This window comes from Eublepharis macularius, chromosome 10 (genome assembly GCF_028583425.1).
Source record: "Eublepharis macularius isolate TG4126 chromosome 10, MPM_Emac_v1.0, whole genome shotgun sequence".
NCBI classification, from domain to species: Eukaryota; Metazoa; Chordata; class Lepidosauria; order Squamata; family Eublepharidae; genus Eublepharis; species Eublepharis macularius.
Genome location: NC_072799.1, coordinates 96228539 through 96342369, shown reverse-complemented (window position 1 = coordinate 96342369; position 113831 = coordinate 96228539). Strand labels below are relative to the sequence as shown.

The 113831-nt window shown below is 45.9% G+C and overlaps 1 protein-coding gene across 4 annotated transcripts; it reads left to right on the top strand.

The window, feature by feature from the left end:
* Nucleotides 1–21912: 21912 nt before the first annotated feature.
* KLHL5 (kelch like family member 5) lies at nucleotides 21913–112103 on the top strand. 4 transcript variants are annotated; one of them, XM_054989863.1, is made up of 12 exons: nucleotides 21913–21998; nucleotides 29027–29096; nucleotides 47623–47805; nucleotides 53315–53451; nucleotides 55174–55370; nucleotides 75354–75566; nucleotides 88408–88594; nucleotides 91533–91757; nucleotides 103120–103282; nucleotides 105106–105315; nucleotides 106714–106885; nucleotides 110593–112103. In XM_054989863.1, the coding sequence occupies exons 3-12, from the start codon at nucleotides 47663–47665 to the stop codon at nucleotides 110647–110649; spliced, it is 1704 nt and encodes a 567-aa protein (XP_054845838.1). In that variant the 5' UTR covers nucleotides 21913–21998; nucleotides 29027–29096; nucleotides 47623–47662; the 3' UTR covers nucleotides 110650–112103. The 4 variants fall into 4 exon arrangements, with proteins under 4 accessions (XP_054845838.1, XP_054845839.1, XP_054845840.1 ...); XM_054989866.1 differs by lacking the exon at nucleotides 21913–21998 and adding an exon at nucleotides 27266–27289; XM_054989864.1 differs by lacking the exon at nucleotides 75354–75566.
* The last annotated feature ends 1728 nt before the right edge of the window (nucleotides 112104–113831 follow it).

The window sequence follows — 113831 nt, the reverse complement described above, 5'->3', positions numbered from 1 at the left end:
TGGCCTTTCCCTTCCTCCCTCCCTCCCTCGTTTCTTCCCTTTCTCTTTGTTTCCTTTCTTTGCTTCATTCTTTATTTCCCTCCCTCCCTTTCTGTTCCCATGTCTTTCCTTTCTTCCTTCCTGCTGCCACAGCTGTATGCCCAGGCCAGCTGATCTGCAGCTTGTAGCCATAGCGCCTGGCTGGCCTCCTGCTCCGGGCTGCCCAGGAGGACTGCGGGGGTGGGGGGTAGGTGGCCACAGTTGCATGCCCGAGCCAGCTGAGCCATGGCTCACAGTCATGATGCCTGGCTGGCCTCCTGCTCCATGCCACCCGGGAGGGCTGTGGGGCATGTGTGCATGTCTGCAGCTGCATGCCCAGGCCAGGTGAGCCGTGGCTCACAGCCACAGCACCTGGCCAGCCTCCTGTTCTGTGCTGCCGGAGAGGGCTGTGGGGTGTGCGTATATGGCCACAGCTGCATGCCCAGGCCAGCTGATCCGCAGCCCGCAGCCACAGCACCTGGCCAGCACCCGCTTTGCACTGTCCATGAGGGCTGCTGTTTGCAGGCACGCCCAACCTGGCCTGCTGCCCACCCTCGCACTGCCCAGGAGGGCTTCTGGACGTGCCTTGAAGGTAGGGTGCGGGAGCCCAGCTGCAGCTGTTGCCTGACCTGCGAGCTGCCCGAGGGCCATCCCTGCAGCATCTACACTGTGTGGTGCCAGTCTCAGCTGCCACCTGCCCAGCCTCGAGCTCTGCCTGCTGCAGGCGCTTCTCACCAGCAAGGGGCTCTGCACCAATGTCAGGGCTGGGGGAGGAGGCAGTGGCGGAGGCAGCAGCGGCGGGAAGCTGCACGAGCTCCTCCTGTGGGGCAGCCACAGCGCAGGTAAGTAGAGTAGGTGGGCGGGAAGGGGGAACAGGCAGGGGGCTGCTGAATATCCCCCCTTGCTGGAAAGTGGAAGCCAGCAAGATTTTCAGCTTTCAAGGGTCAAATCCTGAAATTTCCTGGGTATACGTTATTTAAAGTAGACTGCCTCTGAACAAGGAGCCTCCATTCATGCTAGCCTCCCCAATAACTGTTGGAAGGCCTGTCCTTGAATTCCACAGAGCACCCCTTCCTGGGATCGGAGTCCAGTAGAGAGACCAAGGTTTCCAGGGTATGAGCTTTGGAGAGGCAGAGCTTCCTTCTTCCATACCCAAAAGCTCATCCCCTGAAAACTTTGCTGGTCTCTCAGGTGCCACTGGGCTCCACTCCCGCTGTTCTCCTGCAGACCAGCCTGGCTACTCACCTACTTTACTCTGAGGCGCTCAGGATGGGTCTATCCTTCTCCTTCTCCCTTTTTGCATCCTCACAACAACCTTGTGAGGTAGGGGAGGCCAAGAGAGTCATCCACTCGGGTTCATGGTTACAGTATTCAGACTAGAATCTAGGAGGCCCGGGTTTGAATCCCTGCTCTGTCATGGAAACGTCTTTGGTTGACTCTGGACCATTCAGCCTAGCCTACCTCAAAGGGTTGTTGTGATGATGCAAAAAAGGGAGGGGAGGAGAACAATGTATTCCATTTTGGGTCCCTGATGGGGAGAAAGGTGTGGGGGGGGGGATACCCAGCCAGAGAAATCAATTTTAAATCTGAATCTTTCAGACCGATATACCACACTTGGCCAACATGGGAGGGTAGCTAGCTATACAAAGAAGTTTAGAGTGCGTGTGAGAGAGAAAGAGCATGCAGGATTTCAGGCTGTAAACTTTCCAGAATCAAATCTTACTTCTTGAGAGAGAGAGAGAGAGAGAGAGAGAGAGAGAGAGCTCATGATGGGTGTGGCAGACAGCCTACACTGTTCTAGGGTTCCACTGTGTGTGTGTGTGTGTATACACAAAGAGAGTGTCCTGTGCATTATACGTGACGAGTCGCCTGCGTAAAGTTAGACCCTTAAAGGCTGTGTGTATTGCCCAAATGTGTGTGCATATAAAAATCCCCCATATACGTGTGTGCATGATCACTTCATCGTCTTTGAATACGTTGTGTGGATTATACAGCATTAGGCCATTATACATGCAGGGATGTGTGCCTTGTGTGTGGATGTGGAAAAGCAGCCTTGTAGGTCTTTCTGGATCTAACTCTTCCCTCCAAGGCAGGTCTCTCTTCTCTGTTTGTGCAAGTAATGTCTTGGATAGCGTCTCGGCCGCAGGGTGAGTGAAATAACTTCTGATGGCTCAGAAACTCCTCTGCTTTAGCCATTCCTGCACGTGTGTAAACTTCCGGTGCACTTTCAAGCCCCATGTGTGCGGATGCAATTCCCATGCAACGTCAGCTCTTGAGGTACATACATGCGTATGTGATTCGCCATATCCAAGTGTATTGCATGTTCATTTTTAATAAAGTTAAAATAGCTTTTGACAAAGTTTAGTAGACTTTATTCAGATCTGTAATGTCCTTTGTCCTGCTGCAGCCTGCAGCCTGAGTGTATGTGTGTGCAGGGATAAATTGCTCTGTGCCTTGTTAATTGCTGATTGTTGTGTGTGCGCGTAATTTCCTGTGCAATTTCAGCCACTGCTGTTTGGGGTGCGTGTAAAGTTTACTTTGCAGTATCTCCTCCTGGGGCGTGGTTTGTTTTCATGACTGAAATATCCTGGGCAACTCATTTTTTTTTAGATGTGGTGCCAAGATGTTTTACTTTAATCCAACATAAAAACGGCAAATAGGAGACTCAGCTGTATACACTATAGCAATATGCCTGTGTTGTTGTTGTTTTTAAGCTGGCAAAAAGTCTGCCAGTGATGGAGGAGGGGATGGGAAATGGGAAGGGATGCCATGGAGAATTGCTAGAGGGTGGGCATGAACCAAAATATGAACCAAAGTTCGTGATGAACTGGGCCAGTTCGTGGGAGTGCATTTCTGACAAACCTTGACGAACTTTAGAGCATTTTTTTTGGTTCATAGTTCATCACTTCTGGGGTCCGTAGAACGGCATCCTTGACAATCAGAGATGCCAAACTCACAGGGAGTTTTCAACAGACTCTTCTCCAGCGACCCTCCAAGTTTGGCAAAGATTGGATTTCGGATGTTATACACCCCCAAAGCGGCTGCCCTCAGGAAAGTTCTATTGCCAATTGACTTGCATTGGCTCCACTGAAGTACACTGCAGCACCAAAAAGTTGCAATGAAAACACGGGATGGAGTTACAGACTCTTCCTCTCCATTCCGCATTTTCATTGCAACTCTCAATAAGCTCCAGCAAACTTTCTTTCATAAGAGTCTTTCTCTTCCTCCCAGGGTGGTATGACTAGAACTCGGACCTCCTTAAATTTCAACATTAGCATGGCAACATGCCATGAGGTTCAGATGATCACTCCATGAATCTAATGCTTTACCACCTTTACAGCAACTAGTAATAGCTGGTTCCCGGTTCAAAACTGGGCTTAGCCCTGTCGATCCAAAGCTTGCTATATTGAACCCAAGCTTGTTTCATAGGCTTTCACTGAAACAAATATTTGCAATAAGTACAAAACCAATTATTTAAAAAAAGACTAGACTATATTAAAATTTGAAGCTGATTGGAAATGCTCCCCTATTTATTTTCATCTAGCCTATCAGAAAATGTTCAAGTGGCTAAATTTTTTTCTACCTAACAGTTCCAAAATCTCAACGTTCCTTGCAATGCATTACCTTCCGCTGAGCTGAAGGGCCATTTTACTAGAATCCCCCCTCCCCCCGCCCCGAGAAGTGCCTTTGCATTCATTGTACGGATTAAGTTGATTCAATTGCCCATATCCTTTTTAGCTGCCCCGTTACAATTTACTTTGCAATCAATATATTATTCCCTGGACTGAATGTCTACAGAATATTTCTGAACAACAGAAACTAAAGATCTTGCTGTCAGACAAGATTAAAAAATATACATGTGATCTAGCCATATTTATCTATGGAGTTACAAATTACTTATAAAATACTTGCTGTATGGCTTGTAGGCTGTTATGTTACAGGGAAAGGAATAACAAGCTGTAGTAAATATCAAGCAATTGCATGTAACAACTGGTGGATCCAGTTGTGAGGAGCTGGTGTAGTATAGCAGCTAAGAGAATGAGCAGAGGTTTGGAGGTTCGTAGTTCAAATGTAACCTCTGCCCTTTCCCCGCCTGAAACGGTCCCAGGTGGGTTCTTGTTGGGTCTGTTGGGCATATCTAGCACATGTAGCGGCGGCTGCCCGTTCCCCTGCTCCTCCCACTCAGCAGTCCCAGTACCCCCACCACCACTTTATAGGATGGCAGGTGGGAAAAGGGAATGGAAGCCTCATCAATGCCATTTCTGGTGCAATGCCGGAAGTGACATCATTACAATGCTGTGGAATTCCCAGAGTGTCGTTCAGGCTGGCCAGGCCTCCCACTAGGGCAGGAGACTTCTTGCCAGCAAGCCTTGGTGTCCATGAGAAAACAAAGGAAAATAGCAGGTAGGTTCAGGATTCCTAAAAGACTCCATTATCATTTCCAGGTTGTACCTGGTTCTGCATCACTTCCAGATGGTGCCGGGAAGTGACAAAACAAAGTCAGTGATATCACCAGATGTCAGACACACCTCCTTGTCTCCACCCCGAGCCCTCTTACTGGTTGCCAGTTGTCTAGCATCACTTTGGTACAATGATGTCACTTCCAGCTTTGCACCAGAAGTGATGTCATGGTGTCGGAGTGATGCCAGTTACCATGTCTACACCCTCCAAAAGCTAGCAACCCTTTGTGTACTCCAACACATGGATTTTGCCAAATAATACTACCCTTATACTGTTTCAGGCTGGGAAGACCATACTGGGGAAGGTGGAAACCCTTTCTCTACATGCACTGTAATCTTGAGTCTAACTGGGCACCACACATGCAGGAATTGAGGTAAACCCAAAACATATGTGACTGTTTTGCATCTGAACAGGGAGGGGAGCCAGGCCCAACTTGTGAACAGGCAATGGCCACTCAGCCTTAGTACCCGATGTGTAATACGTGATCTACCTTATAGGGATTACGCCAAGATAATGTATATTAAGTGCCTTGAATACTAAAAGCATTATATAGACATTGAGGATTTTTATTACTATCCCTCATGATGACGTGTATCCCCAGTTCACTTCAAAAGATACATCAAATTAATTCAGCAGGGCTACGAGAGAGAATTGCAGTGTGGATAAGAATGTGCGTTCTTGTCACACAAAGGACGTTTATGTACTGCAGGTCTCATTTGCCGGATTGGGGCATGAGAGTAGAAAAGTGACTTTATTTAATGAAAATGCATAATTCCAATACTACAATAATAGTGGTAAGAGAGAAAGAAATGCAACGTTTTGTGTTGTAAGACAGGCATTATGGAGTAGCCATATAGTAAATGAAGACAGCCAGAGGCTATTCTGGGGGCGCTTGGAGACGTCAATTCGGTCTGTGATCACTGAAGACCCTCCGCCTGGCAGTGTTAAGACGGGGCAAGGCTCTCAGACTGCTGGTCTCCTAAGTGGAGTTACTCACTGCTAGTTCTCTCCTACTAGAGAAGGCTACAGCGGGTGGAAGCCCTTGCTGGTTATCGTTCTACCTGATGGTGTTGGCCAGTAGAAAACTGCCTGCTTGCTCCCTCCTCTTCGTCTCTAATGTTGTGTGTACATTGTGTGTGCTTGGTGGCTACTTGGATTCTTCGTTAGTTGTAATTCTGGTGGCCTGGGCGTTTAGGTTAGAGGAGAGTGAGGTTCGTTGGGTGTGACTTTAGGGGCCGGGTTATTTGGGCCAGTGGGGAATATGAGGTTGAATTGCTTGTGTACACATTGATTGTAGGGGGAGAGTGTATGTTTGTGTGTATGTGGCGTGTGAATTTCAGTGTGAATTATTGTGGGCTTCTACTATGGATCACAGAGTGGAGCCTACTGGGGAGGAGGCTGGCATGGAGTCAGGGATCCCAGTAATCTGGGAACAGGTGAGGTAGAGTGGTGGGACAAGGTCTGGGAATGGAAGGGCAGGGTGATATGGTGCGGCTCACCTGCGTCCCATCCCGAGGCTAGGACAGTATGCCCTTCTCCAACACTGACGTTGTGTATCCATTGATGGTGCCAGGCCCATCAATAACAAGACCAGAACTCTGCATGAGTTTTTTTAAAAAGAATAATATGGACCTGGTATGTGTAACTGAGATCTGGGTGAGGGAGGACAAAATGGTTGGCTTGAAAGAACTGACTATCTGTCTGGTGTACTGGCCGCCTAACACACCAGCAGATACCCCGTTGAGTCTGTTGGAGATGGTGGCCGGCTGGGCCTTAGAATGCTGCAAGCTTTTGGTATTGGGGTCTTCAGTGCCCATGCCGAGGACACCCCCTCCTCACTGGCTGCAGACCTGGTGTCTTCCATGGCAGCACTGGGACTCTCGGTTTGTACCAGCACCCATGCATCAAGTGGGCCTCACGCTGGATCTGATCATTGGGGTTGGGATTTCTGTGGATCTGGATGTGATTGAAGTGGTCCCCTGGTCAGACCACTTCATCCCGAAAGCTCGTCTAGGCACACCAGCCTACCCCCCCCCCCATGTAGGCAGTGAACAGATTTTTGCTCTCCCACGAAGACTGATGGATCCAATTGGTTTCCAGAATGCTCTGTGGGATCTAATGCCCCTCGTGGTTCGTTGGATGTGCTGATGGAGTGCTGGCATGGCTGTCTTTCTGAAGCCATCAACGAAATTGCTCCCTGTCACCCTCTTTGCTCCTATACCCAGTTAGCACCTTGGTACACTAAGGAGCTCCAACAGGTGAAACGGGAGCTGAGATGGCTTGAGCGAGTGTGGAGGTGGGAGTTGAGATGAAGAGGCAAGAACATCTTGTACGAAAGATGTCTGTTCATATCTTTATGAAAGCTGATGAGGTGGCGCAGTGTAAGTGGCTAAGAAGGAATTCTATGCCTCTTCCATTGCATCTGCAAGCTCATGCCTAGTGCAATTGTTTAAAGTAGTTCAGTCCTTGGTCTCCCTTTCACAGGAAGAACGCCAATTTATGAATTCCAATGTTAGCTGTGAGGCTTTGGGGAGCTATTTTGTGGATAAGATCTTGTCTTTCCACCGTGACCTGCCAGCCATGGTTAATACAGTGAGGGAATTGGAGGCCCCTTGGCTGTCTTCCGGTTGCGTGTTAGATCAAATCAGTCTGCGATCCCAGGATGAGGTTGATGGGATCCTGTGGGCGCTGAAGTCCATTACCTGCCACTTGGACCCATGTCCATCATGGATGATGAAGGCCACCACTGACAGACTTCAGGTTCCTTTGGAGGCCATTGTTAACCTCTCCTTGAGCTCCAGGGTATTTCTTGGAGTGTTGAAAGAAATGGTGGTCCGGCCTCTCCTGAAGAAGCCATATTTGGGCCCCACTGATCCCGCCAATTACCGCCCAGTTTTGAAGCTCCCATTTCTGAGTAAGGCGATTGATTGAGCAGTGGCAGAACAACTGCAGGTATCCCTGAAGGATTTCACTGTCCTGGATCCATTCCAGTCTGAGTTCCGACCTGATCATAGGATGGTGATGACAGATGGAGGTTCTGCACCTAGGCCACGGGCAGCCGGCTCTGCTTGCACCAGTGTCGACAGTGTGTTCTAGTCTCCTTAACAAAGGAGGCCCAAGTCACGACAGTTGCCAGGTTTGCATTTTTCTGTCTCCATCAGGTCAGGTAACTTGTTCCCGATCTGGTGTCCCACAACTTAGCTGCAGGGGGTGGGGTGGGGCTGTATTATCATCTTGGCCCCCCATATGGAAAAATCCAACTAGAATGTTGCTCCCTCCTTCCCTCCCTTCCCCCCTGTGTACTATGAGCAGGGGTGGATGTTACGTATAAGGACCGCCATCTTGGGAATCGCAAACTGTAAATTTTAAGTTGTATTTATGATTGTGGTATTTTATTGTGGTTTTAATTGTATTTATGCTTGATGTAACCCACTCTGAGCCCATTCATGGGGAGGGAGGACTAAGAATAGAATAGAATAGAATAGAATAGAATAGAATAGAATAGAATAGAATAGAATAGAATAGAATAGAATAGAATAGCGGTTCATTCAATGGTCACCTCCACGCTGGATTACTGGAACTCTCTCTATGCTGGGCTGCCCCTGGGCCTGCTCTGGAAGTTACAACTGGTCCAGAATGCAGCAGCACATATTCTGACCGGGATGCTGTTCCGGATGCACATTACACCTGTTTTACACCAGCTGCACTGGCTCCCAATGGAATTCTGGATCAGGTTCAAGGTTTTGGTTTTAACCTTTAAGGCCCTTAGCAGACTGGGACCAGCATACATGTGGGAGCATCTCTCACCCGATATTCCCCAGAGAATACTGTGGTCAGCAGAAAAACAGCTGCTGTAGATCCCTGGCCTCGAGGAGATTCACCTGGCCTTGACCAGGGCCAGGGCCTTTTTGGCCCTGGCACCCACCTGGCAGAACTCTGTCTATGAAGACCCTAACCCAGTGGGACCTGTTGTTATTCTGCTGCGCTTGTAAGGCATTGCACATCATTAAAGGGCCCCACGGACAAGAGCCTAAAGGCTGAAGTTACAAGACCTTCTGTGGAAAGCAAACATGTACCAATTCTTAGTTTAATAAAGGGGGCTCTGAGTTGAGAGTTGAGCTTCTTGCAGTCGTTGCTGCTGCCATGGCTAAACTTTGTAGGAAAAAATTAAACACAAATCAAAGAGGATCTTTTGCTCCCTTCTGAAACTGTTTGCATATATCCATGACATCCCTGAAGAAGATACTTTGAAACAGGAGTAGAGCTAGCATCCCATTGGACATTATGGACATCGAATCCTGGACTTGATACAGCAGCGCCTTGGAACGCAGTTTGTCGTGACACAGGCACTGCGGATCAGTCGGTGGGCCTGGTGATTGATGAGGACTTGGGTGATGAATCTGGAAGGACCAAATACCGGTACAAGGGAAGTAATGAACTGAACACTTACCTGTATTGGACTTACCTCTGGATCCAGAGCAAGACATGGACTTAATCTTGGTATTTATTTCCAGCCGACTACACTCAAGCACTTTTTTGTAAAGAGTCAAAGGATTTTTCATGGTCCTTGGTAATAGTGATTTCTGACTTTAAGAGTTGATAGAATGTGAACATATTTATTGATACCTCTTGTGAATATTGATATATTTATTTATTGGATATATTGTAATATTTATTGTGGGTACATTGTTATATTAAATATAACAATGTACCCACAATAAATATTACAATTATTTGTAATATATAGGCTTAAATATATAGGCTTGTTATTTATTCACATATTAGCACCACACGCTTTATTAAACTAAGAATTGGTACATGTTTGCTTTCCATGGAAGATCTTGTCTCTTCAGCCTTTAGGGCCCGTAAGACAGACATGTTCCACCAGGCTTATGGGGGCTGAGGCGAGCCGCTTCTCCAAGTAGCTTCCTGCCAGGGGGGGGGCATGTGCCCTCCAGATTTGGTTGTCATCAGAGGAATGGCCTCCCTGCCCCACAGGCCTGATATTTTGAGAATGAGGGTGCACTGTGTGCGCTGTATTAATGATGTTTTTAACATAATGTAACTGCAACCGCTGTGTTTTTATCTTTTAATGTATATTATTGTGCTGTACTCCACTCTGAGCCCACTTGTAAGAAGAATAAAATAAAATAAATAAAATAAAAATAACGTAAGATGTATAAAGAACATGAATATGCCCTCTGATCACTGACTCATTCGAATAACCAGGATCTCTCTTGAGACAGGGAAAATAAAGAATTTTTTGTTCGTTACCAAGACAATGTGAAATCTAGAATACCCAGTCATATCTTGCATTTGGGGTTTTTATTGCTCAAGAAATAAATACATTTCTTCTAACTGCACTGTCTAATTTCTATCTGGATGTGTAAATGTAATTGTCCCCTTTGGGGTTACTTGAAACATACATTGGCTCCAACAATCAGTCAAGGTGACATTTTGGAGAGCAGCTGCTGCCAAATATAAACCTGTCTTTGGTAATAATGCTGCAATAAAATGGAAAATTATATATATTCTGAACTCTCTCCACACACTGGTGGTTTTTATATGTTCTAAGCACATAAATATTATCTACCAAGTTTTATATTCCCTTTCCTCTATCCCTGTTATCCTGGTGATGCTTAAAAACCTTTTAACTAATTTTTTGTCTCAGTGCTATTTCTTCTGGTATGTTAGTGCTAGTGATACAAAGGTTTCAGCATCTTTGTTGTTGTTGTCCTGATTCTTCCTTCTCATAATGTCCACTGCATTTAATGAAATCGAGATCCTCAGTTACGGTCAGATGGTGCTATAGCAGCATGTTGATTGCCAGCGTCTTAGAGGAATGTTGTAAATGTCTCTGACAGAGCCTCGAGCTCATTCAAAGACACAAGCCATGGCTTTCCACCGCAGCCCACCTTCTCCCTCACTGGACGTCTTTAACCACAGAGTGTTGAGTTGTGCGTGTCCAGTAGGGCCTTCTAAATTCTTATGAAGAGACCAGGGTGAGGCAAGATGGCAGCCAGCGTGGGCAGAGGCACAGGTGGCAGTGGAGACTGCAGTACCCTCCCAATCTCTCACTTGAGGCCGCCACCTCATCTCTTTAAAATTCTTGCCCTACCAATAATAATTCCCTTCCATCTATTACAAGCTACCATGGATGGGAGCTGAAGGTTGGAGAACAACAGTTCTAGTGTCTAGTTCTAGAGAGCCAGTTTGGTGTAGTGGTTAAGAGCATGGGACTCTGGAGAGCCGGGTTTGATTCCCCACTCCTCCAAGAAGCCAGCTGGGTGACCTTGGGCGAGTCACAGCTCTCTGGAGCTCTCTCAGCCCCACCCACCTCACAGGGTGATTGTTGTGGGGTAATAATAACACTTTGTAAACTACTCTGAGTGGGCATTAAGTTGTCCTGAAGGGCGGTATATAAATCGAATGTTATTATTATTATTAGTGCACACTGAAGTGAGCATACTAAATAGGGAAAAATTAAGGACAGTGATTTACTAGGGGCAAATGCCATAAAATAAGGACTGTCCCTGGGACGAGGAGTGTACAACAAACTTGTGCCTGGCCCACCAGACCTTGATGGAGATTGTTTGTGTGCTCAAGGCTCAGCTTCTTCATCGGAGCACAGTCACACAGAAACCGATTGCTGTGGAGAAAAGGATGGCTCTAGCCATCTGGTATCTTGACAACAAAAACATCTACTGAGAGGTAACGCAACAATTTGGAGTAGGGCTATCAACCGTGAGGGAAATTGTTTTATAAGTTTGCTTTGTGATGGAGATAGGACTTTTGTGAAAGATGGGCCGTTTCCACACGGCCTTATTGTAACGCAAAACTTGCGCATTCTTTCGCTATTCTTCCACTAAACCCCATGAATACCTGTAGTATCTTGCGATCACGGAGTTCCGTTTATTCCATTTTGTTACGCTTTTTTTAGCTGTCCGTGGGAACAACAGGAGATGATCAGCAACTATTTGAAACGCTTCTTCAGGGACTTCCCACTTAGCCCCCTTTTTCTTGTCCGGAACCCTTGGAAGAGGGCAGCCCAATTAAGTGAAATATACCCTGGGGCAGGATTGTGTCTTCTGCTCCCAAGAACAATAGCTTAATGGCCGTCTCTGGAGTTGAGACAATGAATTGGGAAGGGCTTGATTGAGCATATGTGGGCGGAACTATAGGAAAAAAGAGTGACTGATGACCCGCAATTAGCAGAAGGGAAGAATTCGCAGGTCCCTGAATAACTCTGATTAGGAAGGGAGAAGATCAGAAGGGTGTGGATGAGATAAACTCAGGAACTCCTGGAAGATCTCTTTTGTTTTAAGTCTTCGCACATCTTCAGTGTGTGGGGCAGCTGGCCAGTCTTGCCTCATGGCTCACGTTCCAGTAATTTCCCAGCTCCAGCCAGGTTGGGAACCATTCTGCCTAGCCAGGCAGTGTGCTCAGGGCAGATGAGGGGTTTAGGATATTGCCATATTCAGGAACTGCCCTTTCAGCGTGAGGAAGGGTCTGACTGCTAACAATGAAGCCTTGTGGGTGGAAAGGAGAGAAATATGGTCTGGCTGCTCCCGTTGCAGGCCACGCAATGCAATTGAGAGTGCTTTTGTTTTTGCTCCCAGGAATCCATCCCTCAGATTGGAGGTGTCATTCTGCTAGACTCGCTGTTTTCAGGGAGAACAATGCATCAGTCATCACAGCAAGTATCATTCTTCACAACATATGTGAGGAAAAGGGGAGCGCTGCGCTGCAGGACGCCCCTGAAACTCAGCCGCTCCTTCTGCCTCCAGAGCGGTAAGACTTCCAATGGAATGATTGCCAGTATTTGGAGGAAGGAAAATTTGTTTGAGGGGCATTCTGAGGAATAAGGGCAGATGATATTGGGGGTGGGGGGCAGTGTTAGAGGGGAACCGTGTTTGGGTCACTGTGCATCTTAAACATCAGCTTTGCCAAGACCAAAGACCTGTTATGGGTGGGAAAGCCAAGACTTGGGCCAGTTGACCCCAGGGACCCCTTGAACGGCCGCATGTGCTACGGCACTGAAAAGGCCACCCAGCGGATGAGGCACATCCTGGCAGAGGGAGGAAGTAGCCACAATGCTGACTATTGTTCTCAAGGACTGGCATGCCAAGAGGCTAATGACCAGCATCCACCTCAAGAACATTACCGTCTGTAGGCATGTGGTCAGAAAGCTGGACTAGGTGGGTTTCTAGTGAACTGCCAAAGAATGATGTCCACAGTTCAAAAAGGCGAAAAAGGCCTTTTACAATGCTCTGGAAGCCTGGCGAGGCATCCTGCAGCAGGAGAACGGTCCGCCGCTGCACTTCTACCTCATGTTCAAAGGATGTGTTCATGAGGAGATGCGGGACAGCCACGGTGGGAGGACCAGGTTTAGACTCGTGTATACAGATCTTGGAAGCTAAGCAGGGTCAGCTTTGGTTAGTGATTGGTTGGGAGACCTTCAGAGAAGACCAGGGTTGCAAAGGCAGGCAATAGCAAACTACCTCTATTAGTCTCTTGCCTTGAAAACCCCAGCAGGGGTCGCCATAAGTCAGCTATGACTTGATGACACTTTCCACCACCATACTAAATTGCAAGTTATCTTACAGTTCCTTCAATATCTCAAAAGAGGCTCTTATATTGAGATGCTAGTAATATGAGCATGTATTTAAATGTAATTACTAGATGGTTAAATGCTAAAAGCTCCTTAATTAATTGACAGTGTTAATATTAGCCATGCAAAACATAATTGTGCATAATTTTCAGACTTATAATTGGCATCAACAAAAACCTTAGGAATAGTTTACACCTACAAGGATTTAGATAAATGTTTTTGGAAGCTTCATTCAGAATAAAAGCACAAAAATAAAAGCCTCAGGAACACTGAAAACTGACTTTTAAAAATGTTTTGTTTCTTGTAGATGCAATATGATATGGTACATTACTACATTTGTTCTCTTTATGTAAAAAATGACTACCAGACAGGATCACCTAAGGCAAAAACCCAGAACTACATACTTACAAAGAAAATATAATTTAAAAAAAACATAAAGAATTGCATTTCTCTGTATACATAATGTAAATCAAACCAGAAAAAGCTCGCTGTCCAAATGTACAAGGGAATATCAATCATCAAGATTACAGTATGAAAATATGTTTATATTCCCCAAAATGTAATTCCTAAATCAAACATACCACCACAACTGTCACCCTGGAATATTATATATATATATATCCTTAAAAACCTGCAATTTTTAAGAGACTGCATCTTTTCAGATCCATCTGCCACACCTGTATGGAAGTTGCTAACCCGAGACGAGGTCTTTGGAAGAAAATGGCTGAACTTAGGTTCAGGTTGAAGTGTTGTAAGGTTCGAGGCCTAGCATAGGAAAGTGTTTGCGGAGCTGATTCAGGACACAGAGTCTCTAACGTTCCCTAGAGAGTCTACCTTGGAGAGACGGCTGCCGGGGGTCCTCTGTGCTTAACTCCCTAGTTTTTCACACAGCTGTATGCCAATTAACAGCTTAGCCCTGATTGGTTTCTGAGTTGCCAAGTGATTCACTGAGGCCTGAAAAGATGGCTTCTCAAGTCACTCAGTTAGTGTGCATGAGAGAAGCTGGAAACTGTATGCCATTTCATCACTTTAGCATGTTCTTATACTGAATCGATCAAGCATGAGAGGGGCTTGCTTTATGAGGGACAGGTGAAGTGTGCAACAATGGAAACCACTTAGAGATGCTTAAGTAGCTAGCTCTTAAGTTTTAGATAAGCAATTTGAATATTTAGCAACAGTAAAGGTTTCTTGTTTTAATGTCTGTTGCCTGAGTAAGAGTGTGTCATGCTTTTGGAGTCACTCCTTGATTAAATCAAAAAGAGTCCAGTAGCACCTTTAAGACTAACCAGCTTTATTGTAGCATAAGCTTTCGAGAATCACAGTTCTCTTCGTCAGATGCATGGAGGGCAAGAAGAAAGTAGTGGTTAAAAGGGTGAACCAGGATGGGGGAAACTGTGGGTAAAATATGTGCTTGTTGTGAAACTCAACTGGTGACCTTAGGTAAGTGATTCTCTCTCCGTATAACCTACCCCCCAGGATTACTGCAAGGATAATATAGAGGGGAGGAAACCATGTATGTTATCACGAACTCTGTACTGTTCCAGCAGCAAGCTGAATACATTACTCAGTATGTACTAGAAGTGCATCCTGGGAGTTGTAGTGCCTTACCCCACAGGTTCAGTTCCTGGGGCATTCAGAGTCCACCAAAACTTGTTAGGGCCGTTTCCTCTTTTGTTCATTCGCACCTCGGCAGGGAGAAGAGCAAGTCATCTCTTTTCCCCCACCACATTCACTGGGTCTACAAAGCGCCACCATGGACCTTTATCCATGAGAGATGCACTCTCTCCTCTCTTATTTAGTAGAACCGTGAGTGGAGGTTCCTTGCATGGCATGAAGAAGTTAAATAAAAAACATTTAAGTTTGTAACCCGTGCGTGTGCATTGACACTTGACGAATCTAATTTTCGAATCCGCAAATCATTAGCTCTGACTTCTCTTTTACATACAGAAAGTCCACGAAAGGTTTCCAGGCCTTCCCAAAGTGGGCTGTCGTTTTATCCCTCAGCAACTCCGTTAGTTTTGCCATTTCCGCAATCGAGAAATGTGAGAACACGATAGACACATTGTAATAACATTATAATACCATAATGATATTCAATTGCTGATTTAAAAAAAAAACCTCTGGAGGCAGGGGGAAATGGCCACAGCATGGGACTGGGGCAGAAAAAATTGCACCAATGTGGGTGAGACCAGGACGCTCCAGACTTTCCCATGCATTTGGGTGCCATCTGTTATGTCTGCACCTCATCCGTGACATTATTTTAAGCTGAGCTGTTACAATGAGCCATTGCTGTTACTGTGAACCATTGTTGATGCTGTACTTTGATGTCATATTGCCAATGCCATAAATTGCCTTGCTTTCATGGGCCTACTGGAGCCGCAGGTGCCTTATCTAACTGCTTTGAAGCTCCCAGAGCTTCTGACCTTGTAAACTGTTTGTTCTCATGAATCACTGTGTTGCAGCTTTAATCTTATGCCTTCCTAGTGTCTAGACTTGATATGTAAACTATGCGAAGAGTTCTCAAGACTGCTTCGCGCCAAAACTGTTGGGAGGAGGGATGAGTAATTGTGCTCTATAAGAAGAGCGGTTTTCACACATGGAGGTATTCCTGTCAACTTGCTTGTCTGCTTGCTTTTCTTCTGAGCAATCCTATGGACATACCTGTGGATTTGATGTGACTCCTGAATAAATTCAACCAAGACTGTGGATTTCTTGCTGTGAGGGTACAGGGGTCTATCTGCCATAGCCTGTCATCCATAGACTGACAATCTGGGACTTGCTGAAATCTTTCTCAAAACATCACAGCAAAACATGTTTGGGAAAGATTGCAGGAACAATAGGGAAAACCTAGGAGGTGCATGGAAACATAATCCTGTGGAGAAGCAGGGACCCCTCCCCCTAGTTTTTAATTACATCCAAGCTGGGGCAAACAACTCATGTATGTGCGACCAACATCTGGATAGTCTTGGAAATACCAGTTGTTTACGGCAGAAGCTGCCTTTTCGATGACTATATTGCAAGCAGGGAAATCTCTACACAGGGTTTCCAACACTGCCTCGGCATAGGCCATATTTTGAACGTGGTGCCTGGGGAGGCAGGTTCAATATTTGGGAGAATATGACATAACTTCTGGGCGATGCTCTAGGAATTTACCCTAATTTTTATGGTAAACACCATAGAGAATCTAGAATGTCATTATGGAGGCCATTTTCCAGCCAATAACAACAACACCAACAACAGTGTGCTTATTGGTTGTTGTGGGTTTTCCGGGCTGTATTGCCGTGGTCTTGGCATTGTAGTTCCTGACGTTTCGCCAGCAGCTGTGGCTGGCATCTTCAGAGGTGTAGCACCAAAAGACAGAGATCTCTCAGTGTCACAGTGTGACACTGAGACACTGTGACTGTGACACTGAAAGAGATCTCTGTCTTTTGGTGTTACTCCTCTGAAGATGCCAGCCACAGCTGCTGGTGAAACGTCAGGAACTACAATGCCAAGACCACGGCTATACAGCCCGGAAAACCCACAACAACCATCGTTCTCCGGCCGTGAAAGCCTTCGACAGTGTGCTTATTTACCATCCTTCTAGCCAGATTAGAGCCATGCTCCGAGCTCTGCACACAGTCGCTGTTATTACAGCTGGGGAGCGAGTGTTGAGACTAGTGGCTAACGCAAGGCCCCCTGCACAGTCCGTGCTATGGGACGCTTTCTTTCATGATTAGGCCTTGTCTAAAACAGGAACAGCTTGCTAAAAATTCAAACCAGAGAAAAAGAATTCTCTCTTTCATTTTTTTCTATTTTTTACATAACTAGCCTAGAGAAATTATCAACTCTTTATTCTGTATTTTATTTTTCCTATATGTTCTTATTATGCCTTCATTATTTCTTTGTTCCCTTCGCACGATCTGATCAATTTATTGTACATATAATAGGCTAATCTATCAAATTTAGAATGTACAATTACCATTAAAATATGTTACAAAATGTTTAAAGTCTCACTTATGCATACTCTGAGTTTATTTACTCTGTTACTTATTATAATCATGGTTGTTCTAAATAACTATGTTATAGAATTCTCGAGATCTTTCTTACTTTTGTGGATTGCTTGTTTATTTTTTTTCTCTTGCCATGTTAATTTGGTTAATTCAGTGTACATATTAACTACCAAATCCAGAATGGACAACTGATACTAAAATAGACTAACAGTTAAGCTAAACAGTGAAACTAATAACTAAATATACTAAATATTGTGTTACAGAATATAATGTTGAATACAAAATGTTTAAAGTTTGACCTATCCTGAATCCCCCTAAAAATAGGTTATCAAATATATTTACAAGTATTATAGCTCATTCTTTTTCTATTTTTCCTTTTTTTATATAATGGAAGTGAAGAAGAGTATTTTATACATTTTGATTATATCTTCTATGTAGTTCAAATTTATTACTATATATTATACATACTCTCTTTGATGTAGTCTAATATACTTTGTATAAGTTCTATGCACTTTCAATTGTTAGTTCTATTTCTTCTCTCAATAAAATTTATTTTTAAAAAAAACCCTCCTTGCATGTAGCAAATCAGTATGTCAGGAAGAAGGCTATGTTAAATCGCTTCTTCTGATGTTGTACTATACTGGAGACATGGAGCTTTGTGAGTGGAAATGTGTTCAAGCATGTGGCAGTCCACCTACAGTCTGAAGTTATATGATCTAAAATGCTATGCCATTGTTCTACATAATGAGTAGAATAGTTCTGAAATAGATGTTTTGGTTCTTATTCATCTGCAGCAATTTTAATAACGGTTTTCACTACAACATGTAAAACAGCATCCAGTTCTTGGCAAACAGGTGCCTTGTTATACTGTTAAACCAATCCTGGAGAGCGAAGCGATCCTGTTGGAAATAACCAAATATAACAACAAATGTACCTTATTTAAAAGACTGAGGCCAAAGGAAAATGTAGTAGTCCTTATATTAACAAAATTGGATCATGTAGATGCCTTCCCATTTTTGCTTCCTTGTCCCAGCATGCAAGCGTGACACCTGAGACAAGATGGTCACACCTGAGAACACGGAAGTCTGCTAAGCGCCCTATTAGGGATCCCATTCCTCGGATAGTAAGAAATCTAGTCCATGCCCTAGGGTTGCCAACTCGTGCTTGGGAAATACCTGGAGATTTGGGGATGAAGCCTACAGCGAGTGGGGTTTGAGGAGGGACATTAGTGGGGTATAATGCCATACAGTGCACTCGCCAAAGCAGCCATTTTCTCCAGGGGAAGTGCTCTCTGTCACCTGACAACCCTACCATGTTCTTAGTATGTAAGATCATATGGGGGGGGGGAGAATTGCCATTATTTTTATACAATTTGTGATTGTTTTACTTCCTAGATTTAGTTGGGGGGGGCGGTTGGAGGCCTCTCATTCTGAATACCACAGTGAGGTTAAATATTTTCCTTTTGGAAATACTTTACAATTACTCTAAATAACGAATATTTAGGTTTGACTTAGCCTGAAATACCCTTAATTGACAAGCTCTTATTCCAAAGCAGTTCTTTGAAAACCAACTGAATATTGAACATACACTGTCAAAGTGAAGCGTTGTTTTTGAAGTTGGAGCCATACCAATACGTAGCATTTTCCTTTTGAGTGTTAAGGCAAAAGCTGTTCGCAGAGTGCAAATAAAGCAGAGAAGTTACGGTGTGCTGATTAAAAAGGCTAAAACTTTATTTAAGAAATATATACTTGGGAGTGAAGAAGAGAGATAAGAGTCCTCACTATCCGACTACATCTTAGAGAAGAGAGATATCAGAAGAGAGAAGCAGCAGGATATTGCCCTGTTTAGCTCAAGAGGAGACAAGGAAATGACCCCCAGGAAACAGGAGAGGTGCTGCTCTCACTGTCCTAACTAAGTGATCCTTGCTGTATAGAAGGCTCTTCTTCCCTTCTTGCTGCTGCAGTACCCCAAACATTGCAATTTCCAACAAAAGCAATATTAAAACTAAAGTAGATCCAATTGCGGTGTTTGCTAAGCAACAAAATTTGGTAACATGAGGTTATTAATTTTTTACATTTAATTTCAAAGCACAATATTGTTAATGGTTGGGCAGTATAAAAACGATGGCAATTCAAAGCAAGACAAAAACAAAAATGGGATACACTGTTCAACAATGTTTATAGAGGGATGATAATTTCAATAATTGGTATAATTACTATCTAATAATTCCTTAGCATATTAGAAGTTCAGTGGCACATTAAATACTATTCTAGCATGAGTTTCTGCATTTTAGAACTCACTTCTTCAGATGACATGGGTTTTAGATGGGAGGGAGGTATAGAAATATCTGCTTCACATCTCTGTTTAGGTGCCACAATGGCACCATGGAGAACGGGGTCAGAGATATGTATGGTGCAGTCACTTCACACAAATATGAGCAATCATCTCTCTCACATAGATATGAGCAGACAGCAAAGCTCTTTCCCCCTCCCTAAGTGGGAGGCAGTTGCACAGGCACAGTCCAAACGAGCGCTGGGAGTGGGCATGATGAAGAATGAAATTCCCATCAGACCCTGCAACAGGCAGCCCAACCATGGTGACATTCCCGGCTGACCAGACGGTGGGGGTGGGGAGTTTTCACTGCTCCAAAATCAGCGCAGTGGTTTCCAGAATCACTCCAGAGGGTGATTTTACTCCAGAGAACGAGTCTCGTTTTCCCCATTTCAACCCTTGCCTTCCTCCCTTCCTTGGTAACCAGCAGCCGCAGCTTGCCCCCTGCCCAAAGCCTCCACTGCCCTGGTTCCAGAAGCAACCAGGGTGGGGTGGAGGCGAGGATTGCTTTGGCTAGGGTACCTTAATGGTGTAAATATTGATTTACATCATTTAAACCCCCGTTTTCTCCCTAAAGGGGACCCAACATGGCTTATAACATTCTCCGCATCTCCATTTTATCCTCACAATAAACCGTATAAGGTAGGTTCAAACCAGTGAGTTGGGCGGGAATAAAGGAGCTGTGTGGGGGAGCATCTTTGATTTTGGTTCAGGGCCGCAGAAGCTCTAAACCACCCCTGTCTTGCAGGGGATCTGCCTGTTAGCATTGGTGTGGCATGAACCACATGCACACACAGCAGTGGTGGCACTTTGTGGCCTGCCTCTCTCTGTGCCTTGCCAAGCCATGTGGTCCCCCCAAGGCTTTTTAACAGGTGTGTTCAGTCATCATGTCTCATTGGGCATGCGCACACTGCGTGCTCACCTGGTTTGCCTGTCAGTGGTGCGTGCTTGCCAGGCGGCACGCCACCTCCCACTGATTACCAATGACTGGCTGGCACCGGGGCAAACTGCCATAGGAGGATGCCAGCCAACAATCCCGTCCCTCTGTCAGTCCCCACTTAGCCTCTGGCCTTCAGTGTCTTTACAGCTGACAATCAATTTCTCTTAAACGCTGTGGTATACCACAGGAGAAATGGAAGTTCTCGAGCATCCGTCCTCTGTAGCCACTTCGGGACTTCTTTTTCTCCATTCCCTCCATGGAAATCGATCTCTGTAGTCTGAAGAGAAGCTGTAATTTTCTGAGACGTCCACACCCAATTTGAGGCTGGTGACCCTCGATGCGATGCCACCCTTCTTCGTAGGGCTGTTGGCAACAACTGACATGGACCATGACGCTTGAGTGTTGTTTACACAAAACTGAAGCATTAACAACAACAAATTTATTACAGTCCGAGACCAGCAAGGGTATTACGAGAATAAAAATAGTGGGTACGGTTTAAAAGGGACATCAGTATAATAATAAATTGCCTTATATTACATTACGTTAAAGAATCGACATTTAGAATTTAATATGTCATAAAACCATATACAAGAGCTTATTTAGAAATGAACCAAACCCCCCAAGCGTTAGACTGGACGCAACACTTGGAGCGGCTCACCGGGGCTTCAAGGGGGCTTATCGTCATCTGGGTCCCCACAAAGCAGATTCTGAGGTCAGCAGCAAATTTACTCAGCCAACCCAAAGAGGGATAAACCCGGTTGCTTTTTCCCAGCTGGAACGCGGGGTGGGACGGAGTTCCGGAACCTCTTGAGAATGGTCACATGGCCGGTGGCCCCGCGCCCCCCCCCCCCCGATCTCCAGACAGAGGGGAGCTGAGATTTACTCGGCCCTCCGCATTCAGCCGCACGGAGGGCCGTCTCAACTCGCCTCTGTCTGGAGATCAGGGGGGCGGGGCCACCGGCCATGTGACCATTTTCTCCGAGGGCAACCCGCTGAGCCCCGCCACCTCTTTCCCCAGAAAAAAAGCCCCGGATAAACCACAGTCCTTCCTTCAGCTCGGCGCCGGGGTTCAGCCTTCGCAGACCCGGCCTACAACGGAGCCCCTCAGGCGGCCACCCGGGCCCTTCGCGCCTGCTTCGTCCGGTGTTTTTTTAAACCGTGTTCTTCCCGGAACGCAACCGCCGCACGGGCCACCCGCTCCCCCCAAGGCGGCCAAATCCTCTCACGGACCGAAAACAACCCCGACGGCGAGAGCCCCCCCGCCCCCTTCTGCGCAGAAGCCCCGCCCCTCGGCGCCCCGCCCCCTCGAACGGCCCCGCCTTCGGAGCGGCCCCTCCCCCCCGTCCCGCGAAAGAGCGCACGCGCACAAGGGCGGCCGGGAACGCCAATCGGCGGCCTAGAAAGAACTCCCCGCCCCTTGGAGCGGCCGAGGCGGCGATTGGTCGGCTGAGGTCGGGGCGGGGTCAGGAGGCGAGAGACTCCCGGGCGGTCTCGCCCCACCTCAGTGGGCGGGGCTGGAGGAAAGGGGGCGTGGCTCCTCCTCACGCGCGGGGCGGGGCGCGGGCGCGGGCGCGCCGCCGTCCTTCGCGCCTTCGCGGCCGGCCGGGCCGGGAGCCGCTCGTCTTCCCCGGGCGCCGCAGCTGAGGTGAGAAGCGGGGCGGCGGCAGCAGCAGCAGCAGCAGAAGGGCCTTCCCGGCCCTCTCCTCAGCTGCGGCGCCCGCGGGCCTGCGCTGTGGGTGGGGGGCGGCTGGCCGGCCGGCCGGCCTCTCTCGCCTTTCGGAGGCCGGAGGAGGGGAAGGGCGCGGGTTGAGCCGCGGGAGCCGGTTGGGCCGCCCGGGGGGCGGGGCGGGGGAGAGGAGAGGCAGGGGGAGCCCCGCGAGCTCGCAGGGAGGGCTCCTGGCCATGTGCAGAGCGCCCTTTCGTCCGCGGCGCTTGTGGCCCGCAGCAGCGCCCTTGTGGAGACGCGGGACCTCGGGCTGGCCGCCGCCGCCGCCGCCGCCCTTGGAGCCCGGAGCCCGCCGAAATAGAACCTAGCCGGCCTGTTAGATGCCGCAAGGCTCCCGTCGGTGTTTTCCACGATCTCTCCCGCTCCCGGAGGGTCTTTTGGGATGCAGCAGCGTTCAATTGAGGAGGGGGAAGGGGCGTCCTGCCTTTTAACCGCTTGGCCCTACGTGCAGGGCAGGTTTCATTTCGACCCATTCAGCGATTCTTTAATCCGGTTTTGTGGCATTTGAAAGCTTAATAAAATTTCGCTCTAGTTTAAGGTCAGCTCGATTAGAACTCGCGGCTATTTCAGATGCACTGAGTGACTCATCTAAGGAGGCGGGCTTTAGCCCCCAAAAGCTGGGATAAAACTCTGTCAGTCTTTAAAGTGCTGTCAGTCTCTTTAATGACTTCAGTTGTAAGTACCGACCCAGCGAGAGAACTAACATGACCTCGAGAGGCTGGGCTTGTGGTTGCGTAGTGCGACCCCCCCCCCCCCCGCCCGCCCGCCCCCCAGGCAAATCCTGCACAGTCAGACCTCCCGCATCCCCGGAGAGGGAAGAGGCGAGGGGGCAGCCACCCTTGGCCAGGCTGTTGCATGTGTTCAGATTCAGGTTTTGATCTTGGTCGTGATAAACTTGGCACGTATTCAGGCTTACATACAAAGAGTTTTGAGCCCTTAGGCGGCTTGATTTTTGTTCTGGATATCTTAGAAGTCAAATCTGTTGAATTCACTGAGAATATCCTCCAGATTCGAGTCCAGTTACAGTCTAAATATGCTGGTTCATCGGTAAGTATCGTAACCGCAGCCGGCTCTTATTCCGGCAAGGGGTTCCTGTGACCTGGGGAGTTAATGGAAAGCAGCACCACAGTAATTAAAACTTAATTACCATGAACTGTGGTTCGTGACCTGTGCAGAGAGATTAGATGGGTTTCCTTCCCCTGCTGCTCCATGTTATTTTGTCAAGTACAATAGATTAAGGGGATGTGGGAGCTGGGATGGCAGGGGGAGGGAGGGAGGGTGTGTGTGTGTGTCACAGCTGTTGCGGTGGGCTGCCTTTTCCAGGCAATAGGTTAGATTATTGGTGACTAAGAGGAGAGTGGAAAATCCATCTGCATCTGTGGTGATTTATCGTTCCTCGTTAAGAATAGAATTCTGTTTCTGAGAAAGGGAGGACTAATGCAGACGCTCTGCCGGGGGGGGGGTGTGTGTGTCACATTTTTTATATATTCCGTTCAGGGCCTTTCCGTCCATGATGCTCTCTAAGACGGAGAGAGGGACAGACTGACTCATTTTTTATGTTGAGGCCAAAGATGATCTCTCTGGGCAGTGCATTTCCCCAGTGTTCAGGTGCCCGTATCTTGTCACGGAGACAGTGCAACTCTTATCAGGAGCTGCAACCTGGACGCTGCTGAGCCCCTTAGGTGGATCTCTCTAAGTTAACAAGAGGTGTAGCTCAAGTCACCCCTGTCTGAAAGCAAAGCTGTTTCATCACAGACATATAATTACATAATTATATTAACATAAAAGAAGGGGAAAAAACAAAATTTTGTCTCAGAATATAATTATCTGCTGGGCAAGTCCAGGCAGGATGCAATGAAGTTTTTTGCTTCAAGTCTGGGGTCTGTATCTTTAAAGGGAGAGGATGTGGGATGCTTTTATTCTTTAAACGCAAGCTGTGATCCCTCCCCCCCCCCCCCTAACATAAGAGCCTTGTAGTCCATGTGAACAAAACTGGAATAGCAAGCAGAATCACTTGCCAGTTAAGATCTCCACCTTGCTCGTAAGGATGCACTGACTAGAAAAATCCTGCTCATTAACAACTGGATGAGTGTGCAAGGTGGTTAAAATGGATTGGTAACTAACACATCTTGCAAGAGTTTCTTACTATTCCACTATGCTACTGGAGTTTTACAGGATTTGTATAATTGGATAAATAATTCCTGTGTGTGTTTTAAGTAAATTTTGACGCAAGTGTACCCTGAGATGGTAACTCAGTAGGTTTTTGCTTCTGCTGGTACATGTGTGTGTTATGTGCTGTCAAGTCGCCTCCGACCTATGGCAACCCTATGAATGAGAGACCTCCAAAACATCCCATCATTAACAGACTTGCTCAGATCCTACAAACTGGAGGATGTGGCTTCTTTGATTGAGTCCAGCCATCTTGTTTTAGGTCTTCCTCTTTTCCTACTGCCTTCCACTTTTCCTAGCATTATTGACTTTTCCAGAGAATCTTGTCTTCACATGATATGACCAAAGTATGATAGCTTTAGTCTTGTCATTTTAGCTTTTAGGGAGAATTCAGGCTTGACTTGCTCTAGTACCCACTTATTTGTTTTTTTGGCTGTCCATGGTATCCGCAAAACTCTCCTCCAGCACATTTCAAAATAATAAATTTTCTTCCTGCCAGCTTTCTTCACTGTCCAACTTTCACATCCATACATGGCAGTGGGGAATGCCATAGTTTGTATTATCTTGATCTTTAAGGATCTTCTCTAGCTCCCTCACAGCTGCTCTGCCAAGTCTCAGTCTTCATCTGATTTCTTCATTGCAGTCTCCCTGTTGGTTGATGATTGAGCCAAGGAATAGAAAATTTCAGTTTGTGTTATTCCTCAATAGTCATTACTTTTTGTCTTCTTGATGATCAGATGTAATCCTGCTTTGGCACTTTCTCCTTTAACTTTCATCAGTAGTCGTCTCAAGTCTTCTCTATTTTCTGCTAGTAGCGTGGTGTCATCTGCATATCTCAAATTGCTACCTTCCACTAATTTCCACTCCACTGTCTTCTAGATCTAATCCAGCTTTCCTTATGATATACTCTGCATAGAGGTTAAACAGATAGGGCAATAATATGCATTCTTGTCTGACACCCTTGCCAGTTGGAAACCATTCTGTTTCCCCATATTCTGTCCTGACAGTAGCCTCTTGTCCAGAGTACAGGTTGCGCATCAAAACAGCCAGATGTTGTGGCACCCCCATATCTTTTAAGACTCTCCATAGCTTTTCATGATCCATACAGTCAAAAGCTTTGATATAATCTATAAAACACAGGCGTACTTTCTTCTGAAATTCCCTGGTGTGTTCCATTAGCCCTCATAAATTTGCAATAATAATAACAACAACATTTGATCTATATACCGCCCATCAGGATGACTTAACGCCCACTCAGAGCAGTTTACAAAGTATGTTGTTATTATCCTCACAACAACAATCACCTTGTGAGGTGGATGGGGCTGAGAGAGCTCCTAGAGGCTGTGACTGACCCAAGGTCCCCCAGCTGGCTGCAAGTGGAAGAGTGGGGAATCAAACCTGGTTCTCTAGATTAGAGTCCCGCGCTCTTAACCACTGCACCAAACTGGCTCTTAATGTGATCTCTTGTGCCTCTTCCTTTTCTGAATCCAACTTGAACATCTGGCATCTCTTGTTCCGTATATGGTAAGAGTCTTTGCTGTAGAATTTTGAGCATCACTTTGCTTGTGTGGGAAATTAACATGATTGTCCGATAGTTGCTGCACTCTTTGGCATCCTCTTTTTTTGGAATGAGAAAGACTGAGCGTTTCCAGTCAGTGGGCCATTGTTTTGTTTTCCATATTTGTTGACAGATTCTTGTTAAGATTCTGATGGACTCCATTTCTGCAGTTTGAAATAGCTCTATTGGTATTCCATCTACTCCAGGTGTTTTGTTTCTTTGTCTCTGCATGCAGGTCACTGAAAAGCTGCATTTAGAATTTTGACCCTATTTCTATCGCTTTTTGCTTTTGCTTCTCGTCTACCTTTTGCAATTTTAAGAGTTTCCTCTGTCATCCATTTAGGCTTCTCCTTTCTTTTGGCTACAGGAATAGTCTTTGCACATTCTTCCTTGATAATATCTCTGGTTTCAGCCCATAGTTCTTCTGGCTCACGATCAATTAAACAGTATTGCAAATCTGTTCCTTACCTGCTCTTTAAATTCTTCAGGAATATTTTTTAGATTGTGTTTTGGCACTATGATTCTTTTAATGTTTCTCTTCAGCTTTATTCTAATTTTTTTATATTAGCAACTCATGATATGTATCGCAATCAATTCTTGGTCTTGTTTTAGCAGAGAGAATAGAGCTTCTCCATCTTATGCTTCCAATTATATAATCTATTTTGTTCCTATTTTGGTCACCTGGTGATTTCCACATATATAATCATCTTTTTGGTAGCCTGAAACATGTCTTAGCAATGAACAGGTTGTTGATGTCACAAAATTCTGTGCACTGCTCTCCTGCTTCATTTTATGATCCTAGTCCAAATTTTCCAACTACATTTGATTCTGCTTTATCTCCTACTTTTGCATTCCTGTCACCTATGATTATCAGCATATATTGTTTAGGTGTATGATCAGTTCCTTCTTGGACATTTGCGTAAAAGTTTTTAATTTCTTCCTCCTCAGTAACTATAGTTGGAGCATAAACTTGAATGATGGTTATGTTAACAGGCTTTCCCTGAAGTCTGATTGATATTACTTGGTCAGTCTTTGCATTGTAGCTCTTAACTGCTTGTGCTATGTCTTGCCTCACTATTAGAGCAACATTGTTTCTTTTGAGTTCATTTCCACAGTAAAACACTGTGTAATTTTCTGATTGAAAATATCCTGAGTTGGTCCACATTACTTCACACCCAGGACTGCAATGTTTAAACATTCCATTTCTTGTTTTACGATTTCTAGCTAACCTGTTTTCATACTTCTCGTGTTCCATGTTCCTATTATGTGTGTCGCACAACTTTGGATGTTCCTTTTGCATCTATTCACGTCTGCAACTGGACGTCCTTTCGGCTTTAATCCAGTCCCATCATTAAGAATAGCACTATTTGTACTTATCCTCAGCTCTTCCTCAGTATCCAATTGAGTGCCATCCGACCTGGGGGTCCTGTCTTTCAGCACTATATCTTTTTTCATTTTGGATTGTCTCATCATAGTTTTCAAGGTAAGAGATTAGCAGAAGTGGTTTACCATTATCGCCTTCTGCTTCGCAGTTCTAACCAGGGTTAGTTGAAGTGACACTGCCGTCGTCTGTGAGAGATCCTCCACCAGTGTCACCTTCCACTACTGCTGCTGCCCAGTAGCTGACCTTCAAGGATTCCTCCGCTCCCATCGCCATTGGAACATCCAGTTCTCTTCTGTTGAGGTGGCCGTCGATTCCTGAAGGGGGTGGAGGCATCTTAGTTTGGTGTCTCAGCTTTGACCATTTCACCTTGAGTGACTCTTCCAGGAGTTTAGACTCTTGACCAAGCCTGCGTCAGCTTTACTGACACACTCAAACCCCCTCACCGCATTAAGGTGTGTATCCAAGAGGGAGCTGCTGGTACATTAACTGGCATAAATATCAGGTCAAAGTGACTGGTGTGGCCTCGGGATGTTTTCTGACTCACTTTGTATGTGTCATGTACAGTTAATTGGTCGGTTACCTTCTAATACATGCATTATATGCAGTATTGTGTTGAGAGTATATATTTATAATTGCTTAATTTTAAGCATGCTTACATGGTAATAGATTTCACTAGCATCTTTTTTTTTATATGTAGTGCCTGCTAAAAAGAAACAGCAGACTCAGCTCTAAAAAGGCTTAATTTGTGGCCTGGATTAGACTGGATTTAAGAGCCAAATGTCACAGTTGAACCTCCTAATAAAACAGGTTAGGGATCAGTGGGCTGGATCCAAACTTAACACGTTCAGAAGGGACTTTCACAAGTTAATGTTCTGCACCTTAGTTGCACCTCAGCCATTTTATTTTCTTATTTATTTATATTTATTTATATTTCAATTTATATACCGCCCATCCCCAGGGGCTCTGGGCGGTGAACAGTTAAAATCGATAAAAACAAAAACTAAAATCCATATACAAATAATAAAACAAATTAACAAGGTGCAGTGGTGGGGAGAACCTTCCCCACCCCAAAGATGGGAGGCCGACATGGCACCGCCCCCTTCAATCACCAAACGCCTGGCGGAACAGCTCTGTCTTACAGGCCCGGCAGAACGATAATATGTCCCGCTGGGCCCGGGTTTCCATTGACAGAGCGTTCCACCAGGCTGGGGCCAGGACTGAAAAGGCCCTGGCCCTGGTTGAAGCGAGGCGGGCTTCCTTAGGGCCGGGGACCACAAGTAAATATTTATTCGCTGATCGAAGCGATCTCCGGGGAACGTACAGGGAGAGGCGGTCCCGAAGATATGCCGGTACCAACCCGCTCAGGGCTTTAAAGGTAAGAACCAACACTTTGAACCTGATTCGGAATTCAACCGGAAGCCAGTGCAGCTGGCGCAGGACAGGTGTGATGTGTGACTGGTAAGGTATACCAGTCAGGACCCGTGCTGCCGCATTCTGGACCAGTTGTAGTTTCCGGATCAGGCCCAGGGGTAGCCCAGCGTAGAGTGAGTTACAGTAATCTAGCCTGGAGGTGACCGTTGCATGGATCACTGTAGCCAGGTCCTGGGGCGTCAGGTAGGGGGCAAGTTGCCTGATCTGACAAAGATGGAAAAATGCAGACTTGGCAACCGCCGTGACCTGGGCCTCCATCGATAGGGAGGCATCCAGGAGCACACCCAGACTCTTTACCACTGGCAAAGTTGCCAGTGGTGTCCCATCCAGGGCAGGGGTGGGACTTCATGCATTACTTCATGCATTACTTCATGTTATTCAGTAACTGTCTTTTTTCTTTTTCAGGACTCTTCTTATTTCTGGAATGTCTCAAAGGAGAAGAGTATGGAACTGTATATCTAGAAAAGCAATATAGGTAACTTGCTTTTTAAAATCATGCTCACAATCTTTCCAAGTTGGACTTCACTTAAGTTTAGTGCTAAAGGTAATTGATGTTAAAAGAAGACTGTTGTCCTGAGTTCATGGAAAAATTGCAGTCCTGTGCATATTTACTAGGGAGTAAGTCTCAGTGAACACAGAGCCAAACTAGATGAGACACCTGACACGTGGAGGACACACATTGGTTTCCCGTAAGTTTCCACGGGAAGTGTAGTGAGAAAGAACCTCTGCCAGGGAGAAGAGGGAGAGAAACCCTCTTCTCCCTGGCAGAGGTTCTTTTTCTAGGTGTCTCGTCTAGTCCACTTGGCTCCCTCTCGCCACTGCTGGCGCACTCGGCTCCTTCTGGCTGCCGAGTGCATTTAGGGGAGCAAGGGGAGTGTGCTCCCTCTGATTGCTGCCGGCGCTCTGGGCTCCCTCTGATCGCTGCCGGTGTGCTCGGCTCTCTCTCGCTGCCGCCATGATGCTTCCCTTGCTCCCCTAAATGCACTGCACAGCCAGAGGGAGCTGAGTGCGCCGGCGGCGGTCAGAGGGAGCTGAGCAAACTGGCAGTGACGAGTGGGAGCTCACTCGCCTTGCTCCCCTAAATGCACTTGGCTCCCTCTGACTACCGCCAGCACGCTCCCCTCGCTCCCCTAAATGCACTCCACAGCCAGAGGGAGCCAAGCACGCTGGCAGCGGCAAGAGGATCGTGCTCCCCTAAATGCACTCGGTAGCCAGAGGGAGCCGAGTGTGTCAGTGGCGGTGAAAGGGAGCCGAGTGGACTAGATGAGATGCCTAGAAAAAGAATCTCTGCCAGGCTGAAGAGGGATGAGGTGGTTTCTCCAGGCATCTCATCTACTCTGCTGGGTTCCCTCTTGCCACTGCCGGCGTGCTCGGCTCCCGCTGGCTGCGGAGTGCATTTAGGGGAGTGAGGGGAGCATGCTGGTGGAGGTCAGAGGGAGCGCGCGCCCCTCGCTCCCTTAAATGCACTCCACAGCCAGCGGGAGCCATACAGCAGCCACTTGGCAGCAACTCGGCAGTCTTTCCAACACGATTGCACCAAACCAAGTGAAAAAGTTGGGAATGACATAACTGTCACTGCTTCAAAACAAAGCTGTAGGGGGATCAAAGTAGCTCTGATGAAGCAGCCTTAGATCCCGCCCCCCCCCCCTAATTAAAGCCATGTCTGTATAAGCTGTGGTGAGAAAAACCTGCTCTTATTGTACGTGGCCTGAGGTTTCATTTTGATGTAATAGATGGTGACTTATTCCCCTGATGATTGTCTGGTGTAACCTCTGCCGTTTTGTACAGCTACATATGGAAGTAAACAACATTCAAGTGACTGAACAATACAGGATTAGGGAATAAGCACAGAGGTGTTTCAAAGGATTTTTTCTGTAAATGCTTGAGCAGATTTCCATTTGCATCAGTGTCATTTGCCTAAGTGTCATTTCTGAGGATTGCTGCTTCTCGCATTCCAAGTGACGAATGCATTCCATGGTAGATACGTTCGTACGTCAGAGCAGGCACAGGCTGTCCTTCTTGGACATGATGGTGGCAGCCGGGGAACCACTTCCTGGGCTTGGCTACGGCCCTGCTGTCCTTTTTTAGCAGTTCACTCCATGTGGGCGGGGCCAGTGACAAGGGCGCTTTCCGCTTGTTCATCACACACAGTCCCAGTCCAGAGATGGTTGTGTAGGAAGGGTCCTTGTGACGAGCCTTGCCCATGTGGTGTCGAACCTTTAGCAGTAGTAACACTGTGGGATGAAGCCATATTAAAGGCTACTGTCATATCGAAAGGGTATGCTTGCCACAGAATTGAAATGGTTATTTTTTAAAAGTGCCGGAAGCACAAAAAGCAGGCTTCGCCACGCAGTGATTCATCCTAGTGCCCTTATGTTATCATTCGTGCTGTCTTATTTCCTTTAACATATAAGATCTTATCTTTGGTTTCAAGATACAGAACAGTTTGTTAAATGTCACAGTGCAATCCTATGCAGAGTATGAAATGAATGGGTTTAGGCTAGATTAATTCTGCGGAGGATTGCACTGTCCGTCTCTTTCATTCATATGGAGTCTGGCTATTTCAACTGGCTAAAATAGACTTTCCTTTGCAAACAGAAATTCCTCTTACTCTCATTCAAGCTTGAAACAAACTGGTGGGTGGTTCTCCAGAAGAACCATTTTAATTTAAAAGGAGTGTACTTTTATGGAAATATGAAATAGGCCATTCTTAAATATTTAGGATATGTGTTCAGGAAGTATGCCTGTTGCAGTTATTTTAATGTAGTGGTGTAACTCATTTCCATATTTCCATAGAACTTTTAGCATTCTTCAAAGTGCTCCACATGCATTATGTCATCAGCCCAGTAAAGGAAGTTGGTAGCCTTATTTGTGTATTATGCTTGGGTGTGGACACTGAGGGAAGGTTGTTCGCCTTGTCAGGAGTGAGATTTGACCCAAGGAACATTCTGCATGGGAGCTATAACTTGATAGCCAAGTCTCTGGGGAAGAGGTGTGTCAGTTCTTCCACAATTTCTTCCAGCTGGTTTGCATGTCCATTAATGTCAGGCAGGCAAGCCAGCCTGCCTGCCATACCTGGGAATGTATTGCTGCTGCGGGGAAGGGGAGTGGGGTAGCTTCACCCTTCACTGTATCTTGCTTTGCTTAGGCCGAGTGGTGTTATCAATGCAGCTGGAGCAGTGTGTCTGGGAACAGACCCTGGGAATTTCAGCTCTGCCTCTCTTTCAGGACTTTCGCGCCCACTTCAACTGACTCTTGTTTGGACTGGGGGGAAGGGACTGGAGGTATGACCTTTCGGGGAGGACTTGGCTTTGGCATTCCAGGCAATTACTCTGTACCGTTTTACTAGTATGGATTGCTGATAAAGACCTTCAGTTTCTATAGCTGTGTCTGATGAAGTGGAGAGCCTGAGAGAGTCCTCTAGGGAAGCCTGACGATAAACTGCATCTGGACTGGAAAGCCTGGGCTGAGCTGGAACCACTAACCTTTTGTCACAACAAGGACTCACAGCTTTATTTTTTTATCATTCTTTATTTTGTTAGCTGATTCTTTGAGCTAAGAGGTGGGATATAAATGAACTAAACAAATTGGTGCACTTGTGAAAAAATGTAAACTGTCTCCTATCTCACTCTGCTCCCTCCCCAAACCTGTTCTGTGCCATTTTATTGCTAAGGTACAGCTCTGGAGAGAGTTTCTTTGAACAATTCTTTTTCCTGTATCCATGCTCTAGTTGACCTGAAAACTCTTAATTGAACCCACTGTTCTTGGGGCGGAGCCTCAATTCTAAGGCCAAACTGAAAGCAGAGTGAGGAAAAGGTCGCCCTGCCCACAAACTGCCTGCAAACAACCTTCGAAGAATCAGTTTCAGCATCTTGGTATATCAGGCTCTGGCATGGATTGAGAACAAGATGTAGGAGCTGTCTCTGTTGTGTTGAGTCTTTATCAGTTATGGGGATGGAGGGATCCAAGTCAAAGGGTAGATGAGAAAGAGAAAGACACAGAGCTTAACTGAGTCTCTAAGGAAGCCAAAGGACTGTGGGAAAAGTGTACTGGATCTACTGAACTTTTATCATATTCATAAAGAACCAGATAGATCCTTGCTGTGTTTTCAGCATAAGCTGTTGATCATGTGACTAGCCGTATGCTTTAATTTTGAGCTTGTTCATCCATTTTAGAGTTATTAGCATCTTTAAGATGCTGCTGCAGTGAGCCAGTGAAATATGGGGTTAGAGTGTTGGACTAGAACTGAGGGAAATCCAGTAGAACAGCAGGATTTGAGTCCAGTGGCACCTTAGGGACCAACACAATTTTCAGGGTATAAGGTTTTGGGTCAAAGGTCTCTGGTGGAAATCCAGGTTCACATTCCCATTTGGCCATGAAACTTACTGGGTGACTTTGGGATAGTCTCTGTTTTATCCTAGACTTACCTCATAGGGTTGTCGTGGGGATAAAATGGAAGAAGAGAGAACCAGGAATGCTGCCCTGAGTGCCGTGTCTGTGCCCCATCCATGCCATTATTTGATGCTGACCTGTTGTTCTGAACCAGTGTTTCAGGCTGTACCTTGATGTCATATTGCCAGTGCCATAACTGCTTTGCTCTCACAGGCTTACTGAAGCTGCGGGAGTCTTATCTAACGGCTTTGGAAGCTCTCAGTGCTTCTGATCTTGTACACGGCTCGCTTGCATGAATTACTGTGTTTCAACTTTGATCTCCTGCTTTCTCAGTGTCTAGACTTGGTAGTAAAAATATGTGAGACGTTCTCAGGATGGGTTCGTGCCAAAAGTCCTGTTTTACTGATGGGAGGGGGGAGGAGTAAATGTGTTCGTTAAGAGGAATGGTTTTCCCATGTGTTGCCATTCCCGTCAACCTGTTTTTACTGCTTAGTTGCTTACCTTGCTTCTGAGTAATCCTATGGACATATCTGTGGAAATGATCTGATTCCTGAATGAAACCTTCTAACCAAGAGCCTGGCTTCTTGCTGTGATGGTACAGGGGTCTATCTGCCGTAGCCTGTCATCCATCGTCTGACACTGAGCTCCTTGGAGACCGGGGATAAAAATGTAATTGTTGTGGAACAGCTCCGACTCCTCTGAGGAAGAGCAGCTGGATTCCAGGCCTGTCAGCCCCCAGCCGGCTGCAGCTGAGCAGCCAGGAGGTGTCCTCTCCCCACCCAGAGCCAGCAGTTCAGGATCAGCCAGCTGCCCTGTCCCCTCCAGGATCCCCAGGCCCACGAGAGTGCTGTCGGCACACGTACCGAAGGGGCTTACTGACAAGATGCAGGTCAGCAAGCCTGAGAGCTCAGCCCCGGCCAGCCGTTCCAGAGGAAGGAGGGACTCCGCCAGAGGAGACTTGTAGCAGCTTCACGCAAGACCCACAGCGTATGAGAGCGTGCGGGAGGGGCCCTTCACCGTGGCTTCAGCGCATTCCCTGGGACACAGACCTGTTGCTTGCTCTTATCAGACTGCTTCTCTGACTGCTGATCTTGGCCTGCCCTCGACAACTCTTGTGTCTTACAGACTCTGCTTATCCAGCTCTGGCATCCTGCCCTGCCAGCTGGCTCCAGTTATCTGCCAGCATAAACCTTGCCAACGCCGGCTCCTGCCTGAAGCAGAACAGTAGTGGGTATTGGTTGCAGTTGATGATTCAGCAGAGCACAGTCTGGATTTGTTCACATCATTGATATTGGGGTGTGTGTTGAAAAGGTCTTAGGAATCTGCGCTCTCAGATGAGTCCTGGTGCCATGTCTGTATGCCGTGTTTATGCTGGGTTTTGGTGACGGCAGGTCCTGGTGCTAGCAGGAGGTCAGTTCCACGTGTTCCGCCTGGTTGTGTGAATGGGTCTTAAATCCTCTAAAATGCGCTGCTGCCTCGGACTTGTGAGTTTTATCACTGAACTCTGTTTTGATGCAAGCCACTTTTCCCGGTCTCCTTATTATTTAGGAGTTGCATATGTGAAGAAATGATGATTAATTGCATTGCAAGTTATTTCACTGCCTAATCTCTCAAAAAAGCATACTCTGAGCAAAAGTAAGAGCGCTCAGTTGGCAGCTCTTAATAAATTAATCCTGCTGCCTTTAGAAGCCCAGTGCAGCATGGGAAATCCCTGCTTTCAGTCCATGTAAAATTAATGTTAATAAAACCAATATTCTGTTTCAACTATTCTGCTTATTTCGAGACAAATATAAGGGAATAAATCTTCAGAAGAAAATAAATTCTACTTATGTCTGGCTGAAATATAATTGGAGTTGTTGACCCTGGTTACCTGTTCTCATTTCTAGTACTGTCATATGGTCTAAGGATTTGTAAATGACAGTGCGTTATATTAAGGCCAGAAGATACAAACAATGTTTTAGTGTTCTCACCTTTGCATTGAGTGTCTGCGCAGGGCCCAGGAGGAGTCTTAGCCCCGTGGCTAAGACTGCACTTCCATGAGGGGCCTTTTAATTCGGGATAGATAAGCGGCAACTTACAGGACTGTTATGAGATGGTGCAAAGGAAACCATTAGTTAGCTTTAAATATATGACAAAGTATGCACAGATATTTGTTGTCCTGTTGCCATGTCTGGCCAAACAGAATTCGCAGGTTTTTGAAACAAAAGACCTGTAAGGGGTGTAAGTGGCCATGAGTGTACCCAACCTGAGCAGCAGTGCTGCTCTCAAAACTCTTCCACCTCTCTGAAAAATACAGCCTGGCACTGCCCGGAAAGGGAGGCTGCTCGGGAGCCTGGGTAAACCGTGCCGAGTTTTCTGAAGGTGTGGCACAAAACCAAAATTCAGTAATTAAGTATAAGAAGGACTTCAAATAACTGATAGCAGAGATACTTTAGCTGTCTGTTTTCATTCTGAAACATTACATATAAATGTTTTGTATTGAAGGGAAAAATAGAATGTGTCCTACATTCAGCTTGCCCCTGTTCTCAGATGGTTTCCTCTGAGTGTTCTAGTGGCTTTTAAAAATCATGACGGTGGTGTGTGTGTGTGTGTGTGTGTGTGTGCCCTCCCCCCTAAGATTTTGTACAGGAAAGAGTTAACCGGACAAGTAGCAGATCCTGAGACTGCAGCAAAGGAGTTGCATTCCCCCCCACCCCCCACCCCGTTAGTGGTTTAGGACGAGTGTGTGTGTGTATGTGTGTGTCAGCCTTAGAAAGCGCTCTAATAGATGCTGTTAGAACTGTAATGCTAAGAGGGCAGGAATGAATGGGCTGCTTTGATGTAGTTTTTTCTGAGGGAAGTGATTTTCCCTCTGGTTTGGTGGTGGGGGGGCCCGTCTCTGCTGATCAGTCAGAGTGTTTTCTATCTGCATTTGAATGCAAAGTCTCCCCCCCCCCACTCCGCTGGCCATGAATAGGCAGACCATGCGTTTCTCTTGTCCTGGTTGGATGCACAAATCTTTTTTATGTGCTGCTGCTTCCCCCGTTGCCTAGACGATAACTTGTGCTCGTTGAAGATGTCTGGCTCTCGTAAAGAGTTCGATGTGAAGCAGATTTTAAAAATCAGATGGAGGTGGTTCAGTCACCAGCACTTGACTCCTCACTGTAGCGCTGACTGCCAACTGGGAGACTTCTGGGACACAGGACACAATGCCAGCACTGGTGGGGTGAAGTTTTTACATCCAGGGAACCCAGCCCTACCTCTGACACCCATGGGCTTCCAAGGGTCCAGCCACCAGGATTGCCAGAATTCACCTTCTTGGCCGATGTCATCTAGCTCTGAAGCGCCCGCCTTTGAGTTCACCCCGGAGGACAGCGGAGGCACACGTTGGCTCGATAGACCAGAAGCGGGGGATGGGACACGTGAAGAAGAAAACGTATCCGACAGCAGTTTGTGCAGGTTGTTACTTCCTATTGTGAGAAATTGATTATGAATTTCGGTATGGTGTAATTTGGGGTATAAAAATACGTCTTCCATTGTCATGCAGAGAAAAACGGCCAGATGTATAAATACTGTATTATTGGCAGCATAGACACATGTGCAACTTCAAAATGTAGCTTTTACCCGTGTTGCTAACCTGTATCAAAATGGTTTCTAAAAAGGATGAAAACGTAGTTGCGCTTGCTGCAGAAAGCAAGTTCATTTTTTAGACTCTCGGGAAGAAAGGTAACAGAACTGGCTCTTTTAAATCTGGTCTGTGGGTATGCCGTATGTTTCACTGGATTAGCGTGACCTATTTTTATAGTTACGTTATTTTGGTTGCGAAGCTGAATGGAAGGTCAAATAAAGATTTGTCTGAATCCATGTAGTTGAAATGAGGTTGGGCATCATAATGTGCAGAATATGTAGCGGGCACTGTCTTCGTCAGGCACCCCAAATCACACTTTACTGTAGCATAAAGATAACAGAAAGTATTAAGCATTTGCTTTTTTAAAAAAGTGTTTTCAGTTGTGCAGCCATAGAATTCCATTGCGGCATGTATTTTTTCCTCAGTTTTTAGAGGGAGGTTTCTGGTTTCCCTTTTATGTTTTTCAGTTCGTTGCATGATGCGTGCCACAAAGGTGTGCCCTTCCCTTCAAATATATTTGATTGACCCTCTTAGCTCTTTAAAGTCTTAAGTAGCAAATGGACCTCCTCTAAATTGCTCTGCACTCCTATTCACTTTGCATTGTCGAGCTTTATTGGTGGAAGCTAATTACAGATGGATTGTTCTGCGTGCTTTATTCTTTTCATACATAAAAGGTTTTGTGTGAGGAGAGTGGGTTGGAGGAGGGGAGATACTGTAATGTTTGACTTTTCTCACTTTGTTATTATTTTAATTGACATGTAAGGGAAATGCATGGAGGCTGAAGGTCTTTCAAATCTAAAATGTTTATGTGAAGTAACTTTTTTTTTAAAAATGCCTGTAATAGTGCACTCGGTGGGGTAAATAATTAGTGAAGGTGATAGGAATTAATCCTCACTTGAGGCCGCGTGGACTGCAACGAATGCCAGCCAGTGTTTTCAGTCACAGCTATTTCAGTGTTTGTACAAAGAGGAATGTACCATTATTACACAACTTATTCTGAAGTTATCAAATGAATAATGTAGAGAAAACATCCCATTCTTACAGAGATGTTCCTCTGGATCACTAAACAGTAAAAAACTGTAACTTTGATTTCCTGGGGAACGACGTTAAAGGTGACCTGAGGTTTGGAAACAAAAAAAAAAATACAGTATTTAAAATAGAGAAGAAAAGCGTTAACTTTCTCTTCATATAGGGTTTGATCAACTGCACCCCCCCCCCCCCGAAACACGCAGACACACTGCTGTGCACACAAATGTATCGACCATAGATACGATCAAGCACCAGGTGGGTGTGCAATAGAAGATGGGGCTCGAATCCAACCGGCTTCCCCAGTCCTGACAAAAGGGGCGAAGGCTCTGCCTGGGAATCCTGGGACCTGCCCTGGCAAAAGCCACGTGGCTCGGTGGCGATGCTAGCAAAGGGAATGGAGTGAAAAAGCTGGCTGGATCCAACCGAGGCTATGGAAGTCTTTGCATGTGTAAACGTGAATGTGTTCAGGCATACCACAGGGAAGCCTCACGTGCTTCTCTATGGGGTGTCTAGCCCTGCAAACCTCCGGTTGTGTTCTACCAGTGGTCTCCTGACTTTTCGATTTGAGATCGCCAGAACATGCCAGTCTGGCTGGCTTCTTTCTCCCCCCTTTCTTCCCATAGGTTTGTCCTTTAGCTTCAATAAAAAGAGAATTTAAGAGAATTTGAGATTTAGAGGTTTAGTTTGCTTCACAGTAAACCTGAACTGATGTTGAAGGCTATTGAAACCATGTGAGCATGGAGGGTGAGGAGCTTTTTAAAATGTCAATATAACATGGTTATCGGAGTTTGACACTACATTCTGCGCTTTGTACTTACTGGATGCAGCCACCAATGTAAGAAATCAACACACACATCTCATGCATAAGAATGTAATTTACAAATAGCAATTATCTTCACTCTCTTTCCTTCAGAGAAAAATCTAGTCTTCGCATCAATCAGACTAACATCTAAGAGTTAAAAACTCCATTTATTTTCATGAAATTTACAGTCTTATTTTAGAATGTATAAATGAGGAAAGCAAAAACAGTGTATGTAATTCTTAATCTCATGGGTACTTAAATTTAATTTCTCTTGAGGCTTCCTATAGAATTCGCCTTGTAGTGTTCCAGTTGATAAAGGTGGGGAAATGTTTCCTTAAAAGATCCAAGACTTCCTGCAAACGTCTGTATAAAATTTCTAACAGTGGAGTGAGTAGTTTACGGCTTGGCAACTGCTATAACTGATGGGTCGTAGTGTTCATGTAAGGAAAGTTATCTTGAAGTAATTGCATACTGTCAAGTGTTAACTCAAGAAGCAATCGGTACATGTCTTTGCACACACAGAGACTTTTGCGATTTATGATGTTGCTCTGAAAGTGACCCATGCCAGAACAGCAACTCATGATTTCATCATAAATCTTTCATAGAATGTTAATTTCTTCAGCAACTCAATTTATGCTTTTATCTTTGCACTATACATGGTTAGGAATGGTGGTTTTCCAACTTTGGTACATAATTGTTTGTTCCTTTTTTCCTGTTGTTTACTGGGAGAGTGTGTTGAAAATAGAAGAGATCTTCCAATGATCTTTCCAAAATAGATCATCAAGGTGTGATAGATGGGCAGGTCTGTGTTGGTAGGCTCCCAAACACTGTCAGATCACATGACAAACATATCATTTTGCTCTGGAAAAATGCGATTCTCTTCTCCCCCTTCCTCCATGCATGTCCATTGTAATTGTGAATATTGGAAACAGTGTAGTCCGTTGCATGTGTGTTCCCTCTCAATGGTTGTCTAGTACCTGGGAGATGATTAGAGAGAAGCAACTCGGGAGGGGCTGCAGCTCAGTGGCAGAGCATCTGCCTTGGATGCAAACCTTCCCAGGTTCAATCCCCGACATCTCCCCTTGAAAGGATCAAGTCATAGGTGATGCGCAAAACCTCTGCCTGAGACCTTGGAGAGCTGCTTGCAGCCGGGGTGGACAAGACGGGCCTTGATGGTCTGATTCCTCTTAGGGCAGTTTCATGTGCTCTCACCGTAGCTGTGATTCCTCTCCCGGCCTCCCAGCCCGTTGAATTTTATTTATTACTACTTCAGATTTGCTTACTGCCGCAGCACAACCATCTTGTTGAAAGGGATGAACACCAGCAAGGCTAACTTCTTTTCATCTTCGTTCTTCTGTGCCTCCACACATGGGGACTGCACAGGCGCAGGCCAGCCGCCGGAGAATTTTCTAGAGCTTCCATGGCTCCGAAGGGGCCGTTTGTCGCGCGCCTCAGCGACCGTTTCCCGCCCAAACGGTCACGTGATCCTCCAGCGACCAACGGCCCCTTCCCTCAGTTCTCTTCTTGCCGCCGCTTGGAGAGAACGTGAGCTTCGTTGCTCTGTGCTTTTTTGTGCTTGTGCTTTATTCTGACTGATTGCTTGGACTTTTGACTTCGGACTTCGTGACCTCGACTATTCTTCGGATCTCGTTTTGGACCTTGTTGTGGACTCGGTAATTTGACTCGGACTGTTTCTGACCTTCCTTTCGCGTGCCCCTGAAGATGGCCTCAAAGGCTCTCTTCAAGCATTGCCTCCAATGCCACACGAAAATGGCCAAGACCGATGGCCATGAACTGTGCCTGTTTTGTTTGGGGGAGACCCATAATGTATCGGCCTGTAAGATTTGCCAGGGCTTCACCAGCAAGGCCCGGCAGGAGCGCAAGGCCCGACTGAACTCCTCCCTGTGGCAGAAGGTCATGTCGGAGGGAACTCCGTTACGTCCGTCCAAGGCCGGCCCTAGCCCCTCTGCCGAACGGCAATCAAAAGCTGGCTCAGTGGCCTCCGCGAGGTCGGGGTCGAAACCACGTCCCCCGAGTACCTCGGCGTCGAGAGCGGCCTCTCCGGCGCAGGGACCGGTGCGGCCGCCCCGTAGCGCGTCATCTACCAGGTCGGATCCGAGACCAGCTTCGGAACCGAGGATCCTGGTACCGAGTCCCCGGTCGGAACCGACGACCGGTTCGATTCCGATCAAGGCGAAGAGGTCGAAGCCGAGGTCCCCTTCGAAGGCGAGGAGCGCGTCGGTTCCGAGGTCTTCTTCGGAACCAGCGAAGAAGAAGAAGAAGACCAAGCATCATCGGTCGCCGCGTCCCGCTCCTCAGGAGGAGGTCATCGTGCTTCCTCACACGCCTTCCCCTCATCTGGGCTCCCCGGAGCCAGAAGACATCTCCGTGCCGGTGCCGGATCCGATGGCCTTCGAGACGGTGCCCGCAGAATTCTCGTCGGGGCCGGAGCCGAGCCCGCACCGTCGGAGCCGACCATCGCTTCCCCTTCGGTCGCCGAGGCTGGAACCGAGCCCGTCTCCTCGTCGGAGCCGTCCGTCGCCTGCCCGTCTGTCTCCACCTCCGGTCGGTCGTGAGCGGCATTGTTCCGGGGACACTGTCCGATTAGTCCGGTCCGCTGCGTCCCGGCATCGACAGGCTTCCTACCTCCCCTCGCCATACCGTTGCCAATGGGAGGGGGCACCTGCGGGCTTCTCCGTGTCGGAACCGAGGCCTTCGACATCGAGATCGGCGTGGGCTCCCCCTCCGCTCCAGGTTCCGGAATCCCAGCTTGGTTCCGATGAGGAGGATGTGGAGAGCTTTGGCGGCTACCAGTCGGAGTCCTGGTCCGAACCATCGCCAGCTGAGGAGCTAGTGCCATCGGCGGACTCGCCATTCGAGGACCTCCGCATCTACACCGACCAGATGGCAAGGATGGCCAAGGCTCTCGAGATGGATATCTCTTCAGCAGTCCCCCAGACCAAGGACAAGCTCCTCAAACGTATTTACGGGGACAATCCGGCGTACGTTGGCTTCCCCATGCTCGAGGGTATTGAGGAGATTGTGGAGAAGGTGTGGCAGGTGCCCTGTGATCAACCTCCAACATCCAAGCGCATCGAGCAGCTTTACAAGATCAAGCAGGGCACCTGGCCGGCGTTGGTGAAGCACCCTCCACCTTCCTCCCTGGTCACAGAGGAGTTCAACCCCCGGCGATCGGGTCACTCCTCGGTGCCTGCCGATAAGGAGGGCAAGAAGCTGGATGCCATAGGCAGGCGCCAGTACATTGTCTCTTCACTGGGTCTGAGGATTGCCAACTACCAGACCATCATGGCAGGGTACCAGCTGTACCTCTGGGAGAAGTTGGCATCCTATACCCGGGACCTCCCTCCTGAGCAGAAGGCTGTGGTGTCCCTGCTGCAGACGGAGGCTGTGAGGCTGTCTAAGCAGCAGATGAACGCTGGGAGCCACGCTGCTGACACTGCTGCTAGAGGGATGGCGTCGGCGGTGGTCCTCAGGCGCCACTCTTGGTTGCGGTCGACGGCCCTGTCCCAAGAGGTGCGTTCCAGGGTGGAGAGCATGCCCTTTGAAGGGGACTCGCTGTTCTCCAAGTCCACCGACGAGACCCTGAAAAAGAAAAAAGAGGACAGGCAGACGGCGCGGTCTTTGGGTCTGGCTCCAGCGGACAAGCCCTCCTCCAGGTCACGGTACGCTCCCCGGTCTGGCCCTTACCATTACCAGGGCAGATACCAGCAACAGCGGCCGGGCTACCAGCAGTATCCTGCCTACCAGCAGCGGCCTTACCCTCCCGCACAACAGCAGAGGAGGCGTCGGCCCTTCAAGCCTCGTCAGGCACAGCAACCGGCCCAGCAGAAAGATCAGCAGGGTGCCGGGAGGCAGTACTGACGGGTCGCGCCAGCCGTATCCCTGAACTTTTCGGACAGACTTAGTCCACTCCTCTCTGAGTGGGAGTCAATAACATCTGACTCATGGGTCTTAACTATTGTTGAACTGGGATACGGGCTGGAGTTTGTTGAGCTGCCTAGATGCAGTTCGCCCCTGACAGCTGTCAATAACACTATGGCCGAGCTGGATGCGGAGATCGTGTCGCTCTTGGCCAAGGGTGCTGTGGAAGAATTGCCCTATGAGGACTCTGTAAAGGGATTCTTCTCTAGGTTCTTCCTGGTCCCTAAGAAGGATGGGGGCTTACGTCCCATCTTAGATCTGAGGGGCCTTAATGCCTTCCTCAAGGTGACCAAATTCAAAATGGTAACGTTGGCGGCTGTGATCGCCTTGCTGAAACAGGGAGATTGGTTTGCGGTTCTTGACTTAAAAGACGCATACTTTCACGTGGGCATACGGAAGGAGCACAGGAAATACCTGAGCTTTGTTTACCGGCAAAGGGTTTTCCGGTATAAGGTGCTCCCCTTTGGCCTGTCCACTGCCCCACGAGTGTTCACTAAATGTGTGGCCCCAGTGGTTTCCTTCCTACGGGAAGAAGGCTGTACCATCTTTCCGTACCTCGATGACTGGCTCATCGTGGCTGAATCAGAGTCTAGGCTGGTACAGGACATTGCCTTGGTACTTAGCACTTGCCAACGCCTGGGGCTCCTGGTGAACTTGGAAAAATCCAAGCTGGTGCCCAACTGCAAGGTGTCCTACATTGGTGCACTGTTAGACTCTGTGGAGGGTAAGGCTCTGCTCCCCTTGGAGAGGGCTCGGTCCCTAAGGGGTCTAGTGTCCATGTTTAAAAGAAACCGGTTCCAGTCTGTGCGCACTATCCAGTGCTTACTAGGGCATATGGCAGCGGCCACCTCTGTGGTGCCTTTCGCTAGGCTGCGTATGCGCCCTCTCCAGAACTGGTTTGTGCGGAGGTACGATGCTCTGCTGCACCCTCCGTCCCTCAAATTCTCTATCCCGAGGGTCATCCTCGGCTCCTTGGACTGGTGGCTGTCTGATGACAACTTGTTTAGAGGGACCCCTTTTGGGTATCAACACCATGACATCACGGTTACCACTGATGCCTCTCTGTTGGGATGGGGGGCTTACTGTGGTGATGTGTCTGTGCAGGATGTCTGGTCTGAGAGGGAAAAGACCCTCCATATCAATGTGCTTGAACTAAGGGCCATTCGTTTCGCACTTGTGTCTCTTACAGCACTGCTGAGAAATCGTCAGGTCTTGGTGCAGACGGACAACACGACTGCCATGTACTACGTGAATCAGCAGGGGGGCACAGTGTCCATGGCCCTGTGCCGGGAAGCCACGCTCACTTGGCAGTGGGCTATCAGGAACGGCGTGTCGCTCCGTGCTATACACGTGGCTGGGTCAGACAATGCCCGGGCAGATGCCCTCAGCAGGGTCCCCTTGCTGGACCACGAGTGGGAACTGAACGTAGAGTGCGTTGGGCCGATCTTCCAAATGTGGGGTCATCCAGTGATAGACGTGTTCGCCACTGCGGCAAACACCAAGGCCCACACGTTCTGTTCCAGGGCAGGGAGCGACCCCCTCTCTATTGGGGATGCCTTCCAGTTTACGTGGACGCAGGGCTTGCACTACATGTTTCCTCCATTCCCCTTGATTCCCAGGGTCCTGTGCAAGATAGAGGAGGACGGGACGGACTGCATCCTGGTGGCCCCCTTCTGGCCCCGGCAAGTTTGGTTCCCGAAGCTCCTGCGGATGTCCCAACGGACATATGTGAGTCTGCCCCCTCGGCAAGACCTTCTCCTAAGACCTTCCTGGTCCACCACGATCCCAGGAAGCTGCACCTAACGGCTTGGCGGATCGTTCCTCCCCGATAGGCTTTACTGACGAGGTACAGAGGGTCCTCCTGAATGCTCGTCGGCCATCCACTAGGCGCGCTTATGCGGCCAAGTGGCGCAGGTTTGAGCTCTGGGCACTTGCCAGAGGAGTAGTGCCTGATAGCAGTCCCTTGGGGGTTGTGTTCGAGTATTTGTGCCACTTGCGTGGCCTGGGCTTGAAGGTGTCCTCCCTCAAGGTCCACCTGGCAGCGATATCAGCTGCTCACACCCGAGTTGAGGGTGCTATACGGTGTTTTCTCACCCACAATCCCGCCAGTTCCTTAAGGGCATGTATAATCTTTACCCACCTGTGTCTGCGCCAGTGCCTCAGTGGTCACTGTCCTTGGTGCTCTCCCGTCTCATGTTGCCTCCATTTGAACCTATGGCTACATGCCTCTTGGATATGCTATCCTACAAGGTGGCGTTCTTGGTGGCCGTCACTTCGGCCAGAAGGGTCAGTGAGCTGTCAGCACTGCGGTCTGACCCTCCTTTTCTGGTGTTTCATCCCAACAAGGTGGTCCTGCGTCCCTGCCTCGGGTTCCTGCCCAAGGTGGTGTCCGCCTTCCACCTCTCGCAGGAGATCTCACTGCCTGCATTCTTTCCTCAACCTTCCTCTAAGGGGGAAAAGGCCCTTCATTCCCTAGATTTGAAGAGGGCCCTAGCCTATTACCTGGATAGGACAAAGGAATTCCGCACCTGTCCTCACCTGTTTGTATGTTTTGGGGCCAAGGACAAGGGTAACAGGGCTTCCTCACAGACCCTGTCTAGGTGGATTGTGGCGGCCATTAGCAAGGCCTATTCCCTGGCAGGGGTGGCTTGCCCGCTTCATGTCAGAGCCCACTCCACGCGGTCCCAAGCATCCTCTTCTGCACTCCTCAGGGGGGTTCCCCTGGTTAACATTTGTAAAGCAGCCACATGGTCCTCTGCAGACACCTTTGTCAGGCATTACGCCGTTGATGTCAATGCGGAGCAAGATGTATCTGTGGCTAAGGCTGTCTTACACTCCCTTTTTTCCTGAGGGAGTCTTGGGATAACCTTCTTGGCGTACCTGTTGGGTACCCTTGAGTGAAAGTGTGTATATATGTACCTGGGGGTGTGTATATATGTAAATATTGAGTATTTATGTATCCTTACACAGTTTTTTACATAGATGTATATATGCTTATCTATTTATTGTTGTTCTTGTTTGTTCAATAAAATTGTGTTGGACTTCACCCCCGCCTTCCTTATTGTGTGAAGCTTGGTACACTCCCATGTGTGGAGGCACAGAAGAACGAAGATGAAAACAGGGTTAACATACCTGTAACTTATGTTCATCGAGTTCTTCTGTGCTGACACACAACCCTCCCTCCTGCCCCGCTGTGAACTCCAATGCACAATACTGTGATGGCTGTAACGGAAATTGGTGTTTTTAAGGTGTTATGGCTGAAGTGTGTTGGTCAAGCGGCGTCAAGGGAGAACTGAGGGAAGGGGCCGTTGGTCGCTGGAGGATCACGTGACCGTTTGGGCGGGAAACGGTCGCTGAGGCGCGCGACAAACGGCCCCTTCGGAGCCATGGAAGCTCTAGAAAATTCTCCGGCGGCTGGCCTGCGCCTGCGCAGTCCCCATGTGTGTCAGCACAGAAGAACTCGATGAACATAAGTTACAGGTATGTTAACCCTGTTTTCCCTGGCGTGGTGCCCTTTTATTGCTTTTCTCTTTTGCCTTATTTTCAGAAGTCAACATTAGGAACTCCTCCCCTTCTTCAGTGCTGAAGCCTGCATCTTTTCTATCTATATGAGGAAAGTGTTACTGTGACATTTGTGGGCTCTACTGCGAACAATGGCACTTAAGAGAAAAGCATGGGGTTGTGTTAGCCTACTAGAATGGCCTTCAGTTAACAGCAGCTGGATTTTTTGTTTCTTTCCTACCACTAACCTCCTGTTTGCCTTTTGTTGAATAAAATATCTGCATTTGTCAAGCGGTTGCATTGACCAGGCATCAACAAAATGTGGATCTCATAAATGCAAACCTTAGCTATTGAGTTATTTCTACCTTTGCACGCTGACAGAAAAGTTACACATTTGCCAGAACCGGTAAAAGACCATCTGAAAGCAAATTCTTCAAAGAAGTTTCTTATATGAAATTGTTTGTAGGCCAGAGTAGGATCCAAAGAGCCATTTTGGATGTGTGCAGAGCACACATCAGTGTGGCCTCTCCATTTCTTTCCCTGAGCATTGGCAGATGTCTGTGTGGTTCCACAGAACTTCTGGAACAGTTTGCCCGTCTCTGCAGGGGCTGCACTTAAGAGCAAGAGCAGAAGCTCTGCCGAGCAAAGATGCCAGGTGTCCATTGAGATCCTGGTTGCGATTTCAAACGGAGAAGAAGGCCTATAAAGAAAAGCACAGAACAGTTGCTGACGAAGATGCAAATTGATTTCCCGTTGCAGGAGTTGCTGGAGGTAGCTTGCAGTCTCTGATGAAAGGGCATTTTGCTCCGTTCAGTTGGAGTTGACAATGGGTATGGGGAGGCATCTGTCCTGAGCTTTCTCCGGTTAACGAAGCGTTTGGGGTATTTTAGACCTGTGGAAGGTCTTGGCTCACTGACTGCAGCCTTGGTATAACTGGTCAGTCTGAGCCACCTGCTGCTGCTGTGCTAATATCTGGCTCAGGAAGATAAGCGTAGAGGTCGATGCTGCTTTCCTTCTTACATTCATCTATACAACTTTTTAATAGGCTGTTAATTTTGAAACCTAATTATGATCACATAAATGCCGCTACCATTAATTGCGTCTTTGCGGGACAATTAACCACTTTCCCAGGCGCATAATTAGTACGGTGCTCCAATCATCAACTTCAGAGTGATGTCTGAACCTCATAAAACCGCACTTGTACTTGTGTGCCTTGTGTGTCGTGTGTGCAGGAGAGTGTTGTCTCTGTTTTGCATACTCTTCTCAGTGGATCTGCCTCTTAGTGGCATTTAGGCTTCTTTGTACAGATCTCTTTGAAGTCTTGTACTTCAAACCGTCGATTCATCTAGCTTCTCTATTGACTTCTTATTATTGAAGAAAATAGTACCACATTAAGAAGAGAGGAGCACAAGAGGGAATTTTAAAATCTTTGATTTATTGCTCAGATTGAGTTATAAGTGGCTCACTTACCAGCACAGATGTGACACAGGAAGCCAATAACTGGGATGTGGTCGTTGGCAAGCAGCACGGGAAAGGGTATCTTAACCCTTGGCTCCCTGCTGCTTCCTAGTCTAAGCTCACCCCCCCCCCCCCAGTGGCTTTGATCCCTGTTGGGAAGCATCATATGAGCCCCTCTTTTGTGCATAGTACAAATATCTCTTTAAATGTTTGTGTGTGTGTGTGACTCTGCCTATGAAGATGTTTATATATGTATTGTCGTCATTCCAGGACTTCCGGTAGCAGCCAGGCTCCGTCATCTTGCCATACTATGGAGCCTTGTGCATCGGATGAATTTTTTCAAGCACTCAACCATGCAGAACAGACTTTTAAAAAGATGGAAAATTACCTGAGACACAAACAATTGTGTGATGTGGTATTAGTTGCTGGCGACCGCCGAATTCCTGCTCACAGGTAAAGATTCTTAAGATATAGGCTACAGCTCTTCTTGGTATGTTGCTATATTTATCACAGTAGTTAAAAACAAACGTTTTGGAACACCTGTTGGAAATCCACTTTGTGTGTTCAGACATACCACTGTTGCTCTTTAGTCTGGTAATGTGATTCAGAGGAACCACCCCTGTTCAGAAACAGATTTATGCGCACAGGTTGACTTTGTTGCTAATGGAAAAGCAGCAGCTGCTTGAAGAGAAGTGCCTGATACGATAACTGAGGATGCATCTACAGTGCCTCTTATCTGCACAGGTATCATGATGTAATTAGTAGTGTTCACTAATTACACCTGATCACCTGTTCACCGGTGAAGCGGGAAGAACAGAAATGGGCTACATTCTCCCCAGCTTTCCTCTCCCCTTCTAGCTTCACCACGTTGACTTTGGCAGCACTGACCATATTTTGGGACAAGGGAGCTTCTTCACCCTTGAAGACTGCAACCTCATGCATATTTATTTGAGAGCAAATGCCATGGAACTGTAGGAAAACATAGCAGAGATTGTGCAAAGATTGCGCATTGGAAGTAATGAGAATAGATTCACACACACACACTCCAGTGTAGCTCTGTAAGAATACTTTACTAAAGGATAAAAATTAGGGTTACATTTGGAGAAAATAATAAATTGCTAAGCTGACTACTTCTTGCTAGATAAGTGACTTAGAGTAGAGACAAGAAGAAGTGAAGTAGTGGAAGAGGAAAGGAGGAATGAACAAAGAGCAATAAAACTTCAGTATGTAGCATCAATTAATTTCCCCCAATAAACTAACTGCCCAATAGAAAATCCTAATCTTACTTCATTATGCTTAGTGACTCCCCTTTCTACGGCGGGAATCTTATTCGAAGCTCTAATGGTTACATTCAAAGTATGTTTACTAATTAAGTAGGTAACACAAACAGTTTAACTCTTTCATGACTGAAATGAAAACACTTGCTAAATTCCCACAGGAACTCAGCGAGATTTAATTATGAGTACACATGTACAGGCTTGTACTGCACGTGGTTCATACACTTCTGTGACAGACCTAGTCAGGGCTCTTAAGTATAGACTATGATGAATAATACAAACTTAATAATTTGTGCAAAAATGCCATCTGTTATTGGCTAAGAATTCATCTTGAGCCAAAGGGCTTAATGCCCTTGTTGCTAGCTTCTGGACCTTACCCTTCATGGTGCTCAAAGATAGCTGATGAAATTAAACTGATTGGCTTGGACCCGGTAGCCGTGTTTGATATGGGACTCAACAAAGCAAAAGCTTTAATCACCCAAAGACTAATTAATATAGAGTCCCAAAATGATGAGGCAATACTCCCTCTATGCTGTAAGAGCTTTAAAAAAGGACTGAGTTACACCATATCCCCATATCTTTCGGACATTACAAACGAAAGATGTAGGTGGGCCTTCTCTAGAGCATGATTTGATCCGTTCCCTCCTGCAGTTTTGTACGGGAGATTCTCCCGCCTGCCTTTGCAGCAGCGTTGTTGTCCCTGTTCAAATAAAGTGGTCGAAAATATCACACACATACTTTTGCACTGCGAATGCTATCAAGAAGAAAGGATACAATTAATTATCCCACTACTCTATAGATTTAAACCATTACAGTATTATATGGATTTTAGTCCTGAAACCCTTCGGGTATATCTTTTAGAGGATAGTCGCAGTTCTGGCAGTTCTCCAAAGAGGTCACATGTCAGGTGGCCCCGCCCACCTGATTCTCGGCCATTTTGGGCCTGTTTCGACCTGGATTGGGGTCAAAATGGCCCGGATCGGGCCTCTGATGGGTGGTGGATCACTTTCCTGTTCAGCAGCGGCCCAATCCTGACCATTTTGGGTCCCTTTTTGGCCATTTTCAGCCCCTTTTTGCCACTTTGGGCCCAATTTCAGCCCTGAATGCCCAGGATTGGGTCCAAAGCAGCCAGGATAGGTGATGTCAGGGGGTGTGGCATATGCAAATCATTTATGCTAATGACACATTTCCGGTGATGTCAAGGGGTGTGGTATATGCTAATGAGTCATGCTAATGAGTTCCTCCAGCTCTTTTTCTACGAAATGACCCCTGTATATATTATCATCTTTTATGTATTTGTCCATTTTAAGTATTTAAAAACTGTTCTTTTTTATCTGTACTTAACTTGGCTGGTCTTGCGACCGTAATAAATGAATGAATGATTGATTGATTGATTGAACTTGTGCAAAAAACTGTTGCAGGAATGTTTAGCAAATACATTATTACTATTTTGACGCATTTGAGCAACAAAATCATCCATTTTTAATAATAAAAATCATCCATTTTTTAAAGTTTAAAAATTAATGCTTGTCTCACAACCTCTTCCTCCATGGATATTAAACGGAACGTGTTTCAAAAGTTGTACTGAATGTGCTTGCGTTAGATTGAAAGCATAATAGAGGTTGAATTTATACGAAGGGAGAAGTCTGCTCAAGGCAGTCAGCAAACTCTTAGAATGGAGGCAAGAAGCAGAACAATAGTGCAAAATCAATGAGGAAATCATTCTTTGGTGCTGACTACGAGCTGGAGAAACAGGACTAACCTTTGGCTTGTTCCCCATCCATTAACATTTCACAGAGGTTATCACCTTCTGTTTCCCACTTGTACGGTATGCGAGTTGTATCATCCTCAGTGTCCGAGTTTTGCAAAAAAGCAGCCATTGTTCCTTGTGTGTATCTGTAGATCTGCCGGTACTCATGCTCTGACCCTGATCTAAAGATATAAACATAATAATAGCTACAGTTTATCTTTCTCCAGTGCTGCTAAGTATTATTTATATATTTATGAACACTCATTCCCCATTTTCTCCCCACTGTGGATCCAAAGTGGTTTAGGTTGTTTTCCTCTCTTCCATTTCACTATAGTGCAGCCTTGCAGCTCTTTGCCTCTTAAGAGAGCCTGAGAATGTGATGGAACTCTGATTATTGGGAGGTGCGTCCTTAATGACTTTCAGTTGCAACAAATGAAACAAAATGCCAGTAAATAAATCAGTGGCTTGTAGAGAGACCCAGCACCTGATGGTACTCACTCTTACAAGGCTTCTGGACAAGAAGGATTCTCTTTAAAAAATAACCAAGTTGATTTGCCTTGCTTAAAAGAAGACTTAAGCTCAACAGGACTACACCATGAATGTTCCTGTTGGCGTGAAGTCATTTTAAAAAACTAGCTATCTAGGCATGTCATTCTCACTTTCCCCTTCCTTCTGCTTGCATTTTACCACTCTGCTTTTACACTGCCTTCCCCTTACTTTAAACAGGCTAACTCATTCTTCTGACATCTTTCCACTTTCCATTCCAGAACACGTTGCTGCTGTGCAGCACATCCTACTTGTGGCCCCAAATTGTAGTGTATCTTGAGCCCCATTGAACTCCCAGCATGAAATTCCAGGAATTCATTGTTCTCACCAGTGTTCATTAGGGGTGCCCCTGGAGCCCAGCATGAAATTCTGAGGGACGGGTCGTGATGGTGTTCTGGGGGGGTTGCCTCTCTCACATGTGTACTCCAGAACTGTGCTCCAGACATCATTCCTGGCACAACAAGGAAGAGCTCCAGAGCATGTAGGAGTCTGCTCTGGAGCTCCTGGGCCCACTCCCTGTGCTTCCCCCTCCTGCTAACCAGGTGAAGGGGGGAGGGGGGACAGAGGCTGCGAGCTGGGAATTCCCCACCTCCACCAGGGGACTGGTAACCCTAGTGTTCATAAGCTTCCATAGATGAATGTCTGGCCCAGTTAAGAAACTATTCTTCCCCCAATCCTTCCCTTCCCACCTCTTTCTCCTTCCTGCCTGTGATGGGGGAGTGAGAGCTCTCTGCCCATCTAACATTCCAGTCTGCCCTACAAAACCACTAGACATCTTCATGCTTGAATATGATTTGCATACACCCAAAACTCAGGGGTGCTCTTTTTTGTGCTCTTTTTATGAAGTTGCCTTGTTACTGAGTCAAACCAAAGATTATCTAGTCCAGTATTGTCTACTTTGACTGGCAGTAGCTCTCTTGGTCTTGGGCAGAGGCCTCTTCCATTGCTGCCATCTGAGAAGTTTTTATTGCATATGTCAGGGATTTAATGTTGACCCTTCTGCATGCAAACCATGTACTCTTCCAATGAGCTGTAGCTTCTTGATCAATCCTACTTGTGTTAGATTGTATAGATATTATATCCTATATTCAATTGTTACATTTGTTCATGGAGGACCAGTGAAGCAGGTGCGCCTGGTAGGGTGACTCCTCATTACACATGGGCATGAACACGAAAAAAAACCCCGAACACGCTGTTCGTGGTTCGTTGCCATCCACAAACAACGAACATTGACGAACATGATGCTGTCACGAACATGTTTGTTGTTCATTGTTCATTGTTTGTGGGGGCCTGCAGCACCCCAGCACCCCACTTAGCCCCTCCTCCCCTCTAATCCACTTACCTAGCCTTTTAAAGATCCCTTTAAACTATCAGCTGGCAGGCAGCAGGGGGGATTTGCTCGCACCTGGCAGGGCCGGAGCCCCGGGGTGCTGTAATGCTGTTCGTGCCCATGTCTACTCCTCATTACCCCATTGCAGGCAGAAAGAAAATTGAAGGAATCACTGGGTTGGATCCCCACCAGCTTTCCTGCTCAATCTTGCCTCGCTCCTCTCCTTACTATAGCTCCTGCTTTTGTCCTTGTAGGCTGCATGGTCTCCAGCATAATTTTTTTTGAGGTGGTCAAAAGGGACTCTTTCTATCTTTTTCATCAGTAGAAAAACTGATTGACTTCACTCCACTATAACCTTTTATATGCACCTTATCATATGGGGCATGGCTTTCATAATGTATGATGGCCTCTCTTACTCTCAAGGAATTGATAACTCCAAAATACTTTTCTGTGCAAGAGTTTGTCTGGTCTGCATTATATTTTGTAATTATGTAAGAAGCTTGTGTGTATACATGGGCAAAAATATTTGTTGTTTGCATGAGTTTCACTAATATTGTAAAATATTTAGAAAAGTAGACAATTAGCGGGTTGTATTCGTGTAGGTTTTAGCCCATACCTGTTCCATAACTATGGGAATTGTACTTTCCCAGAGCTGGAAGAGATTGCTGGCATGGAGCAAAACGTGGCAGTGATTCCTCGCGTCAATGGATTACTGCATCCAGCCCAGTGACCTGACAGGGCAACCTTCACTCCTCCACATCTGCTTACAAAATCAGAAAATGTACATTGGTTTCCCCTCAGCTAAGCCCTATATGATGGTACATCATGGTACGGCAGGATGTAGCCGGCAATGATGCCTTATTCATTTGGGGGCAGGAGAGTCAGTAGCGTCTCTTCTCATTAACTTCACAACCCCTGGGTTAAGGAGCAATGCTTCGTAAAGGGACATTAAAGCATGTTTTCATTAATATTCTTCCTTCAGTGGACAAAATAAAGCAGATAACGAGTGTCAGGTTGACTGGTTTAATGCCCCCCCCCCCCAATTTCATATGCTCGCAGGTTGGTGTTGTCCTCGGTCTCAGACTATTTTGCAGCCATGTTTACTAATGATGTAAGGGAGGCGAGACAAGAAGAAATCAAAATGGAAGGCGTGGAGCCAAACGCACTGTGGGCCTTGGTGCAATATGCCTATACAGGTAATGAGCGGCGGGTGAAATTGCTTAACATTCTGTGTCCAAGTGAATATTTTATGTCAGAGTGCCCCGTGTAAGTGAGCTGCATGCAGTGGTGTAGGGTTTCTGGAGAAAATACGAGTTGGGAAATTTTCCAGATTTTTTTCTAATTCCCTAATTAGACTGTGATGGCCTGGCCTGTTATATTTATTTTGCCTTATATTTAGTAAAAAAAAAATTAATTACCCTGTGTTAATGTATGTTTCAATAGTAACAAAATCTTGAATTGCAATATTTGATGAGAGAGAGAGAAAAACTTTTAATTAAAAGATAGTATAATATGTACTCATAAGGATGTATAGTATGTACATAATTTTGACTTGTGAAAAGAATCATTGAAAACTGCTGACATACTTACAGTTCAGTCCTATGAAGAGTTACTCCAATCAGAACCCAGTTGGTATCAATTCAGCAGCCCAAAGAGTTGTGAATGATACACCATGGATGAGGTTGTCCACTCATCTATTTCAACAGAATTTAATTTACTTCCAGGGCAGTCACTAGGGCACCTACGTTTTTACTGTCATTTTCTGTAGCATTGTTTGCATTACTTGCTAGTTCCATATCAGATTGGCCATTACAATATCCGCTCCATCATGTGAGAGGAGACATATACAGTGAAATCCTAAGCAGAGTTACTCCAGTCTAAGCCCGTTGAAGTCGCAGCTCCTCAGTGTACCAAGGAGCTAACTGGGTACAGGAACAAAGAGGGTAACAGGGAGCGATTTTGTTGATGGCTTCAGAGAGACGGCCATGCCAGCGCTCCACCAGCACATCCAACGAACCACAAGGGGGCAACAGATCCCACAGAGCATTCTAGAAACCGACTGGGTCCATCTGTCTCTGCGGGTGGGCAAAAATCTGCTCACCGCCTACGGGGGGCGGGGGGCGGGGGGCAGGGAGGTGTGCCTAGACGAGCCTTCAGGACTAAATCATGCTTAAATCATGTCCAGATCCACAGAAATCCCCAAATCTAGCTTGTGGCCTGCTTGATACAAACAGAGAGTCCCAGTGCTCCATGGAAGGCATCAGGTCTGCAGCCCGTGAGGAAGTGGCGTTCTCAGCATGGACACTGAAATCCCCCAATACCAAAAGTATTGGGCCCCTCAGCACCTGACAGTTCAAAGCATTTTGTCTCTAAACCTTGAGGTCCCATTCAGCTCCGATTCTGGTTTATAAATCCAGGTTTGTAGGCAGGAGTCAAACCGTGGTTTGTTTTGCTTGACTTGGACTTCTTAAGGAACTGTGACTTGTTCCAGAACAGAATGTTTTTGGTCTCTGTGCTACAGAAAAGGAAAGAAGGGGAGCACGTGAGCCTAAAGACTTCATGCAGTCTGAATGCAGTCATAGCAACATGGAATTCACTGCTGGTAGATGTGATGGTAGCTACTAGCTTAGATAGCTTTAGAAAGGAATCAGTTACATTAGGTGACCTTTATCTGTTCTCTGTGATAACTAATGGAACCTCCAGATTAAAACACAGAATATCTCAATATCAGTTGCTGGTGGGACAAATAATAGTGGGGGGCTGTTGTCTCCATGCCCGACTTGAGGGCTTCCCAAAAGCATCCGCTGTTGTCCAGCATCCTACGTCCAAGATAGACCTTTATATGATTTTTTTAGAGCTGCTCTTGTGTTCATATTCTTTCTTAAATAATGAATACTTTTTCTAATTCCTAATTCTAGGTCATCTTGAACTAAAAGAAGATAATATTGAGTGCCTGTTATCTACAGCTTGTATTCTCCAGCTCTCTCAGGTTGTAGAAGCTTGCTGTAAATTCTTAATGAAGCAGCTTCATCCATCAAATTGCCTTGGTATCCGCTCCTTTGCTGATGCACAGGGCTGCACAGATTTGCATAAAGTGGCTCACAATTACACCATGGTATGTTGTTTGCATGTATATCCATAATCTGGTTATTGACTGGGGGGATTGTTTCAAGGAATAGGGCAGAAAAGAAGAGATAAAGATCTTTCAGGTATCTCAGAATCTGTTTTTGACATTGTGTATGAATTGGAGAACTTAAAGGCTCTTGCTCAGATCTCAGCTCTGGCATGAGCTTATCAGCCTCGTGCAAGCCCGTCTTTCACCCTGACTCGTTTAACTGGAGGAATAACTACTGGCCTATATTGCAGGGTTAAAATGACAGTATGTGAAATGCTTTGCCTACTTAGAAGAGTAATATATATAGAAGAGTAATATATGGAAGAGTAATATCATACAATGTACACATATATGCATACACACACTGTATCATGTGTAAAATCAGTAAATTCGGGGGCAAGAGGAGTGTTGCAGAGCATACTGAGTTTATTGCTGATTTTTGTCTGCTGAATTACCTCTTTTTCTACCACTTTCTTGTATTCTTGTTTTCATGCCTAAGTTAATTCTCATGTATTCTGAAGCTGGTCCTGTGAAGATCCTGAGATGAACAGATACATTGTGAAATTTTGGCAATGCATGAAAAAGGGTCTTAAGCATATCCTGAAAGTAGGAATATGGTGGTCCTGACCAGTGTCAAGGCTTGTTGATATGCCGTGGTTTGCTCTGACTGAGTCAGGCTGAATTGTGACCTACGAGCCACTGTTCTGAAGATGCAGTTGCATAAATAGAGAAGTGTAGGTCCAGTTCTTGAATGTATCTGTTTAACCCTATTGAAATAAACAGGCTGAAATGTGTAACTGCTTGTGTGTTAGTGAAGACTACAATAAAATATTCCATATGGAGCTTGTATGATAAGCAAAAATGAACTCTTATTGTGGTCTTGGTTAGTGAGCACGGATAAGTCAAAGGCTTGAGCCTGTAGATGTTGTCATGTTACTGGCACTCTGGTCCTTAAAGTAAGGGCCAAACTAGGTGTTACATTTTCTGACTCCCATTCAGCTCAGTCAGATGGCAGCCTCTGGGAATTAATTCCCTGCTGTCCCTAAGAAGAACTTCACTAGAGCAGATCAGTGGTCCATCAAGGTATTTTGTATCTGCATTATCCTTATTTGATTTGTATGTTTTGAACAGAGAACATCTTATAAGTAATTAGTAAATGCTAATGTCCATTGTAGCTAATTGTAGCTAATGTCCATTGATAGACACATCCTTTACAATTTTTTTAAATCCTTTCTTTAAAAAATCTAAGCGCTGTAGCCCAGGTGGCTTGCATCAAGATGAAAGGAAGGGCTGGACAATGTTTATTTACTTCATTTATACCCCACCTTTCTCTACAGTGAGGACCCAAAGTAGGCTACATTGTTCTTTTTCCCTCCATTTTATCTTCTCAACAACCCTGTAAAGTAAGTGAGACTGAAAGTGTCTTAGTGCCCAAGGTCATCTACAGCTAAACAACATGAGACAACTTATGTGAGTTTAAACATGACTTTTGAAGTATGTGTGCTCATGTTCACTTTTCCCCAAGCTGAGCATGTATCCTGTAACTTCAGTCTGTGTGTGTAGCTGCATTTGTGAGGGTCCATGTGAGTTACTGGTGCAGAGTGCCAATTTTGGTCAGAGTGGGGGAAGACAAGGGATGGTATCCCATGATACACCTTCTCTTTGTGCATGCTCAAATCTTCCTCAGCAGTACAATGCAAATTCGGTAAAAAGCGGCCATTGTTTCCAGTGGAAAATGTGATTCAGCGCTTTCCAGGGGCCTGGGTGGGCTATTTTTGGACCAAATTTGCTGGGGATCTACTCCTAACTGTCCTCTAACAACCCTCCGAGTTTCATGAAGATTGAACTTCGGGGGCCATTTTATGGCCCTCCAAAGAAGGTACCCCCAGCCACCTCCATTATCCCCTATGGGGAAAACTAGGGGAGCTATTTAGGAGGCTGGAGTGGCATTTTGCAAGCAAAATCCACCTAATTTGCAGGGGATCTACTCCTAACTGTCCTAAAAAAAACCCCAAGTTTCAGGGAGATTGGACCTTGGGGGCCATTTTATGGCCCCACAAAGGAGGTTCCCCAGCCACCCCATTTGTTTCTCTTGTGGGAAAAAACTGACTCCCAAATGGATCATGGCTGCTATGGCCACAGGCACACTCTCAATTACAATCTACACACCAAACAGCCCAACACAACCAAAATGAAACCAAAACCAGTGCTGTCTGAGCAGGCTGACCAACCACTCTCCACTGTTCCCTATGAGGACCAACATCACACCAGAGAATCACCCAAACCAAACTCAAGCAAGGGAATGGGCCCCCCTCTCCCGAACCAAACTGATACAAGGGGAACACTTCAAATAAATAACAGAAAATGTAAGGTTACTAAACAATAGCTCAGCTTATCTTTTTAGATCTATTTTGGAGTTAGCAAATGCTTATTTTTAAGATCTTCTTTTTCTCTTCCCAAATGTAGCTAGACTTTTTGGTTTTCTCTTTTGTTGCACATGGAGTAACATGTTTATTCATCTACGGTCTTCAGTGCAGTCCCACATTTGGAACTGCGCTTGCTTAGGCTGGCCGCTCGGAAACAGGAATTTTTTAGCTTAAGGCTTATAATGAGGGGGCAACCTCTTCCCAACCGGTCTGAGCTGGATTTTCCTGCCAAAGCGGTCACATGACAGAGGAAAGTTGACTCCTCCTTCCCTCAGTTCCTTTTTTGCCACTGCAAGGAATGAACGTCTCTTCTTTGGCTCTTAGAGTAGGACCTTTGAAATTCATGTCGTTAGAGTTGTTAAAGTTGTTAAAAGTTATGATTCGGTTTCGTTTTCCCGGCCATGTCGGACGCTCCTCTCCGCAGGTCTGGGAGGAAACGTCCGAGCAGCCTGACCGGGCGGTTGACCCGCGAGGGTTAACCCCCAGGACTCCCAGTGAGGGAGATGGGGTCCGGAGCGCGGCGGGAAGAACCCCCTGAAAGCAATGCAGGGGGTAAATTGCCCGTTTGCTCCAATGGAGGCCGGCAGACTTGCGCAGCGCCTCGCGTGCTGCCGGGCCATGGAGAACGGCAATAAGCAGATATAAGGTGAAAACCTGTAAGTAAGCGAATCCCTTCTTACTTCTAAGCGTATGCAAAGAATTGGTGGGAGTTGAAGCTAAGAAGGAGCGGATTTCTTCCCCTTCTCGGAGTTTCGGAACTTAGATGGCGCCCCCCCCTAAGATGGCGACGAGAAAGCAGAGCCCAGCAATAAGTAAATCGGTGATGGCGACGTTACAGGGGAAGGGGGAAACCTTGGAAGAGATGGTGAGGAGAGCAGTCTTTGATGCTGTGCAGCCCTTTGTGGCGAAATTAAATGAAATGGGGCAAAAGGTTGATTCAGTGGAAAGCGAAGTGAAAACCATTAAAGAAACAGCGACCGGAGCAGAGCAGTCTGCGCACGAGAACGCAGTACTCATGAAAGCAGCAAGTAAGGAAGTGAAGCTTTTGGAGAATAAAATAATAGAATTGCAAGTGGACCGTGCCCAAACGGTACTGCGTCTTCAGAATGTAAAAGAGGAGCAAGGTCAAAATCTGAAAGATCTGGTGTCTGGACTTTTGGCGCCATTCGCAAAGGCAACTAAAGAAGAGTTAAAAAGCGATATTTTGGAAGTCCGGCGGACATCTTCAAAGTATGTAATGAAGCGTCAGCTGCCTCGCGAGATTATTATTGACTTTTCATCTAAGAAGACTCGGGACACCATTTTATATAATTCGTACAATGTGGACTTGGATTATTTGGGCAACAAGGTTAAAATATTGAAAGATGTTCCATTTTTGGCTCGTAAAAGAAGATTCAAGTATAAAGGACTTGCGGCTTCCTTGAGGAAATGTGATATAAAATATAAATGGTTGTTTCCAGAAGGCGTTTGGTTTAAATATAAGGATCAAACCTACAAGATTACATCGGAAGCGCAGCTGACAGACTTTTTGTTCAACCATCAGGAGTTCCAGCAAGAAGAAAGTCCAAAGTCTGAAGGGAAAGTGGGGGGGGAGGAGAGAGCGTGCGCAGCTGCTTCAGCTGCGCAGAGAGAACTGAGACCGAGACGCGGGGGGGGGGGGGGGAGAAAGCCTGATCCTGAATATAGTTTGTATTGTATAAAATCTACCAATCTGATAGCATATTAGAAAGTTAACTTTTAAGAAAAATTACAGCATGAAGGGAATACAAGACATGTAGTGTAGCGTTTGTTGTTTATGTGTTGCCCTTTCCCTTTTCCCACTCCCCCCTTCCCTTTTTTTCCCCTCTCTTCCCTTTTATATTTTTGTAGTTCTTTGTAGTTTTTTATGTTAGATATTAAAAATAAAAAAAATTCAAAAAAAAAGTTGTTAAAAGTTACAGTGTTTATAGATAAGGTTAGTTAGTAGTTTATCTGCTGTGATTCTGGGAAACTTGAGCCAATTTCCCTGGGACGCGCTTCACTCTCTAGTGAAAAGATGGTGGACAAGTCGCTGATTAAGAAATGTGAGAAATGTGGGACAAAGATGACAAAAAGTGATAGTCATGTTCTATGTTTGGCTTGCTTGGGCGAAGAGCATATTGTTGAGTGATGCAAATACTGTTAATTGTTTACCCCGAAAGCCCGAGCAGATCGGTCATCCCTCTTGAAGTCTATGCTGTGGGAGAAAATGGTTTCTGGCTCCAATATCCCATCAGCTAAAAAATCTGCCCTGGTGGAGCCCTCGGCATTGCTTGATTCAGCACAAGCCCAAGTGTTGATCTTAATGGGCCTGTTGGGTCTGGTAGCTCCTACTCGGCATTGATCGAAACTGTGCTCCCAATCCTCCTCTGCTTTGGATCCGATATCCAGTGGAACGCAATCAGATCTGACAGTTCACTCTGGGAGCTGAGATCAACAACATTCGAGGTCAAGAGATATATTGGCATCGAACCACTCAGCTACTAGTGTTGTTTTGGTGGACTGCCCTCTGTTGGAAACATAAAAGGAGGACTCTTGGCCACCGGTTCAGGTGGACAGCAAGAGGAATTCTAGTAGCTGCCCTTCAAGGAAGAGAAAGAATACGACTAAGAACCGAGAAGATCACCCACATAAATCTCAGTGTTGATTTCCACCCCCCCGTCCAGGGCTGGTTCCCAGAACTGGAGGAGGACTGAATGTCAGCTTCTGACAAGGGTCAAAGTTTGATGGAGAGATCCTCCGATTCGGAAAAAGATGATGTGGAGTTGCAAACTAGCTTTCAGAGGAGACACCGCTCGACCTCTTCTGAGCAATTCCCGCAATCCTACTGGACTCTGTGATATCCACCATACCCGCCATTTGGGTACCGACATGGACGGGACTATTACATCACCTACCCACCACTGCCAACATCTGTTTGGTCGATATAGATGAAATGCCAACAAAGCTTGGATGTGAGTTGGCACCTGTCAGTCCAGGCACCATTATCAAGGCATGGATCTGATTTGGTGTCAGGAGAAGTAATCGGTTCCGAACATGGTACCAGTTTTGTGTCAGATCCATCCCCGGAGGAGACGGAGTTTTAGACAGGGATTCACCCACGATAAATCATAAACTGTACGCAGAAAAAATGCTTCATATGGCAAAGTCTTTAGATACTGATGTTTCAACCACACAACAAAAAACGAAGGATAGTATTCTAAAGCGTATCTATTCAGACACACCTGAGGTAGTAGCATTCCCTATGATTGAGGGATTAGTGGAAATGACAAACAACTTACATCAGAAACCAGCATAAATCCCTTCCACTACAAAGAAAACAGAGACACTGTACAAAGTTAAACAAGATAAGTGCCCATACTTGTTTAATCACTCTCCAGCCTCTTCTATGATAGCGGAGGAGTTACAGGCACAACATCACCAGGGCAGTTTGGCTACTCCTGCGGATAGAGAGGGTAAAAAACTAGACTCTGTGGGCAAGAAACTATATTCCGGATCTGCCTTAAATATTAAGATGGCAAATTTCATGACAATCGTGAGTGGATATCAAATTTTTCTTTGGCAACAGATGTCTACATACATGGACACACTGCCTGAAGACAAGAAGCCCCTTGTGAAGATTATTCAGGATGAGGCACTGATGTTATCAAGTCAGCAGGTAAGCGCTAGCAGGCACGTTAGATGTCTCCATGAGAGGGTTGAAGACAGCTGTGGTGTTGCAAAGACATGCCTGGCACATGCCCTTTGAGGGCACTACTTTATTTGCAGAGGAAACAGATGAGTATTTGGTGAAGAAGAAAAAGACCACCAGACGGTGCGGTCATATGGAATCCTGCCTCAATCATCTGGATATATGGGATACAGACAGTCGGGAAGAAGAGAGTTCCAACAGAAAAGGGACTATAGACCATACAGATATCAGCCCTATTGGCAGCAGTATCCATACAAGCAACAATACTCGAGCCAATCACAGTATAGGAAGAAACAAGGGGGCCGTTCCAAACCACCCCATCGTACTCAGTCAGCTAAAGGCACCTTGCAAGGGCAGAAAGAGCAGTTCTGACTAGAAGTGGGGTCATGATCCCTTTTGTTTGAAAATAGGTTGGCTCTTTTGTTTCAGGCTAGAGAATATATGTTTGGGTTATTTTGATTATAAAAGTTGGGTATAGGTTGGAGTTCTATTCATTGCCTCCTACTTTTTTACCCTGTCAAGCTCCTAATAATACAATGTTTGAATTACAGGAGAAGATCCAGTCCTTATTGAGTAAGTGTGCTTTACAAAGGGTAACAGAAGTTGATTCCCCATTTGGGTTCTTTTTCAGGTTTTTCCTAGTGGATAAAAAGAATGGAGGAAAGAGACCCATCTTAAATCTAAGGGACCTTAACAAATATCTAACGGTTGCAAAGTTCTCTACAGTGGGTCATAAATATGGTGTTACAGGATGCATGGCTTGCAGTTTTGTACCTAAAAGATATGTATTTTCATATCTCCATTCATAAGCAGCATAGGAGATATTTACGTTTCGTTTATAATGGGCAGGTGTTCCAATATACAGCCCTCCCCTTTGGTCTGATGACTGCACCAAGGGTATTCACCCAGTGTGTGGCAGTCTTGGTTGCCCACCTTAGGAAGTTGGGCTGTTTGGTTTATCTTTACTTGAATGATTGGTTAATTACAGCACACGCTCCTGAGGAATTGAGACTGCACATAGACATGGTTTTATCCACTTGTGAGGCTCTGGGTTTAGTGATAAATAGAAAAAAAATCTAGTCTGGAGCCAAGCCGCACCATACAGTTTATAGGAGCTGTGTGTGCAGTTTATTAAATGCTGATGTGAATAAGACCAGGGTAGTTCAGATGGCTCACCATATCTTGAGTAATAGGTTTCAATCTGGCAGAACCATTCAGATCTTGTTGGGCCTCGTGGCACGCACTACAGCAGTGGTCGCATATGCAAGGCTAAGAATGAGATTTTTACAAATCTAGTTCATAAGGAAATTTGATTCTATACGAGACTCCCCTCAGAAACGATTTTCAGTCCCAAGACAGGTATAATGCTCACTTAGGTGGTGGGCAAACCCTGCTAATTTGTCAGGGGGTATTCCCTTTGGGGTGCAAAGTCATGAACTTACCCTTACTACAGATGCATCCCTAGAAGGATGGGGGGACACTGTGGGGATGTGTCGGTCAGTGGTGTGAGGTCAGCAGCTGAAAGGAAATGTCACATTAATCTGCTAGAGTTGCCAGCTGTCTGTTATGCCCTTAACTGTCTTGCAGATCTGGTGTCCAACAGAACAGTTCAGATTTTATCAGACGATACCGCTATCGTCTTCTTTATAAACAAGCAAGGGGGCACAGCTTTGAGGAAACTTTGTATGGAAGCCATCTGCTTGTGGGAATGAGCTATTGCCCAAAATACTATGCTGTCTGCCCTACATATCACAGGGACATCCAATACCGAAGCAGATTGGCTCAGCAGAAAGGGCAGGGTACATCAAGCATGGGTTTTGACAGACAAGTGCATAAGGGAGATCTTTCAGATCTGGGGATTCCCAGAGGTAGATCTGTTCGCAACACAGGACAATACCAAAGCTCACAGTTTTTGCTTCAGAGGGGGCAATGGAGTAGGGTCCTTGGGGGACACCTTCCAGATCCGGTGGACAGGGAGGTTATTCTGTGCATTTCCACCGATTCCCCTAATCCACAGGGTCACATGCAAGGTACAAGCAGACAAAAAGATGTGCATCCTAATAATACCGTTCTGGCCATGTCAGCATTGGTTGCATACTCTCGAACGCATGGCCAGGGGCAAGTATATTCACCTCCCAATGGTCCTGGACTTGGTTTCTTACAACCATACAATATCCATGATCTGACAAGACTCTGGCTGACTGCGTGGTTTCTAGAACATTAGGGCTGCAATTCTCGGATGAGCTGACGAACATGTTATTGAATGCTAGTGGACCTTCAATTAGACATTCATGTAGTTTAAAGTGGAATAGATTTGTTGTCTAGGCCAGCACACACAAGGTAGCTCCAGGAACACGTCCACTATCTACTGTTTTTGACTATTTAGTACCTTTATGGGATTCACATCCACATCTCTTAAGGTACATTTGGCAGCCATCTCTGCCTTGGTGGGAACATTGATGGGAAGTCAGTTTTTTCACATTATTTGCCCAAGCTGTTTTTGAAGGGGTTGTGTAACTTAAACCCACCAAGAACCCCTGTGGTACTGCAGTGATCCTTGTCTCTAGTGTTATCATGGCATACGAAAACCTTTCGAGGCGATGGCAACTTGCCCCCTATCAATCCTCTCTTTTAAAGTTGCATTTTTAATAGCAGTCACCTTGGCATGGAGAGTCAGTGAGCTTCAGGCACTATGGGCAGACTCTCCACTCCTACAGATTTATCATGCGCACTAGCTTACAGTCTCTGCCAAAGCTGGTTTCCAAATCCCATATATCACAGAGTCTATCCCTTCCAGTGTTTTTTCTAACCCTCAGACCTAGCAAGAACATATGCTACGCATGCTGGACGTGAGAAGGGCAATTTTATTTTACGTGGACAGAACACAATCTTTTAGAAAGACACAGCCTTTTTTGTTTGTCACTCAGGGTAAGGGTAAGGCAGCGTCAGTTCAGACAAGGTCCAGTTGGGTGGTGTCAGCGATTCAGGTATGTTATAGGCCTGCAGGTGTTTCATGCCTGCTTGCGTTACGAGCTCATTCGGCATAGTCGGCTTCGGCTGCATTCCTTCAGGGAGTTCCGTTAGGAGAGATCTGCGGAGCAGCCACATGAGGAGACCTCTGTGAAGCACCACGCAATGGACATCAATTCCAGAAGGGAGACGGCAGTGGGACAGACAGTGCTGCCTTAACTGTGTGACTGAGAGCGCCACCCCACCTCCAAGGCAGGTAGCTTGCTATTCTCCCAAATGTGGGAATGCACTGAAGACTGTAGATGAAAACAGAGTGGCACTTACCTGTAACTGCTGTTCACCTAGGCCTTTGTGCAGGCACACGTTCCCTCCCTCCTGCCCCGCTGTGAGCTCTCTAGAATAAAGCAATTGTGAGCTTGCGGTCGCAAGAATTCCTATTTTCAAGTATCCGACGTGTGCAAGTGCAGTCCCAAATGTGTGCCTGCACGAAGACCTAGATGAACAGCAGTGATAGATTTAAGCCTGTGTTGCATCCTGTCTGTCTGTCTGTCTTGTATATTACTGATGCACAATTTCCCCGCTGTTACTTGAGACAGCATAACAGTTCTCTTTAAACTGTGGACATAAAAATAGCTACCTTGAAGCTATTGACACTGAAATAAACAGTGGCACAATTATAGCCATGAATACTTTAACATGAATGAAATTTAAATTCAGTAGATTTGTAAAAGCTATTTTCCAGAGTAATTAGTTGTGCTAGATGAATTCTTCTCATGACTCTTTTTGTTTGGTGAATTGTGACGCCTTATGGCTATAGACAATAAACTCTTTTGATTGGTTGATTGGTTGATTGATCATGACTCTGCGAGAGAGCAGCCAGCCTCTCAGCCCAACCCTTCTCTGTGCCTGAGGTACTTAAGAACGTTGCCTCCAGGAGCCTAAGCTGCCAGAGAGGGAGGGAGGGTGAAGAGCAACCACCTGCCTGCCTGTGAGAGAGAAGCCAGCCTCTCAGCCCCACCCTTCTCTGTGCCTGAGGTACTTTAAGAAAATCTTGAAGTGCCTCAGTTGCTTGAATTAATGTTGTGCTCGCCTGTTGTTGTTGTGGGGAATGGAGAGTATGCTGGATGATGGTGGACATAGGGAGGAGGGCTGGCATGGGGTCAGGGATCCCAGTCCTCTGGGGACGTGGAAGGTATGACGGTGGGAGCTGGTCTCAGTGGAGAAGGGCATGGAGATATGGAATGGCTCGGTGCCCTTCTAACCTGCGTCCCATCCTGGGAAACACTGGTGATGGAGCTAGGAAAAAGAACCTTCCTTCGACACTGATGTTGTGCAATGCCAGGTCCATAAACAATAAGACTGCAATGCTGCGAGATCTCTTTGTGGTGAGTGATGTGGACCTGGTATGCTTGACTGAAACCTGGGTGAGGGAGGGTGAAACAGTTGCCCCGGGAGAACTGACCCCCCCAGGCTATTCAGTCCTCCCATCAGTCCTGAATCGGAGGTCGGGGGGAGGGGTGTCAATCCTTGCCCGAGAGTCTTTCTCTTTCAGGCCGCTCCCCGCCCCTGAGATCTCTGGCAATGAATGTGTAGGCCTGGTGTGGGGTGCCAAGGAGAGTTTGGCCATCTGTCTGGTGTACCGACCGCCTAGTGCACCAGCAGATACCCTGTCACACCTGCTAGAGGTGGTGGCAGGGTGGGCCTTGGAGTTCTCCAGAGTGTTGGTCTTAGGGGACTTCAACATTCATGTCAATCATGCCTCCTATGTGCAGGCTGCGGACCTGGCGTCTTCCATGGCAGCACTAGGACTCTCCCAATTTGTGTCGACCCCTACACATCAAGCAGGCCACACACTAGATTTGATCTTTGGGATGGGGTTAAATATGGATCTGGAAGGGGTAGAACCAGTGCCATGGTCAAACCACTTGGTCCTGAAGGCTCGGCTGGGGATACCCCCCCCCTTGCAAGGGCGGTGAGCTGATTTATGCTCACCCGCGGAGACTTATGGACCCAATTGGGTTCCAGAATGCTTTGCAGGATCCAGTGCTCCATTAGATGAGCTGGTGGAGGACCGGCAGTGCTGGCTCTCCGAAGCCATCAATGAAATTGCCCCCCATTGCCCTCTTTGCCCCCGTGCAAGACGGGCTCCCTGGTATACAGAGGAGCTCTGACAGAAGAAGCAGGAGCTAAGCTGGCTTGAGCGAATGTGGCAGCGATCTCAGGACGAAGAGGCAAGATCATCTTATAGGACGTTTATGAAAGCCTATGAGGTGGCGGTGAAGGCTGTGAAGAGTTTTATGCAGTCTCTATCGCGTCAGCCAGCTCACGCCCGGCAAAGTTGTTTAATGTGGTTCGGTCATTGGTCTCCTTGCCAGAGGGAGGCCATCAAATTTTGAATTCAGATATTAGCTGTGAGGCTTTTGGGAGCTTTTTTGCTGATAAAATCTTGTCTCTCCACCGCAACTTGCCAGCCACAGTTGATTCAGTGAATGAGCTGGAGACCCCTTGGCCGTCTTCAGGGCCAATATTTGATCATTTCAGCCCACTCTCTGGGGAGGAAATTGGCAGGACCCTGTGGTCAGTTAGCCCACCACATGTCCCTTGGACCCATGCCCATCATGGCTGGTAAAGGCCAGTGCAGAGGGGCTGCGGGTCCTCACTGGAGGCCATTGTTAACCTATCCTTAGGCTCCGGGGTTTTTCCTGGGCCATTAAAGGAAGCTGTGGTGAGGCCTCTTTTAAAGAAACCATCGCTGGACCCCACCGACCTGGTCAATTACCGCCAGGTTTCGAAACTCCCGTTTCTGGGAAAGGTGATTGAGCAGGAAGTGGTGGAACAGCTGCGGGGCTTCCTGAAGGATGTCTCGGCCCTAGACCCCTTCTGGTCCGGGTTCCGTCCGGGACATGGGACAGAGACGTTGCTGGTCGCCCTCACAGACAATCTTCGTAGACATCTGGATCGAGGTGGCTCGGCGCTGCTGATATTATTGTATCTGTCGGTAGCGTTTGATACAGTCGATTACGATATTCTGACTCACTGCCTCACCGATGTGGGGATACGAGGGACTGCCTTACAGTGGCTTGTCTCTTTTCTCCATGGTTGGGGACAGAGGGTGGCGCTTGGGGAGAAATTGTCAGCCCGCCACCCTTTGGTATGCGGGGTCCTGCAGGGAGCAATACTCTCCCCTTTATTGTTTAACATCTATATGCGCCCCCTTGCCCAGTTGGTGTGAAGTTTCGGACTTGGGTGTTATCAATATGCAGATGACACCCAGTTGTACCTGATGATGGACGGACGGCCTGGCTCAGCCCCAGATGTCCTGGAACATGCTTTTGCAGCCGTGACTGGTTGGTTGAAGCAGAGTCGGCTGAAACTGAACCCAACGAAGACAGAGATCCTGTAGTTGAGCCACAGGCAATTAGGTTTGGGACTCCGGCTCCCGGCCCTCAATGGGGCACCATTAGTGCCAGTTCCAAGGGTTAAGAGCCTGGGGGTGATCTTGGATGCCTCCCTGAAAATGGAGGCACAGGTCATAGCGGTTGTCAGGTCCACTTTTTTCCATCTGCGGCAGACCAGGCAACTTGTCCCTTACCTGTCAACCCGTGACTTGACTACAGTGATCCAAGCAACGGTCATCTCTAGGCTAGATTACTGTAACTCACTCTATGCGGGGCTGCCTTTGAGCCTGACCCGGAGATTACAGCTGGTACAAAATGCAGCGGCGCGTGTTATTACGAGAGTGCCAAATAAGGCGCATATAACACCATTCTGACGCGAGCTGCATTGGTTGCCAGTGGAGTACCGGATCAGATTCAAGGTTCTGGTATTTACCTATAAGGCCCTGTATGGACTGGGACCAGCGTATCTACGGGACCGTCTCTCCCTATATATTCCCCAGAGGACACTCTGATCGGGACAAACAGCTGTTGGTGGTCCCTGGCCCCGAGGATGCCTAGCCTCGACTAGAGCCAGGGCCTTTTTGGTCCTGGCTCCCACCTGGTGGAATGCTCTGTCTGCTGAAATCAGGGCCTGGCAGGAATTACTACCTTTTCGCCGGGCCTGCAAGACAGAGTTGTCCTGCTAGGCATATGGCTGAGGCTGGGCCTCCGCCAGCCTGGAAAAAAGGGGTGAAGGCTGTCCACCATCTTGTTTTAAATGTGTTGTTTTTAATGAATATGAATTTTTTATTGTATTTTAATTGTATTTTTAATAAGTTGGTATCCGCCCTGAGCCCACTTGCAGGGAAGCCGGAATACAAATTTGAAATAAATAAAATAAATAAAATAATGTAGTTTAGTTCCAACGGAGACATGAAATTGAATTTTAGTAATAACGAGTAATACAGAAACAGCTACTTTGGCTTGAAATAAATGTTGTCATGGAAACAAAATGGAAATATGTCATCCAATTGAATCTTCAATTAGAATAAATCCCACAGTAATTTCATTTGCTTAAAGGCTGCTTGAAATCTGGGAAATGTTAACACTGAAACAGCAGCCATTTGATCTTCTTTCTTGAAAATTATTGTAATAGGAGTTTGAGGTACCTGTACCATCTCTAAACAACATAGCTTATTTAAAAAACAATGAATTATGCATGCCTTTCAAATGTTAGTAAATTCCGGCAAAGGCATGGCTGTGGAGGAGTGTGTGTGTGTGTATGTGTGTTGTATCTTTACTCTGTTTTGCTTCTCCTGTAGGCTTTTAAAATTGGAACGGAATTGAGTATGAAATATTTATATTACGGTTTGAACACTTTTTTGTAGTTTCGTTGCCTTTGGCCCCAAACAAGTGGCTGTTTGCTACATAGGATGTTCACAGCCCCAATTAAATCATCCAATCACTTAAAGCATTTGCTGTTTTATGAAACTGCAGGTCGTTCTTATTTAAATCAGCGGTATGTGAGACTGATTATCAGCAGTTCAGTTGAAGTGGGTATTTCTTGGTTGAAAGGATAGGTTGACTGAGCATTCTCAGAGGATTCGCATCAACTGATAATCTTTTCATTAGCTAAACAATGCTGTTAGTGTCTCTTGAAAGTGTTGGCATGGTTTCATTTGGTGGATTAGGACTTGAAGTGTTAATGTAAGTAACGCACATTCAGAAAGTCTTGTCACTTCACTTTACAAATGTGCGGTACAACTGTGTTAAAAGAATGAGACATTCTGTTTTTACAGTATTTATGGTGATGCCCGACAATGACTTGATCAAGCTATTTGTTTTAAAGAATAAAGTTTTCTTAACAGTATTAGGCAAAAGTTACTGGTATTTTAAAAAGGACTATTAGCTCAATGAGAGTTACACTTGGTTCAGACATTACATGTAGCAGCAAAGAAAAATCTGCATGGATCACACCAAGGAAATTGAAAAGCACCTTCTTGGATTCTACTCGTGCAAACACACACATACACAGGTGCACCTCCGTACATACCTGTACCGATCACCCAGTGCACCATAGATACCTGTACCAATCTCCTAGCGCACCAGCAGATGCTTTGCCTGGCCTGTTGGAGGAGGTGGCTGGCTGGGCCTTGGAGTACCCCAAGCTTTTGGTCTTGGGGGACTTCAGTGTCCATGCTGATGATGCTACCTCCTCATGGGCCATGGACCTGATAGCCTCCATGGCGGCATTAGGACTCTCCCAGTTTGTATCAACGTCCACACATCGAGCAGGACACACGCTGGATTTGATCTTTGGGGTGGAGATAGAGGTGGATCTGGATGAACCTATAGTAGTGCCATGATCAGACCACCTCATCCTGAGGGCTTGTTTGGGCACCGTGACCCCTGCCCCCTGCTTGGGTGATGAGCTGATTTATGCTCGCCCGGGGAGTCAAATGGATCCAATTGAATTCCAGAACACTCTGTGGGATCTGATGCCCCCTGGTGGCTCATTGGATGAGCTGATAGAGGACTGGAATGCCCGTCTCTCTGAAGCTATCGATGAGATCGCCCTGTCGTCCACACATCGAGCAGGACACACGCTGGATTTGATCTTTGGGGTGGAGATAGAGGTGGATCTGGATGAACCTATAGTAGTGCCATGATCAGACCACCTCATCCTGAGGGCTTGTTTGGGCACCGTGACCCCTGCCCCCTGCTTGGGTGATGAGCTGATTTATGCTCGCCCGGGGAGTCAAATGGATCCAATTGAATTCCAGAACACTCTGTGGGATCTGATGCCCCCTGGTGGCTCATTGGATGAGCTGATAGAGGACTGGAATGCCCGTCTCTCTGAAGCTATCGATGAGATCGCTCCCTGTCGCCCTCTCCGCCCCCAAACTAGAGTAGCTCCTTGGTATACTGATGAGCTACGACAAATGAAATGGGAGCTGAGACGGCTAGAGTGAGTGTGGCAGCGACTCCGTGACGAAGTGACAAGAACGTCTTGTAGGACGTTTATGAAGGCCTATGAGATGGTGGTGAAAGCTCCAAAGAGAGACTACTATGCAGCTTCCACTGTATCTGCTAGTTCTTGCCCAGCACAAGAATGATTCAGTCTTAACGTCTCTCACACATGGGGCAAATAAAAATGTAAATTTGGTAATAAGCTGTGATGCTTTTGGAGACTATTTTGTGGATAAGATCTGGTCACTCCGCAGGGACATGTCCACCACGGTTGATGCAGTATGTGAACTCGGGGCCCATTGGTCGTCCTCAGGGTTGATATTAGAGCAATTCAGGCCACTCTCCCAGGAGGAGGGAGGCAGGGTCCTGCATGCTGTGAAACCTAACACATGTCCACTGGACCCGTGCCCATCATGGCTGGTGAAAACTGTCAGTGATGGGATTTGGGCACCATTCGTTGACATCATTAATCTTTCTGAGTTCTGGGATTTTCCCAGATTCACTGAAAGAGGCAGTGGTGCGGCCCTTATTAAAGTAACCATCACTGGATCCTGTTGATCCAGCCAATTTCCGCCCAGTTTCAAATCTTCCGTTCCTGGGTAAGGTAATTGAGAGGGTGGTAGCAGAACAGCTGCAGGTATACCTGGATGATGCCTCTATCCTGGATCCATTCCAGTCCGGCTTCAGGCTTGGCCATGGTACGGACACGGCTCTGGTTGCCCTCACAGATGATCTGTAGTGACACCTGGACCGGGGCAGGTCGGCACTGCTGATACTTTTAGATCTTACAGCAGTGTTCAACACGATTGATCATAATCTTCTGACCCACCGCCTTGCTGATGTGGGGATTCGTGGAACAGCCCTGCAATGGCTGAACTCCTTCTTTTGCAATTGGGGACAGAGGGTGGCATTTGGGGAACAGATGTCCGCTCGACATTCGTTGGTATGGAGCATCTCTCAGGGGGTGATTCTTTCCCTGATGCTATTTAACATCTATATGCGCCCCCTTGCCCAGTTAGCTCGCAGCTTTGGGCTGGGTTGTCACCAGTATGCAGATGACACCCAGCCCTATCTGCTGATGGACGGCTAGTCTGATCTCACTCTGGATTCCTTGGCCAAAGGACTTGAGGCTGTAACAGTGTGGTTACATCAGAGTCGCCCGAAATGGAATCCCCTGAAGATGGAGGTTCTGTGTCTGGGTTGTGGGGCAATCAAGCCGGGGACCCAGCTCCCAATCCTCGACGAGTTACAATTGAAACCTTCGCCGACAGTGAGGAGCCTGGGTGTGACCTTGGATGCCACACTTTCAATGGAGGCCCAGGTCACGACCGTTGCCAGGTCTGCCTTTTTTCATCTTCGACAGACCAGGCAAGTGGCAGCCTATCTTTCGCCCCGGGACCTGGCCACAGTAATCCATGCAACGGTCACCTCCAGGCTAGACTACTGCAACTCACTCTATGCTAGGCTGCCCTTGGGCCTGACCAGGAAGTTACAGCTGGTCTAGAACGCAACGGCACACGTCCTTACCAGAACGCCAGTTCGAGTGCACATTCATCCTGTGCTGTGCCAGCTGCACTGACTCCCAGTGGAGTTCCAGATCCGGTTCAAGGTGTTAACCTTGGTGTTTAAAGCCCTTCACAGACTGGGACCTGCATACCTGCGGGACCGCCTCTTCCATTACGTCCCCTGCAGGGCGTTGCGCTCTGCAGACAAGCAACTCCTGGTGGTCCATGGCCTGAAGGACATCCGTCTGGCCTCGACCAGGGCCAGGGCTTTTTCTGCCCTGGCCCCGGCCTGGTGGAACGCTCTCCTACTGGAGATCCAGGCCTTGAGGGACCTGTCACAGTTCTGCAGGGCCTGTAAAACTGTAACAGGTCCTGCAGGGCCCGGATCTCCAGTGGGTGAGCGTAAAACGGAGATGTTCTGCTGGGTCTTTGGCTAAGTGCCAGCGGGTGTCCCCCTTGTTCCATTTAAGACCACCACTTTTTCTTGGGCTGCCCTCGGCCATCTACTATGCCCATATACGAACTCCCAAATATGTATTTAAATAGCCTGCGCATGGACTATTTTAATGACTTTTTAAAGATTATTATTGATTTTATGGTTTTGTGATTAATTCATTTTGTTTTATGAATGTTGTTAGCTGCCCTGAGACCATTTGTAGGGAGGCGGGGTATAAATTAAATAAAATAAATAAATAATACCTAGGGGCCATCTTTAGATGCAACTGATACAGTTCAAATTAGAGACTCCTGATCGGTGATAAAAATGCCATTCCCGGGTTTGTGTCTCAGGTCCTGCATGATTTATACCCTTCTCCTTTCTGGGAACAGGATGGGAATCATCCAGATCCAGCTGGGTGGTGCCACAACTTTCTTGGCAAAGCAGCCTTCTGTTTGGGACAGCCAGTTTGGTGTAGTGGTTAAGAGCGGCAGGACTCTAACCTGGAGAACCGGGTTTGATTCCCCACTCCTCCACTTGAAGCCAGCTGGGTGACCGTGGGTCAGTCACAGCTCTCTCAGAGCTCTCTCAGCCCCACCCACCTCACAGGGTGATTGATATTGTGGGGAAAATAATGGCATACTTTGTAAACCTCTCTGAGTAGGCATTAAGTTGCCCTGAAGGGTGGTATATAAATCAAATGTGATTATTACTGTTATAAACTTTACTCTCTTGCCAGAAGTTGCTGTAGGCTGATTCTGGAGAGTTGGTTTGCCCTGATCTCTTGTCTAGAGTTTGCCAGCGCAATAGTTAAGATAGAAGAGCTGAGGTGGAGAAGGCAGTCACACACACACACACACACACACACACACACACAATGGCCCTTTGAATTTCTCACAAACTTGAAAAAAGTGCCTTCTGTTCATCTCATTGATGTAACTTTGTTTTCATAGAATCAGGGTTGGAAGAGACTCTTAGGGTTATCTAGTCCAACCCCCTGCACAATGCTGGGAATTTACAACTCCCCTCTCCCCGTGATTCCTGCTCCATGCCCAGAAGATGGCAAAACACTGTCAGGATCCCTAGCCAAACTGGCCTGGGGAAAACTGCTACCCAACCCCAAGGTGTTGATCGGCTTTGCCCTGGGCATGTAAGAAGGGGCCACGAGAACGAAGCACTGATGAAACCCATTCTGCCCTCTCCCTTATGATCTGCCCAGGTTCACAGAATCAGCATTGCTATCGGATGGCCCTCTAGCCTCTACTTACAAACCTCCCAAGAAGGAGAGCCCACCACCTCCCCAGGAAGCCTGTTCCACTGAGGGAACGCTCTAGCTGTCAGGAAATCCTTCCTAATGTGTAGCTGAAAACTCTTTTGATTTAATTTCAACCTATAGATTCTAGTCTGACCTTCTGCAGCAGCAAAAAACAACTCCACACCATCCTTTATATGACAGCCACTCAAGTACTTGACGATGGTTGTCATATCACCTCTCAGCGGTCTCATCTCCAGGCTAAATATTTCAACCTCTCCTCATAGGACTTGGTCTCCAGACCCCTCACCAACTTTGTTACCTTCCTCTGGACATGTTCCAGCTTGACTATATCCTTCTTAAATTGCTGTGCCCAAAACTGAACACAATACCCTAGGTGAGGTCTAACCAGAGCAGAGTAGAGCAATACCATCACTTCTCATGATCTGGACATTATGCTTCTGTTGATAAAGCGCACAATCACATTTGCCTTTTTAGCTACCACATCACACTGCTGGCTCATGTTCAGAGTATGGTCTACTAAGACCCCTGGATCCTTTTTGCACATCTATAAACAACCTAGAAAGAAAAGCCTCGGAGGTCTACAGAAATAGTGATACATAAATTTTATAAATTTTTATCAATTTTTTTTGTAATTTTTATGAAGTTCAGTGCATAATACAAAGTGCTATAGTGCTGATAAATAATTCCTGATAAATATACCATTCCATAATTCAGTAAATATCCAATAAATAATTCAATAACGGTACATGCAATCCTGATCAAAAAGTCCAGCTGGTTTAGTTTCTCCAATCAGATGTTGTTGTCTACACTTGAGATGTTGTGTGTCATGTCTCTTGTCCTCTGGTTCTATTGTGCAGATGTTAACGTCCTTCCGGAGCTTCTTCACAAGACAGGGTGGTCTGGTGGTTACAGCCAAAGGCCAAAAATTGGGCTGAAGTGCCGGATGGGTTCTGCTAGCCTGATAATCCCGTTTCGGCCAATGCTTTTTCAGAGGCTCTTGCACAAACCTGAAATGCCCAGTTCAGAACTGAGCATGCAAATGGAGAGTGTTACTGGATATTTCAATTTTGATTTTATTCATAGAGTAGCATGAAAAACGTGCTCCTCTGTGTCGGCAGGTCAATTTTTGGCGAACCGTTTCAAGATCTATAATGTTTGAGTGCTGAATGAACCTGGGGTAGTAGTGATGTGTTTGGATTTTATGCACCAAATTAGTTTTATTCTTTAGTTCATATGTCAATCTTCATTTAAACTTTAATATTTCAATGATTTGTTTGTTAATTTTGAGGGCTTTTTTAATTTTTTAATTTCTAGGAACATTTCATGGAGGTAATTAGAAATCAAGAATTTTTATTGTTGCCTGCCACAGAAATTGCAAAGCTTTTAGCAAGTGATGACATGAATACGCCAAATGAAGAGACCGTTCTGAATGCGTTGCTTACGTGGGTACGACACGATTTGGAACCAAGAAGGAAGGAGCTCAGTAAACTCTTGGCCTATATAAGACTGCCACTGCTTGCACCACAGGTACGTTGCTGGGTTCCACACAGCTCTTCATGATCTGAAAATGTGACAAGATTAGGGTAATACAGTTTAATTGTGTTGCATCTAGTGAACTTGCCGTTTGCAAACACTGGAGTTTATGCAGTGAGATGGTGGTGGTGAACACACAGTGCCACAGGGTGCACAACACTCTTTGTAAGCTGAGAAACAAGTCCTTTCCCCAAGGACCTTTAGCAGGGATTTCATGTTCTCTTGTAAAGAAGTGTACGTGTCTTCATATTAAGAACATCTTGTTAAGAAATAGTGGGATGTATATCCATTAGAACAATGTGGTTTTGTTCTGTTTTATTTTTTATATGGCTTGTTTTCCAAAAAAATGAGATTAATCACATCTGCAGCTCCTCTTGCCAGTGCAAGTCACCAAGCCCCAAAGAGCTCTGCATCGATATATGCTGGCCATCCTAGCACTTAATAAGCGTCCTGCTTTTGATGTTTGCAAAACAGGTGCCAAGCACTTGGCTGGCCACGGTATATGGCGGATTGGGGGCGTTTGGCTTGGTAAGTTGTGAGTTGGGCAGGCGTGCTCTTGAGTCAGGTTTGAGGCCCCACTGGTTACACATGGGAACTCCCCTCCCCCCTTGGAAGGACACAAGTTTGTGGTTCCTTCTTTGTGAAACCTATTGACTTCTTGTGAAACCTCTGCCTCCTATATTCCCTCTGTCTACTAATTTCTAGTGTGAAGCTCAGATCGCTACCTGATACTTCAGAATATTTGTAACTGTAGAGTCTGTTCTAGGTATTTTTGAATCCTCAAGGCGATTATCTGGTGGGTAATGGAAAATGGTTTTAGTTTTTATCCTGAAGTGTGAGGTTCCGTTCATCATCATGTCTTCTGTGCAGGCACACGTGGGATCTCTGTACATGCGCAGACCAGCTGCGGACATTCTAGAGCTCCTAGAGGCCCAAGGCTCACTCCTAGCCTTTTTGCATACTCTTCATCCAGGTGCCCGCTATAAAAGGTGGGGTGAGCGGCTCCCTCCCTCCGTTCTTTATTTGTTACCGCCGAAGAAAGACATCTCTCTGCCCCACTCCTCAGATGCAAGTCATGGCCTTTGTTTCCATGGCATCGAAGGCCGTCTTCAAGAAGTGTTCCCATTGTGGGATGAAGAGGGCCCAATCTGATGGACACAAGAAATGCGTATTTCTGCTGAGGTGAAAGCCGTGACACCTGACAGTGTGCGGTCTGCGAACAGTTCATGCTGAAAGGGCATCATGGCTTAAAGGGGTACTTTGGGAATCAGCCCTGAAGGGCTCTACCAGTTCAGATCAGACAGACGCCTCTTTGGTTCCTCCAGGCTCTTCGGCAGCTGATCTGGCTTCCAAGACCAGTCAGTTCCGGCTGCATCTTTGTTTGTTCCACCTCGGTGCCAGTCAGAGCTGCCTCCCAAAAATATGCAAAGCTCAAGTCCAAACATATTGAAGAGCCTGCAGTCACTCCATTGGCTACTGATCAGTTACCATGCTCAATTCAAGATACTGGTTTTCGTATAGAAAGCTCTTCATGGTCCAGCATATATGTGGGGCTGCCTCCCTCCCTCTGTTCCTCTGCAGCAACTTTGCTCATTTGAACAGGGTCTTCTGCAGGCGCAGTCCTGCACATGGGTAAAATCAACAGCAGCCCATACACAGGCTTTCTCTGAGGTGGCCCCTACCCTGTGGAACGGCCTGCCCGAGGAGGTCAGGAGAACCCTACTCTCTTAGCTTTATTATTCAAAAAGGCTTTTGTATTGTAAGGAGGGGGGGTGGTCTCAGATGCTCTGATAATGAGTTAGGGACCATAGACTTCACCACTGTGTTGCCTAATGTACTATCTGTTGCTTTAACCCATTCTGTCCCCCGCCCCCAGTCCAGGTTCACAGGATCAGTATTGCTGTCAGAGGCCCCTCCCCTCCCCCACACCCCCAGTGACTCTCGCTCCATGCCCAGCCAAACTGGCCTGGGGAAAATTGCTACCCAACCCCAAGGTGGTGATCAGCCTTTCCCTGGGCGTGTAAGAAGGGGCCACGAGAACTAAGCACTGATGTGACCCTTCCTGCCCTCCCCCTCGCGATCTGTCCAGGTTCACAGATTCAGCATTGCTGTCAGAGGGCCATCTAGCCTCTGCTTAAAAACCTCCAAAGAAGGAGAGCCCACCACCTCCCGAGGAAGCCTGTTCCACTGAGGGACCGCTCTAGCTGTCAGGAAATCCTTCCTAATGTTTAGCCAAAAGCTCTTTTGATTAAATTTCAACCCATTGGTTCTGGTCCGACCCTCTGCAGCAGCAGAAAACAACGCTGCACCGTCCTCGCTATGGAAGCCCTTCAGGAACTTGAAGGTGGTTATCATCTCACCTCTCAGCGGTCTCCTCTCCAGGCTAAACATTCCGAGCTCCTTCAGCCTTTCCTCAGAGGACTTGGTCTCCAGACCCCTCACCACCTTCGTTGCCCTCCTCTGGACACGTTCCAGCTTGTCTCTATCCTTCTGAAATTGTGGGGCCCCAAACTGAACACAATACTCTAGGTGAGGAGTATACATTCAGAGCTCCCCTGGGCCTGTGGAAATAGTCGTGGGAGTTTTTTTGTGTAAGCCATAGATTTTAACTATGCTTCTATGAGGAAGATAGCATCTGTGTATGTCAGGATGCATACAAATGCACATACAAACTAGGACACACAGTGGTTTTTCCTACACTGAATTGAACCTAGCTCAGCCCCTGGCCCCACTCAGTGCACGTGACCGACATTGTGGCCAGTGATTTGAATGTTGATATAGTAGTCTTTGTGGCCCTTCCTCGTATATTTCTTCAGATGAGCAACCTACCACTTCTTCTTTCTAAGTAAATTGTTAATTTGTTCCCATATCTTAATTTCCTTGGTTTATAAAAAGGGGATGGAGCAAAGTTCTGCCACCGGTGGGGCAAGGAAACCAGGACTTGCGACCTCCCCACTTTCAACCAGTCAGTACAGGGCATAGCTAGCTTCTGTTGCAAACATGCAGAACTGGTTTCCTCTGAGTGAGATCGTCTGTTTGGAAACAACAGAGCGAGTGTGCATCCACAGTGCCTACACTGTGTGTGCGTGTGCGCGCATGCTTTCTGAGTCTGAAATGTCAGTTTGACTGCGCATTGACCTGGTGTTTTCCTTTGCAGGGATTAGTTCATTCAGATACAAGAAAATTCCTCTTTGTAGCTGCCACATGGGCAAAGTAGAAGCTGACTAAAGGCCAGCCTAGACAGGATGATGTCCTCGGGTCTGGCACGGGGAATCCACCAGCATCTTCAAGCCTAAAATGGGCCATTTAAAAAGGCTGTGAGGGGGGGGGGTGCAGCACAGCGGGAGAAGCCCCCACCCCTGACACCCTCCCAAGTGCAGAAATGGCCGTGGAAGGCAGTTTGGGGCACTTGAAAAAGCACCGTGGGGCGGGGGGGAGGGGGAGGACACGAGCGCCTCACCTTTCCATGCGGTGGGCCTGATCAGGATCAGGCCCATCACGTCTAAGTATGGTCCCTGATAAAATGATTTACGTAAGGATGGAAGGTGGAGGCTGGTGGCTTTTTTTCCTCCCAACCATTCAAGTAATAGAAAAAGAATGCAGGAAAATCTGTTACTGTTCTTTAGTCAAGAAAACGATTTTGTCATACTTGGGCGAAAGTGACAAAAGTCAAAACTGAGAGAAGCCACGGCCTCTTATTTATTGGGGAAATGTGTGTGTCACCTCTCCAGTGACCTGCTCCAGGCATAAAGCAAAACAATACAATAACACAGTGAAAACAGCATGAAAATAATCAATTACAAAAAGACATTTCAAATGCGTTGTTGAAAAACAAGTCAGCGCACAAAACAGTATACAAATTATATTCACATTCTTCAGGCCAAAGGAGGCCATAAAAACAGCTAAAAGGATGGAACCCCTAAACTGCAAGCCTGTTTTGGCTTGGCCTGGCTCCCAAAGCAGAGCGAGGCAGGTGCCCGCCAGACCTCCGTGAGGAGGGCATCTCAGCGGCAAGGAACCGTCACGGCATGCATATATATATATATATATATTTCTAATCCCCCTCCCCCAAATTCAGTCATTGTGAATTGTGATACTTTGGAACAAGTCATAAAAACAACCGATTTGTGGATGAAGTAGAGTGATACAATACAGCTAGTATGGATGTGTTAGGAATAAACATGCCAAACCAGTCTGGACCAGTCTGGACTCTGGACAGCCCGGAAAACCCACAACAACCACTGGGTTCAAATGTTCGCCCCCGCAGTGGACTGGCCTGTGCTCCATGTCAGATAGTGTCACGTAGAAGCAATGCTACAGAGGAGGATAGTCGTTGGGTGCATGCATAGTAAAGATAACCATTCTGGGTAAAAATATATCTGCATGTCTCATGTCACATGATATCATGAGATATTGTGATGCTATTGTGAAAGAGGCAAAGGGTATTTTAGATTGACGTTGAATTAAAACTGTCAATTTTAATTTTAAAATCAATTTTAATTTTAGTAAGGTTTTGTATTTGTGTGTATATATGATATTTGTAGCCAAATGGGATGAAACAAAATATTAGAAAAGTAAATAACTACTGTATTGTCGAAGGCTTTCACGGCCGGAGAATGATGGTTGTTGTGGGTTTTCCGGGCTGTATTGCCGTGGTCTTGGCATTGTAGTTCCTGACGTTTCACCAGCAGCTGTGGCTGGCATCTTCAGAGGTGTAGCACCAAAAGACAGAGATCTCTCAGTGTCACAGTGTGGAAAGGATGTTGGCAGGTCATTTGTATCTACTCAGGAGGGGTGGGGTTGAGCTGAGTCATCCTGTAAGAGTTCCCCAGGGTGTGGAATGCTAATGGCGGGAGGCTTCACTGTATCCTGAGGAGGTTCTTTTGCATATGGATTGGGGCTTGATGTGCTAATCTTCTCTGCAGGGCTATTGTTGAGTATAGAGTGTTTTGTTAGCCTGGTGTTTTTCAGAACTGGAAACCATGCTCTGTTCATTCTTAAGGTTTCTTCTTTCCTGTTGAAGTTTTGCTTATGCTTGTGAAATTCAATGGCTTCCCTGTGCAGTCTGACAAAGTAGTTGGAAGTGTTGTCCAGTATTTTAGTGTCCTGGAATAAGATACTGTGCCCTGTTTGTGTTAGGCTATGTTCAGCCACTGCTGTGATTTTTCAGGTTGTCCAAGTCTGCAGTGTCTTTCATGTTCTTTTATTCTTGTCTGGATGCTACGCTTTGTGGTCCCGATGTAAACTTGTCCACAGCTGCAGGGTATACGGTATACTCCTGCAGAGGTGAGGGGGTCTCTACTGTCTTTTGCAGATCGTAGCATCTGTTGTATTTTTCGGGTGGGTCTGAATACTGCTTGAAGGTTATGCTTTTTCATAAGCTTTCACATCTGATCCAGGTGCCTGAAGTGGGGATGGGCATTGCCACCTACTCCGCTCCTAATACCAGGTGGGTTTAGCCAGGGGATGGGCATTGCCACCTGCTCTGCTTCTAATACCAGCTGCATTAAAGTGGGTAGAGGGCGTGGCCACCTGCTCCACTGATTCCTGCTGGCTTAAAGGTGGCAGGCATTGCTACCTGCTCCACTCCTGATTCCAGGTGGGTTTAGGCGGGGGTTGGGCATTGCCACCTGCTCTGCTCCTAATTTCAGGTGGATGAAAACAGGGGGTGGGCATTGCCACCTGTTCTGTTACTGATCCCAGCTGGCTGAAGGGGAGTGGGCATTGCCAAGTGCTCTGCACCTGATCCCAGCCAGGTGACGGTGCGAGATGGGCATTGCCACCTGCTCCACTCCTGATCCCAAATGGGTGATGGCCAGGGGTGGGCATTGCCAGCTGTTCCTCCACTAATACCAGCCGGGTTAAGGCAGGGGAGGGCATTGCCACCTGCTCCACTCCTAGTACCAGCTGTGTTAAGGTGGGGGATGGGCATTGCCACCTGCTCCGCTCCTAATACCAGCTGGGTTAAGGTAGGGGGGCTGTAATGATTTTAAGTAAATGGGTGCATGTGTCTTTAAATGTTTGGTTTGAGCTAGGTGAAGAGTAGGGGTGAGAGAGGGACGAGTGAGTGATGTGATTGGTTGATGACTGAGAGTGTGGGCGGAGTGAATGCAGTTTAGACTGACAGAGCAGGGAGAAAAGGTTTCAGTCCGAAGAAAGCAGGCTGGCTGTGTGCTGCTGCCTGAGTATACTGAAGTATTTATGAGAGAAATATAGCCTGTGTGGAACCTGAACTGAGCATGTTTGTGAAAGGACACTCAGTCAGGGAAAGGGAGGCCAGCTGTGTGTGCCCTGAGCAGGTTTAATATTTCTGTGAGAGAAATATTGAGTTAGAGAAAGAGGCTAACTGTGTGTGAAGCCTTAGAAGAAATCTGTATGAATGAGTTTAAATGAAGCAATTTTAAGAACCGAGAACTACATTGATGAAACCAATACGCTTCTAGACTAAATAAAAGTTTTATTTTGTTTTGTTATATCCCAGAGTAGCTGTCATTGCTATATCCCATTCCTATCCTCAGGGCCACATAGAACCACGAAACCACGAAGGAGCCTGATGCTTAGGAACATTACCAAAGGGAAAACTTAAATAAAATATCTTGGAATATAATATTCCTGGTGGCAGCAAACTACCCAGAGGGTGTGAAGGGAAAGATTAAAAGAAATATCTACTCAAAGAAAGTAAAGGTCGTAAGAGGGGCATTGTCACCTGCTCTGATCCTAATACCTGCAAGGTTAAGGCAGTGGGTGGGCAAAGTTACCTGCTTTGCTTCTGATCCCAGCTGGATGAAGGAGGGTGGACATTGCTAAGTGCTCTATTCCGAATATCAGTTGGGTTAAGGTTGGGGGTTGCATGCCACCTGCTCTACTCCTAATAACAGCTGTGAAAAGATGGGAGGGGAAATTCCACCTGCTCTGCTCCTAATACCAGCTGTGTTAAGGCGGGGGTGGGGGGGTCAGCATTGCCATTTGTTTTGCTTCTAATACCAGCTGGGTTAAAGCAGGGGGAGGGCACTGTCATCCAATACACTCCTAAAACCAGCTGGGTTAAGGCGGGGGGTGGGCATTGCCACCTTCTCCGCTCCTTATACCAGCTGGGTTAAGGTGGGGGTGGGCATTGCCACCTGCTCTGCTCCTTATACCAGCTGGGTTAAGGTGGGGGTGGGCATTGCCACTTTCTCCTCTCCTAATGCCAGCTATGTGAAGGAAGGGGGTGGGCATTGCCACCTGATATGCTCCTAATAACAGCTGTCTTAAGGTCATGGTGGGCATTGCCACCTGCTCCGCTCCTAATGCCAGCTGGGTTAAGACGGGAGGTGGGCATTGCCATCTGCTCTGCTTCTATTACCAACTGGGTTAAGGTGGCGATGGGCGTTGCCACTTGCTCTGCTCCTAATACCAACTGGGTGAAGGTGTTAGGCAGGCATTGCCACCTGCTCCCATCCTGCTCCCAGCCGGGGCTTCCCACCATGGCACGTTTTCTGGAGGGACATGGTGCCTTGCCTAGGCTTCCTTGCATGGCAAAGCCCTCTGGTGGTGCAACAAGGTATAAAGTGAGTTGTCTGAAATACGCCTACTCAATTGTATAGTAAGATTACAATTGTATGGAATTGTATCCTGCACTAGGGATGTGCACTGAAAAAAAGATCAGTATTTTTTTGGATCTGGGTATCAGGAAGTCCATATATATTGGTATTCCCAATATTTGGGTCCTCCCATAATGTTTTTGTATTTGGATCCAGGGTTTGGAGGAGCATTCCAAAAATAACTGGGGAAGTATTTCTAGGGGCCAGAAGAAGCTGTTTCCCATGCAGTTGGCACCAAATTTGCAGCACAGTGAGGTCTACCTGTCTACCAATGGCCTCTCAAGTTTCAAGTAGATTGGATCAAGGAGGTCAGTTCTGTGGGCCCCTGAACAAGGCACCCTCGGCTATCCTCTGTTGTTTCCTATGGCGGGGGGTGGAGGGATCCAGTGTTTTCTACAGGGCACGGAAGCCTTAGCCAAACACACAAGAGCAAACCGCTGACCAAAAGCCTCCCACTGCAAAAAGAACCAACAAAGCCCAACAGAACCGTTGTCAAACCACAGAGTCCCAGCAGGACCAATGCCAAACCAGAGAAACCCAGCAGAATTAACCTGGCAGCAGGATTCTGGGACCATGGACTATATTTTCTTGAAGATAGCCTGCTTGGATGCCATGGACTCCACCTGTTAAGGACAGGGAAGAACATGTTTGCAAGAAACCTGGGGAATGGAGACCGCTGGCATAGGAATTTCAGGGAAGAAGGAGAACAAACAGCAGAGATCTACCTGGGGGAGGTCGAAGAGGGGGAGTGTTGCAAGACTTCTAGTGCCTATATATCAATGTATGAGACTTTGGCAAGGAAGAACTTGATCTGCTAATGCAGACTGAAAGATATGACTTAGTAGGCATTAAAGAGACTTGGTGGGAAGATTCCCATGGCTGGAATACAGTAGTGGATGGGCATGCGTTATCCGAGAAGAACAGGAAGTGTCATAGACGAGGTGGAGTGGTGCAGTGTAAGGAAAGGGCTTGATTGTTAGGAAATACTTGAGGTGGAGAGTGACAACACAGTGGAAAGTAAATGAAGATAAAAGGAGGGAAGGACGAGAGCTGTTGTGGTTGGGGTCTGTTACAGACCACCTGACCAAGGAGATGAAGTGGCTTCTGCCCTCAATGAGCAGCTTAGTAAAGTATCCAAGAAATATGCCCTTTTTGATATGGGAGACTTCAGCTTCCCCGATGTGTGCTGGGAGACCAACCAACCATGCTATGAATCCAGGGACACAAAACTTCCTGACCTGCCTGGTCAACAACTTCCTTGCCCAAATTGTGGAGGAAGCGACAAGGGGCTGGCCATATTAACCAACATTATTAATTCATCATTAAGATGAGGTAAAAGTGGTGGAACCTTAGGGGGAAGTAATCCCTTCCTCTGAAAATTCCTTTTGCTGTGGGCTACCATGGGAGGTTGTAAACAAACACGCAGGTTAAATTTTAGTAGAGAAAACTTTAATGAACGTAGAGATATGATGAGAGTTATTCCATGGACGACAATGCGGGAAGGGAAAAGAGTGAGTGAAGGACGGGCTCTCCTAAAAGAACCAACCTCCTTGCCTTCCGTGACCGAGTGGCAGGCTCACTGGATTGCGGGAATACTGTCGATGTCGTTTATCTGGATCTCAGTAAAGCTTTTGACAAGGTTCCTCATGATATTTTCATGGATAGAGTGCTACAGTCCTCGTCTCTAGGATGATTAGATGGAGAGGGACCTGGCTAGATAACCACACCCAAAGAGTACTTGTCAGAGGCATCGTGTCTGATTGGAGGGAGGTGGGGGGTGTCCGGTGGAGTGCCACAGGGCTCGGTCCTGGGCCCAGAGCTTTTCAACATTTTTATAAATGACCTGGATGAGGGTGTGAAGGGATTGCTCATTAAATTTGCAGATGACACCAAACTAAGAGGAGTAGTGAACACCCTTGAAGATAAGGATAGAATTCAGCGAGCTCCAAACATCCTGTGAAAGTGGGCAGATTCGAATAAGATGCAATTTAACCTGGGTAAGTGCTGGGCTCTCCAGCTGGGTAACACAAGGGCAAAGCGTGCATACTGGAGGAGGGATATGCTTCTGGATAAGATCTGTGCGTGGATAAGATCTGGGGATGGGGGTGGATGTGAAGCAGTCAGTGAACGGTCGGTGTGATGCAGCAGCAGCAGCAGCAGCAGCAAGAAACAGGTGAATGCCATCTCGGCATGTATCCTCAAAGGCATAACGTCCAGATCACAGGGTGTCATTGTCCCACTATGTATCGCATTGGTCAGGCCCCACCCGGAGTCTTGTGCGCAGTTCTGGAAGCCTCACTTCAAAAGGGATGTGGACAGATTGGAACGGGTGCAGAGGAGAGCAACCAGGATGGTCAGGGACCTGCAAACCAACCCCTACAAGGAAATCTGGGACCTGGGAATGTTCAGTTTGGTGAAGAGGAGGCTAAGGGGAGATAGGAATGCTCTCTTTAAGTACTTAAAAGGCTGTCGCTTTGAGGAGGGAAGGGAGCTGTTCCTGTTGGCAGCAGAGGATAGGACTCGAAACAATGGGTTTAAACTACAGGAGGGAAGGTACCGGCTCGACATTAGGAAGAACTTCTTCACATTAAGAGTAATCCAGCAATAGAATCGGCTACCCAGGGACGTGGTGGGTTCCCCCTCATTTAAGGAGCAGCTGGATGAAACTTTGTCAGGGATGCTATAGGCTGTTCCGGCATTGGGCAGTGGGTTGGACTAGATGGTCTGTAAGATCCCTTCCAATGCTATGATTCTAGGAGAAGCCAAAAGCATGCCTGCCTGACATTGCTGCCAGGAGGCCAGCTTCCGGGTTGAGAGAATCGCTATGATTGAACAGACAGTCGAGCTCTTCCTAAGGTGCAATGCTGTTCATCTGTGAGATCCTTTCCCCTCCTGCCTTTTACCCAGAAGATCTGCAAAAGGAGGGAAAAAAAGCTGCTTCAATCTCTAAAACGATGGCCCTATTATTTCCAAATATTTCTGGGATGTCAGACAAGGTATTTGGGGTACATTTTTGGATTATATGTTCCGAATTGTGCACCCCTACCCCACACCCATGGGATGCCAGTTTTCTGATAGATAGGACAGTCTTGTTTTAGCAGTAATTAGAATACTTACCTGTACGGCAAACACAAGGAAGTCTTTTCCTGAAATCCTCAAGCGGGGCACCAATATTAAATCTTTCACTCTGTTTTTGAGTCAGGGCAGCTATATTCATCTCCCTATACCGTACCAACATTTTGGCCTTTACCTCTCAGTTCATCCAATTTCTCGTATTCGTGACTGGTGAGGAGAAAAAGTCAAATCAAATCATGCTGTATTTGTACATCAGAAAATTTTCTGGAAAGTTATTCAGAAAAGTTTCCAGAATCTTTCCCCAGAGAGATGCCTGACCCTTCCTAATTGCTGATCTTACAGTGTTTTGTCTAGTTTGGTGCCAGGCCATGGGCGGCGGACCCCTGTACCCTCAGGAATCAGGTCATTTCCATTGATATGTCCATAGGATTACTCAGAAGCAATGAAAGCATCTAAGCTGAAGACAATGTATTGACAGGAATGCCAGCGTGGGTCAATTCCCTTCTTCTTAAGCATAATCACTCTTTTCCGCCTCCCAACTGAAAATACAATTTTGCTCACGAAAGCGATCTGTGAAGAGCTTACATCGATTACACCTCAGCCTAGACAGTACTGGAAGGTATATAAGGTTAGAATGCAACTTGAAGCAGCCAGTTACGAGGTCGTAGCTCTGGGAACTTCCCAGCTAAGGCACCTGCTCCTGGAGGCAGACAGTTAAGGCATTTATAATGTGACATTAAGGTACAGCATCAATAATGGTATACAGTTGTGAAGACAGACAATAATGGCATTTATAGCGATACACCACAGAATAAGAATAGAATGGCATGGATGTATGGAGACAGACATGACGTTTGGTCTGTGTATTTACTGCTGGTGCAGGATAATGTTCTCACCCCAGTGTGTAGAAAAGGAGAGCTGTCTGTTTCAGTGGGTGAGATGAGCAGAGCAGACCTCTGTCCTTTGTCTCTGATATCCCCTGTGGGGAGGGGGATCTGGACCTCTGTTTTTACCTTCCTTCCCTCCCCACTCTACATAGCCCTACATGCCTTATAGTAAATACCAGCACAGTTTTGTATATGCTCCCTATGTATCATCTTGCTCAACTCCAGTTAATAAAATAGTTTACAGAGAAAGTACCCGTAGAATCAGAGAGCCTTCTTCCAGCCTCTGGAATGATGCAATGATTTGGGAAATGGAAATCCTGTACATTCCTGTTAGGCAGGAACACTAGCAAATGCTCTTGGTTGGATGATGTCTCTATCGTGCACATATCTGAGTGTCACTTATCCCAACGTCTGCAACCTTTTGAAATGGAAACAGCATCTGGATCAGTGATGTGCCAGAGAACACAGAGGATTAATCTCTCATTTCCAAATGCCGATAATTGTCCTATACGGCCTTGCGTTTTGATTGGGGTCCTTCCAGATGCACATCCCTTGTAGGAATACAAGTTCTTCTTGACCCTGCATTCCATTCCTGCATTTAAAAGGCATGATGGATCGCAGAGCCTTGGCGATCCAGGGTGTGCACGAGTGCTATACGTGTGGTTTTACATTCTCCGCACTGTCAGGGTGGTGGTGGTAGGCTAGGCACGTGTGAGCCTGAGACAAAGTTCCGCTTTTACCGTATTGACTGTACTCAATACAAAGTTGCCTGGATTGGCTTTATGTAATTGCCTGATGAGCCCTGATACTATGAGCATCATAATGAAGGGAAGGTGAAATTTATTCCTAGGCGTATTGACAGGTGATGTTAAGTCAGTTTCTACTGCAAAGTGGTAAGATGGTGCAATCCATAGCATTAGGCAAGCATATTTTGCGTGTTTAGCTTTCTCTGAATGCTGTAGCTTTGATATTTATATGCTTATCCTTTTGGATTGTTCCCCAGTGTGTATTTTATTTATAAATTAATACTTTTCAGACTAGAATTTTCTCCCAAAGAAATTCATAGCATATCTAATATAAATTACAACTAAATTTCAATACAAAAATGCTCCTTGGGGAGAGGTTTTCCACGATACAAACATATACATTCTATACTGATTACTGGTTAATTAATATTGAACTACTAACAATATTCCCGACAGAGCCTTTGACTTTTAATGAGCAGAATATTCTTGTTCATACATTCTTGTTTGCCTGTCAGTTCAGTATGTCTTACTCTTTCTCCTCTAGTTTTTGGCGGATATGGAAAATAATGCACTCTTTAGAGATGACATTGAATGTCAGAAACTTATTATGGAAGCAATGAAATACCATTTGCTGCCAGAGAGACGACCCATGTTACAAAGTCCTCGTACGAAGCCAAGGAAGTCTACTGTGGGTGTAGTGTTTGCAGTAGGCGGCATGGATGCAACTAAAGGTATTTATTTTGTGTGGCAATATAAAGGCTGGCAACGGATGGGACCTTTTGAGAGAAAGGGACGGTTTTAGAAGTGCTTTCATCATGTTAAAGAGTGAGAAACCAGTAGTTGGTGAGTTTCTGTGATGTCGCCAACACATTTCCCTCTCACAATTCCCAGAGCAATAAAATGTTTATTGCCTTATATTAATGTGAGTAGAAGCAATAACATGTGATGCTTAAAAAAACAAGACACAACCTACATCTAGCGTGGGGCAAGAATGAGGTATTCTCTTAAGTATCTCTGTCATACAGAACACAATGCTAGACTACAGTGTGTTAACGCTGGTCTGCGGCCGTAATAAACAGGTGGATTGATCCTCTGACTACAGTATGGGACCACATTTTGCAGGCGGTGGCCGCTCGATGAAGCCTGGCTCCAGCTGATCTGCAGTCGAAGAGCAGGAGTCAAGTCAGGTGCCACCTTAAAAACCAGCCAGATTTCCAGGGTAGAAGCTTTTGAGAGTCAAGCTCCCTCCCTCAGTTGGCTGAAAAGGTAGCCTGACTCTTGCCAGCTTCTGCCCTGGAAATCTGGTTGAGCTTTAAGGTGCTACTGGTCTTGAATCTTTTGGCAGTTCATGATTGTGGGGGATTTTTTCTTTTTTTTACAAACTGCAGCCATGGAGCTGCTGTTTAAAGGGGTGACCAGAGAGAAAACAGCTGCTTGAACTTTTCACTTCCTTTTGTTTTCTCTTAGTGTGTGTGTGGCAGGGGGGTGGGGGGGGTGGAATCTGCCTGGAGCAGTGGTTTTCAGTGGGAAAACAATATGAGAGCCAGTTTGGTGTAGTGGTTAAGAGCGTGGGACTCTTAATCTGGAGAGCCAGGTTTGATTCCCCACTCCTCCACTTGAAGCCAGCTGAGTGACCTTGGGTCAGTCACAGCTCTCTCAGAGCTCTCTCAGCCCCACCCACCTCACAGGGTGTTTGTCATGGGGATAACAACACACTTTGTAAACCGCTCTGAGTAGGCGTTAAGTTGTCTTGAAGGGTAGTATATAAATGTTGTTATTGCCAGGCTGGGATCCCCTTTCTGCTCAGGAAAGGAGGCAGGGTGGGAGAGGCAAGGCTGACACTTGCAGCCTGTCCGGGTGGGTTATGAGAGCCTCTAGATGGAACTGAGTTCAGAGGAGCAGCTGGCAGGCTAGGTCAGTCATGGAGCTCCGATCTCCTGCCGTGGTTGGCCAGCTTTCTCAGGAGAAGTGTTGTCGGGGCAAGTCCTACCACGGGGCTGGAGGTGGATGGCTCTCCTGGAGCAGGGCAAGGGGTGGGTTCGGTGGCTGGGGCGAGTCTTAAAAGTGGTCATCCGGAGAGGCTGGGGGCAGCCAGAGGGAGGCAAGTGAGGGGAGGGGAGGCCATCAGAGCAGGGAGTGATGATACAGTCCCTTTGCTCCTTGCCATATCTGAGGGAAGCTAGAATAAGTGGCTGTTGTAAGCAAACTGGTTGTGCCAGACTCCTTTCTGGGAACAAGACAGTCACGGGGGGGGGGGGGGGGAGCAACTGCTGCTCAGCCTGCTGCAGGCACCCTCCTTACCCTCTCTTCACAGAGCCCAGCCCATCCCCAGTGGAACAGCAAGCAGAGGGTAAAGGGTTAAACTCTCGCTCTCTTTCACCGCTGTGCTTCCCCTTTAAACTGAAGCTGCACAAGCTGTATTTAGTATGTCGGGGGAATTGTTAAATGAAACTAAACATCCTGTATAGTTCTACCCTGATATTGATGGGTCTAATTGGTATGTTGGTAAGAATCAGCAGCACTCGGCTGGTTCAAATCCCACGACTGCCATGAGCTCCATACGTAGCCTTGGGTAAGCCGCCCCCGCTCAGCCCCAGCAGCTCCCCCGGCTGTATGGTGGGAATAATGATAACAGCACGGACTTTGCTCACCACTCTGAGCGAGGCACTGATCTGTCTAGAAGAGGGGTATATAATAAGCACAGTGACTATTATATATAATCAATTTGATCAGATTTGACTTTTTGTAAAGTCTCAGTTAAAAATGCTACAGGAAATGGACAATTGTGTTAGGTTCTGTTCTCACATTCAAGGAGATAAAATGAAAAATTCATCACCATTTTGAAAAATTAAATACAGCAAAGAAAGATATTTATGAAGAATGAGTATCAGGGGAATGAGGAAAGAGGAGGATTAAGATGGTAACAGTAATTGTACAAAGTAAAATACACATAAAATACTGCTTTAATTATATAATATGGACACAAACATTCACGTTTGAAAGGTAGTTAAGCTGATATATTTTCCCAAGAAGTTAATACTTTAAAAATGTAAAACAGCATACACAGTGTTACCTTTTTGTCTATAGGTATTTTTAAAATCAATAATATATATAGAAACTACCATAGAATCTTTAAATCTCTATTGGGGCTAGTCGCTATACCATTACTAGAAGAGTTTTCAGAAAGCGATCTTTCATACTTTATTTTAATATGGATTTTGAATGTAGATGAATTTGGAGCACAATTTTATTCTGGCTAGTTAGTATTTAATATTGCATAAGTGAAGAATTGTTGTTAAAGGAGTTGCAAATGTAAATTTACAGAAACTGAGGTCTTAACTAAATTGTATAAGCCAGTTGATAGTGTGTTTATTCCTAAATCGTTCCATTCATTTTGTACAAGTCCGCTCAAATAAAAAGTTTAGGAAATGTTTATTTGAAACTTGCTTGTTTAGTTAATTGCTATTTAAGTAAATCCTGACAAATTTCAAGTATGTGCTTTGAAAGAACATATTCCTAGTAATGCTTCTGTATATGCCATTGAATATAAAATAAAGATACGGTTGGAATTGTCATCATTTTACAGTACAGAGCTGAAGTCATTTTTTATAATGAACGATAACAGCAAAGATAAATTTTCTATTAATGCAATTTTGTATTACTGCTAAGGAGCAACAAGCATTGAAAAATATGATCTCCGTACCAATATGTGGACTCCTGTAGCAAATATGAATGGGAGAAGATTACAGTTTGGAGTAGCAGTATTGGATGATAAATTGTATGTTGTCGGTGGTAGAGATGGACTGAAAACATTGAATACTGTGGAGTGTTACAACCCCAAAACAAAAACTTGGAGTGTAATGCCTCCTATGTCTACTCACCGGCATGGACTTGGTATGTGCACGAGTTCTTCTTAGCTTGCTTTTTAAAGTGGGATCTGTTGTATGATCAGTCAAGCAAATTGCTTCTTTTTAAAAGACCATTTGTATTGTTTTGCTATAAGAGTGCAGTTGCTATCAGTAGTAGAAACTTCTCCCAGACAAAAAGAAGCCGGTAATCAGCATTGGATCTAATTCTGATACAGTCCATAGAGAATGCATAAAAAACCCCACACAATGGGGCCAAGAAGAATTGTTCTACAACTGATAAGGACAAGGAAAGAGGGGGGGGGGACATGACGAGTGAGTGAGTGAGAGAGAGAGAGAGAGAGAGAGAGATGTAAAAAAATGAGGGGAGCCTGCATTGCAAGGAGAGTGGTCTATAAGTCTAATAAATAAATAAATAACCCCAAATCATAAAAGCAATATTTGCTTCCATAAGAAAAGTGTGCCACTGAGATCTTGTGAGACTCTGTTACGAAATCTTGGCCATTTTGGGGGTTGCTAGGCAACTTGCAGCCAACATTGCTGCAGATTCCAAGTCTCAGTTATTGTCAACGTGCGGGAGGGGGAAAGAGATGGACAAACCTAGGGAGGGACATTAAAGCTGCAGAGAGGAGGGAGGAAGGTAAAACTGAAAATGATGGAGGGGAAAGAAATGTGTGTGTGGGGGGGGGAAGAGGGGCCAGAGTCTGCCACAGTAAGAAAAAGTAAAAGGAGGTGGTGGAAGGAAGCAAAAGGGGAGGAACAGGTACCGCCAAGGGAAGTTCAAGAGGAGCAGGAGGAAGTTCATCGAGAAATGAGGCACACACTGCCCCATAATTCTTCATGGGTCTCCCACTTACTATATCAAACTAGTAACAAAGGGGAAAAATACAACGGGCTCTAGATAGGGGAGGGTGAGCAGATGGGCATTGCCTCCTCCTCCTCCATGACTGATCCCAGCTGGGTGGACATGAGGGGCAGACATTGCCACCTGCTCCACTTCTGATCCCAGCCAGGTGAAGGGGGGGGGGCATTGCCTCCTGCTCCGCACCTGATCCTGGCTGAGTGAAAGGGATGCGGGCTTTGTCTCCTACTCCATGCCTCATCCCGCATGAAGGCGGGGAGGTGGGCATTGCCACCTTCTCCGCTCCTTATCCTGGCCAGGTGAAGGTGAAGTGCAAGCATTGCCACCTGTTGCATACCTGATCCCAGCTGCATGAAGGGGGCAGGCATTGCCCCCTGCTCCACGCCTGATTCTGGCCAGGTGAAGGAGGCAGGCATTGCCCCCTGCTCTGCACCGACCTGATTCCTTCTGGGTGAAGAGGGGTGGGCATTGCTGCTTGCTCCACATGTGATCCCAATGGGGTGAAGGGGGTGGGTATTACCGCCTGCTTAATGCCTGATTCCAGCAGATTGAAGTGGGAACGGGCATTGCCACCTGTTCCTTTCCTGATCCAGGCTGGGTGATGGGGGGCATTGCCACCTACTCTGCGCCTGATCCCAGCTAGTTTAAGTCATGGGGTGGACATTGCCACCTGCTCCACTCCTGATCCTGGCCAGGTGAAGGGGGGGGGGTTTGGGAATTGCCACCTGCTCTGCACCTGATCCTGGCCGGGAGAAGGGGGGGCGTTGCTGCCTGCTCCACATCTGATCCCAGTGGGGTAAATGGGGAGGAGGGCATTTCCGCCTGCTCCACTTCTGATCCTGGCTGGACAAAGAGGGATTGGACATTGCCTCCTCTTCCGTGCCTGATCCCAGCCAGGTGGAGGTGGGGACAGGCATTGCCACCTGCTCCGTGCCTGATCTCATCTGGGTGAAGGGAGGGCAGGCATTGCCTCCTGCTCTGCGCCTGATTCTGTCTTGGTGAAAGGGGTCAGACATTGGAGCTTGCTCTGCGTCTGATCCTGGCTGGATGAAGGGGATGCTGGTATTGCTACCTGCCCTGCACCTGCTTCTGGTTGAATGAAGGTGGAATGGGCATTGCCGCTTACTCCTCCCCAGATCCCGCCTGGGTGAAGGGGGGAGCAGGCATTGCCTCCTGTTCTGCTCCTGATCCCAGCTGTGTGAATGCCGGGGACGGGCATTGCCACTTGCTGCGCTCCTGATCCCAGCTGAGTGAAGAGGGGCGCGCATTGCCACCTGGTCCGCTTCTGATCCAAGCTGGGTGATGGCGGGGAGTTGGGCATTGCCACCTGCTCCACTCCTGATCCCAGCTGGGTGAATGCCGGGGATGGGCATTGCCACTTGCTGCGCTCCTGATCCCAGCTGAGTGAAGAGGGGCGCACATTGCCACCTGCTCCACTCCTGATCCCAGCTGGGTGAATGCCGGGGTGGGCAGGCATTGCTGCCTGCTCTGCGCCTGATCCCAGCCTGGGTTTCCTGCCGCAGCGCACTCTTGGAGTGATGGGCTGCCTCTTCTGGGCTTCCCTCCATGACAGCGCCCTCTGCAGGTACACCAGGGTAGGAAGTGAGTTGTCTGCAACATGCTTAGCCTTTTATATAGTAGGATTCTGAACTGGGCCCTCAGAATGCAAATTGAAAAATCTGCACATACAACCATATATGGACTGAGGGGAATGTCTGTACCTAGCTGGGACCAACCCACACCTTTGCACAAAAATCTAAAAATGAAAAAAGTTGATGGAAATTTTGTATCAGATCCTAATGATGGCCGGCTAGGACCCATATTAGGGCTTACTCTGTAGTTGTAATGGTGACAAAGAATGGCTCCCTTGCAGCCCTTGCATTCCCTGCACTGTCGGCCAGCAGGGCTTTTTTCTTCTTTTTGAGTAGTTTACTCCCGTTTGGTCTCCGGAGAAAGAGGGCATGAACCTGACCAGCAGTGAATTTTTTTGCAAAATATTTTGTGGATAAGATTGCTTGCACCTGATGCAAAATACACGCATTTGATAGAGTAGTTCTGTGATGGTTCTCTGAGCCACTGCTTGTCCCATTTAGCTTGATAGTTTTAATCTTGTGCAGTGCAAGCATGTAGACAAGATCCTTGGGATTAGCAGGCCAATTGTCAGATGTTTTATCCCTTCTAGGGATAAAGCTGTTCGTGACTAGTTAAAGTGAACAGCCAGGGTCCTGGCTAGCTGGACAGTGGAGACTGTTCTCCGAGATAAGGACTGACCCCATAAAACTGAAGGAGGCTCTCCACTTTCAACGGAGCCAGTTCTTGGCCCTAGTAATCGTGACAGTTAATAGACCTATGTCTCATGTTCCTGTCACGGGTCCGCCAGAGCTCAGCGACAGCGAGGACTCCTCAGAGGAGAGGGGCCCTGCGGAACCAGCCCAGAGCTGACAGAAGCCGACCAGCAGGGGAAAGAGGCGCAGGCCTGCCAGGACTTACAGCCAAAAGCTGGCTCAGAACCATCGCCCCCATCCGGCTCTAATTCAGCGGGCGAAGGCCAGTTAGCCACTCCCGGCCGTCCGGGATCACCCACCCCTTCGGAGGGCCACAGAAGAAGGCTGAGAACAGAGGCAAGGAGGCAAAGCGCACGTCTTCTGGCTCGATGCCGCGCCCTGAGGGTGGCGAAGACGAGTCTTTACAGGACTGTTCCTGAGGAGCTGGCTGTTTGGGCGCGGGGCTGTAAAGTCTCCCGAGAGAAGCTTTTGAGGCGTGGCTGCAGCAGGTACCTGAGAGGCTGGGCTGCTGGCACCGCCTTGATTGCTTGCTGAGAAAGCTGACCCTGGACTTGGACTGGCTCCTTTGGCCTGGTTATCTTTGAGAGACAGAAAGAGATGCTGTAACCTGATAACCCACCTCACGGGGTGATTATTGTTGTGGGGATAATAATGACCTAGTTTGTAAACCGCTCTGAGTGGGCGTTAAGTTGTCCTGAAGGGCCGTCTATAAATCGAGCGTTGTTATATCAGGAGCCAGCAAGCCAGCAGGACTGCCATTCTTGGAGAAGGTGTTGGGTCAGGTGCAGCCGCCGCCACCTCTTTGGCTTCTGACGTGGCTATGGGACAGAAACGATCTTGTTCATCAACAAAGGCAGTTCATCGGACTTCCGGTTTGGGATCCATGGAGGTCTAACGCAGCTCCACTTGCGGAGCTGACCGGACTGCCGTTTTAACCGGCCGGCGGGGTGAAAATAGCGCGCGGCCGACTGCTCTCAGGCGGAGAGCAGGCAAAGAACGCTCAAGACCCTAGGGTGAGATAGATCTCAGACGAGGGGGGGCTCTACACAACGGGTCCCCTCTCGATCCTTGAGGTCCCACCTTGCGACGGGTCGGCTACAATCTCTGCGGCAGTTTTGGGGCCAATTCGGCTGGCATAAGACCTACATACCCAAGCCTCGATTGGGGGAAGAAGCTGAGAGGAGAACTTAAAATCGAAACAGCGATTACAACCCGAGAAAAGTGAAGAGAAGGTAAAGATCATTATCTTCCGATACGGGACAGATTGACAAAAACAGAGAGGAAAAAAAGTAGATTTTTAAACTGCAACAGACTAGTGAAAAGGAGGGGAAGACTCGGCAGGAGTTGTATCTGAAAAGAGACTAAGTTTAAAGAAGTTATTAAAGAAAACGGACTATTGTTTTGAATACCTGTGGCTTTGGAGCTGTGAGAAAAAGACACCATCGCGAGATCTGCTGTGGGAAGACAGGAGACAGGAAGTGCGTAATAACAATAGAGTGGCTGGAGAGAAGCGGCCCTTGCAGGAGGGCAGGAAGAAGGGAATCGCCATCTTTGAAAGGGGAAGGGTCGCGGCTTCAGCGGAAAAGGAAGTAGGCCATCTTGGATTACAAAATCATAGAGAAACCATAGAGAAAAGACGCCCGACATTTTGGACTCTTTAAAATTTAATTTTTGCAAGAAGACCGGGACACTTAAAATAAAAAAACTTTAAATTTTACGCCACGGAGTTAAGGAAGAGAGCGGACTCGTGGGAGCGAGCTAAAGCAAGCCCCACGATGTCAAAAAAAGAGTGGCAATCGGCAATAGAAAACCTGGATAAAAAACTTTTAGATGTGATTAAAGAACTCAAGGACACGAAACTGGAACTGATTAAAGAGGTTAAAGAGGTTACACAGACAGTAAAATCGGAGCTGTCAGAAGTGAAAAAAGGTATGGAAACAATACAAAGTGAATTACAAGGAACGCAGCAGAGAGTTAAAACAGTAGAAGACGCGATGGAGAATTTAGCAGACACGCAACAAACAGAGTTGAGATTGGTGAAGGGGAGAATGTCAGTTGCAGAAACTAAACACATGGAGAAGCAGCTACGTTTTCGTGGCTTGCCAGAAGTGGAAGGAAAGTCAGCGCAAGAACAGATGACTGAGGTGTTAGCTGAATGGGGAAGGAGGAGGAGGAAGTTGTGGCTATCCTAGATGTGGCATATCGTGTGAACTCGAGAATTGCAACCCAGAGGAAACTACCAAGAGATGTGATTGTGCAGTTTACGACACGAAACATGAAAGAGAAGATTGTGACAAAACAGTTTCAAGATCCATTGGAGATTGATGGCAAGACGATTATTGTAATGAAGGAACTACCTAGGTCAGTGTTATTGGACCGGAAAAAATATAAAGTGCTAATTCAGATCTTGAAGGACATGAAAATCAGGTACAGATGGGAGTTACCAGAAGGAGTGTCCTTTGAGTTTGGAGGGGTCAAAAAACGTATCAGATCTGAGCGAGAGATGGAGCGATTTATTAAGGACAATGAAAAAGACTTACCAACAAGATCATGAGCATGGAATGTAAAGTAATATCTTGGAATGTAAATGGACTAAACTCACCGAATAAGAGGAAAAATATTTTTCACTGGCTACTAAAACAAAAATGTGATATTGTTTGTTTGCAAGAGACCCATATTAGAAAGCAGGATGTAAAATATTTAAAATCTGGAAAATTGGGCAAAGAATTTGTAGCGGCCTCCAACAAGAAAAAAAGAGGAGTGGTGTTGTACATAAAAGAGGAGCTACAGCCAAAATTTGTTATGAGAGATGTGGAAGCCAGATTTGTAGCAGTGGAATGTATTTGGAATTTAAAGAGAGTGTTGGTAGTCGGACTTTATGCACCTAACGGTGCAAAAGAAAGCTTCTTTGAGGATTTGAGGAAGCATTTAGATGACCTTTTATACGACCAGATAATTCTTGCTGGAGACTTCAATGGAGTGACAGACTTGGAACTAGATAAAAAGACTACAACGGCACAAAAGAAAAGAGGACTACTGCCAAAGCTCTTTTTTGAGTTGATTCAACAAGAGACTCTCGAAGATGTATGGAGGAGAGAATATCCTAAAAGTAGACAGTTTACTTTTTATTCTGCAAGGCATTCTACATTATCAAGAATTGACATGATCTGGGCCTCAAAAGACTTAGCGTTATGGACTAAGGAGGTAGAAATAATGCCGATGGTAGGCTCAGATCACAACCCAATTATGTGGAAACTAGGAAAAAGGAGAAAGAGGAAAGCATGGAGAATAAATGAGGACTTGTTACAGGAAAGAGAGAATATGGAAATATTGAGAAGAGAGACAAAGTTTTTCATACAATATAATGTGAATAAAGAAGTACCAACCAATAAAGTTTGGGATGCTTATAAGGCGGTTATAAGGGGCATACTAATGGACTTAAATGGTAGAGCAAGAAAGAAGAAAGAGGAGAAAAGACAAGAGATTGAGGAGAAAATAAAAGCCAAAGAAATACAGCTAAAAAAGAGACCAGGGAAAAAGAAATTATACCAGGAAATTAAAATACTCCAAGAGCAGCTAACAGCAATGAGTAATAAAGAATTGGAGTGGAATCTTAAAAGACTGAATCAAAAAGCGTTTGAGGGGGCCAATAAACCTGGGAAGTACCTGGCATGGCAATTGAAGAAGAGAAGGGAAAAGAAAATAATAAACAAAATTTGTGAAGACAACAAAACATATCTGGAGCAGACTACCATTAGTAGAGCCTTTTATAAATTTTACGCTAAGCTGTACAATAAGAAAGAAGTAAATAAAGAATCAATAGCGACATATCTGGAGAAAACCAAACTTCCAGAAATCTCGGAAGCTTGGAGAAATAAATTGAACAGTGAAGTAACTGACGAGGAAATAAGCAAGGCAATACAATCCGCAAATCTAGGAAAGGCGCCAGGGCCAGATGGACTTACGGCTAAACTTTATAAGACAATGGCCAATGAACTGGCACCATTCCTAAAAGAGGTGATGAATGGAGTTTTTAGGGATCAAAGGATTCCAGACACTTGGAGTGAAGCGAACATATCATTGATCCCAAAAGAGGGCCAAGACTTGACTAACGTGAAAAATTACAGACCTATATCGCTACTTAACAATGACTATAAAATTTTTGCGAAGATACTGGCGGAGAGACTGAAGGGATGGCTCTCGGAAGTTATAGAAGAGGAACAAGCAGGCTTTTTGCCAGACAGACAAATAAGAGATAACTTAAGGACAGTGATCAATGCTATTGAATATTATGATAAGCGTTGTGATAAAGAGGTTGGTTTCTTCTTTGTTGACGCTGAAAAGGCGTTTGACAATTTAAACTGGGACTTTATGTTTGCCACTATGGAAAAGCTACAATTGGGAGAAAGATTCATCAGAGCAATCAAGGAAATTTACAGAGACCAGACTGCAGCAATTGTGGTGAATGATGAAGTGACTAAGAAACTGACGATTAGTAAAGGAACAAGACAAGGTTGCCCGTTGTCTCCACTGTTGTTTATTTTAGTATTGGAGATTCTGATGATACAAATACGACAAGATGAGGAAATTCGTGGAATAAAAATAAAGGACTATTCATATAAGGTCAGAGCATTTGCGGACGATATAATGTTAATTGTAGAGGACCCGTTGGAGAACATGCCAAGAGTGATAGATAAGATCAAGGAGTTTGGGGACTTGGCAGGTTTTTATATCAACAAAAAGAAGTCAAAGATATTATGTAAAAATATGACTAAGCAGAAACAACAATTGTTAACGGAAACAACGGATTGTGAAGTAACAAGCAAAGTGAAATATTTGGGAGTTGAACTGACTGCAAAGAATATAGATTTATTTAAAAACAACTATGAAAAACTATGGACTCAGATAGAGAGAGACTTGATTAAATGGAATAGACTGAATTTGTCATGGTTGGGCAGGATTGCAGCAGTTAAGATGAATGTGTTACCAAGAGTAATGTTTTTGCTACAGACAATACCAATCATCAGAGACTCTAAACAATTTGAAAAATGGCAGAGGAAAATATCAGATTTTGTTTGGGCAGGCAAGAAGCCTCGAGTGAAAGTAAAAGTTTTACAAGATGCAAAGGAAAGAGGCGGAATGCAACTGCCCAATCTGAGACTTTACCATGATGCAATCTGCCTAGTTTGGTTGAAAGAGTGGATGACATTAAAGAACAAGAAACTATTAGCCCTAGAGGGATATAAAAAATTTTTTGGATGGCACGCATACCTATGGCATGACAAAGTAAAGGTCAACTCGATGTTCCTGCACCATTTTGTACGGAGAAGTCTATATATAATCTGGAAGAAGTACAGAATTTACTTACAAGAAGGAACTCCCTTGTGGGTGGTTCCATATGAGGTGATAGATCCGAGAGCTGTTGATAATGAACGTACAACGTTTAACGTACAAAGAAATAACTAAAACTGAAGCATCTAAACTTAGAATAAAGACGCAAGAGGAACTATCACCTAATTACGACTGGTTCCAGTATAGACAGATCAGAGACTTATATAATTCGGACTCTGTAAAGGGGGGTATACGAACAGAGAATTCGGAACTAGAGCAGACCCTTCTTAAAGAAGACAAGAAACGAATATCCAAGGTATACCAAGTACTGTTGAAATGGTATACCGAGGATGAGACAGTCAAAACACAGATGGTGAAATGGGCTATAAATTTTAATAAAGAAATAACAATGGAGGCATGGGAATACTTGTGGAAAACTACAATGAAGACAACGACATGTACTAACATTAAAGAGAACATTTACAAAATGATATATCGTTGGTACATGACACCAAAGAAGATTGCGCTAGGGAACTTGAACACTTCTAATAAATGCTGGAAATGTAGGAAGCATGAGGGCTCCCTCTATCACATGTGGTGGTCGTGTGATGTAGCTAGGCAGTACTGGGGGGAAATAATAAGAGAAATGAGTGAAATTTTACAATTTCAAATAAATAAGAACCCAGAACTCCTGCTACTAAACTTGGGAATGGAGGGAATTCCAGCCCATCATAGGACGTTGATATTTTATATGACAGCAGCAGCCAGACTTTTGTATGCGCAAAAATGGAAAGTACAAGAAGTGCCAACTATTGAAGATTGGATCTACAAATTGCTGTACATGGCAGAGATGGACAAGATGACAAGAAAACTGAGAAATCTGGACTCAGGGCAGTTTAACACAGATTGGGAGAAGCTGAAACAATATTTGGAGAAGAAATGGGAGGTGGGAGGAAAACTGTGGCAGTTTGAGAACTACTGAAGTATAATAAAAGTATAATAGAGGGGGGTGACTTTACCGGGAGAGGAAGAGATAAATGTGAATTTATAAGCAGTTAGATTAACAGATTGATATATATATAGATATATATAGGTTAATAGATAGAATATTGATAGAAAATAATTAATGATAAGGTTTAAATATAAGGATTGAGTAACCAACAATATTTTCTTTCTTTGATAAGATTTATATAATGCACCAAACTGAATGTACAGAAGAGTTAAATTGATTGACTATGTGATGAGCTATATAGAATTACCATAAAAAGATAGAATGAGTAATATATAGAGAATAAGTCAAATTGTTTGATTTAAGTGTAAGATTTTTATGGTTTATGATATATAGGTTTATGATATATAGAAATATTTAAAACTGGAAAATGGGATAAATTGTTTATCCAAGATGGAAACAAAGATTTACAGTTTGGGTATATAACAAGAAAAGTAGTTAAGGATGTACTGCTTAATATAATGGAGAATGTATATCTGTTTTAGATAGAGGAATTTAATAGAAGTAAGGGAAAAGGGACAAAGGGTGGGAAAGCTGTTGGAAGTCAATAAAAGGGGGGGAAAGGGAGGGGGTTAGAAATGAAAAATTTGGGGAAAATTGGATGTAAATGTAAAAATAATGGATTCTAACCCAATAAAAATTTAAAAAAAAAAAAAAAAGGCAGTTCATCAGTGAAGGCAGCCTGCACCTGGAGATAGAAATGGGCCTTGCTTGACCCCTTGGGTGCCTCCTCTCGGACAGGTGGCCGTGCACGACAGACCTCTCCAGTGGCTGCACCAGGGCTGCCAGAAACCTTCCTCTGGGATGTTTGTTTTGTGGTTATCTCTTGAATTTTTAACCTTTTCCCCATTGGATCTAGATTGCTTTATAGCTTATGAACTTTAATATTATCCGCTGGTTGGTTTAATTTTTGATTGCTTTGCTGTGGCCCCTTTTATTGTATGGATATTTTGATACAGTTTAAACTGGGGGAGGGGTCTGTTGTATGAATAGGCGGGCTGTGAGCATGCCAAACTAAATAAGCGATGCATGTCTGTTTTGCCCTGTTTCCTTCAAGTGGAGTTTCATGTAGGAAGGCCGTCTTCCCTGATGTAATTCTGGACAGTTTTTAGTATACTTTACATTTTGTTATGAATACCAGTTTTGGGCATGGCAAAGAATTTGGCTTTCTGCTTGTAACTTCCTAGGGTTGCAGAGATTGGGGTGAGCTCCTCCCTTGTAGTTGAAATCTAAGGCTTTCATTTAACCCTGTAGGAGGGTGTGGCTCAGTGGCAGAGCACCTCTTTGCACACAGAAGGTCTCAAGTTCAATCCCTGGCCACCTCCATTGAAAAGGATCCGGAAATGGCTGGTGCAAAAGACCCGGACGAATCCTTGGGGAACCACTGCCGGTCTGAGTAGGCGCCACTGACCTTGATCGGCCAAAGGTCTGATTCAGCACGATAGCTTCATGTGTACTTCCTTGAAGACTGAAACGCTTCTGATCCTTTTAGTGACAAAAATTAGACTTAAAGCAGTTGATGCCTCCTCACTGAGAAACCTTGGAAGATGATCAGGGATTCTTCAGTGAAAGGACTGATAAACAGTGGACTGGCTTCCCTGAAAGACAGCCCACCCACCTCCAGCCGTCTTCTCTAATGCAGAGCTTCAGGGAGGCACGGGGGTCTCTAAAGCAGACTAGCCTTCACACAGACTGAACACAGCCCCCAGTAGTTCAGGCCGGAGCTCTGTGGGAGGGGGCTGTGGAGCGTGCTCATAGGCCTACGTAAAGGGGAGGGGGGGTTCCTCCCCACAGAAATGGGCATAAAGTGTTTTTTGAAGGTAAAAACCTCGACGCCACCTGCTATCTGTGACGATGAATGTCCGTTTAATCTTCAGAAACTTCCTCTGTGTTTTGCTTTAAGGGGTGGCTGTATTGGAAGGTCCTATGTATGCCGTGGGAGGACACGATGGCTGGAGCTACCTGAATACCGTGGAAAGGTGGGATCCTCAGGCACGCCAGTGGAACTTTGTGGCCAGTATGTCAACTCCAAGGAGTACTGTAGGTGTGGCAGTACTAAGTGGAAAGTAAGCAGAACTTTTTAGATAAATAATTAAATTGATTTTCTGGTAAATTTACGCAGAATCTAGGGATATATTTCTTACTAAATTAATTTTTTTATGCACCCACCAGACCCAGTAGAAGGAAGGAGTGCTATGAATTAGGATGGTGCCTGTTTTCTGTTAATTTATTCCGTAGACATCAGAAAATCTGTCCTAATTTTTATTATGTCTAGATCTTAAATGGCTTCAAGAATACAAAAATGCCGTCTTGATGTTTCTTTGTGATGCAAATATGATGTAGTCAAATCTACAGATATGTATTTAATAGCAAATTTACTAGGTGATCACAGATTTTAAAAGTTATGGGAACATGAACATTTTCTATAAAACATAGGCAGAAGAAACTGTCAACGAGAAAAGACAGTTTAATTTAGGGAAAGGGAAACAAATAATTTTTTCTGAGAAACATTAACTTTTCCTTGAACAACTATTTTAATAGGAAGCTCTACTGTTCCTATGTATTTTCTGTTTTGTAATGTCTCCAAATGTTATTTCTTTTATCTTTGTACATTCTTGTATTTTGATTATGTAATTACTTACTCGTTTATAAGATTTAGATACCTTCCATAAGGACCTGGATTAATGAATAGCAACTATAAATACCATCAAAACCACAACATTTACAACATAATCAAATAGCAATAGCAGCATGTCTAAATTTAAAACCTGTACAAAGAGTTGGTAGTTCGTTAGAAGCCTTTTAGACAAGCAGGGGAGGCGGGGAAAAGAAAATAATCAAATGCCTAAGTAAATAAAATTATTTTAAGTGGGGTCTGAAACTAAGTGGTTAGGTGACTAGCCGAATCAATAAGCCATGACAGGAAAGGCCCTATTTCTGGTGGCCCTGGCTTCCAAAGGGGGGAACACGTGCCAAAGGCCTTGAGCAGATGGGAACAGGCAGTCATTAATTACTCTGATCCCAGGCTGTTAGGTTTTCAGCACTTTTAATTGTCTTCATAAATGGATGCATAACCAGACGTAACTCTTTTAACAGCAGGGAAACAGGATATGAATAGTTCACGCCCATCAGCTGTTAAGCTATTTTATTTGGTACAACTGAAGTTTCTGAAGAGTTTTCAAAAGCAGCTCCACGTAACACCCATTGCAGTCGCCCAGTTTAGATGGGACTGGCAAGAATAGCCATCTCCAGAGTCTGTTGGTACAGAAAGAGCTCCAATCAATACGTGAGCCAAGGCTGGGTGAGGGGATTACACACCAGAGAGGAGACCTGAGCCTCCATTTGTAGGCACAGGTCTAATACTGTCCCCCCAAGTGGTGAGTCTGTTCCTGCAGAGGAAATGCCGCCCCGTCCGGAATGTGCTGATACTTTAATCAAAAACAGATTTATTCGCCATTATTGGAAAGAAATGTAATTTGTAAATAGTTCCTGCAAAGCACTTATATACATCTGTCCATAAAGGTGGCTAGCTAGCATTTCGTGCCCTCAAATTAAGGCAGCAGAAAATGACGCTGCATCACCTAATGAGTGGGAACAACGGTTGACTTTGCTTTCAAGAAATGACAGGCAGCCTCTAACACCAGCAACGTCAGAAAACGAAGGAGACTGAACAGAAATCCTTGCAGGGGGAGTTTCCTTCGAAGGAAAAGAAAGGAACGTGAGAATCTCTTGCCCCCTAGGAAGATTTCAGTGTGTTAGACTTCTCAGGATTTTTGCTGTACCAGAATAATCATTGTAATTCAGTATTAGCATGACCGTCTCCTTTCTTTGTATATCTGTATGTGGTTAAAAATTACTGCTTTGTTGAATTCCTACCGTGTGTTCGCAGATTATATGCGGTTGGTGGTCGTGATGGCAGCTCTTGCCTTAAATCAGTGGAGTGTTTTGATCCGCATACTAACAAGTGGACACTTTGTGCTCAAATGTCAAAACGAAGAGGGGGTGTTGGAGTGACCACCTGGAATGGGTTCCTCTATGCTATTGGAGGCCACGATGCACCAGCTTCACTGACTTCCCGGCTTTCTGATTGTGTGGAGAGGTAACAGTCCAATAAAACATGGAGAGAAGATACTGGCTTCAATTGTCTCAGAAAGCTCAAGCAAGAAAGTACAGTACAGAATCTTTTCTTTTAGGACAAATCTAGAAACGTGCCAACAAATTTGCACTAGATGAGGGGCAACTTTCTCATCTCTCCTCTTCAGCTTTCTGTGCCCCCCCCCCGCAATTGTCACCTTTTCTGTCAGTAGACCCCCAGGAACAGAGGCAAAGTGAGAGGGAGGAACTGACTGCAATTATCCTCTCTCTCTCACACACACACAGAAGCGATGCACCATGTCAGTAGAATGGCACCTTCAGAACCACCTCTCATGTTAGTAGAAGTCAATTTTATTTTTAAAAAGCTGTCTTTCTTTGAGATTAACTGCTCTTCACCAGACTGATGAAACCATGGGATTTCAGCAGTTTTTACCTGTTACAAAACCACACTTTAAGTTGGACTTCTGGCTGTAACAAGTGCTGCTCGTAATAACACACAGAGTGTCACTCGTGTTCCTTTTTGGAGCAGCTTAAAAGAGGCCTTTAGTGTATTTGGCTTATTGTGCAGGAAGAGAGAGAAAAAGAAGCAAAGTGCAGAGAAAGATGGCTTAAGTGGAAGCCGTTAACCGGGGTAATTTCTAATGGTAGCCTGGCTATAAAGTTGATAGGCCAGTTGGAAATAAGACAGTTGGACACACATCTGGCAGCTTGGGTTCGTGTCCCGTCATAGTCAGCGACTCTTTTGGGAGCTTTGGACAAGTGGTGGCATTTCAACCACAAAGACAGTCGGTAATCATGCAATTATTAAGTTACAGGGTTTGGGTCAGAATGTCAGATAAAAACATTATGTAGTTAAAAGTGGATGTTACAAACCCCATTAGACAGGATCAGGGAGGGAACAGTTAGAAAGGATCCCATTAAATGAACTGAAAGGTGTGAACTGCTGGGAGCAAAATAATGCCAAGAGCAAAATTGCTGTAGTTGGGGCTTGTAGAAGAAGCAGGCCAAGTGAATATAGGGGAGGGGGGGGGAGGAGTGCTTTCAAGTCACAGCTGACTGATGGCGACCCCTGGTTGAGGTTTTCATGGCGAGAGACTAACAGAGGTGGTTTGCCACTGCCTGCCTCTGCAGCCCTAGTCTTCGATGGAGGCCTCCCATCCAATTACTAACCAAGGCCGACCCTGCTTAGCATCTGAGATCTGACAAGATCAGGCTCACCTGGGCTATCCAGGTCAGAGGGTAGAATAGATTATTTTTAAAGTTGCAGTGAAACCAACAAATGAACTTCCAAATTTTAGAACGAAGGAATAACAAGTCAAGCCTAGAGATATATGATACCCTATATATTATGGGAGGGGGGTTGTCAGATCTTGGGGCAATTCAGTTGTACTTTTTTTTCCAGGTATGACCCCAAAACAGACATGTGGACTGCTGTGGCTTCCATGAGCATTGGCAGAGATGCTGTGGGAGTCTGTCTGCTTGGAGACAAATTATATGCAGTCGGAGGATATGACGGACAAACATACCTTAATACAGTGGAGTCGTATGACCCCCAGACAAATGAGTGGACGCAGGTATTAAGATCTGGGGTAGTTTTTTTGAAGGTGCTCAGCGATGGAGCGTGTAGTTTGTGTGCAAATGACTCGGTTCCTCGCAGCTCCAGGATCTAAGACAGGAGGACTGGCAAATCTTGGACATTCGCGGATAATCAGGGTAGATGCGGCAGTTTGACTGCCGTGCTTGTTGTTCTATAGAAGTTACATCAGCCTTTCTTTTCTTTCTATATAAATTTTTTTATTTTTCATAACTACAAAACACTACACAGCACTACACAAGACTATCACAAGGAAAGGGGAGAGGGAAGGGACAAAGGGGGGTGGAAAAAGAGAAAAAAGAAAAGGGGGGGGAATGAACTACAAACACTAAACACTACACTTCAATGTTTCCCTTCATACTGTCATAATACAAAAATAGCTCCATAGGATAATGATGGAGTGGTTAATCATACAGAGAATAAACATTTCAAATTCTGATTAAACTTTCCTCCCCCTTCTAGGTCCCGGACGCAGTTCTCTCTGTGCAACCGCTGTTGCGGTGCTCTCCTCCTCCTCCCCCCCCTCCGGCTCCTCCTTTTCTTCGTTCTCGGTGCAGCAGAGTTCTGGGTTTTTATTCTCAAAATCCTTTAGTTGATCTTCTGATAATATCTTATAGGCCTGATCTTTATATCTGAACCATATTCCTTCCGGGAATAACCATTTGTACTTTATTCCATGGTCCCTCAGAAGAGCTGCAAACTTTTTATATTTAAAACGCCGTTTCCGGACTAGAAATGGAACGTCCTTCAAAATCTTGACTTTCAAACCCATAAAGTCCAAATCCGCATTGTATGAGTTATATAGGATGGTGTCCCGAATCTTTTTAGATGAAAAGTCAATAATGATCTCACGAGGCAACTGTCGCTTTGTTGCATATTTTGAAGAAGCCCGACGGACCTCCAAAATGGCGCTTTTAACCTCTTCTTTAGTCGTCCTCGCGGGTATCGCCAATAGTTCCGAGACCACCTCCCACAGATCCTCTTTTTCCTCCTCTTTCACGTTTTGGAGACGCAAAATTGTCTGCGTTCGTTCCATCTGTAGCCCGATCAGCTGGTTCTCAACCAGCTTCAGCTCCTTTTTTGTAGCCTTCACAAGTGACGCACTTTCCAGAGCAGACTTTTCTGCCCCCCCCCGCTGCTGCCTTAATGGTTTTCACTTCGCTTTCAATTAAGCCCACCCTTTGATCAGTTTCGTTCAGCTTGTCAACAAAGGGTTTTATGGCTTCCACCACCGCCCTGCGCACCAACTCTTCGAGCGACTCCCCCTTCAAGGTAGCCGAGATTGACTTACCGAGAGCGGGACTTTGCTTCTTTGCTGCCATTTGGGGGGGGGGGGCGCCAACAAAATTCTGGAACTCAACGAAGGGGAAGAACGAGTCTTCTTCAGATCAACCTCTCCTTCACAAACGCTTGTAGAACAGAAGGGATTCGCTTGTTTACGGGCTTCCGCCTGTTTCTTTTATTTGCCGTTTCTCGTTGCCCGGCGGCACTCGAGGCGCCGCGCACGTCTGCCGGCCTCCATAGGGACAAACGGGCAATTCCCCCCCCCGCATTGATTTCGGGGAGTTCTTCCCGCCGCGTCCCGGACCCTGGCTCCCTCCCTGGGAGTCCTGGGGGCTAATCCTTGCGGATCAGCCGCCCGGTCAGGGTGCCCGGTCGTTTCCTCCCGGACCAGCCGAGAGGAGCGTCCGGCATGGCTGAGAAAACGAAAACGAATCCCACATCATCAGCCTTTCTTGAAAACCAGGACAGATTCTACGATACATTCTTCTCAGCTGCCTTTAACTCGGGTTACCAAAGCCATATCTGAGAAAGGTCAAGAAGCAGGTTTCTCTAGTGTGGTTTGGTCTGGTTGGGGGTGGGGTTCCTGCCCCTATTTACAGATAGGTTCGGCAGTGTCTCAGATTTCTGTTCCTCATGGTGCCACCATTTATATCCTTTCATTCAGATTTCCAAGAAGACATAGAAGAACAAGAACCTGTATTTAATGAAAAGTGCTAGGACTAGTGCCTCTAAGTTGGACCCTAAGTAACAGTGGCAGATTGAAGCCCGCAGTGAGACTTCTCCACTGCGGCCCACAGAGCTCCCTCCCCAGTTCTGCCCCTTGGGAGTGAAGGGGGCCCTTCAGAACAGGGTGCAGGCAAAGTGGCGAGCTGCATTTGGGGGAGGACTGCGGAGACTGACACCCTTTTCTCTGCCGCGCAACAACAAGCTTGCGAAATCTTACTAAGTATCACAATCTATACCAAAAATAAATGCAAGGTCTAGAACAGATATCCGGTATTTAGTACAACAGTATTGTGCAATAGCATACACATCTATCATAAACTTCTGAATGGTGGTGTAATTCAATACTTCCTCTCTGTACTAACAAAGGATACGCCTCTTAAAGTGCCATACACTAACAGTTTGGATTTGTAAGTCATTCACTTGCATCTTCTATACATAATAAAGTGTTAGTGCTTAACAGCTAGTCTTAATAAGACTTACGTGGTTTGTAGATAACATAGTGCACAGATATATCCATAAAGTGCAGGTATAATCATAACGTTCAAAGTATCCATATTGCACGTATCCATCAGTCAAAGTGCCGTTTAGTCCATCATACATGCAGAGCAATAAATATCAAAAATCCATTACGCATTCTGTCCTTGTCATGCTGGAGAGTCCATTAATAAAGATTTAAATGATGAGTCCTGTCAGCGGCTGTGATTGATCCTTTGCTCTGACAGGTCATCTAGATCCAAAGTATCTCCTTCTGTTTCAATGTGTTTCTTTTTCAGAGTCACGGCCAAGTATCCAAAAGTATCCTTCGAACATACAAAGTGAGGTTTTTTCTTTCCATTGAATGGACTTCTGATATTTATTGCTCTGTAATAAATATCAGATAAATATAAAATATTTTGATATTTATTGCTCTAGTGTAATACCGAATTACACAAGACCTTTCAGAAGTTTGTGTTATGCTAGATGTGTAAGCTATTGCACAGTATTGTTGTATTAAATATCAGGTATTTGTTATAGAACTTGCATTTATTTTTGGTATTGATTGTGATACTTAATAAGATTTCTCAAGCATATTGTTGCATGGTTACTCTTTGCCGCGATACTCTCTCTTTGCCGCAATACTCTCTCTTTCTGCCAGCAGAAGGGGTGATCCACCAACATAACAGCTTTCATACTGACAGAATGGCGAGCTAAGACGTGCCCTCTCTCGATCGGTTTTGTGCAGGCAGGCTATGGCTGCACAGTGCAAGCATTACTGAAGTTAAAACTTAAAAGCAGCTCCTTCTTTTCTAGCTGCCTGAGTGACTGGCTTACATCGATCTAGCTGGAGGATTTTTTTGTTCTGCTGACAAGACTGTCTGGGACAAGGAACATCTATCAATATTCCCATCTGTTCTAGCTGAATAGGGCTAGCTTATGCAAAAGGTGCCAGCAGGTGTTGGAAGCAGATGACATTTAGAACACATGCAGGATATTCTATTTTATCATTTTTGGAACTGAACGCCAGCATTGTAGGAAGGTTTCTTGGACCCAAGTTAAGCCCCGTTGGAAATGTGCTGGGCGGGGGAGTTCCTACTGTTTTGCAAAAAACTTTAAAATCTGTAAGGTGTAACTATCAACTCATAAATCTGTGTAATAAATCCGAATTGTGATGGGCCTGTTTTTGTTTTATCGATACAGGTTGCACCACTGTGCCTAGGAAGAGCAGGGGCTTGCGTCGTGACCGTGAAGCTCTAGTGGCCAAGATATCCTTCTCTTCTATAGCATCTCTGGGGGGTTTGTCCCAGATTATTAAATTATAATCAAATAAGGTACTGGGTATCTTCACAGGGCAAAGAGTTTGGTCTTAATTTGTTAGCTAAAGCTTTTTTTAAACAAAAAGAAATGGACCAACATTATGCACATTTTTTAAAAGAAGAGTAATGCAGGTTATGCACATTTACTTGTAATAGAATAGACTGCAGCCAGCTGGATTGCTGGAAAAGACATCTTCTGCTTGAAACACTGAACAAAATAAGCGGCTGTTGGAGCTGATGGCTCCGAGTTCAGGAGCTTCCGGAAGGAAGGAGTTTTTTGTTTTTGTTTTTTAGAAGCATGAATGAGCACCGGGCCATTTATTTCATTCCCATAAAGTAAGGTTTTGATAGTTTTCGGATGCAGGTGTTGACCTTTCTTTGCTGAAAATGTTTTTGTCATGGTTTGAACAAAGAGAAACAAATGCAAATTAAGTCGAAGAAATTACTTGTATGTTTTGCCTGGGAAGTCCTAGGCGGCGGATGCCCGAACCCGAACCCTCGCCCCTGCGGCTTGGCCAAAGCCTTGCCTCTGTCACTGTCTTGGTGCGTTGAAGAAAACCTGCCGCTGGGTATTTTTTTCAACAGCTTTGCAGCATCCAGTACCTTGACCGTATTTTGTAATACTTTATGTACTTTTCAGTACACTCTAAACATTTATATATAGTTTCATCTTTTTCTGAACCTGATTGCATCTTAACTATGTAATTTTCCTCCGAAAAAAACAAGCTGAGGGAGAGAGGCAGGAGAAGATCGGAAATGTTATTGGAAGTGACTTTCATGGATGGTTTCTGAAGCATTCCATGATCCGGAATTCCATGTCGCTCACCTTAACCGTATGGGGAAGAGGAGGTTGTGCAAATCCAAGTACCTTTTTATGAAGTGAAGACTCCTTGTAGTATTTTCTAGTAAGCGTTACTTTGAGGAGTGTGGGCATTAAGTTGCAAGTGGGGTATCCTTTTCGGATGTTCAGCACTTCTCTCCCCCCCCACCCCACGAGACCAGTATTTTCAAGGAGTGATTAACTTATTTACAGCGAAATCCTAAGCAGGGTTATTCTAGTGCAAGCCCATTGAAATCAACGGGTTTAGACTGGTGTAACTCTGCTTAGGATTTCACTGTTAATATTGTAATAGATTTCCTTTAGAATTTGCCTTACTGTGTTGACGGCTTACGCTACTCAGAATGACTTGGGCTCCAAGTGTTCTCTGAAACTTTTATATTTTTCTTTTGTGCCTTGTTTCCAAAGATGTCATGTGACACATTATTGTACTTTTATCTTGAAAAATCTGAAGCTGTAAGCTCAAGGAACACTTTTTGAAAGTAAACATGTCTCATTCCTAAAGTCTTTGCACATTTGTAACTTTTAAAATACACTGTTGAAGTTCACAATTACTTACTGGCTTAAAAGAAAAAAATTCAGCATACAAGTCCTGCCTGTTTTCTTTTTACACACAATTTTGTGATACCTTTTATATATTCATTCTACAGTGCAAAAATTATTGTAAATTCAAAGTTCCTTCTAGCCTTTTTAAATGTAATAATTTTAAACCATGAACTGGATCCTGTAACAGAGCAGGCCACAAAATCTTTTTTCCTAGCTACCAGCACTGCTCAAATACTTCGTTCTTGTCAGTTTTGGACATCATTTTTGTTTCAGAGGCAAAGCTGTCAACTAGCACCTGTTACTCCATTATGTGATCTAGTATAGTAGTAATGTCTGCATAACTGTACCCTCCCTAAATCCAGATAGCCAATGCTTTTGTGTAAGTGCGCATAGAGCAGCCCCAGGATGGTTTTTAACTGCTGGAAACCACACCAGTAATTCTTAAACAGGATCCTTTATTAGGATACAGAGGGACAGGTCCACAAACATAACATAAAACAAATAATGCAAAGCAAATAGAACTTGCTTATCCATTGTCAGTTTTGACTTCTTTTGCTAGAAGTCTTGTAAAAATGAACTTTGCTCTGCCTGGTCAGAAGTCACCTGTTTTGAAGCTTCAGCGCACCAAGCATTTCCTCTTTTGAGCTGAAACCTCCAAACTGGCAGTTTTTGGCTTCAGTGCTCCCCACAGCTCTTTCTTTGTGCTGGAAAATGACATCTGGGTGTACCGAAGCCAGTTCAGTGGGATGGGGACTGGGAGTACATATGGAGGAGGTAAGCACCCTGCTGCCCCCGCCCCCCACATCCCTCCTTGGACCCCTGGCAAACTCTTACCAGGGTAAGAAGTCCTTGACACACACTTCCATTTAAATGGCTGCTGTCAGGACCCCTACTATGTTTTAGCAGATTTATACTTTATTCCAGTGGCCATCGTTATTGTTTTTGATGGCCGGCAGATTAAATAGCACTTCATCTCTGAGTCACTGTAGACTGCAAATGCTGTAAAATGTGATGTATTGCTGATCTCCAGCCGTAAACTTTCAAAACAACTTTGTTTAGACAGACTCCTAAGTGCCGAATCTGTGAGTGAATCCATTCCTCTTTCTGAAAACAGATTTACTGTATTAGAACATTTGGGAGACCTGAACCATCTTAGCCCATCGTATGCACAGCCTGTAGATTAGCCAGAAGAGTTCCTAGAAGGAAGAGTGGGTGAGGGTTCTTCAGTTAGCCCTGAGCCCAACTTTAACATCAACTCCTCCAATCTTATTTCTGCAGAGGGCTCTGGAGAAATTTTAAAAGCAAACCTTATTAAACTGACTGAGGATCAGTGTCTCCACATGTCAGAGACGTTGCTATTTTCCAGAAGCTTAATAAGACACCTGTTAAAATGGATAAGCTGGAAAATTTCCTGATGGGAGAGCTGGAATGAACCAGTTTAGAGAAAACGCAGCCCCGGAACATCCAACCTTTCCTTAATGCAAAAAAAAGGGCCCTTAACTCTATCGGGTCTTGTCAATCCATTATGAGAAAAAGAGCAGGAGTGAATACTAATACAGAGAGTGGCCTTTGGTAGAAAAATAATCAAATTGCCTGTGAAATTGCACAGACTGTGGTAAACTGGAGAGCCAGTTTGGTGTAGTGGTTAAGAGTGCAGGACTCTAATCTGGAGAACCAGGTTTAATTCTCCACTTGACGCCAGCTGGGTGACCTTGGGCCAGTCACAGCTTCTAGGAGCT

What these genes read in the sequence shown, in the direction of transcription:
- KLHL5 (XM_054989863.1), top strand. Translation starts at nt 47,663, where the DNA reads ATGGAGCCTTGTGCATCGGATGAATTTTTTCAAGCACTCAACCATGCA. An exon ending in CGCCGAATTCCTGCTCACAG is followed by an intron (nt 47,806 to 53,314) that starts GTAAAGATTCTT and finishes ATATGCTCGCAG; the next exon opens with GTTGGTGTTGTCCTCGGTCT. An exon ending in CTTTCTGATTGTGTGGAGAG is followed by an intron (nt 105,316 to 106,713) that starts GTAACAGTCCAA and finishes TTTTTTTTCCAG; the next exon opens with GTATGACCCCAAAACAGACA.